Source organism: Podarcis cretensis (genome assembly GCF_951804945.1).
Source record: "Podarcis cretensis genome assembly, chromosome: 1".
In the NCBI taxonomy this organism is placed as follows: Eukaryota; Metazoa; Chordata; class Lepidosauria; order Squamata; family Lacertidae; genus Podarcis; species Podarcis cretensis.
The window spans coordinates 6,333,642-6,460,137 of NC_137170.1; the positions used below are offsets into that span (position 1 = coordinate 6,333,642).

Below are 126,496 nucleotides of genomic sequence, written 5' to 3' on the forward strand. Positions count from 1 at the left end.
GAAGTCATCTGAATGCAGCCCTGTTTAGGGAAGCTTTTAATGTTTCATGCATTACTGTATTTTAATATTTTATTGGAAGCCGCCCAGAGTGGCTGGGGAAGCCCAGCCAGATGGGCAGGGTATGTATGTATGTATGTATGTATGTATAAATAAATAAATAAAATAATATATATTAGAAGCTGCCCAGAGTGGCTGGGGCAACCCAGTCAGATGAGCAGGGTACAAATAATAAAGTTGTTGTTGTTGTCATTGAATAGGACTCCCCTATTTTCATTGGAAAAATGTTGGAGGGTATGCTGGTCTCCCAGATTCTAGTCCTACGCTCTAACCACTATGCCACACTGTCAAACCTAGAAACAATGGCTATGTCTTAAATAGAAAAATAGTGGCTCTTGCACTAGTAGGGAAGAGGGGAACTGTGTCCTTCTGAGTGCAGATTCAAAGTCCCATATGCTCTCCTCCATGGTTTGTTTGTTTTTAATCTTTAAACCAGACAGCCCTTGAAGCAGAGGACACCTTCAAAGAAAGCTGCCCTCCCTAAAATGGGACACTCTGTGTGCACCTCCCTCCCCAAATTAATTTGCCTGGCTTCCTCGAGTTTATTAAGGAGGGTGGCAAAGACTTATTCTATCCTGCCCTGTCTTTAATCTGATTTAACCTCCTGCTGTGGTGATGCATTTTTAAACAGGCTCTGTTGCTTTATGTGCTTCTCATGCTGCCGTTTTAATTATTTAATTGATATATTGCATTTGCTGTCATTTTCATTGGGTTCTGTATTTCCCTCCCTAATCGGATGCCGTGTGCTTGCTATACCAACCAGGTGCCTCTGGGAAGCCTGCGAGCGGGAGCTGAACACAAAGGTGCTTTCCCCAGCTTGTGTTTCTGGACAAGTGGTATTCTGAACATAGCTGTCAACTTACAGATTTGAAAATAAGGGACCAGCAACCTCAGAAATAAGGGATCAGCAGCCAAAATAAAGGGTTTTCGGACCACGGGTATGTTCGACTTCTGAGCCCCTCCGATACAAAGGCAGAAAGCCCAGCCAGCAGCCAAACGAAGCCTCAAGCGGTGGTTCCCACAGGGCAGCAACCCAGCAAAGGGGATGCAGCAAGGAAAACCACCGTCACCTCTCCGCTGGGAAGCGCTGAGCAAAGGCGAGTCCCCAGGCAACGCCTGTGATTTGATCGGCACAAGGCATGCAAGCTCCACCCGCCAGTCGTTCTTAGACTCCTTATTGGGTGAGCAACGCAGCCAAGCAACACAGTTGGAGCTTCCCTCCTCACTGGCCGGCAGGGAGGGAGGGAGAGGAGCTCCTTCCTTTGAAACCCAGGAAATTTAAGGGACATCATCAATAAGGGACAGCAGCGGGACACGGCGCTGGGTTAAGGGACTTTCCTGCCAAATAAGGGACGGTTGACAGCTATGATTCTGAAGCATCACTGGCGTGGAAGTAGACCATTGCCAGCAGGGCCAGCAGCCACCAGTAGCCTTAACCTCCACGAATCAGTCTGATCCTCTTTCAAAGCTATCCACGTTGGTTACCCTTGCCGCCTCCAGTGGGAGAGAGTTCCACAGTTTAACACTGCGCTACATTCAGAATTTGCTTTCTTCTGCCTGTTCTGAATCAGACATTCAGCTTCGCTGGATGTTCCCAAGTTCCCTATCCACTTTCTCCTCTATGTATCACACACACATACACAGAGCACACATTTGTTATATAATATTGAGAGTCTTTTTTTAAAAAAATGATTTTTATTGATTTCCAATAAAAAAAAATCCAATTAAATATCCAATCATGATACTTCTATTAAAATAAAAAACTAAAATAAAAAGATAAAATTATAGTCCTAATTGGGTTTATTAATTTCTTGGGGCTCCCCATGGTCTGGATCTCTGGAGCATATCTCCGCATTTTAGCCCTGCTTCTCTTTGTTGTTTCCCTATTTTCCACATCTCGATATTAGCGCTTCATAATTTTTTGTCCCTGGGTCTGGGATTCTCATTCATGGGTGTTATGTACTGAGTTGAATTGGATCCAAACTGCAGCAGTCTGATTGGTCCTAGAACAATAGGATCCAAAATGCAGCAGTCTGATTGGTCCTAGAACAATAGGATTCAGAATGCAGCAGTCTGATTTGTCCTAGAACAATGCAGCAGTATGATTGGTCGGCAGGAGCCACCCAATCCAGCTCCAGATAGAAGTGAATCCACAACCTGATTGGCCTACAGGAGAATTCCGGAATTAGCCAATCACGTGCAGCCCATTGTGTAAATAATGTATATAAAGCAGATACTTTGAGGGGACATTCATTCCCTCCTCACCACTATGAGCTGAATAAAGAGCATGAAATCCACTCTCGACTCTGAGTATATTTCAATGTCAAACATCATATACTTTCACCCGCCGAATACAGCTTTGTTAATATATATTTTTCCAACTGCCTTTTTATCAGCTCAGCTTCGTCTGATTCCGTTCCAATTCCGGGATGTTGTCCAAATCTGTCAACTGTGATGGCGCAGCAACTCATTAATTGTCAAAACCTTCCTTTTGAACTTTATTAAACCAGTGTCTTCCAAATTAAGTTATTAGGCAAAACTTTGCAATATTAAACTGTGTCCCACAATATCAGTCATTTGGCCTTTGGAGACCGCACTCTCCCCCCTCCGGGCCCTGAATGAATATAAAAAGCTTCTGCAAACAGCTGCACTATATATTGTTCCAAATTACAGTGGTACCTCGGGTTAAGTACTTAATTCGTTCCGGCTGCCGTGCCGCCGGAGCACGATTTCTGTTCTCATCCTGAAGCAAAGTTCTTAACCTGAAGCACTATTTCTTGGTTAGCGGAGTCTGTAACCTGAAGCGTATGTAACCTGAAGCATATGTAAGCCGAGGTACTACTGTATTGCCTTGATTCATCACAATCAGTGTGTGCTAATATTGAGAGTCAATGTTGTGTCAAGCTTGCACCTGGGAGACCAGGGTTCAGATCCCCACATGCTCATGAAACTCACTCAGTGACCTGAGGCCACTCACTCAGTCTCAGCTGAAACTACCTCACAGGGTTATTGCAGACCCTCCCAGTGCCCCTATTTTCCAGGTACAGTGGTGCCCCGCAAGACGAATGCCTCGCAAGACGAAAAACTCGCTAGACGAAAGAATTTTCCGTTTTTTGAGGTGCTTCGCAAGACAAATTTCCCTATGGGCTTGCTTCGCAAGACGAAAACGTCTTGCAAGTTTGTTTCCTTTTCCTTAAAACCGTTAATACCCAGGGTGCGTTGCTTGAAGAGGTGCAGTTGTGACTTGACTTTGAGGAGCAACTCATAGCACGCGGTTTGGTAGCCTTTTTTCAGGTTTGTGAGGACTTTGGTGATTTTTGAAGCTTTTCCAAAACTTATTTTGCATCCATTTGGTAAGTTAAACTTTTAAAACTTTTTTTGTGGTTTTCGGATTTTGGGTTGGGGTGTTCGGAATTCAAGGACTTGGTGTTGGGGGGGGGTTGCAATAATCTGGGAGCTTGTGTGGGTTTTTTTGAATTTTTATGATTTTCTGTGACCATTGGGCCAGTCTGCTTTTTTAAAAAAAAAAATTCTGGGTTTGAATTTCTGTGTGGTGGGTGGCTGGGGGAACAGTTGAGGAGGGGTTTGCAAGAATCTGGGAGCTTGTGTGCTTTTTATTTGAATTTTTATGATTTTCTGTGACCATTGGGCCATGTTGTTGTTTTTTTTAAAAAAATCTGGGTTTGAATTTCTGTGTGGTGGGTGGCTGGGGGAACAGTTGGGGAGGGGTTTGCAAGAATCTGGGAGCTTGTGTGGTTTTTATTTGAATTTTTGGACTTTTTTTGACCATAGGAACGCATTAATTGATTTTCAATGCATTCCTATGGGATTTCGTGCTTTGCAAGACGAAAAATTCGCTAGACGAGAAAACTCGCGGAACGAATTAATTTCGTCTTGCGAGGCACCACTGAACAGTCCTGGATTTACAGAAGCCATTCTGATTTCTGATTCGATCCCGGAACATGCCTCTTTTCCTTCGGACGTCGTCCCCATTTGCATCAGAGAAATGTGGGAGGGTGTGGAATTATGAGACCCCCCCCCAACCCAAGGAGATAAGTAACTATACAGCCCAGCCTTTAGAAGACATCTGAAGGCAGCCCCAGATAGGGAAGTTTTTCAATGTTTGATGTTTTATTATGTTTTTATATATGTTGGAAGCCGCCCAAGGTGGCTGGGGCAACCCAACCAGATGGGCGGTGTATAAATAATAAAATTATTATTAGTATTGGTATTATGGAATCAGGGGTCCCTATTTTCATCAGAGAAGAGTTGGAGGGTATGTTGTTGTGAGGGTGGAATGAAGAGTGGGAGAATCATGTATGCCAGCTTCATCTCCTTGGAGAAGAAGGTGAGAAAGAAGAAGAAGACGAAGAGGAGGAGGAGGAGGAGGAGGAGGAGGAGGAGGAGGAGGAGGAGGAGTTTGGATTTGATATCCCACTTTATCACTACCCTAAGGGGTCTCAAAGCGGCTAACATTCTCCTTTCCCTTCCTCCCCCACAACAAACACTCTGTGAGGTGAGTGGGGCTGAGAGACTTCAGAGAAGTGTGACTGGCCCAAGGTCACCCAGCAGCTGCATGTGGAGGAGCGGGGAAGCGAACCCGATTCACCAGATTACGAGTCTAATGCTCTTAACCACTACACTACACAACAAATAAATGCATGCAAACACTCATGCACAAAAACCCTGATGCATAAATGTTCTGTTTCTTTAAAAAGGTAAAGGTACCTGTCAGGGGCTCAGGAGCAGAAGCACAGGGAAGACGGGAGATGGAGAGCGAAGGGGAAGAATCTGAGGGCAGCGTAGGAGAAGATGACAGTGGCCCGAGAGATTCCATGAGCCTCTCCAGCGAATCGGAAGATTCACAGAAGGGGGCGCCGGTGGCCAGGGCAAGGGGGGTCCCAAGGGGGACACCCCAGAAGCAAGGGGCCAGCGGGGACTCCCAGAGCAGCAGTTGGAAATCAGGACCAGCTTCCCCACCAGAGCATAGTGGGGGGGAAGAGTCACAGGTATCGGGAGTAGCGTCTCCCCCAGCAGGGAGAGGAGAGGAGTCAGGGCTGACCACGCCTCCATCGGAGAGTCAGACAACGGAGGGGAGGTCAGATCCGGCCAGTATCCCGGAAGAGGGAAGCAGTGACAGAAGCAGTGTAACGGTCAGGAGGAAGGTCACTGGGTTGGCGCGAGAGGCAAGTTCAAATGTACAGGAGCGTGGGACAGCAGAGAATGAGGATTGGGAACCGGGTCCTAAAGCCTGCCGGAGGCAGGGGGAGGAGTCAGCCGACTCAGCGTCTGAGGAGTCCAGAAAGGGGAATGCCCCAGCGGGCAGGAGGACCCAGAGGAGAAGAGAGCAGCGGAAAAGGTGGAGCAGGGCTAGGATCTTAAACTGGTGTCATAGGGGAGGAGATTCAGATGGGACTTCGCCGATCTAGGGTTTAAGATGTAGGGCTGTGCGCTGCGGCTTTGAAATGGAAATTGAACTTCAGTAAAGACTTTTGTACATTACGACAGCCTAGCGTTGGTCCTCTGTGAGCTGGGACCTAGAGGCAGCTCTGACAGTACCCCTGACCGTTAGGTCCAGTCGCGGACAACTCTGGGGGTTGCGGCGCTCATCACGCTTTATTGGCCCAGGGAGCCGGCGTACAGCATCTGGGTCATGTGGTCAGCATAACTAAGCCGCTTCTGGCAAACCAGAGCAGCGCATGGAAACGCCGTTTACCTTCCCGCCGGAGCGATACTTATTTATCTACTTGCACTTTGACGTGCTTTTGAACTGCTAGGTTGGCAGGAGCAGGGACCGAACAACGGGAGCTCACCCCGTCGCGGGGATTCGAACCTCTGACCTTCTGATCGGCAAGTCCTAGGCTCTGTGGTTTAATCCACAGCGCCACCCGCTGTTTCTTTACAGTGATATAAATTATGCCTCAGTTCCTTTAAAATCTAACAGCCATTGTCCTGGGTGCTTTAGCTGAGATTCCTGCATTGCAGGGGTTGGACTAGATGACCCTCAGGGTCCCTTCCAACTCTACCATACTATGATTCTATGTCTGTAGATACTGAATCACAGGGATTAAAAAAACAAGAAGTTACTGTCAGCATCGCCCTTGAGCCAGTGTCACCAACTGGACTCATGCACTTCAACCCCGACTGGGCTAGGCGAGCTGGGTAGCACTTCCAGAGACCACCAGGTCAAAGTGCTGTGGACTCACAGCTTAGAGCTGAGAGCACCGGATTCACTTCCACAATACAGTCGTCGCACACAGAGTATAGCAGAGTCTAGCAGTGTATACACGACTCGGAGAGCAGCTCTGTAGAATATCTTCTTTTATTCTATAACTACAACTATAAAACAAAACTATGTTGTTGTTGTTTAGTCGTTTAGTCGTGTCCGACTCTTCGTGACCCCATGGACCAGAGAACGCCATACAAAACTATATACAGAGCTAAATAGGTCTAAGCATAAATGAATGCTGCACTGAGTGTCTGCAGCTGCTCTTAGCAGCAACCTTATCTCTACACACGATCTCTAACACTCAGTCTCTCTCTCTCTCTCCGACACACTGACTGACTGACTGACTTGGTGCTGGAGCTGAATAAGTAGAAGGCAGAACACTGCTCCTCCTCTCTGGAGAATCAGCAGACTCGTCAGGAGATTCTTGGATATGGGAGGGGTGAAATCTCCTCAGTTACACAGACTTGTTATGTGTTATAATGACTTTTGCATTTTTAAAACATTTTAAGTGATCTTGGGAGAATTAAGGCCGCAAGGCATCCTGTAAATTCTAAAATAAATAAACGAGGACTCCCATTCTATCCTCACAACAACCCTGCGAGGGATTGTTCTGTGAAACCTTCTCTTCCCTCCCCTTTTATGAAGATGACCCGCTCTGAGACCCCACAGCTAATTCTCCCCTGGCCTCCTCGCTGGCCCAAGCAGGACCAATTCAGCCAGCTAGCCCTGGGGATTATCTAATTGATTTTTGAATTTTATTGTTATTCATGTTTTTATACTGTATTTTATGCTGCTTTTATAATTAAGTGTTTTAAAGTGTTTTAAATTGGTTGCTAGCCACCCTGAGCCCGGTTTTTGAACTGGGAAGGGCGGGGTATAAATTAAAAAATTATTATTATTATTATTATTATTACTCAGAGACAGCAACTGGTGCAAAGTAATCACGTCAGATTTGTATTAGCGTGAATTGTGTGAGAGTGAGAGAGTTAAGGTGGCTGTTTATAATTTAGTGAAAGTCAACAGGAACCTATTGACAATTCTCGGCCAAATTTTGCCCGTCTCCATCACATCGCAGCATGTTAAAACAGAACGCGATAGCCTGCAGTCACTGGCGTGTGCTGAAAACCTGAGGACATATGTGTCTATTTTTGGACATTCCCGAAATGAATCATGTGAACATCATGCCTCGGCGTCCCAGCAGACAGGTAAATAAATATATGTAGGCATCAGTATATTTGAGAGCTTCTGTTTCAAAAACCAAACCTGCGGTGCGTTTCTTTAAATAAACTGCCCCCCCTCCCCGGGTTCCAGTGCAAAGAAGTCACCCTTGTATGATCCATTCATATATGACCTTACTGTAAAGCAGACACATGCTCTTAAATAATTAAAAATATAGGGGGGGCGGTTAACTCAGGTTTTTTTGTGGGGGGGACATGCCCTGGGTGGAGGTGGGGGGGTTAGGAAAGACGCTCAAGGAAGCTTTTAGCCAGATCTTCGGCCAGGTTTATTGATGACCCGCTGATCAATTTCATGTTCTTTCCTGGATGTTAAAGCTAATGGGAAGTGAATGGCTTTTAGTTAAACGTGCGTTTTTTTCCCCAGGACTCGGGGAAATAAGACCGAGACCACGATCTGCGAAATGATGAGAAATAAGCAATTCCCTTAACCTTTTTTAAACAGGGCAGACGTGGCCCCCGATGTCATCCTGCCTGCCACTCATTAGAGAAATGGCTCTCGCTTTCGCCCCCCCCTCGCCCCTTTTTTCATTTTACGAGAGATAACATAACCCGCCCTATTATTTATTCATGAATCGTAGCCATTAAGACGATAAATCAAATTATCAGCTTCCTGTCTCGCTCCGGGTTTAATCATTTTTTATGGCTGGCGTAATACAAAGACAGCTTCCTTCCTATGAAACAGGAGACCTCTGATGACCTATTTATTAGGACCCTGCATTTCCTCCCCATTTTTAAGTCTATCCCGCTCATTTTCTCTGTCAATCGCAGCTGTAATAAAATTCCAATAAGGAACTTGAACATTCATTCAATGGAGCAAAATTACCCATGAAACCAGGGGGCTTTTTAACCTTTCTCGAACATACAGTACTAATAAGTGACTTCTAGTATAATCAAGCTTTTCTCAAAATTACCGTATTTTTTGCTCTTTAAGACTCACTTTTTCCCTCCTAAAAAGTAAGGGGAAATGTGTGTGCGTCTTATGGAGCAAATGCAGGCTGCGCAGCTATCCCAGAAGCCAGAATAGGAAGAGGGATCGCTGCTTTCACTGTGCAGCGATCCCTCTTGCTGTTCTGGCTTCTGAGATTCAGAATATTTTTTTCTTGTTTTCCTCCTCCAAAAACTAGGTGCGTCTTATGGTCTGGTGTGTGTTTTATAGAGCGAAAAATACAGTAGTATGTAAGGGACAGGAAATATCAGCCAGTGGAGGTGTGTTCACATCTGAAGCAAAAACGTTATATATGTATGTGTGTTTTTTCAGATTGCTTCCTCTGTGAAACATCTTTAAGCGATTTAACAATGAAAACAGCAGCTATAAACACAGAGAGCAACTGCAAACATAAACCCAGTTTCAAATATGATGAAGACTGGGGTAAAGCTGTCCGCTTAAAAGGTTTGTTGGGAAACCAAACCGGAGACGGTGACTGTCTGACATGTAAGAGGAGGATGTTTCAAAGTTAGGGGCCAGCACATTCAAGGCCCTGCAGCCTTACATCTTACAAAATGGGACTTCCAGGTGACATCTCATCAGGTATCAGCAGGATACCTTCTCCTGCACAGCGCAGGAATAATGAGCCAGCAGTAGATCACACCAAGCAAGTTGGAGTTAACTTTTTATTAGCAAAAACAGGAGGGTCAGGCCTAATGAGCGCAGCATATCATCTCCGGCAGGTCTGGCCTCTGTGAAGCCATTGCTGAGGCTGAAAGGTTGGTTCTCCCCAAGCTATCTGAGACTGCGCCTGCATGAAGCAAGCTTCTTCTATGCCTTTTTCATGCCTCTTCTGGTTCTGGGAGACAAGGGGGAGGGGAGCTTCTTGCAGCAGGAGGGGGAGATATCCTTGCCTTCTCACCAGCCTGATTCATCTCTGCCTCTTGGCCTCCTTCTTCTCCTGCTTCAGCTTCTGCCTCTGATTCCGGACTGCTCTCTGCCACAGACTCTCCCCGCTCACAAAGCCTTGTTGCCTCTTTAGCTTCCAATACCTCCTCTTCCCAGTCTCCTCCCTCTGACCACTTCTCGTTGTCCCACCACCAATCCCCGGGCTCTGAGCCTTCTTCCCTTTGTGGTTCCCCAGCTGGTTCCCCCCACCATTCCTCTGTGTCCGACTAAAGGTAAAAGACCCCTGGATGGTTGTCCAGTTAAAGGCGACTATGGGGTTGCGGTGCTCATCTCGCTTTCAGGCCAAGGGAGCCGGCATTTGTCCTCAGACAGCTTTCCGGGTCATGTGGCCAGCAAGACTAAACCGCTTCTGGCGCAACGGGACACCGTGACGGAAACCAGAGTGCAGGGAAACGCCATTTACCTTCCCACCGCAGTGGTACCTATTTATCTACTTGCACTGGCGTGCTTTTGAACTGCTAGGTTGGCAGGAGCTGGGGCAGAGCAACTGGAGCTCACTCCATCGCAGGGATTCGAACCGCTGACCTGCTGATCAGCAAGCCCAGGAGGCTTGGTGGTTTACCTGTGTCCGACTAGTCCATGACAAATAACATAAATGCTGATACGGAAACAGGGATGGGGTGGGTTCAGCCTTATGCCTTCTATTTCCCCCTCCACTTTTTATTTATTTACTATACAGCGGTACCTCGGGTTACAAACACCTCGGGTTACAAACACTTCGGGTTACAGCCTCCACTAACCCGGAAGTAGTACCTTGGGTTAAGAACTTTGTCTCAGGATGAGAGCAGAAATCGCGCACTGGAGCGGTGGCAGCGGGAGGCCCGATTAGCTAAAGTGGTACCTCAGGTTAATAACAGTTTCAGGTTAAGAACGGACCTCCAGACTGAATTAAGTTCGTAACCAGAGGTAATCCCTGGGGTCCACTTCTGTGTCTTGAATTCACAAAGCTTGAGTGGAAATTCGGGATTTCTTCAGAGCAGAGCTGGGGGAGCCTGATGCCCTCCAGATGTTGTTGAACCCCCAACTCTCATCAGCCCTGGACAACATGGATCCAACTGTCAGGGGCAATAAGAGCTGCAGTCCCTGAAAAGCAGCCTCTGCACAAAACCTTGATAAGGCAGCTGCGGTCAAAAAGCCACCTTTTTCTGTTTTTGTTATGTATTTATAAAAGATGTAGATCAACAGAGCAACATCTCAAAGCATCACATCACCTGACTGACAATAACAACCTTCTCAGGTTTTTCCTCCTCCAGGCTTCTGAGGAAAACAAGGTTGCGCAGAAGGGAAACAGCGGGGAAGTATTTTCACTTTGGGAAATAAGCAAGCAATCCAGTCTGCTGCCGAAATGCCATGTGATAGGACAAACAGGGTTTGTGTTATCACATAGGACCACATAGATCTGAGAGGGGAGGGTTTGTTATGTACTGAGCTGAATCCTAGAATAGGATCTAGAATGCAGCAGTCTGATTGGTCCACAGGAGCCACCTAATCCAGCTCCAGGTGGAGGTGAATCAGCGATCTGATTGGCCTGCAGGAGCAGCCAATCAGGCTCCTGGATGAAGTGAATCAGCAACCTGATTGGCCTGCAGGAGCAGCCAATCAGGCTTCTGGAGGAGGTGATTCCACAACCTGATTGGCCTACAGGAGCAGACCGGAATTAGCCAATCATGTGGGGCCCATTGTGTAAATAATGTATATATAGCTAGACGTTTTGGGGAAAGTTTCATTCGTTGCTACTATGAGCTGAATAAAGAGCATGAAATTCACACTCAACTCAAGAGTATATTTCAGGGTTCAAATCCCCACTCAGTCGCAACAAAGCTTACATTGGGGCTAGTCACAGTCTCTCACCCTGAGCTACCTCACAGGGTTGTTGTAAGGATACAGACAAAGGTGGGGAAGAATCGTGTACACCAACTTGAGCTCCTTGGAGGACAAGTGGGATATAAATGTAATAATGATGATGATGATGATGATGATGATGTGTAACGTCTGTAAACGATGTCCATTAACAATGAAGGTCAGTGCTGCTCTGGTCTTGGGAATCGGCTAACCCTATAAGACTGCCTTGCTATTAAGTTCCTGTTCCTTCAGCTTCTGATCCTTCTGTTGATTCCTGTTCAGTAGTGGCTGTCAGATTGATGATGAATAGCTTCTTAGCTGCCCCTTAGTCAGATTCCTGCTTTCCTTTCCTCTCCAAAGTGCATTTTAAAGCAAAGTAGTGCTATTTTGTTATAAAATTAATAATAATAATAATAATAATAATAATAATGGTGAGAGGAAAGCTCCTCAGTGCCCCAAGGAACAGAACCTGACTAACAAAGGGGTCAGTTCATCACCAATCCTTCCGGCAGCACTGAACAGGAAATAACAGGGGCGAAAACTGCACGTAGGAAGCAACTAACTAACATTACAGGGGAGCTTTGGTGAACAGGACTTGCTTGTAAGTAAACCTTAGCATAGTATATATGAGGAAGGGCATTTCTGCAGAAAAGTAACATGTAGAACTACTATTTTCATTCTGCTTCCAGTTGACTGCAGAACAGCAAAAACCTCAGCATCCCTAAAAGTCTGCAGCATGTGATATTAGCATCTCGTCTCAAACTGTTTCCAGTTCTCTCCTGTAACCAGCGGCTATGGCCTTTTCTCCAAATGCATTAACAGATGCCCTGAGTGCCTCACCACTCCAAGAAAGTGGAATATGGGGTTGTATCCCACAAAGTAGTTCCGTTAGCACAATGACTTCTGTCTTTGCAACAAGACTTTTTCTCTTTGTACTCCGCATCCAAACTTGTTCTGTGTCCCCCCCCCAACCTTTTTGTTATGTATTGAAATTCTCACCCTGGCCACCAGGAGTATCGTGTATATAGTTTTCACTCAGGTCCACGTCAGTTACTTTAGGCGGGAAACCCTGGGTTGTTGTTGCTACAATGTTGACAGCCAGCTGCCTATAAAAGCAGGCCAGCTGAGCTGTTTGCTGTTCAGTTCTGTTCCAGCTTACAAATAAAGAGCTGCTTTGGAGAAATCGCTGCGTCGTCTGATATGTTCACCCACAACTTAACACTGGCGACGAAGGTGGAATCAATCGGAGCACAGCCAGACGCAGCCACCCTCTGAGATGAGCTGAATCAAGGAGCTGAAACACTGAGCAAAATCACGGAGCAGAACCAATTCAGAGTTGACCGTTCTGGCTAGAGCACTGTGTTCCATCCATCGCCCTCCAGGTCGGCATCGGAACCATGGCTTCACTCGTGCCTCTACCGCTGTTTGCCCCAGCCTCTGAATCATGGGACCCCTACCTCGCTCGGTTCGACTGCTACCTCCAAGCCAACAAGCTGACAGAAGTATCACAGGAGCGTAAGCGGGGCCTATTCCTCAGCCTCTGTGGCCCCGAAGTGTTCACGACGGCCCGAGCATTGGTTGCGCCTCTAGCAGTCCAGGCAGAGCCATAGGACACGATTCACGAGAAGCTCCGCAACCACTACGCGCCAAAGCCATCCAAGATTGCTGCCCGCCATGCATTCTGCCACTGGAACCAGGCAGAGGGGGAGTCAATCAACAACTACACTGCCGCCCTCCGACAGGCTGCAATGCACTGCGAGTTCCGAGACTTAGATGATGCCCTGATGGATCGAATCGTCTGCGGGGTCCGGGACATCCGTCTGCAACGGCGTCTCCTCGCCACGCCAGACCTCACACTGCAGAAGGCCATTAAGGAGGCCGTGGCCTCGGAAGCTGCTGAACTCTCTGCCCAGGAAATCCGCAAGGCCACCCAAACTCTGGTACTGGCCCTCGGTGATCCAGCAGGGTTTCCAAGCACCCAGCGTATTTAGAAGACTATGTTCACTGAACAAATTGCACATGTAAAGCTGTATGGTGTATAGTGTCAATTAATATGCTTATGTGCCTTACTGACACCAATAAGGGTATGTATGTAATGGGACCACTATGATTGTAAGTAATGCCTTATCTTGGTGGGGAGGGGTGTTATGTATTGAAGTTCTCACCCTGGCCACCAGGAGTATCGTGTATATAGTTTTCACTCAGGTCCACGTCAGTTACTTTAGGCGCGGAAACCCTGGGTTGTTGTTGCTACAGTGTTGACAGCCGGCTGCCTATAAAAGCAGGCCGGCTGAGCTGTTTGCTGTTCAGTTCTGTTCCAGCTTACAAATAAAGAGCTGCTTTGGAGAAATCGCTGCGTTGTCTGATATGCTCACCCACAACTTAACAGTTTTGTTTTGTCTTGTTTTTTGTTTTGTTGCGTTTTGTTTTCAGGGGGCGGGCAGGGCGCACGGGATGCAAACCAGAGACACCAAAACCAACCCTGTGTCTTACGAGAGGTGGGCAAGCGGCAAGTCCTCATGAATGAGCCAATTTGTCAGGCGTACAGGAACGTGGTTCTTTGGCAACAGACTTCCGCCGCCGCTGCCGCCATCGCCCGTGGAGCCCAATTGATCCCCCCCCCGTTGCAGCTTGTTGCATCAATTTGTCAGGGTTTAAATATCAATTAAAAGGACGGCTCTCTCCTCTGCCCGCCTCTCCCCTGCTCATGTTTGCTCCCTTCGTTCGCCTCCCTTCCCTCGCAAAACACTAATGAACTGTTTAATGCCCAAGAGGCAATTTCAAATTATCTAGCGTAATGAGGGGGCTGCAGCAGAAGATTTATTACCCTTGTTTGATCTTCTGCTAATGCATTATTATTATTCTGATCAAGAAAACAACCTGGGGTGGCTGGAAGTCCTTTTGCGCCTCTCTGTGGGGTCTTTTTCTTTGGTGGGGGGTGGTAGTTGTTAGCAATGGACCACACATGGCACAAAGCATCTCAGCCCACCAGCTAATTCAATTCTTGTCTGCCGCTAGGGACCAAATTGGATTAGGCCATTTCCTGGTTCCACTGCAACTATCACAGATGAAACTATACTGTACAGGCAAACACACAACCCTTTTAACTTTAGAGAAAAGGTGGGGAAGAAGGGACCTGATGGATGTGTATAAAATTATTCCAGGGACGATCCGAGATTTACAGAAGCGTCCCAGCTTCTGATTTGATCCTAGAATATTCCACTTTCCCTTAGGACATTCATCGGAGAAATGTTGGAGGGTATGGTGTTATGCGACCCCCAAACCAAGGAGATAAGTAACTACGGAATCTTTAGAAGACATCTGGAAGGCAGCCCTGTACAGTGGTACCTCGGGATGCGAACGGGATCCGTTCTGGAGCCCCGTTCGCATCCTGAACGCAACGTAAGATGCGACGGCGCGTCTGTGCGTGTCGCGTTTTGCCGCTTCCGCACATGCGTGTGACGTCTTTTTGAGCGTCAGCACATGCGCGAGCGGTGAAACCCGGAAGTAACGTGCTCTGGGTTGCCACGGAGCACAACTCGAATGCGCTCAACTCGAAGCACAACCCGAGATATGACTGTATAGGGAAGTTTTTAAATGTTCAATGTTGGCTGGGGCAACCCATTCAGATGGGCGGGTATAAATATTAAAAATATTATTATTATTATTATTATTATTATTATTATTATTATTACTACTACAGTGGTACTTCAGGTTACATACACTTCAGGTTACAGACTCCGCTAACCCAGAAATAGTACCTCGGGTTAAGAACTTTGCTTCAGGATGAGAATAGAAATCGTGCTCCGGTGGCACGGAAGCAGCAGGAGGCCCCATTAGCTAAAGTGGTTCTTCAGGTTAAAAACAGTTTCAGGTTAAGAACTGACCTCTGGAACGAATTAAGTACTTAACCCGAGGTACCACTGTATTATTATTATTATTATTATTATTATTATTATTATTGAATTAATTAAATAGGACACCGCTATTTTCATCGGAGAAATGCTGGAGGCTAGGCTTCAACAGGCAGGGATTTTTTCATCCAGGCATGGATGGAGCGCTTTTTCCTTGGGGTTTCAGGAGAGGCTCAAAAAGTGGGGTTTTGAGGACGGCACGTCTAAGCAGGTTTCCAGAAAGATTTATTTTCCATTTTATTAAGCGTGCAGATGCGAGGAAGGAAGCGAGAGGGACGTGAAGCGGTGTCACTGCACAGCGGTGCTGCCATCCATCACGAAACGGGCAACGCAGCGGATACCGGATCATCCTGGAAATGGGTTTGGCGAGCAGCGATGGAAATGAACTTAGAAGAGCAGTCAGCTCCCTTACGGAGCTGAAGGAGAGATTGATTGCTTCAATTATACAGTCTGACTTCCCCTCAAATGACGCCCGAGGCTGCTGGAGTATTCCCACTTCTGTAACCCTGCAAACCTCCTCATGGGAGGGCAGCAAGTCTGAGACCAATGCCCTTGTTACCGGAAAAATCCGAGGGCTCCCTTGGACAAAAAGTAAAGACACCAACCAGAGTAAATTGGAGCAAATCAGCAGCCTGTAGGCTTGGCCTTTATTGACTGTTGCAACAGGGTGCTCCCCCCTCACTTGCAGGTGAGAGGAAAGACACAGAAAAATGGTGTGCAAGACCTTATAAAAACTTTTGAAATTCCCCTCCTCTAGGTCAAGCCCACCCCAGAAACATCATGCATACATTACAGAAAGGAGGGGTTGAAGGAGGAGTTGTGGTGGTAACCTGAGTGTCCTGTCACCTGGCTGGTTCCCTTCTCTCCCCCTCCCCATGAGTCACTTCCAGGAGACAAAGGGGAGTTTGCAGTTTCCTGCCCCCTGAGGGAAGATCTGATCAGTGTCCTTTGTTTCAGTCCATGCTGAATCCACTCCCATATGCAAGTTCTTTGTGATCTTGATTGTCTTCTGTCTAGGACCATCAGGGTTGGCATAGCAACTGGGCAGGGCTCCTGTGGATGTGCTGGGATGGTGAAGGGATTATGGCTGCCCTGTATCAAGCCTTCCCCATTTTGTAGTCCTTCTTTCATGGAGTAAAATAAAAGTGGAACAGTGCAAAACCGATGTATGGTTGATTTTCTATGAATTTATAACAGAAGCGTAGCGTATGTAGTGTGTGAGTGTGAGTGTGTGTGTGTGTGTGAAGTTTGTACAAACTGAATGACTTGGGTGGGGGGGTTCCTGCTACACTTGCAAACCTCCTCATGGGAGGGCAGCAAGTCTGAGACCAATGCCCTAGACAGTAATAATAATATAATAATAATAATAATTTATTATTTGTACCCCGCCCATCTGGCTGGGTTTCCCCAGCCACTCTGGGTGGCTTCCAACAGAGATGAAAAATACACTAAAATGTCACATATTAAAAACTTCCCTGAACAGGGCTGCCTTCAGATGTTTTCTGAATGTCAGGTAGTTGTCCATCGCCTTGACATCCGATGGGAGGGCATTCCACAGGGCGGGCGCCACCACCGAGAAGGCCCTCTGCCTGGTTCCCTGCAACTTGGCCTCTCGCAGTGAGGGAACCGCCAGAAGGCCCTCGGAGCTGGACCTCAGTGTCCAGGCAGACCGATGGGGGAGGAGACGCTCCTTCAGATATACTGGACCGAGGCCATTTAGGGCTTTAAAGGTCAGCACCAACACTTTGAATTGTGCTCGGAAACGTACTGGGAGCCAATGTAGGTCTTTCAAGACCGGTGTTATATGGTCTCGGCGGCCGCTCCCAGTCACCAGTCTAGCTGCCGCATTCTGGATTAGTTGTAGTTTCCGGGTCACCTTCAAAGGTAGCCCCACGTAGAGCGCATTGCAGTAGTCCAAGCGGGAGATAACCAGAGCATGTACCACTCTGGCGAGACAGTCTGCAGGCAGATAGGGTCTCAGCCTACGTACCAGATGGAGCTGGTAAACAGCTGCCCTGGATACAGATTTGACCTGTGCCTCCATGGACAGCTGTGAGTCCAAAATGACTCCCAGGCTGCGCACCTGGTCCTTCAGGGGCACAGTTACCCCATTCAGGACCAGGGAATCCTCCACACCTGCCCGCCTCCTGTCCCCCAAAAACAGTACTTCTGTCTTGTCAGGATTCAGCCTCAATCTGTTAGCCGCCATCCAGGCCAGAGGCTACTGGGGGGAGAACCTTGGTATTGCAATTTATGAAAGCTCAGAGGCAGCAGGACCACCCACCACCCTGTCCCACTTTCCCATCAAACAGCCCCTTGAGCAGGCCCATTCGGAACAAATCGCTTCAGAGTGCTCTGCGCGCGCCCCTGCCTTGCAGCAAGTTTGCAGCAAATCTAATTTATCACCGAAATGTCTATAAAACTCCCCGAGGGAGACCGGTTGCAGTTCCCCAAATGCCCCTCTGCAGCCTAATCTCTTCCTTTGTTCATAAATGGGAAAAAAGGAACCGGTGGGTATTACATTAATAGCCCTGAGAGTCGGAAGAATTAGGCGATTTCCATGGAATTCGCTGGATTTGCTACTGCCGTCATAAATATCCCCAAGGGGTCGGGGTGGGGGCTGGGAAGGCTGGTTATTTATACTGCATTAGCAAAGCCATATTTGGAGAGCACGTTAAGCTGACAGTATGTTAAGCAGAGTTGAGTCAGTTCAATAGCAAAAGGCGTTGCCCAGTGTTTTGTTTTTTTCTGGGGGTACGCATACCCCTAAACATTTTGTGAATCTAGGTTTGGCCAAGTTGAGGGGCAGTGTTTCAATATGAGTAGGTAAATGAGAGTTTCCCTAAACATTTTTTTAAAGAAAAAAAGCACTGGCATTGCCTATCTGTTAGAATGATGGTGTTAAGGTCACAGCAGTGGGATGGTGTAATAATAATAATAATAATAATAATAATAATAATAATGTTAATAGGCAGTTTACAAAGCATGAAAGAAACAAGATTCTGCCCAGTCTAATATATGTATTCCATGCTTCTTGTTCTCTTCCCCATTTTTGCAAACTTGGTTAGGCTGAAAGAGTGAGAATATCCCACAGTAAACTTTGTCATGAACTGGGAATTCACACCCTGGTTCTCCGTAGCTCAGGTCCAAAGCTCTAGCCACTGTACAAAACTGCTCCTATTGCCAAGACTACAGTGGTACCTCTGGTTACATACTTAATTCGTTCCGGAGGTCCGTTCTTAACCTGAAACTGTTTTTAACCTGAAGCACCACTTTAGCTAATGGGGCCTCCTGCTGCTGCCGTGCTGCTGGAGCACGATTTCTGTTCTCATCCTGAAGCAAAGTTCTTAACCCGAGGTACTATTTCTGGGTTAGCGGAGTCTGTAACCTGAAGCGTATGTAACCCGAGGTACCACTGTACTTGTATTAATAATAATTTATTATTTATACCCCGCCCATCTGGCTGAGATTCCCCAGCTATTCTGGGGGTGGCTCCCAATCGAGTGTCAAAAACAATACAGCATTAAAAACAATACAGCATTATATTCCATTCACGTTGTTTTGTAAAATTGAGAAGCAGCCCCTCGAGGATTAAATCCCTCCCCCACCATCCCAAAAGCTTTGAGCGCATCATTATTAATACACTTAATGCAACAGGGATTAATGCAATTATCAGCCTGGATTTCCTTTTCCTGCTGGCTGATGGCATTTTGAAACGAGAGTGCTTTGTGCCTGCGCCTGTGGAACGCCAGAAGGCAAGGAGCCATACACTCCTTACTTTCAACAATTATTAATTATTTCTAAATTTGCATCTCTCAATATAAATCAGCATGTGGAAAAGTCATGCAAACTTGTGTCGTTTTTTATCGCGCGGCCCGGCGGAGGGCATTCCACAGCTCCAAGGAAGAATTCTGTGCTTCCTGCAAGGTGGAATGTAACTCTAGACTTTCTCAGATGATCTCAAGTCACAGGGAAGTTCATCTGGGAACAGGCACTGAGATATCCCAGAACGGCACCATTCAGCGCTATATCTAGGTCAAAGAAGGCTTAAAGGTACCGGAAGCACACTGCTAATCATCAGTAACACTATTTCAGTGACATATGACCACGTCAACCCACGAACGTCAGGTGGTGGCATTCTGGACTGACTAGTGATTTAAATTGTGACCAACATGTCAAAGCATGGCAATTTTTTGTCTTCTCCAGAAGTTTTTCCAGCTGTGCTGATTTGGGGTTTACCCTTTTGGGGCCAACGTGGTTAATTATCAATATACTACCAGACTTTTAGAAGACATCTGAAGGCAGCCCTGTTTAGGGAAGCTTTTAATGTTTAATACGTTATTGTATTTTAGTGTTCTGTTGGAAGCCGCCCAGAGTGGCTGGGGAAACCCAGCCAGATGGGCGGGGTATAAATAAATTATTATTATTATTATTATTATTATTATTATTATTATTATTATTATTATTATATTTATTTATACCCCACCTTTTTCCCTGATAGGACTGTAGGCCACCAGGGTTTCTTCCATAATAAATATAATCTTCCTATTTTTTAAAAAAAAATTCTAATTTATTTAACATGATTGTTACAAAATATAAGCAAAATATTGCACATACATACATACATACATACATATATATTTCAAATAAGCACATATATATGAAAAAAGGAAGGAAAAGAATAAAAGAAGAAAAGAAGAAAAAATAAAGAGAAAAGAAGAAGAAAAGGCTTCACTCATCTGGTGCCCTCCAGATGTTTTGGGCAACTCAGCCAGCTAGCAGCAAAAACTAGCCAAAACTGTAGTTCAAACACTCCTCTAAAATCCACCAAGGTACTTTAGTGCTGCTTCTTTGCAAACCGCCTCAGTCCCAAAGTGGAAGGGCCAGCACAGTAAATGGAAAACTTGCCACCTGCAGCTTGGAGGGAACAGCCTTGCAATCACAGGACAAGGATAACAAATACCAGCTAGGCAAGAACTAGGTCCTCACCCACCCCCATTGCAAATTAAATGTACATGTACAGTGGTGCCTCGCAAGACGAAAAGAATCCGTTCCGCGAGTCTCTTCGTCTAGGGATTTGAAGGTTAAAACCAGCACCTTGAACCTGATCCTGTAGTCCACCGGGAGCTAGTGCAGCTTGTATAGCACCGGGTGAATGTGATCCCGCAGCGAGGACCCCGTAAGGAGTCCCGCCGCGGTATTCTGCACCCGCTGGAGTTTCTGGGCCAGTTTCAAGGGCAGCCCCACATAGAGCGAGTTACAATAACTATTGTATTTTAATATTTTGTTGGAAGCCGCCCAGAGTGGCTGGGGAAACCCAGCCAGATGGGCATGGTATAAATAATAAATTATTATTATTACAAAGAAAGCAACTTTTGGTACTCTCTGATGAGTGACTCCCTTCGCCCTTAATTGTTAAACCAATACATTCACAGGAAGTTGCACATATTTTGCATAACTTTAATTCTGCAGGAAGAGAAGCAGCTGTTAATGACAGTCCCCTTATGGATTGATTTTTTTTAAAAAAATTATTATTTATACCCCACCCATCTGGCTGGGTTTCCCCAGCCACTCTGGGCAGCTTCCAACCGAATATTAAAAACAATACAGCGTCAGACATTAAAAACTTCCCTAAACAGGGGCGCCTTCAGTTGTCTTTTAAAAGTAAAATAGTTGTTTATTGCCTTGACATCTGCTGGGAGGTGTTTTTAAAAATTTATTAAAAATTTATCTTTATTCAACCAGCCTTCTGGCCTGTCCTCCGTCAGGCCTGCCTTCAGATCTTTAGGGACTAGAAACTTCTCTGGGTGGGTGCCTGGGGAGGGGTGGGAGAGGCACGAGATGAAAAAGCTGCTTTCTCCACATGTGGAATCCTGCACCCAGTTCCCGTGTTTGCACAAGTGATTTCTCAGCCCCTTAAATAAATAAATAAATTATTATTATTATTATTATTATTATTATTATTATTTATTAAATCTACTGCCATATACCCATAGGTCTCAGGGCAGTTCACAACAATACACACACAGACACACATAGATAGATAGACACATGATTTTAGAATACTGTATTATTTTACTGTTGTTAGCCGCTCTGAGCCCGGCTTCGGAGGGCGGGATATAAATTATTATTATTATTATTATTATTATTATTATTATTATTATTGTATTCTATGATATATATATAATATATAATATATACACACCACACTATTATATTTTAGACAGAGAGCTGGATAGACTCACACACACACACACATATATATATATGTATTATGCAGCTCTTAAAAATTACCACTCAAGGTACTGAGTTCGAAACCTCTCCGGCCCACCGGAGATACGTGCAGTTCCCTCCTCCGGCCAGCAGGGGGCACCACAGCGACTCCACCTCTTCCGGCGCCCGCGGCGCCTGGGTGAGGGCGGGGCTGCCGTCACGTGTCCCCGGCGAGGGGCGGGGGAGAGACTCGGAGCGACTTCGACGGAGGGGGCGGGGCCCAACTCCGCGCCTGCTCGGTGGCGAAGGCAGAGGGGGAGGGGCAGCGTCACGCGACCAGGCCCCCTCCCCCCTTTTCCCTCGCGACGCGTTTCCGCTTCCGGCTGGCGAAGGAGGGCGTAGCGGTGCTCGGGAGAGAGCGAGAGCGAGGCTCATTTCCGCTTCCGGCTGCTTCAGGAAGGGCATTGAGGGAAGAGGCGGAGGAGAAGCGGCGGCGGCGGCGTCTGTGGCGGGGCTTCCTCGACGCGCGCGCCCAGGTAGGCCCCGCCATGGGGGGGGGAAGGGGCCCGGCTGAGGCGAGGGGGGGGCGGTGGGGAGGGGAGGGGAGGGCGCGTCTCGTGAGGGGGAAGGGGCGGCCCCCGTGGGAACAGAGAGCGGCCCCCGGCAGCCCCAGCCTCCCTTCGCCCCTCGGGCTCCCCGGTCCCTTTGTTGATTTGCTTCAGGAAATCTGCACCCCGCCTGGTCATAGGGCCGAAAGCAACCTCAAAGCGGTTCCCAAAAAAAATAAGACCAGAAAGGCGAAATGTTACTATTATTATTATTATTCTCCTCATCAATGTTTATTATGGCAAACAGGCCGAGATGACTGGCAGAATCCGAGACCTGGGAGAAGAGAGGGTTGAGGAGGACTGGAGGAAATTCAAGATTTATTTACAAAAATATTGTAATTTGGTTGAATTTTAAGAAGGATGCTAGATCATAAATAATTGCCCACCACTGAATTAGATCTGATTTTGATGATAAGTGAGATTAAGGAAAATATAAATTTTTTGGAGAATTGCTAGATTTTATTTAAACGAGCGGAGATAAGATTGTAAACAAGTGGGTAATTTGCTTGGAAAAATTTTTTTTGTAACGACGTAAGTGGGAGCGGGAGATGCGAGGGAGTCCAAAGAAGCGACGACGAAATTATGTTATGATATAAGAAATGTTGTTTAATATTTACACATGTGTATTCAAAAAACCTTAATAAATATGCATTAAAAAAAAATGTTTATTATGGCAAACAGCCATAATAGATTTAGCCAGTATACTAAATGGATTTAGCCAGTATACTAAATCCAGAATTTCTGACAATAAAAACGATGAGCATGGGATTTAACAATCAATATGCTATTTAAGTGGAATAATAAATAATAAGAATAATACCAACATCAATGTTTCTTACAGCCAACAGCCAGCATACTAAAACCAGAATTTCAGCATAGTTCTTTACACAGACAGTAAAAACGATCAACATGGGATTTAACAATCAATATGATATTTAAGTGGAATAATACTAATATTATCATCAATGTTTATTGTGGCAAACAGCATACTAAAACCAGAGTTTCTGCATAGTTCTTCACATAGACAATAAAAATGATCAGCATGGGATTTAACAATATACCAATTAAGTGGAATAAAGATAATAATATTTAGTATTTATACCCTGCCCGTGGTTCCTGCACATGGAAAAACATAATAAAACACCAGGCATTAAAAACTTCCCAATACAGAAATCGAGAAAGACCCACAGCCCAACTTTGACGCAGACCAAAAGTTAAAATGCGAAAGCAGGTCAAAGTCACCTCAGCTTTCTGAGCGCCTGGGCAGGCTTGCCTAAACAGGAATGTTTTCGGTAGGAGGATTCCCTCTGAATTTCTGTTGGCAGGGAGTTTCGCAGGACTGGGCCCATGGTAATGAAGGGTCTGCTTTTTGTTGCCGTCAGATGAGCCTCAACAACACTCCTGATCTCAACGGTAGAGCTGGAGTACAAGGGTTCAGTTACAGATAGGTAGCCATGTTGGTCTGCCATAGTCAAAACAAAATAAAAAAATTCCTTTCAGTAGCACCTTAAAGACCAACTAAGTTAGTTCTAGGTATGAGCTTTCGTGTGCATGCACACTTCTTCAGATACACTGAAACAGAAGTCACCAGACCCTTCTATATAGTGAGAAGGTGGGGAGGGGTATTACTCAGAACCAGTAGGAGAACACTTCAATCTCCCAGGACATTCTATACAAGATCTCAAAGTAGCTGTTCTATTACAAAGGAATTTCAGAAATAGACTGGAAAGAGAAGCTGCTGAATTGCAACTTATTACCAAACTTAAAACCATGGAGAGACCTGGTCTGAACAAAGACATTGGATTCTTATCTCATTATACATGACAAAGCCATTTTTCACCTTCTCACCCCTTGCTTTTTCCTGTAAGACCTTTTGCAGTCGTTAAGAGTCGTCAACAGGCTCATCACAGCTATCTGCCAATCACCCAATCCCACCACCCTTCTGAGTAATACCCCTCCCCACCTTCTCACTATATAGAAGGGTCTGGTGACTTCTGTTTCAGTGTATCTGAAGAAGTGTGCATGCACACGAAAGCTCACACCTAGAACTAACTTAGTTGGTCTTTAAGGTGCTACTGGAAGGAATTTTTTTATTTTACAAGGGTTCAGGTTATCCATGGTCAGATTTGCTCCCCAGTCAGTTGTCTCTCTTGTTTATTATTACTGTTACTGCTACAATTACATACTGCCCTGGAAAAGGTTTTGAGAAGGGCAACCAAAATAATCAAGGGGAGCTATATATGTAGTTCTTTTTATTTAGTGTTGTTGAAGCCATGACAAAAGATAGATCAAGGGAGTGGAGCAATGCAAAACACCCCCCCCCCCATTGGAAAGGTTGCTGCATTTGCTGCTTTTTTCAGTTTAGAAGAAAGGTTGGATAATGTGTGTGTGATAGGATCATACAAGATTATGCATGGTGTGGAAAAAGCGGATAGTTTTCATTCTCATGATATTATAACTCTTTAGGACACCTGAGGAAGCTGATTATTGGAAGGGTCAGGATAAAGTACCAGTGAATACCATTTGCAAGTGGCATAGCTGTCAACTTTTCCCTTTTCGTGTGAGGAATCCTATTCGGAATAAGGGAATTTCCCTTTAAAAAAGGGAAATGTTGACAGCTATGAAGTGGGGGTGGGCTGTTGTTCTGTAAGCACCTGTTTAGCCTCTGTGAGAACAACTAGATGGACAGCTGGCTTGATCCAGCAAGATATCTGGTCAGCGACTGTGAGAACAGGCCTCCTCCAGCAGGGTGGCCTTTTGTTCTTAAGGCTCAAGCCTTGATTCCAACACAGGTGCTGGGGAAATAGAGTTAATAGGGGAAGAATATGTTATTTTAACCACATGCAGGGGAGGGGGGTGGCAGCTGGGAGAGTCCTGAGCTGAGGACCAGGTAGTCCCCATGTCTCCATCGTACATATGCCTCAGGTACATCACCTTAACCTGTAGTAAGGGGGGGGGGATGTTGGGGAAAGCCATGATACTGCTTTACCTTGCAGCCTTATGTAAGGATTAAGGAGGAAATACCTTTGAGCAATCTAAGCTCTGCATCAGTGGTTTATCAATCCATGAGTGCAGGCTGAAGTAAGCCTAGGTGGAAACCTAGGTGACCTGGCTGCGTGCTTATTGGAGTAAGGAAGAAGACTTGCATATCCTTGGTGATAAATCCGTGAGGACCTAAATATAGGTCAGTGATCGCACCCCTGGGGAGGAAGTAAAGGTGCATGGAAATTACCTGAGGCATCCCAAGCTACAGCTGACTAATGTGTGAGAACCCCTGAATATCACCATTTGACAGAAACCACAGCCCTTTCCCTGTGCTTGGAATGCCTGGCAAAGTTGCGATGGGGATGCCTGCCCTTTGTTATTAGAGCAGATTGAAGAAAATTTATTTCTGGCCTGACTGTGCTGGCTGCCAATTAGTTTCCGGGCCCAATTCAAAGTGCTGTTTATGGCCTATAAATCCTTAAACAGCTCAGGACCGCAATACAGTAAGACCACAACTTACGCAGATTTAACTTGTGCACGTTCAGCTTCATACATTTGGCACAAAACAAAAACAAATTAAAAGGGGACAAGCATTTGTGGAAAAAAGACTTTGGCAACCCCCCCCCCCCCGCTATTGAACCCAGTATGTTTTGATTATAGACGATTTTGGCTTAAGGCACGATCTTTGAAAGATGACCCCCACATAAGTTGCGGGTTTAAAGGTAAAGGTACCCCTGCCCATACGGGCCAGTCTTGACAGACTCTGGGGTTGTGCGCCCATCTCACTTAAGAGGCCAGGGGCCAGCGCTGTCCGGAGACACTTCCGGGTCACGTGGCCAGCGTGACATCGCTGCTCTGGCGAGCCAGAGCCGCACAGGGAAACGCCGTTTACCTTCCCGCTGGTAAGCGGTCCCTATTTATCTACTTGCACCCGAGGGTGCTTTCGAACTGCTAGGTTGGCAGGCGCTGGGACCGAGCAGCGGGAGCGCACCCCGCCGCAGGGATTCGAACCGCCGACCTTTCGATTGGCAAGTCCTAGGCGCTGAGGCTTTAACCCACAGCGCCACCTGCGTCCCCTCAGTTGCGGGTTTACTGTACCTCAAAGACCACCTTTCCCCATATGAACTGATCCAGACCCTGTGATCATCATCACCTGAGGCCCTTCTTTGCATGCCCCTTCCACAAGAGGTCTGGAGGGTGGAAACACAATAAACAGGCCTTTTCTATGGTGGCTCCCCACTTGTGGAATTCCCTCTCTGGTGAGGCTTGCCTTGCACCTTCATTACTTATCTTTAGGTGCCAAATATTAACATTCCTCTTTTCTCAGGCCTTTGGCCTTTTAAACTGTTTTGTTTGTTATTATGTTATGCATTTTTGTGTTTTTATACTGTAAACCATCCTGTGATCCTCTGATAAAAGGCAGTATATAAATTTAATTAATTAGTAGTAGTAGTAGTTTCTATCTAGGAAAAAACCCAAACCACTCTCATGCATCAAGACACTGATACAAAGTGTTGCTGGCAATTGTAAATGAGATGCTGTAGCTGTGGGGCTTGGAATTTAGCCATGTTTACTAGAAAGTAAATGCTAGTGAGTTCCGCTGCCAGAGGAATGTGCCTAGAATTACAGCTGTGATGCCATCACAGGTCTCCCATGTCGCTCTTCTCTCTAATACCTAAATAATAGCTGTATTTTATGTATGAACAAACACTTTCTCTGCTGGCACACCCTTTAGTGTTTGTGTGTATAAAGATCAGGTATGCCCTCTTGCTTTGCTGTTTGTTAACACACACGCTTCATAAACTTCATGGAGACCCACGATCAATATTTGCACTCCTGTGGCAATCTAGAAAGCAAGCTGTCACCATACGTGTTAACGTGCACTGTATGGCTTGTGAATCCCTACTGCAACATTCAGTTAGACGTCTAAAGTACCTCTCTGTTTCTGTAATGCTTTTTGTACCACAGCATTCTGCATCTCTAGGACCAAATCGGATGGAAAACGCTCCCCCCCCCCTTCCACATCAAATTGTGTGGGGGCCTCAGGTGTCTTCTATCACTGAGGGGTTTTTTATGGGCGTAGGAGTTCTGGCACTTCCAGAAATGGCTTATTCAAAAACAGATTCCAGTTAAATGATGGTATTTCCCTCCCTCCCATTCCCTAGGGCTCAGTATGTTTAAGCAATAATGTAGTATGTTGGTGCATTTTCTTATTCTTTATTTGGGCTTGTGACATAATAATCATAATAATTTATTATTCATACCCCGCCCATCTAGCTGGGTTTCCCCATCATCATGGTTCTTACGTAAATAACTGACCACAGTTTTCCATTCTGCTAGGATGATTCCTTCCACCTAAGATTATTTTGTAGGGCAAGGTTTAATGAGGCACTTAAAAGCTGAAACTGCACCACCTCTGGAGATACTTGTTGATCACAAGTGCTGTTTTGCTTCTAGTGAAGTGGTGCCAAATGGTTGCCAACAATGAAACAATTTAAGCTAAGCCATGAGGGAATTGAGACAATTTAGCTCTGTGCTGTCTGCTGAGATTTCAGCAGCTAGACAATTTGCAGACAAGAAAAATAACACAGGGTTCCAGATACACTATCGTTTGTTCATAGGTTGGTATGATTAGCTGTTGTGAAGGGGTCGGCTGGTTGGTCCTTTGAATGCATCAGAATCACGTTTCTCTCCCTCGGAAGCTTTTGCTTCAGTTTCTAACAAACCACGGTTTAGCATTTTTTTCTAACCCAAGCAAACTGTGGGTTGTCTTGCTGAAACAGACAAACTTCAATCCTTGCTTTATGAACCTTACTTGTTTCAGTAAACCATAGTTAAAATGAACTTCAAGGTTGGACGTACCACTAAACTGTGGCCAATTGAAAATGGAGGCAAAGTCTTTTGATCCCCTTATGGTCAGGGTAGGGCAGGGGAGGAAGGTCGTGTGAGAGCCTGAGACTTGTCCAGGTTCAATCCCATAATGATAAATCATAGTTTATTATTATGTCTGAACATGGCCACCATCAGAATTCAGATTAGTCTTGACACTCTATGGGCTGAAGTATATGAGACAGTGATTCACTCAGCTCTGACCAAAGGATCAGATCAGCAAAGAAGATTCTTGGAATAGCATTAAACCAGAGCAGGTCAAAACTTGGTTGGGGTTGCTTCCTGGTCTGATCAACAAGAGAACTTAGCTTACTGTCGTCACCCTGTTCTCTCAGATTTCATTTGCCCCTGCCTTATTTGAGCACTTCCTCCAACCCACTAACATGTCTCTACCACAAAAGCATCCAAAAGTCCTAGGGAAGTTGTGCAGCCAGGCTGAATTAGTTTCAGTCGCTTGTGTGCACTTGTTTTATAATCCAGTTTCACTGTTGCAGAATTCCTGGCTTCCCTTGGTGGGTGCGGCTGTGTAGCTAGTACCAAGGACCTTTGCATCTCTGTCATTCTGGTCATAGCTGTGCCAATCCAAGGCTTAGTCAGCAGCTGGCTTAAAGGTCTTGCCTGTCTTCTCCATTCCCCTTCCTCATTCATGGCATGGGTGTGGCAGCACAGAGGTCATCAAAGCCAGCAATTAGTGCTGAGAAGCTGTTCTATTTTTAGGCTTTGCCTGAGTATTGATCAGGATGGGGAGGGAGGAATAACTCTTGGATACCACTCCTCTGCTAGAGTAATTCAGTATTTCTGTTACTTCCCTGCTTCTCTTCTTGGAAACTAAGGGTTGCTGTTGTCTGACTAGATTAATCCATTGGGATTAATGGACCTAAGTTTGCCTTGTCCACTGGCTCTAGTGGCTCTGCTTTGAGTAGGACCAACATTGGGTACAAATCCAGAAGAAAGAAATGTTATACACACACATGCAAGTGTGAGTAAGAACGGAGCCTTCTGCCAAGAGATCTGTCCCACCCAATATTTGTATCTTGCACAAGTGCCTCTACTGCAGTTAAGATATCATCAGGGACACGGGTGGGGCTGTGGTCTTAACCACTGAGCCTCCTGGGCTTGCTGATCAGAAGGTCGGCGGTTCAAATCCCTGCAACAGAGTGAGCTCCCGCTGCTCTGCCCCAGCTCCTGCCAACCTAGCAGTTTGAAAGCACGGCAGCGCATGTAGATAAATAGGTACCACTGTGGTGGGAAGGTAAACAGCATTTCCGTGCTGCTCTGGTTTCTGTCACGGTGTTCCGTTGTGCCAGAAGCGGTTTAGCGGTTTAGCCCGGAAAGCTGTCTACAGACAAACGCCAGCTCCCTCGGCCTGAAAACGAGATAATAATAATAATAATTTATTATTTGTACCCCACCCATCTGGCTGGGCTTCCCCAGCCACTCTGGGCGACTTCCAAAAAAAATTAAAATCCTCTAATACATCAAACATTAAAAGCTTCCCTAAATAGGGCTGCCTTCAGATGTCTTCTAAAAGTCTGATAGTTGTTGTTCTCTTTGACATCTGGTGGAAGGGCGTTCCACAGGGAGGGTGCCACTACCGAGAAGGCCCTCTGCCTGGTTCCCTGTAACTTGGCTTCTCGCAGTGAGGGAACCGCCAGAAGGCCCTCGGTGTTGGATCTCAGTGTCCGGGCAGAACGATGGGGGTGGAGATGCTCCTTTAGGTATACTGGGCCGAGGCCATTTAGGGCTTTAAAGGTCAGGACCAACACTTTGAATTGTGCTCGGAAACATACTGGGAGCCAATGTAGGTCTTTTAAGACCGGTGTTATGTGGTCTCGGTGGCTGCTCCCAGGCACCAGTCTAGCTGCTGCATTCTGGATTAGTTGTAGTTTCCGGGTCACCTTCAAAGGTAGCCCCACGTAGAGCGCATTGCAGTAGTCCAAGCGGGAGATAACCAGAGCATGCACCACTCTGGCAAGACAGTCCGCAGGCAGATAGGGTCTCAGCCTGCGTACCAGATGGAGCTGGTAAACAGCTGCCCTGGACACAGATTTAACCTGTGCCTCCATGGACAACTGCAAGTCCAAAATGACTCCCAGGCTGCGCACCTGGTCCTTCAGGGGCACAGTTACCCCATTCAGGACCAGGGAATCCTCCACACCAGCCCGCCCCCTGTCCCCCAAGAGCAGTACTCCTGTCTTGTCAGGATTCAACCTCAATCTGTTAGCCGCCATCCAACCTCCAACCGCCTCCAGGCACTCACACAGGACCTTCACCGCCTTCACTGGTTCTGATTTGAAAGAGAGGTAGAGCTGGGTATCATCTGCATACTGATGAACACCCAGCCCAAATCTCCTGATGATCTCTCCCAGCGGCTGCATATAGATGTTGAAAAGCATGGGGGAGAGGACAGAACCCTGAGGCACCCCACAAGTGAGAGCCCAGGGGTCTGAACACTCATCCCCCACCACCACTTTCTGAACACGGCCCAGGAAAAAGGAGCGGAACTACTGTATGACAGTGCCCCCAGCTCCCAGGCCCTCAAGACGGTCCAGAAGGATGTTATGGTCGATGGTATCAAACGCTGCTGAGAGATCCAGCAGAACTAGGGAACAGCTCTCACCTTTGTCCCTAGCCCGCCGGAGATCATCAACCAGTGCGACCAAGGCAGTTTCAGTCCCATGATGAGGCCTGAATCCCAACTGGAAGGGATCCAAATGGTCCACTTCTTCCAGGCGTGCCTGGAGTTGTTCAGCAACCACTCGCTCAACCCTAACCCTTGCCCAAGAATGGAAGATTTGAGACTGGGCGATAGTTGGCCATCGTGGCCGCATCTAAAGATTTTTTTTAAGAAGCGGTTTAATAACCGCCTCTTTCAGCGGGTCTGGGAAGGCTCCCTCATGGAGGGAAGCATTCACCACTCCACGAAGCCCATCGCCTAGCCCTTCCCGGCTAGCTTTTATGAGCCAGGATGGGCAAGGATCAAGGAGACAGGTGGTTGGTTTCACTCGTCCAAGCAGCCTGTCCATATCCTCGGAGGTAACAGATTGGAATTGATCCCACGCAACTTGACTAGACAGGTCTCTAGCACTCTCTCGCCTCGGCCCTGCTCCCACGGTGGAGTCTACCTCTTCCCGAATCTGAGTGACTTTATCTGCAAAAAACTTTGCAAAATCATTGCAGGAGATCATGTGGCCCGTACTGGGCTCCGATGTAGCAGGTGGTTCCGCTAAATTGCGGACCACCTGAAAAAGTCTCCTGCTGCTGTTTTCTGCAGATGCAATAGAGGCGGTGAAGAAAGTCTTCTTCGCCGTCGCTACCGCCACTTGGTAGGCTCGACATTGAGCTCTAACCTGTGTCCGGTCAGCTTCAGAATGGGTCATCTGCCACCGGCGCTCTAGCCGTCTCAACGATTGTTTCATTGCCCTCAGATCCGTGGAAAACCACGGGGCTGTTCGGACTCCATGCAATCGGAGAGGGCGCTTCGGAGCCAAACAGTCAATAGCCCTGGTTAACTCCACATTCCAGCGGGCCACCAGGGAATCAGCTGAAAGGCCATCAACATGGGATAAAACATCCCCTACCACTCTCTGGAAACCATTTGGATCCATTAAGTGGCGGGGGCGGACCATCTGAATCGGTCTCACCTCCCTGCAGAGGGGAACGGTCACGGAGAAGTCCAGTTGCACCAGGAAGTGATCTGACCATGGCACTTCTTTCGTTTCGCTTTTACTTAGTGTCAGATCACCAACATCCATAGAGGTAAACACCAGGTCCAAGGCATGTCCGCGGCTATGGGTTGGGCCAGACTTATTCAGGGACAGCCCCATGGAGGCCATGCTTTCCACGAAGTCCCGAGCGGCCCCTTGTAAGGTCGTGTCGGCATGGATGTTAAAATCCCCTAGGACAACCAAGCTAGGTGTCTCCAGGAGAACATCTGCCACGACCTGAAGCAGCTCGGGCAGGGAATCCTTGGTGCAGCGGAGAGGTCGGTACACCAAAAGGAATCCTGTACTGCCCCTATTGCCCAACTTCCAGAACATGCACTCGGAAAACTGGGTCTTCCCAATAGGACGCCTGGTGCAAACTAATGACTTCCTAAAAATCACTGCAACCCCCCCTCCCCGCCCACATGACCTAGGTTGCTGTGCGTAAGAGAAACCTGGTGGACAAACGGCGGCAAGGACAGGCCCATCTGCTTCATCCAACCAAGTCTCTGTTACACATGCCAGGTCAAGTCCTCCATCCATGATCAAGTCATGGATGGCAGTGGTCTTACGAATCATTGACCTGGCATTGCACAGCAGCACCTTCAGGTCATGTGGGTATCCCTTGCTGATTCCAGTATCCATACGGTCAGGACCAGACCTGGAGGCGGGGATAGTCCTCAAGCAACGACTAAGCCTGCTTCCTCGGTAATGACATGGTCTGGTCTTAGCGTAACTCCTCCTACCCGTGATCACTGAGATCGCTTGTCCTGTGGAACCTGCCCCAGCCATTTTGTTTGCTGGGACCCACTCCCAGGCAGCCCTGGCCCCACCCCTTAAAATCAAAATAAAACCTATACAAAAAACAAACCAACAGAACAATAAAACAGTAAAAACAAAAAACAAAGAAAGTTACAAACACAACATAATTAAATTAAATTAAACAAATTCCCACACCCAAATAAACACCCACCCCATATACCAGAGGCCTCCTTGGAGCCTTATACACTGGTAGTGAGTATGGGGCCCAGGCCTAAGGTGGAAAATGGGCATTGCAGGGGGAGCGGTCCTCCCCAAGACTCATTGGCAGAGCGGCAGCAGCAATGTCCCAGGCCTCCTTGGAGCCTTATATGCTGTGCTGGAGTATGGGGCCCACCCCCAAGCCCAAGGTGGAAAAAGGGCTTCAAGGGGGAGCGGTCCTCCCCACAAACTCACGGCAGAGCGGCAGCAGCCAGATGAGCACCACAACCCTATAGTCGCCTTTGACTGGACGTAACTGTTAGAATTTCAGCTCCAGTCGTCCGAGCTGATATGGCTCATCTTCCTTTGAGCCCAGCAGTGCATTAAAACAACGAAGTCCACAACAGAAGGATGAGTCAGATATGGGCTACATTGCTATACTTTATTACTAAGCTATACAGAGAGCAAAGAAAAACACATCTCCTCTCTGTGAGAAGCAGAGAGCAACTGAACAAAAGAAACGAAAGAACAAAGGAAACGTCACATCCCGTCTCCCTTTCCTGGGAGAATCCAACAGTATCTGGACTCTCTGGAATGTAAACAGTCCTGTGACTGCAAGCAGCTGCTCAGTGAGAGAAACGGAAACTAACAGTAACTGTCCAGGGATCCTTTACCTTTTTACCTATTAAGAGCATAGGCAAACTCTGGCCCTCCAGATGTTTGGAACTATACTCATCATCCCTGACCACTGGTCCTTTTAGTTAGGGATGATGAGAAGTGTCGTCCCAAACATCTGGAGGGCCAGAGTTTGCCTATGCCTGATCAAGAAGATTCCTGCTGCGTCAGACCAAGGGCATCCTGTTCTCACAGCAGCCATGCATGCCCATGGGAAGCCCACAAGCAGGACCTGGGCACAACCGCATTCCCCCCCCCACCTGCATTTCCCCTGCAAGTGGTATTCCTAGGTAGACTGCCTCTGATATTATGGGTACCTGGTATTGATCTGGATGGGTTGTAGGATGGCACCACAGTTCAAGAAGGACACTGACAAACTGGAACGTGTCCAGAGGAGGGCAACCAAAATGGTCAAAGGCCTGGAAACGATGCCTTATGAGGAACGGCTAAGGGAGCTGGGCATGTTTAGCCTGGAGAAGAGGAGGTTAAGGGGTGATATGATAGCCATGTTCCAATATATAAAAGGATGTCACATACAGGAGGGAGAAAGGTTGTTTTCTGCTGCTCCAGAGAAGCGGACACGGAGCAATGGATCCAAACTACAAGAAAGAAGATTCCACCTAAACATTAGGAAGAACTTCCTAACAGTAATAGCAGTTTGACAGTGGAATTTGCTGCCAAGGAGTGTGGTGGAGTCTCCTTCTTTGGAGGTCTTTAAGCAGAGGCTTGACAACCATATGTCAGGAGTACTCTGATGGTGTTTCCTGCTTGGCAGGGGGTTGGACTCGATGGCCCTTGTGGTCTCTTCCAACTCTATGATTTTATGATTCCTGTGCATCAGGGCATTCAGCAGGGCTCCTCTGTGTTGCCTCATTGGGTGTGGAGTGGTGATTTTGCCACTCCTATCTGGATCCCTCATTACCCCAGTTATGTTAGGATGGCCAGAATGGGTGGATCATGTGGGAAACAGGAGTATGCTGAATTTGGGGGGAGCATCTGCTCCTGCTCTTAACTATAATTAAGGGTTCCTGAAGAACAACTACCTCCCATATGTACCCTCATGGATCTTCTGTTCAGCATAATATATAAGGCATTGTTTTCAGGTTTGGCAACTGGGTCTGAGGCCTTAGCCTCTTCCATTGTACCTCTTTGGCGTGCCTTCCTCAGGGAGAGCCAAATGACCCCACTTCTATATGCTGGCTGGTGCCAGATGAAGACCCAGATCTCTAGGGAGGCTTTTGAGGGAAGCTGAATGGATGGAGGATTGTTTCCCTGCTGATCTGCTGAACTTTCTGGATGCCTGTTGTGATTACCGATTTTACTGTTGAAACTTAACTGTTTAGCTCATGGTTTGATTGTGCTTGTTGTACATTTTCAACACTCCCTCGGGGGAATAAATATGGGATAGATTTTTCTCAAGTTATTGTGCAGCATTTAAGCCAGGGGTGAATGGCAGTGGCAGATGCTCAGGAGTTGTAGTCCCGAAACAGCTGGAGGGCCAAGTCTGGCCATCACTGTGTCTAGCGGGTCAAACCAATAAGATGATTTGTGGTTTTACAAGATGCTACCAATGTTAGGTGGGGTTGTTTTGATTTATACAAACGTTGTTGTATGTGACTTCTTTCTTTTCCTTTTATGATATTGTATATTTATGTTTTTAACTGTATCTCTGGTAACAAGTGACTAATAAGTCCCATTAATAATAATACTGACACTGATGGCACTGATACGGTGGCTGCGGGTAGTGACTCTCAAATACAGTCGTACCTTGGATCTCAAACTGCTTAGTTGCTGAACGTTTCAGCTTCTGAGTGATCGAAAACCGAAAGTGAGTGTTCTGGTTTTTGAATGATTTTCAGAAGCCAAACATCCGGCACGGCTTCTGCAGCTCCTGCAGACAATTGGAAGTCACGCCTTGGTTTTTGAACGGTTCTGGGAGTCTCACGGACTCCTGGAACACATTCTTTTTGGCAACCAAGGTGCGACTGTAGTGGTTTGTAGGAACCCAGTTGATGGTGAAGGTGGCTGAGCATGCAAGGGCTTAATGATGTGCAGTTCAAGAACTCTCATTTGTGCACCAAAATGTGCTTCATCTAAATTACATGCCTGCTGTAGTCTGAAATTCTGCATTAAACCAATCTCATTTATTTCTTTTACAGGAAAATGTCAGCTGCTGACGACTTCTCGGTAAGTCTTCCAAGTTGGCTACTTTCTAAGTTGCAACCAGAGTGGAGTTAATTTAAATCATTTTTTTACAGAAATACTCATTCTTGCTGGTATAATCTTAATATTTAAAACCATATGAAGGTTTCATTTTTGGAATAATAAATTTTTGGAGTAGTTTCTACAGGTTTATCAAAAATTACTGATTTGGTTATACTATTAGAAATACATAGACAGATAATTATGAAATTATTGTGAGGTTTAATAAGTTAACTTTATATTTGGACAACTTTTCTGCTGTATATTTAAATAACAATTTAAACAATTTATTTAACTGAAACAATAACATTGTACATATGCATCCATGTTTGTTAACTGATGTGGTTAAACGTTGTTTTTTTAAAAAACAAAAACAAAAACTTAGACTGAGTTTTGGGCACCCATGAAAAACTTAAAACAAATCCTTATTTCCTGATGAATAGCCTTTGGACTATAATGTAACTTAAATAGAAAACTATACTTAGAAAGATTTCCCCCCAAAAAGCATTTTATTTTAAAAATCCAATTTAAATTTTAAAAAATCATATTTTTTTTTTAAAAAATCAATGATTTTTATCCACCCTGGTTGCAACCAATGTGTGATTGTATTGAGACCAATTCCGATGTTTGAACGGATGATGGTGTGTATTCCAATGCAAACCCAAGAGCTGAATTTTTTATGGGGAAAGAAGCACATTAAGTTGCTATAGCTTTTTACGCTGACCCTTGAATGTTACGGTTGGACTGCTTCATTTTGTTAATGCAGTTAACCTCCCCCATCCCACATAATGTTAGTGGTTAATCTCTGCCCACTGGGACTATAACCTGCGTTGTTGGGGGGGGGGGTGGAGGTTGAGATTGTCCATCCGACAAGTGTGTGGTAGGAGCCCTGATAAGAGGAGGCAGAAGGTTTAGGAGAAAGCTTTTCTGAAGAAGGGAAGGCAGGGCCTAAACCATGGAGACATGAGGCGACGTCAGCATGGAACAAATGTGGAATGGAGGGAGAGAAAGAATAGGCAGGCAACCATGGACTGGAAATGGCCTGAACAATTGTGACCCACCAGTAAGATATGTGGGTTTGCAGAAAAATTCCCAGTTCCCCAAATCAACAGAGACCTGACTAAGTACAGTCATCTTACTATAACAACACTTTTTAAGGTATAATTAAAAACCCCACCCTCCCACTATATATAAGGGTCCTGTGACTTCTGTTTCAGTGTATCTGAAGAAGTGTGCATGCACATGAAAGCTTATACCAAAAACAAACTTAGTTGGTCTCTTAAGACAATTTTTTAATTTTTTTATATATTTCAACACTTTTAAAATGTGCTTTGTTAAAATTTCCAAGCTGTCTAAATAGTTTTTCCCTCTTAATAATGAACAGTGTTTGAGCTGATGTACTTACCTGGGGGAAATTTGAGAAAAGCACACTTAACTCGGCAAGTTCACATGTTAACTTGGAAGTGGTTTTACTGGGATACTTAAGAGTTGACCATTGATCGCCTTAAAAAGGTAAAGGGACCCCTGACCATTAAGTCCAATCGTGACCGACTCTGGGGTTGCGGCACTCATCTCGCTTTATTGGCTGAGGGAGCCGCCATACAGCTTCCGAGTCATGTGGCCAGCATGACTAAGCCGCTTCTGGCAAACCAGAGCAGCGCACGGAAACGCCGTTTACCTTCCTGCCAGAGCAGTACCTATTTATCTACTTGTACTTTGACATGCTTTCGAAGTACTAGGTTGGCAGGAGCTGGGACCAAGCAACGGGAGCTCACCCCGTCGCGGGGATTCGAACTGCCGACCTTCTGATCGGCAAGTCCTAGGCTCTGTGGTTTAGCCCACAGCGCCACCCGCATCGCCTTAACCTTCTTTAAAGAACAATAAAGCGGAGGTGCTGAAATCTTGGTGGGTCACAGCGAGAAGCTGGCCGCCCCAGAGTTGGGTCAGGACTCACCGGCAGAGAATTTGCTGTGGAAAGGCACAGTGAGTTCCCCCATGTCTTGAATCGGGTGTGCTTCGATGGTGGGATGAGCAAGGAAGGTATCAAAACAGTCTAGAGAGAGATGAGAGGTTGTTCGTATGTGGCTGATGCCAGAGATGGTGGTGGCGATGATGATGATAAAGTGTAGGCTCCTCTGGTGGAGTAGCAACAGTGGTGGAGTCTCACCCTGTGTTTCGTTTTCCTAGCTGGCGGATGCTCTTCCAGACACGTCTCCTGCCAAGAACGCCTCCTTGGGCAACACGAAACCTGCTCAGCAGCCCGGCCAGCCCCCCCAAGCCTGGCCCGCTTCCAACCCCTGGAACAACCCGCCAAGCGCTCCCCCCGCGGCAATGTCGGGGCTGCCTCCCAGCACGTCCACCTCCAACGTCCCTTTTGGACCCCCTCCCACGGGAATGTACCCTTCCCTCCCCCCCGGAGCCCCTGCCCCCTTCCCACCTCCTGGGTCAGCTTGCCCCCCTCCCGGCACCCCTTACCCGCCCCCAGGCCCTGCCCCACCTGGCCAGTACCCTCCTCCAAACATGTCCTTCCCAGAACTCCCCAGGCCCTATGGGGGCCCAGCAGAGCCAGCTGCGCCCCCTGCTGCCGCCGTCGGGCCGTGGGGGTCCATGTCTGCCGGAGGAGGGTGGGGGCCCGCCGTGGGGGGCCAGTACCCTGCGCCTAGTGTGCCGTACCCACCCCCAGGGCCGTATTCAACTCCCACCCAGGCACCGGGGGCCGCTCCTACAGTGCCGTGGGGCGCCGTCCCCCCCGGACCATGGGGGCCTTCGCCACCAGCCCCATTTCCCCCGCCCACAGGGTCCTATCCGGCTCCAGGACTGTACCCAACGCCGCCGAATCCTTACCAAGTGCCACCTGCGCCCGCTGGAGCTCCGTCCATGCCAGGGGGCCTTCATGTGAGTACAGCAAGCTGCTTCTTCTTCTCTTAACAGATCCTTCATTTGCAGCTCAGCTTTAGATGTGCTTCATCAGAGCCAGTGAACCTCTTCAGAGGCAGCTGTTGAATTGCAGCTTTTAATTTGATAAGCTTTATTTTTCCTTATTGTATTTATTTGGGGTTTTTATTTATTTATTAGATTGATATACCGTCCCTTCATCAAAAGATCTCGGGGGTGGTTCACAAGATAAAAATACAAGATAAAAGCACAAATTGTTAGAACAGAAACATCAAAAGAGTAACCCTCCCTCCCTTTTCCATGGCAGCTTGTCTTAGGAATCCCTGCGTATCACAAAGAATCTTGGGGTGTTTTCTGGAGTGCCCTATGACGCGTAGTGTCTTGTTCTGCCCTGCATCATCTTCTTGCGGTGGCCAACTGGATGCCTGTGCGAATCCTGCTAGCTGTCAGGAGCTCGTCCTACACTCGAGTAAGACCCTGGCAGAGACACATGCCCAACTGGCATGTTCTCTCCCTCCTGGTCGATCGTTCGGGAGCTTCAAAATCTTTCTTCTCCCTGAACATCACGGCGACCAATGCCAACAGACATCGGCACACTTAGGGATCCGCAGAGTCTTCGCAGCTTGCGTAACAGAACTCAGCAACTCAGCATTTTGGCTAATCTACTTACATATAAACACACACGGAGCACTGCAACATGGCTCCCTCTATCTCTAGCATCAGACAGCAGAGAAAAAGGACAAAGGACAATAGTCCCACTTCACGGCACACAGTAACACAAACATCATTTCTCCGTCACTTCCCAATCTGCGGAGTCAAAACATACACTGTCATGTGATAGACAACAATCCCATGACTGCAGTCATGGAGGAGCCCCCTCCCCACCTGTGATTCCAATGCAGCTGGCATCCTAGCAGCTCCCACAGGGGAGGGAGAACATCCCCATTGTAGCCACCAATGGCAGCAACCCTGCTGTTGGGGGTGGGAAATAGCCAAGGATGCATTGCTAAGTGCAGATCATAGCCTCTTCTGCCCATTTCAGTGAGTCACATTTAGGGCCCTTATGCTTCAGGGGAAAAACCTATTGGTGAGTGACAATGGTCTAAAAAACAGGGAATCTCTAGGCATGGCTTCTGCTGGTCAGCGGGTGTGATTTCCGTATGCAACACTAATCCTATCCCCATAGCATGTTCTGTAGTCACTGCAAGAACAGCCCTGGTAGCATCATTTTTTAAAAAGAAAAGAATCTGCTGCCTGTCTAACACTGTCCTTTTCCCCATGCAGATAATAAACTGGCCTCAGTCGCACACAATAGGCTCGGATATAGATTTAGATCTGTTGAGAGAAATGCGCGTTTAATGGCTTTGCACATTTGTCAACCCCTCAACCCTTCGTCTGGAGCAAACCCTCAGTAGTTTGATCTTGGAACTGCAGAATCTGACTGACCTCTGTCTCTTTTTATTCTTTTCCCCAGCCTTACCGTTGAACTTGTGCCGGGCTGATGAAGTGCAGTCTCCTCACCTACAACTGCTATTTACAAGAGAAGTTAAACATTCGTTTTCTGTAACCTTTTGGAGTCTCAAAAGAGCTCGCTCACCTTCTGCCTGCTCATCTGAGGCACGGAGGAGGACTCTGCGTAAGCTGGACTCTGTTCAAATGCTGAAGTAACCTTTTTGTTTGTCAGTGAATTAGGATAAAACATGCCCCAGCTGCCCGATCCTTGCTTGGGAGGTGGGGACCCCACCTTGGAATATGCGGCTGTTTGCCCAGAGGGTTAGGACTGCTCCAGAATAGTCCAGGAATTTGATGGAAGGCCTGGACCCATCGCCATTGCTGGACTTGTGTCTGTGTGTTCAGGTTATTCAAGTCAATTCAATAAACTCGGTGTATTCTGGAGAAATTATTGGACAGATAGGCCAGTCACATTACGAGTCACTCATCAAACTGAAAAGAAGCAAACCTTGTTAATCTGGAGGCAGTTCTCAACATCGCATTCAATTTATCTTAAGCCATGTTCTGGGAGATAGTTGGCAGAGATTTAGATCTGACACTTGATGTCTAGCCTCCAGGCAGCTGTGAACATCGTTGCACCGCCCAATTTAGGTGTTCGGGCAGTTCGGATAGATCATTCTGAGGGGCTAGTCTGCCAGCCGAATTAGACTTCACTGTTTTCATTAAGAGAATGGATTTTCCTTCTGAAATGGTCCACATATTAAATCTAGGACTTAAAACTGCCATTGGGTTGACTGATGAGCCCTGATAACTTTTTGGTTGTTTTTGTCCTTCAAATGGAATTAAAATGTTTATTGTAGGCAGGAGGCAGGAATCTGACCAGATTAATCCTCTTCTTGCTTAGTGGCTCCAGAACCCATGGTCCTTGCATAACCGCTGCCCTCACTTGGGAACCGATGGTGTCTATTATCAGAACTCCACAAAGCGCAGTTGCACCTTCACCTGAGTGCTATCGTCTTGATCTCAAATCAGATGGCAGAGTCTAATATCGGATTAAATAGGAAGGTTGTTCTGCAGCGGGGGGTGTCTCCTGACATCTGTTCTCAGGCCATCTTGGTTCAACAAAGTAAATTGCGTATAGCCAACACCGGGCAGTGGCTGCAACAGCAGTTTTAACTTGCCTGTGTGTGTACTTTCCCCTTCCATTCTGGCTTCTCAGACTTCGTCCCTAGGCTCAAGTAAACCCCTCCTTCAGACAGCCCCTGTAGGAATGGCACCATGCACTCATCTGGTTGCTGTTGGCGTCAACAGTGTTGCAGGACAGGACAGACTTGCCAGTAAACCCACAGTTTAGTTGCCTGCAAAACCAGCTGTGTTGTCTGTTTGACAAACCTCTGTCTGCTCATCCAAAGGATTCATAGGCAAGTGACCATTTAGAAATGTGGGAAATGGCTCTGCAGGAGGGCACCCTGTTGCTCATCGGTGTCTCACCCCTGAGAATTGCAAGGCTGGGTAGAGTAGAGATGAGATGTTCTTCTCTAGCGGCTGCAAAAAAAAAATACTGGTTAATCATGGCAGGACTAGGTTCCCCTTTGGGTTCCTTCCGACTCTACGATTCTGTGCTGCGGAGTGGACATGGAACAGGGAGTTTAAACAAACAAAATAAAAAAATCTGCATGTGTGGAATGGAGGGGCCTTTCCAGTCTGTGCTTGTGTAAGTTTGTGGCAAGCGTTTATTTCCCCTTGGGTGCATGCCTTCCTTCTTCCATGTTGCACTTCTCTGATGGGGATATTGCACCCTCCCAGAAATTCAGAGCCTAGTATTTTCTTGGTTGTGGGGAGGGGAGAATGCTCCCCCCCCCCGCCCCCGGCTAGCACATTCATTGTTGTTGTGATTTGCTCGGTGGTATGTGACTTTGCAACACCCGCAGCTATCGGATATTGTTCGGTGTGGTAATTGAGGTTAGTGATGGGTGACAATTCCCCTCTACATCCCCAGCTCCACCAGTTTTGTCAAGAACTCCAAGCCTAATAAACCCTGAAGTAAAAGTCCTTCTAACCTTTCAAAAAGAAAAGAAAAGAAATAAGCAACCTTTGGTTTTATGTTCTTATATGGCTCTTTGAAGGCTGTGTGCTGTGCTGCTTCTGTGCTCGAAATCCCCGCCCTGCATGCACATTCAGCAAAGTTATTTGTTCTCCTGTTTGGGTGGGACGCATTATTGGCACTGAACAGGGACTTGCCAAAGTATGCAAAAGCTAAAATGAAGCGTGGGCATGCATTGACCTGTGGAAAGGCCCCAGAATCACCGTTTAGCACTTGGGAGTCGTTTACCGTAATTGCTATTCCATCAGGTTTTGGACAGGGCAGGAGTGGTTTGTTCCAGGTCCGAAGCGTGCGAGGTTCTGAGATGTGCAGGAGAGAAATGCGAATGTACCTACCATAGACCAGCCTAAGACAACCCACGTGTATGTCTTCTGTGTGCTTTTTTTTTATTAAAAAAAAATGAACTCTTGGAAATAACAAACGATACAGGAGTTTTCCACAAGGCTGGAGCAGACCAGTGGTCGTGCCAAACCTCAAGCTCATAGGACAGACTTTTCCAAAGGTGCGTTCAGTGGCTCCACCCTGAGGCTGTCTTCTGTAGAGACTGCAGGATTTGTAGTGCCCCTGGAGAGGAAGAGGAGAGAGACCATAGACCTGGCTAAGAGCGCATCACATCGTCTTTGAATTCAGCTATAACCCGCTTGGCTGAAGCTCCTGCAAAAGTAGGTGCTAAGATCCCACCTGAAACTGTAAGGGCCTTCAAGTCTCGTCCAGCCTCCCTTCTGCTCCTATTGATCATGCACATGCAAAAGTGTTGGGGATGCAGTGGAGTCACAAAGTGTGTGTCCTGTCCCCGGCCAGCAGCCAGTGCAAATAAGCAGTGGTATCTCTCAGCCAGGACAAGGGGGTGGTTTGGGCTATACACTGTTTTCACCTTGTGTGTTGGCTCTGGAACCTAAACCCCGTGTAAGATACGGCTCTGCTGCACCATGCAGGTGTACTCAGAAGTAGGCCCCACTGAACTTGATGGGACTTACTCCCAGGTAAGTGGGTATAGGATTGCAGACAGCTTGGACAGAAAGGCTGGCCGGCCGCTGCTTCATCTGTTCCAAATTAAGAGGATGAAACCTGAATTCAGGGCTCTGCAGATTTATTAAACCTCTGCCCAGATGCCATGCCGAGAGAGAGCCTGGATTCTGTGCAGAGGTTTGTGCAGGGCACCACCCGTAACCATTCACTACTTTGGCATAATTCTGGGGTGCTCGGAAGTGGCAGAAGCAGAGGGCCAGGCAGGTTGCGGAAACCCCAGTCAGCGACAAACACACCCTTGGGAGACCTGCCAGCATCTGCCGCAGTTCCTGAAAGCTGAGATCCTGTGTCCGGATTTCCACATTCTCTTCCTTTTCCACCTCCCTCAGAAACGCTGCCTGAACACAGCAGCGACTAGATAGGGGTCGGTCGACAGATGCATTGCTCTGGTTCAGCCTTCCCACAGCCAGGTACCTGTCGGATGTTTTGAACTGCCAACTCCTGGCACCTGGGTGGGCTTTGATGGGAGATGGCAGGCCTAAACATCTGGAAGGCGGCGGAGAAGGATGCTCTGGTGACACCATTTGGATAAAAGGGATCATGCATTGCTGGTTGGCATCTGTCTGTCTCGGCAGACGATGGAAAAGTGCAGCTTCAGAGGAGAGAGATGTTTTGTTGCAGCTGGGGCAGATGAGGGTGTCCGGTTGTGCCACTGCAGATGCACCATGGCGTTTCTTCTCTCTGTGCTCCCTCCCAGTGTGCATATGTGGAGAAAATATATATATATATCAAAATTTCTCTTCTGGGAATATATGGGAAGAGTCAGAGCAGTATATGCAAGGGAGATGGAAGTCCTGTGAATTAAAATGCATTTTGCATCTTTGTGCTTGGCTCCTCCAGGATTTTTTTTCCAAAAATAACAAATAAAAATCCAAAATGGACCAGACTTGGTTATGGACAAAGCATCCTTCCTGGGGATTCACGATCTCTGCTTATTATCCCTTGATGTTACTTGGACCGCTCCCCACCCCCACCCCCCCCGGTCATGAGACTATGCTTTCCTATAAGTAATGGGGGGGGGAGGACCCTACCCCACCATCCCAGGCAATTGTTCAATGCTGTGTAGTAAAACTTTTTAATCATTCTGTCCCGAGTGTGAGCAATTTTTAGCCCATTTGATGCTTGTTATGCAATGGAATTTGTATCAATCTGTACTTTGTGAGTTGGGGGTTTTGTTTTGCTTTTTGAGGGGGGAAAACTGCTGAGAAATTTGGGGTTGGGTTTTTTTGGGCTTGTGCTTCTGGGGTGGATATTTAACTGCATTTGTTTACAATATGGAATTATTAAGCAATCACACTTCTGAAGCATAGACCATATCACCTGCTGCTGTATTATTATTATTTTTCTTTCTAGATGACAAATTTGTTGTATGATGGTAGTGAAGAGGCTTTAAATACAGGATTTGATATTTTTTGAAAATGCTGTCATTTTTTGTATACAATTGGACATTAAACGTATTTTCAAGATGACGGTGTTCAGAGTCCTTAGGTGATGAAAGCTTCCTCCCACCTTGATGTATGACAATAATCCAGTACCCTATCTTAAGAACATAAGAGCCTGCAGGATCATTCCAGTGGCCCATCCAGTCCAGAATTCTACTCTCACAGCCGCCAGCAACTGGTAAAGTCATACCTTGGAAGTCAAACGCCTTTCAAGACAAACTAGGAGTGTTCCGGTTTGTGAATGTTCTTTGGAACCCAGACGTCCACCGCAGCTTCCAATTGGCTGCAGGAGCTTACTGTAGCCAATCGGGAGCCGCGCCTTGATTCCTGAATGTTTTGGAAGTCAAACGGACTTCCGGAACGGATTCTGTTAGACTTCCGAGGTGCAACTGTATTCAGAAGCATTGCTGCCTCCAAGAGTTTTAAAGCGGTCCTTTATCTCTTGTCACTTCTGTGAACACACAACCTGACTGTCTGTCTCTGTTGCATCCCAAAGCAAGGAAGGATTGGACTCTGATTAATAAAATACGAGACTTGACCAGCAAGACTCTGGGAAGAGGTACCAATAATAATCCTGTCCACCCCTTGGCCCAGGTCGTTTTATTCACAAAAGAACTTTTTACACAGTGTTTGTAAGAACCAAGCAGATTTCCTCTGAGCATTTTAAAAAAAAACCCATGTGGGGACAAAGTTAAAGTTAAAACTACAAAGAGCTAATTTGAGCATGCATACATTCTGAGAGTAAATAAAACAAGATTAGAGGAATGCATTCAGCAAAACCCCGGAGGTCATAAACGGGAGAGGAAGGATGGCAGTATTTACCATCTCCTTGTGAACACTCTTCCTGGCCCTTAAGATCTATCAAGATTAACAAACTACATCAAAGCTACCTTCTATCTTTATGACCCAGGATGCCTGGGGAAGCAACCAGTCTGTGTTTTCAAATGCTTATACGTGCCTGTCAGGCGTAGAGAAAGCAAATGGCAGAGGTGCAGAGGCTTGTGGGATTCGATCAGAAATTATTGTCAATGAATCAAACCCAGTCAACGCCATGCGGACACAATGGCTTGCTCCATATTTCATAATTCCTCATAGCAATTCCACCTGACCCCCACACTCTGGATATTTGCACCCCCAACAGTCTCCAGGCACTGTGGTCGTCTGCAAGGGATTCCCACATGGGGTTGAGATCGCCAGCCTCCACATGTCATGCTTCCAGACATTTTTGTAACACAGAGTGCCTGTGTGCCTGAAGCCTGCTCCCCGCAGAGCATGTCCTGGGGGGGGGGGGTCCTGCCATCTTCCATTCTGCGGACATAGCCAAGCCAGTGTAGATGCTCCGATTCCACCCGACGCTGAGCATGTGGAAGGCATCGAGGCATCACTCTTGGTGGGTTGAAGTTGCCCACAGTTCACTTCCATCAAGCAGCATGCTCAACAGTGAAGGGTTGGACATTAGCAGTTGCTAAAATTTAGCTCTTACGGTGCAGTGATCTAGTTGGAGCACTGATCTAGTTCGGTCTTTGCAGATTTGGGTTGTTGGAAAGCTGCCCCTCTCCCCACAAACACACCGGCCTCGTGTCACATCACGGACCAGAGCAAGAGAGAGTATTTTGGCCCAGAAGGCAGGGGGGCTGCCCACAGAAGAAGCAGAACTCCAGAGTAGAGCAACTGCTTTGCATATAGAAGGCCTCCGATTTAATCCCTGGCATCTCTGTGTAGCGCTGGGACTTCCCCCTGCAGGAAAACCTGGGCTGTCACTGCAGACAGAACTCAAATCTATGTTTCCAGGTGCCATAAGAAAGCTGCAGAGGTAGCACAGGATAGTGCGCACCCCAGAAATGATCTTTTTCAGCTTCTGCCTTCTGGAAGAAGGTACAGGGTTATAAAGACTAAGACTAGCCGCTTGAGAAACAGTTTTTATCCAAATGCGATTTTGGTTTTAAACACAGTGTAAGGTCTCTGTGGGAGTATATTGTATTTAATTATGGGGTATCAGAGTTTTTAGGGGGCTAAGCAGGCTGGGATAGCAGGCTTGTTGGTTTTTGAATGTCTGATGTAGATTTTTTCAATTTCGTTCTGTATGGGACAATGACAATAAAGATTATCGTATCATATTGAAATAGATGGACCAAAAGCCTGAATCTTTGCAATGCACCTTCCTTATTCCCTTTTTAAATTAGCAGTTCCTTAAGGTTGGCAGTTCGAATCCCCGCGGTGGGGTGAGCTCCCATCGTTCGGTCCCAGCTCCTGCCTACCTAGCAGTTCGAAAGCACCCCTAAGTGCAAGTAGATAAATAGGGACCGCTTTCTAGCGGGAAGGTAAACGGCGTTTCCGTGTGCGGTGCTGGTGCTGGCTCGCCAGATGCAGCTTAGTCACGCTGGCCACGTGACCCAGAAGTGTCTTCGGACAGCGCCGGCTCCCGGCCTCTTGAGCGAGATGAGCGCGCAACCCTAGAGTCGGTCACGACTGGCCCTGATGGGCAGGGGTACCTTTACCTTTTACTAAGAACCCCAAGGACCAGTCCACTGTTTCTCAAACTTGGGTCTCCAGCTGTTTTTTGGACTACAACTTGTCATGAAACTCTACTCAATATTGATCCAGAGCAGAACTCCCAACGTATAGTTAGCAGAGTAAAAACACGTTGCAGGATTCCCATAAGATAGACCAATTGTATTTCATCCAGCAGAGTTTGCTACTGCTGTTGTTGTTTAGTTGTTTAGTCTTGTCCGACTCTTCATGACCCCATGGACCAGAGCACGCCAGGCACTCCTGTCTTCCACTGCCTCCCGCAGTTTGGTCAAACTCATGCTGGTAGCTTCAAGAACACTGTCCAACCATCTCGTCCTCTGTCATCCCCTTCTCCTTGTGCCCTCCATCTTTCCCAACATCAGGGTCTTTTCCAGGGAGTCTTCTCTTCTCCTGAGGTGGCCAAAGTATTGGAGCCTCAGCTTCAGGATCTGTCCTTCCAGTGAGCACTCAGGGCTGATTTCCTTAAGAATGGAGAGGTTGGATCTTCTTGCAGTCCATGGGACTCTCAAGAGTCTCCTCCAGCACCATAATTCAAAGGTATCAATTCTTCGGCGATCAGCCTTCTTTATGGTCCAGCTTTCACTTCCATACATCACTACTGGGAAAACCATAGCTTTAACTATACGGACCTTTGTTGGCAAGGTGATGGATGTCTCTGCTTTTTAAAATGCTGTCTAGGTTTGCCATTGCTACTGCTACTGAAGGTAAATGAGCATAATGGTCACAAATGCAATGCATTCAGGATTGGCCCTGTCCATAAGAAATCCAGTTGCAGCAGGCTTAAACTTACAATAACTTATAATGAGACTAAAACCTCATCACTGAAGCATACTATATACAGAACACCACAGCAAAATGAAAGAAAGACAGAAAAATGAAGCCCAGGCTCCATCTGGCCTTCTAGTCAGCATGACCTTGACAGAAAGAGATAAGAGAATCAGTTTAAGCCAGCTGTACTCGGGTTCCCTGAAGGATTAACCCAAACATCACAAACCTGCTTGTTTCTTTCACGAAGAGAAGCTTCCAATACACTCTTGAATTAACTGGAATCGGAAAGATCTCTGCACATCAGAGCAATACTTTGTGAACCGAGAAACGCAGGCTGACACAACTCCCACCATCCCTAGCTAGCAGGACCAGTGGTCAGGGATGATGGGAATTATAGTCCAAAAACAGCTGGAGACCCAAGTTGGGAAAGCACTTGACTGCTGTCTTGGATGTACAGTGGTACCTTGGTTCTCAAACTGAATCCATTCCGGAAGTCCATTCCAAAACCAAAGAGTTCCAAAACCAAGGCACACTTTCCCATAGAAAGCAATGCAAAACGGATTACTCCGTTCCAGACTTTTAAAAACAATCCCTAAAACAGCAATTTAACATGAATTTTACTATCTAACGAGACCACTGATCCATAAAATGAAAACAATAAACAATGTACTGAAGTCGCACAATCAATCAGTAGCTGAACCGGGTTCCACACAGTCATAACAACAACAACAAAAGCTGCAAAAACAAAAATGCAAAATGAATAGCAAAAACAGACAGACCTCAGCGTAACACTCAAAACAAAAGTGTGGCACTCAAAACGGAGCATGTTCAGCTTCTGAAAAAAGTTCGCAAACTGGAACACTTCCGGCTTTGCAGTGTTTGGGTTCCAAGTTGTTTGAGTACCAAGGCATTTGAGAACCAAGGTACCACTGTATCAGTTTAAACTGCCATGTCCTTCTTCAACCAGGAGAGGGCGCAAGGACCACTGTCTTTAAGCACAGACCTGCAACCCTGGCATTTTGGGAAACTTCATTTTCTTGCAAGATGGTTACTCTTATCCTTAGGCTGTATTTGCGCATGCAGCAGGAGGATAGGTAGAATAGCCTTTACATCTATCCCAACCAAATCCCCTGCAGTGCAGAAATCTCAGCCAAAGCATCCCTGACAGATGGCCACCCCAACCTCTGCTTAAAAACCCCCAAGGAAGGAGAGACCAGAACCTTCTGATGGAGTCAATTTCTGTGCCTCCACCTTCCCTGCCTAGACCTAAAGTGGAACATTGCACTCTGCTGCTTCATTTGGCTACAGACTTATCAATGATAATAATATAATAATTTATTATTTATACCCCGTCCATCTGGCTGGGTTTCCCCAGCCACTCTGGGCGGCTTCCAACAAAATATTAAAATACAATAGTCTGTTAAACATTAAAAGCTTCCCTAAACAGGGCTGCTTATAGATGTCTTCTAAAAGTCTGCTAGTTGTTTATCTCTTTGACATCTAGTGAGAGGGCGTTCCACAAGGTGGGTGCCACTACCAAGAAGGCCCTCTGCCTGGTTCCCTGTAACGGCTTCTCGCAGTGAGGGAATTGCCAGAAGGCCCTCAGGACCGGACCTCAGTGTCTGGATAGAATGATGAAGGTGGAGACGCTCCTTCAGGAATACTGGACTGAGACCGTTTAGGGCTTTAAAGGTCAGCACCAACACTTTGAGTAAAGGACCCCTGACCATTAGGTCCAGTCGCGGACAACTCTGGGGTTGCGCCCTCATCTCGCTCTATATGCTGAGGGAGCCGCCGTTTGTTCACAGACAGCTTCCGGGTCATGTGGCCAGCAGGACTAAGCCGTTTCTGGCAAACCAGAGCAGCACACAGAAACGCCGTTTACCTTCCCACCAGAGTGATACCTGTTTATCTACTTGCACTTGACATGCTTTCGAACTGCTGGGTGGGCAGGAGCTGGGACCGAACAACAGGAGCTCACCCCGTCATGGGGATTCAAACCGCCGACCTTCTGGTCAGCAAGCCCTAGGCTCAGTGGTTTAGACCACAGCTCCACCCGCGTCCTGCTCGGAAACATACTGGGAGCCAATGCAGATCTTTCAAGACCAGTGTTATGTGGTCCCAGCGGTCGCTCCCAGTCACCAGTCTAGCTGCTGCATTCTGGAATAGTTGTAGCTTCCAGGTCACCTTCAAAGGTAGCCCCATGTAGAGCGCATTGCAGTAGTCCAAGTGGGAGATAACCAGGGCATGCACCACTCTGGCGAGGCAGTCCATGGGCAGTTAGGGTCCCAGCCTGCGTACCAGATGGAGCTGGTAAATAGCTGCCCTGGACACAGAATTAACCTGTGCCTCCATGGATAGCTGTGAGTCCAAAATGACTCCCAGGCTGCGCACCTGGTCCTTCAGAGGCACAGTTGCCCCATTCAGGACCAGGGAGTCCCCCACACCTGCCTGCCCCCTGTCCTCCCAAAACAGATAAGAGCTGTGTTCAGGATCTGGGTGTTTTTATTCCTCATGTGTTTCTGGGGACATTGTAGGTATGATCGGTTCTTGCTTACAGGGGCAAGAGAAGTCACATTGGCTCAAAGCGCAACCAATAATATTATACTGCAAGCAGAGCTGCTTATTTTGTGCTGTTGGAAGAACCTTCCCAACGAGAGGCCCATGGAGTCACAAATGTGCTTTAAACCACTTCCAGAGCTGTTTTGTGGGGCGCAGCCAAGGAACTCTGGCGAAGGATTCCTGCGGCCTGCCTTCTAAAAACTCATTTCTGGGATCTCAGAAACATGTCTCTTGTTAACATGAACCCACGATTTGCATGCAACAAGGGGGGGAGGTGCCTTGGGTGAAAAACAGATCTCTGGTTCCTTGAGGTCTATTGGGATGCAGAAATAGTAAAAGCCAACACTTCTGGCTCAGGTTATCTGCTTTACACACCTTGCACAATCTCCCAATTGCAACCTTTGCCAATCTTGGCTGCTCTCTAGTCTAGATGATGTTGGGCTACAATTTTCATCATCCCTGACTATCGGCTAAGCTGCCTGTGGATAAAAATAGTTAAAAGCAGCTACATTCTAAAAAAAAATTAAAATCAGTGATAAACTAAAAACACATCAACATGCAAGATTTCTGCATGGGCTTGTCTATGCAGAAATCTACCTAGTAGGTGTTGCAAAAAGTGCTGTGAAGGTTTCTTCCTAATAATAATAATAATAATAATAATTATTATTATTATTATTATTATTATTATTTATTTGTACCCCGCCCATCTGGCTGGGTTTCCCCAGCCACTCTGGGCAGCTTCCACAGAGACCAAAATACACTAAAATGGCACACATTAAGAACTTCCCTGAACAGGGCTGCCTTAAGATGTCTTCTGAATGTCAGGTAGTTGTTTATCGCTTTGACATCTGGTGGGAGGGCGTTCCACAGGGCGGGCGCCACCACCAAGAAGGCCCTCAGCCTGGTTCCCTGTAGCTTTGCTTCTCGCAATGAGGGAACCGCCAGAAGGCCCTCGGCACTGGACCTCAGTGTCCGGGCAGAACGATGGGGGTGGAGATGCTCCTTCAGGTATACAGGACCGAGGCCGTTTAGGGCTTTCAAGGTCAACACCAACACTTTGAATTGTGCTCGGAAACATCCTGGGAGCCAATGTAGGTCTTTCAAGACCGGTGTTATGTGGTCTCAGTGGCCGCCCCCAGTCACCAGTCTAGCTGCCGCATTCTGGATTAGTTGTAGTTTCCGGGTCACCTTCAAAGGTAGCCCCACGTAGAGCGCATTGCAGTAGTCCAAGCGGGAGATAACCAGAGCATGCACCACTCTGGCGAGACAGTCTGTGGGCAGGTAGGGTCTCAGCCTGCGTACCAGATGGAGCTGGCAGACAGCTGCCCTGGATATCAATAGGCAGCGAGTTCCACAGTTCCTGGGTTGTTGCGTGGATTACTGGAATAATGTATGCGAACTGCTTCAAGGACTTGAAAAGGGCTGGAATAAATTGCTACGGGATGAGATACTCAAGGCAGCTCCTTTGTGACTCACAGCAGCTTTTGCAAGAGATAAGTGTGTCACATCAGAGATTATACCCATGACTGTGACTAAGATCTGGGTCCTTCCTGCTCATGAGGTGACCCTGCCGTTATTGAGCAGGACACACCTAGGAATGAAGAAAGCAGCTGATATGAATTCCAGCTCTTGATTTTCTGTATGCTTTCAACAATATTTAATCATTGCACTTATATATCCCATTTCCCGCCCCTCCTGTGAGGCAGATTAGACTGAGAGACAGTGACCAGCCCAAGGCCATTCATGACTGAGTGGGAATTTGAACCCAGATCCTAAACTGAAACTCCTAACAGCTGCACCAAGGGAGGGGAAACAGTGGCCCTTTTAGATGCTGTTGCACTACAGCTCCCATCAACCCCAGCTAGCATGGCCAGCGCTCAGGGATGATGGGAGCTGGAGTCATTATATTCATTGGGACTAAAAGAAACTCATTTTTGGAGCTCACACGTATCCCAGGTATATTTACTCAGAAATAAGTCCTACTATGCCCAATAAGGCTTTCTTCCAGGTAAGTGTACACAAGAGTGCAGCCTGAGCTTTGAGATGCAGACTTGCTCTAGGGCATGGGTAGGCAAACTAAGGCCCGGGGGCTGGATCTGGCCCAATTGCCTTCTAAATCTGATCCGCGGACGGTCCAGGAATCAGCGTGTTTTTACATGAGTAGAATGTGTGCTTTTATTTAAAATGCATCTCTGGGTTATTTGTGGGGCATAGGAATTTGTTCATTTTCCCCCCCCAAAATATAGTCCGGCCCCCCGCAAGGTCTGAGGGACGGAGGACCGGCCCCCTGCTGAAAAAGTCTGCTGACCCCTGCTAGGGAGTTGATAGTGAATTGCCACCACCTGGCCTGTGGAACTACTTGCTTCCCACCTGGTGTGGACCAACACTTGTCGTTTATAACATTAAAAATGAATTATTAAAATGTGACACCAGAGGGCACTGTAGAGCAGCGAGCCACCGCCAATGGAAAATTGCTATTCAGCATTGTAGAAACATTTAGCAGATCATTGTAGATCCAGCCCTGGTCTACCTGCAATCAGAAAACATTGCAAGTTTCAGGTATAAAAAGCTGCTCTATGTATACAGTGGAGCAAATTCAGTGGACCTAAGATGAAGGGTTCAGACTACTTAAATTTCTGACCTGCCCTTCCATGGGAGCCCAGGGTGGCAAAGAATGTATTTAGACTAGCCATACTAGGCTAGGAACCTTTTCATGGTATGAGTTGATCAACAGTGGGAAAAAGGCTACTTTCTATGGAAGGTGATGGACTCTCTTTGGTTAGAAGATTTTAAGCTGAGTATCTATCAAGGATAGTGAAGTGATGGAAATAATAATAATAATAATAATAATAATAATAATAATATTTGTATCCCGCCCTCCCCACCAAAGCTGGGCTCAGAGCAGCTAACAACAGGTAAAAATAGCACAGTGTACTTAAAATCACACAGTCAATTAATTAAAATACATTCTAGAATCATTCTAGAATGCAGAATGAATTTCCTGTATTGGAGGGGGGTTGGGCTAGATGACCACTGAGGTCCCCTCAGATTCTTTGAAAGAGGGCGGAGTTGGGTTCAAGAGAAAACATCTGTCCCCCTCTTTGGAATTTTAAGAGATTTATGAAAAAAAAATCCACTGAAGTCTGCCAAATGCCTCCAGGTGATACCAGAATTACTTCATCTCAGCTCGTGGGTCGCGATTTGGATGTCCCATTCCTCAGAGGGGAGTGAAACTGTGGCCTGAATACATATTTCACACCCTTTCTTGAAATGCTTTTGTGCATAACTGCGGCTGGGTGGTGAATGGCCCATGACTCATTGCTTGGCATTCAAAACTGTTTTGAATGCTTGCGGAGCTAAGCTTAGCAAAACACCCATCATAATAAAACGGTGATGTTTCTCCCCCCCATAGCAGTCCTCCTGGTATTCTGGAGTCCAAAACAATGCAGGAAATTTACGGCATGTAATGCCTTAAGAGAGAATATTATGAAAATGATGTATAGGTGGTACATGACCCCAGTCAAGCTTGCAAAAATCTATCATTTGCCCGATAATAAATGTTGGAAATGTAAAGAGGTTGAAGGTACATTCTTTCACCTTTGGTGGACGTGCCCAAGGATCAAGGCTTTCTGGGAGATGATCTATAACGAAATGAAAAAGGTATTTAAATATACTTTTCTAAAGAAACCAGAGGCCTTTCTCCTGGGCATGGTCGGCCAATTGGTGTTAAAGAAGGATAGAACCTTTTTTATGTATGCTACTGCAGCAGCAAGAATACTCATCGCAAAACACTGGAAGACACAAGATCTACCCACCTTGGAAGAATGGCAGATACAAGTAATAGACTATATGGAATTGGCAGAAATGACCGGCAGAATCCGAGATCAAGGAGAAGAGTTGGTGGAAGAAGACTGGAAGAAGTTCAAAGTCTATCTACAAAATCATTGTAAAATCTATGAGTGCTAAGGGCAGTGTAAATGAAATGATGGGGTTCCAGTGATTAGGATAAGGAAGAGTATAAAGGGAAAGATAAAGGATAAAACGAATTTGAACGAGCTTGCTGAAAAAACTTTTAAAGTGGAATACAAGAAGGGAGGCGGGAGGAAGTAAGGAAAATAAGGTTTTGAAGACTATTAGAATGAACCAGAGTTTTCTTTTAATGTTTCTGCTATTATTATGTTGAATCTTTTGTATGTTTTGTTTTTTATGTTTTTTTTGATATTGTTTGTTTTTCTGATGTTTGTTATTTGTTGTTTCGAAGTTTGTTATATTTTGTGAAACTTAATAAATATTATTTAATAAAAAATAAATAAAAAAAAATGCAGGAAACCACTGGACCTCATTGCAGCACAGGCACGCAAGGCATAGAAAGGGATAGTTGAGTCAGTACAGAATGAGGCTCTTAATCTGACGGTTGTGGGTTCGAGTCCCACATTAGGCAAAAGATTCCTGCAATGCAGGGGGTTGGGATGGATGACCCTTGGGGTCCCTTCCAGCTCTAAGATTCCATTCAATCAGGCTTCCTCAACCTCAGCCCTCCAGATGTTTTGAGACTACAGTTCCCATCATCCCTGACCACAGGTCCTGCTAGCTAGGGATCATGGGAGTTGTAGGTCAAAAATATCTGGAGGGCCAAGGTTGAGGAAGTCTGCATTAAATGCTCTTCTAGCTAGGCTTGGGGTTACATGGGGGAGTGAGAAACTCAGCGAGGTTTAGCCCTGACCTACATCTGAAATGTGGTGGATTTCAGATGAATGGGTAAATCATCTAATGAGTTGCACATGGTTCTTCTTCTGGGTGTGGCCAAGCACATGAGCTGGCTCCGTAGCCTTGGAACACTTTGAGCCAAAATCAAGCAAGTGTTTTCTGTGTCCAGGGCAGCTGTCTACCAGCTCCATCTGGTACGCCGGATGAGACACTACCTGCCTGCGAAATGTCTCACCAGAGTGGTGCATGCTCTAGTTATCTCCCGCTTGGACTACTGCAACGTGCTCTGTGTGGGGCTACCTTTGAAGGTGACCCGGAAACTACAACTAATCCAGAATGTGGCAGCTAGACTGGTGACTGGGAGCGGCCGCTGAGACCATATAACACTGGTCCTGAAATACCTTCATTGGCTCCCAGTATGTTTCCGAGCAGGACGCGGGTGGCGCTGTGGTCTAAACCACTGAGCCTAGGGCTTGCTGACCAGAAGGTCGGCCTTCATTGGCTCCCAGGACGTTTCCGAGCACAATTCAAAGTATTGGTGCTGACCCTTAAAGCCCTAACGGCCTCGGTCCTGTATTCCTGAAGGAGCATCTCCACCCCCATCATTCAGCCCGGACACTGAGGTCCAGCGCCGAGGGCCTTCTGGCGGTTCCTCACTGCGAGAAGTGAGGTTACAGGGAACCAGGCTGAGGGCCTTTTCGGTAGTGGCCCCCTCCCTGTGGAACATCCTCCCATTAGATGTCAAGGAAATAAACAACTACTGTATCTGACTTTCACAAGACATCTGAAGGCAGCCCTGTTTAGGGAAATTTTTAATGTTTGATGTTTTATTCTGTTTGATGTTTTATTCTGTTGGGAGCTGCCCAGAGTGGCTGGGGAAACCCAACCGGATGAACGGGGTATGAATAATAAATTATTATTATAAATTATTACAGTGGACCCTCTGCATACGAATATAATTACTTCCATGGTCCGCACGTACCCCCAAAATCGGCAAGTAGAAGCGCCGCTTCTGTACATGTGCATGGCGTGATAGAGCACTTCTGTGCATGCGCAGTGGCGAAACCTGGAAGAATACACTTCCGGGTTTGCCGTGTTCGCACCCGAAAGTTACGTTACCCGAAGGTAACATTAACCCAAGGACTGGGCCACCTCGTATTTATCTCTGGGTGAATTTCAACCACTGCCCTCTGCTGCCCCCTGAACATTAGCAGAACCTCACGAAAAGGCAAATCTTTTTGACCCCTTAGGAAGACGTCCACAGATCAAGGGTGGAAAACAAGTTCTGATGAATCATCCATGTGTTTGTTTCCATAGCAATAAGATCAGCTGTTCTAATGCTCTTAACCAGTGTTTCTTCTCTAAAAAAAAATGTTTAGGGGTACTCTCATTTTCCTACCCATGTTGAAATACTGCCCCTCAATCAGGCCAAACTTAGATTCACAAAATGTTTAGGGGTATGCGCACCCCAGGAAAAAAGTACTGCTCTTCTCTTGCTTTCTGCTAACGTGGCACCACCCAGAGATTTTAGGACTACGGTTCCCCTCCGCTGGGGCTGTTGAGAGCTGTAGTGCAGAAACCTCTGGAGGGTGCCCAGTTAGCAAAGGCTGCTTTAGTCTAATCTGAGCCAAACCTCTGGCATATGACTGACTGATCAGAGGCCTTGTGACCTTCACATTGCAATTTCACCTTTGACTTCTTGAGCTGCTCTCACCCCCTAAGATGCAGGAATATGCAGCTGTCCTGTACGGGGATCAAACCTGCAACCGTGGCATTTTCAGCACCACACTCTAACCAGCTGACCCCAACCCCAGCAGAGATTCAAAACTGCAAAACATGCAGAGAAGTAAAATGTGAAACTATAGGCAGAGGGCCTTCTCGGTGGTGGTGCCTGCCCTGTGGAACGCCCTCCCGCCAGATGTCAAAGAGTGACTATCTGACTTTGGAAGACATCTGAAGACAGCCCTCTGTATGGGGAAACTTTTAATGGTCGATGCTTTATTATTATTATTTTATATTTTGTTGGGAGCAGCCCAGAGTGGCTGGGGCAACTCAGTCAGTTGGGCGGCATATAAATAAAATTATTATCATTATTATTAGCTGTCAGGCCTTTATTATTACAATAGGTGGGTGTGGGGCCAAAATGTCACCTGATTAAGGCATCCATGGCCTTGAAATAATTGTAGTCCCTTTTTAATATTACAAAAGCATCCTACTGCTTGTCCATTTTCAGAACAAAAATACTAATAAAATACTATTTTTTAATCAGTGCTAGTTGTTGTTTAGTCATGTCCGACTCTTTGTGACCCCCTGGACCAGAGCACGCCAGGCAATCCTGTCTTCCACTGCCTCCCGCAGTTTGGTCAAACTCATGTTAGTAGCTTCGAGAACACTGTCCAACCATCTCATCCTCTGTCGTCCCCTTCTTGTGCCCTCCATCTTTCCCAACATCAGGGTCTTTTCCAGGGAGTCTTCTCTTCTCATGAGGTGGACAAAGTCTTGGATCTCAGCTTCAGGATCGGTCCTTCCAGTGAGCACTCAGGGCTGATTTCCTTCAGAATGGAGAGGTTTGATCTTCTTGCAGCCCATGGGACTCTCAAGAGTGCTAGTACTTAGTACTAAAATACTAAGTGTTAAAGTATCAATTCTTAATACAAAAATGCTAATAAAACACTATTTTTATTAGTGCTTGTTATGTACTGAGTTGAATAGGATCCAAACTGCAGCAGTCTGATTGGTCCTAGAACAATAGGATCCAAATTGCAGCAGTCTGATTGGTCCTAGAACAATAGGATTCAGAATGCAGCAGTCTGATTGGTCCTAGAACAATGCAGCAGAATGATTGGTTGGCAGGAACCACCCAGTCATGCTCCAGATATAAGTGAATCCACAACCTGATTGGCTTACAGTAGAATTCCAGAATTAGCCAATCATGTGCAGCCCATTGTGTAAATAATGTATATAAAGCAGATACTTTGAGGGGACTTTCATTCATTCCTCCTCACCACTATGAGCTGAATAAAGAGCATGAAATCACTTTGCGACTCTGAGTATATTTCAGTGCTAGTTCTTAATACTAAAATACTTAGTACTAAAGTGTTAATAGTACCAAAAGACTAATAAAAATGACACCGACCATCCGTCCATAATATACCTGGAGCCATGCTCTGACTATGTGCTGCTGGAACAAGTCTTTTTTTCCCCCTGTCTTAATTCTCCCTGAATGTCTACAAGCTCAAGCCTTAGGACAGATGGAGGGGAAACACTTTTCCCTGTAGACTTTCTCCCTGCCATGCAGATATTTGCAACCTTCCCCCGGTCTCCTCTCTCTCGCCTTTTCTCTAGAGGGAAAAAGTCCCCGCCGCCGCCCCTTTTCCTCGTAGGGGAGTCGCAGGCATCCTGGACGGGGCGGGATGCCGAGGGGAACCCCGGCTGGGCGGGTGGGTGGCACCCATGGGGGCCAGGCTGTAGAAAAAGGCGGTGCAAGGTCGTGGGCGATGGGGAGGGGCATTTGGGGGGCGGGACACCCGACGGGGCGGTCCCGGGACGGGGATATGAAACGCCTGGCCGGCCCCGCCCGAGCCCGTCTCGGCTGCTGCTTTCCCCCTTCTCAGTCCGAGGCTTCGACGGGATCCTGCCAGGTAAGAAGGGCGTCGAGGATCGGGCCCAGGAGATTTGTGGGGGGGGTTGGCCGACCTTCTACCCGCTACCCCGAGAATGGGGCCACTTTTGGGGGTTCCTTTCTCCAGCCCCCCACCCAGCTGTCGGTGTTGAGAGACGGTTCCAAAAAGGGGAACCGTCTGACTTTTTATTTTTGAGGATGGGGGTCTCTGGCCCAGGAGGGTGGGATTTGTCAGCTCCAAATCCCCGCCGTCTGCGATGACCTCCCGGCGGCGGAGATTTGAGGGGTCCTACTCCTGCCCCCGGTTTGGGCATCTGCGCCCTCGAGGGGCGCGGGGGAGTTGGCTAAAGAGACCCCCGCCAAGAGCGCATCTGGCTCAGAGCTGACTTCTCCGAAGCTTGCAGAAGCCGTCCAGGGTCAGCCCAGCCCAAACCAAAAAGGAGCCTTAGAGAAAAGGAGCCTTTGACGTCTCCTCTGCCCCCTCCCCAGCCCCTGCGAGGGTGATTCATCCCCGTCAGATATTAAATCCACACGCATGGATCTTGCAAGTTACATAAGGAGAGGCTGCAGGATCAGACCCATAGCCCATCCATGCTCTAACCCAACTCCCAAGAGACTGCGATCCACTCACAGAGTTTAAACTGGCAGTGATCTACCCCCTTTTGGGGGGTTTGGGTCAAAGCTGTTGAGTTTTTTTCAGGGAGGAGGTAAAATGTTGAGCTTCTTTTTAGAGGAGCCACGGTTGTTCAGCTTCTTTGGGGGGGGGAGCCAGTGATCTACCAGTGATCTACCGCAGATGTCCAGTGATCTACCGGTAAATCACAATCTACCTGTTGGACATGCCTGCTCTAACCAGCTGAGCTATCCATGGATTAGACAAAAGAGCAGGGGACAAAATGTTGGTTCTGCTCCGTCTGCGCATTTGGAGACAGCCATGCTTTGGTGGTGCTTCGGATTGGACCTGTGACCTTCTGCATGCCCAGCCTGTGCTCTAGCCACTGGCACTGCGGCGCCAGTCCCCAAAGCTGTGGGGTGCAGCAGCACGTTGTCCTTTCACATCCCGCTACAGCTGGCCAGCAGCGGGTCGGATTCTGTGTCTTGTGCAGAGGCAGGGCAGGGCAGGCTGTTAGGCACAGTGAGGAGCGTGGAAGTCCAGAACGCAGAATTGTAAAGTAATGGTTGTTTTGTGCTCAAATCTACGCGGAATGGGGTTGGTGTGTGGGAGAAAAAAAGCACAGATTTCGGAGTGGTGCAGAAATATTGAACTGTGACTCTGAATTCGGCTTTTTGCACATGTTGGCAAGCAGCCAAGCAGCGAAAAGGTTTCTGTGGTTGCGCAGAAAAGTTTAATCCTGCATGCAACACCCTCTTCTGTCTCTTTCAGAAGTTGCTGTTTAGGTAAGGTAAAAGGTAAAGGTAAAGGACTCCTGGACGGTTAAGTCCAGTCAAAGGCGACTATGGGGTTGTGGCGCTCATCTCGCTTTCAGGCCGAGGGAGACAGCGTTTATCCACAGACATGTGGCCAGCATGACTAAGCCACTCCTGGCGCAATAGAACATGGTTACAGAAACCTAGTTGCTGTTTACCTTCAGTTAGGTCACATCTGCACCGATCTCTTTCCACAGAGCTATAGGTAGCAAACGTTTGCTTTTTCTGCATCCAGTAGAAATCCATAGCACCGATACTAAGAACCAGCTGGGTGCGATGACTGTGCTGTAATTGATAATCACAGTTCATATCCTGTGTTTATGTCCAAGATCCAAAACAGCTTACAATCCGGATTCCAGTTTAGTAACACTTGCAGAGAGTCTTCCGTCTGTATGGGCGGAGGCAGTGATGCTTCTGCAAGCCAGTTGTGTGAGACCACGGGAGGGCAGGGTTACCCCCTCCCATTGAACCCTTGGCTTGGCCACTGTGGGAACTGGATGCTAGACTTGGTGGCCCACTGGCCTGATCCAGGAGGCTCCTCTTAGGGCGCAACTATCATAGAACAAAGGGACGCAGGTGGTGCTGTGGGTTAAACCACAGAGCCTAGGACTTGCTGATCCGAAGGTCGGTGGTTCGAATCCCCATGACGGGGTGAGCTCCTGTTGCTTGGTCCCTGCTCCTGCCAACCTAGCAGTTTGAAAGCACCTCAAAGTGCAAGTAGATAAATAGGTACGGCTCCGACGGGAAGTTAAACGGCATTTCCATGTGCTGCTCTGGTTTGCCAGAAGTGGCTTTGTCATGCTGGCCACATGACCCGGAAGCTGTACGCCGGCTCCCTCGGCCAATAAAGCGAGATGAGCGCCGCAACCCCAGAGTCGGCCACGACTGGACCTAATGGTCAGGGGTCCCTTTACCTTTACCTATCATAGAACAAAACAACAACACCACAAACTGGCTTAGAAGTATAAAACCAAATTTACTAGAAAAATAGCTAGAATAGAGATAGACTTGTAACCATTTAAGCAACAAACATACTAAGGTGCCATGTGCAAAACAAAGCCTGGAGATACTGTAAACATGGAGTGGATAAATGTACGACTCTATCTTAACAAGTTACATGTGCAGTAAACGTTATACAGACTGGATAAATGAACCGTTCAACAAGTAGCGTAAGTCCAATCGCAGAACAGCAACCCCATGCCGCCACAACGGCAAGGGTAGCACACTGGAGAATCTGAAAAAGTTTTTCAAAGCTGTTTTTCAAAGATTGAACTGGATGAGATGTTCTTCAATGGGTCTTGAGTCGGAAACATAAAGCTATATGCATGGATCAGTCACGGGAAGGCAAATCAAAGCCACCACCCCGATGAGAATAACGAAATTGGGCAAAAGGTGACCTGTTCTCCAGATATATTACAGGTTTCACTACACGCTTCATCAGTCCGAAAAGCCAGTCGTACAAAACGGTTTGCTCAGAATAAAGACAGTATTCCAACTATCATAGAAACAACAGCAGCAAAGGGAGGAACTGCCTTTGGCCATTTCAAACCCGTGCTAGGCGACCCATTCTTCAGCTCAGTCTACCTCGAAGGGTTGTTGTAACGATAAGGTGGCATTTGCTACATCCAAGCATTGATGCTCACCGCAAGTATGGCACCCTCAGCAAAATGGGAAGAAGTGTTCATTGTGCCTAGGACCCTCGTACCTACGGGACCGCCTCTCCTGGCATGCCCCGCAGAGGACCCTGAGGTCCATGAATAAGAATAGCTTAAAGGTCCCAGGCCCTAAGGAAGCCAGACTATCCTCTCCCAGGGCCAGGGCCTTTTCAGTGATGGCTCCGACCTGGTGGACTGCTCTGTCCCACAAGAATAGGGCCCTGCAGGACTTGATCTCCTTCCGCAGAGCCTGTAAGACAGAGCTATTCCACCTGGCCTTCAATTTGAATTAGCCTGATCCTCTATTCCCTTTTCCCTTTCCTCTTCTATGAAGAAACCCTTTATGGGACCCCACATTTAAATTCTTCCCTGGTCTCCTTGCTGGCCCTAGTAGGACCAAGTTGGCCAGTTAGCCCTGGTGATCATTTGATGTCTACTGACTGGGCTTTGTTTTGTTTCCCCCCAAAATATGACCCCTGAATTTTTGAATTTTATTGATATTGATGCTGCATTTTCTGTTGTATTTATGCTGTTTTTAAGTCGCATTTTAATCAATATTTTATATTTGCTGTTAGCTGCCCTGAGCCCGGTTTTTAAACTGGGAAGGGCGGGGTATAAATAAAAAGTTATTATTATTATTATTATTATTATTATTATTATGCATTTTTATGTTGCTAACTGCCCTGAGGTCTTCAGATGAAGGGCGGTAGACAAATAAAATAAATAAAATAAAGGTTGGTAATAACGATAGTGTTCGTGCCTGATGCCAGTTTCTGAGTGCATTTTATTTTGCAGATAAATGCAGCGCTTTTTTTCTGGGGGACGCAGGGGTACGCATACCCCTAAGAATTTTGTGAATCTTAAGTTTGGCCTCATTGAGGGGCAGTATTTCAATATGAGTAGGGAAATGAGAGTACCCCTGAACATTTTCTTTAGGAAAAAAAAGCACTGGATAAATGTATTGTATTGTATTGTATTTTGCAGAATGCTTAGACAGCTAAATGTGAAGACATCTAAGCAGTGTATTAGAGCAGAGGGTTAAAAAAAAAAGTTAACGGAAACTTTTGTGCGATTTGATTCTGGAGAGACTTCCTGGTTTACAGCTACTCTGCCCCCCCCCCCCCGGTGACTCCCAGCTTTTTGTGTGGTGGCTTTTTCATTTTTCACAATGTCAACATCCCTCCTTTTGAAATGACAGCCGTGTGAGAATAGAAGGCCCCTTTTCTGTTCTCCCTTGCTTGGAAATGGGTGAGGCTCTGTAATCCCCTGGGCATTATTTCTGCATTGTAGGTGTGAGCCCCTCCCAGCACTGATGCTCAGCACAGCCTGTAGCCCTTGACCATCCAGGGTGCTCCTAGCTGGGGAGGAGCCCATACCTATGGGGTAAGGTGGCTGCTTTGGGTGAAGAAGGACCCAGGTTCAGTCCCCAATGGCCTCTCTGTTTCTTTCTTTCTTCTTTGGCGATCACTCTTAGCTGAGTAAGATTGCCTTCCATAAACAACGAGTCCGTAAGTGACCGTGGAGGCCAGTTCTGGATCCACACGTCCTTCCACAGTGGGGGCATTGGTTTCCGGGCAGGAGTTGATCACGGTGTGGATTTGCCAAGCCTGCCTTCCTCTCAGTATGTTTCTCCCTTGTGTCCTGAGTTTGAGTGTCTTCAAAGCCCATGACACCTTTGGTGAAGGCTGTTCTCCAACTGGAGCACTCGCAGGCCAGTGTTTCCCAGTTGTTGGTGTTTAGACTACATTTTTTAAGATTTGCCTTGAGAGAGTCTTTGAACCTCTTTTGTTGACCACCAGCGTTACGCGTTCCATTTTAAAGTTCGGAATAGAGTTCAGTGGTACCTCGGGTTACAGATGCTTCAGGTTACAGACGCTTCAGGTTACAGACTCCGCTAACCCAGAAATAGTACCTTGGGTTAAGAACTTTGCTTCAGGATGAGAACAGAAATCGGGCTGTGGCGGCAGCGGGAGGCCCCATTAGCTAAAGTGGTACCTCAGGTTAAGAACAGTTTCAGGTTAAGAATGGACCTCTGGGACAAATTAAGTTCTTAACCTGAGGTACCACTGTAGTTGCTTTGGAAGATGATAATCAGGCATCCACACAACACGACCAGTCCAACGAAGTTGAAGAATCATCACTTCAACACGGGTGATCTTTGATTCTTTCAGTACATGCTAGTGGGTGACAGACGAGACCCTTGAGAGCTGCTGTAAGTCAGAGTAAGCAACACTGGGAGAGATGGCCCAATGAACATGACTCAACAGAATATGGCTTCATCCATTCAGCTCTGGTCTGAACTGACACACTCCTAATGTAGCAACTGCTTCTCCGGGTTAGAACAAAGATCCGTCTCGACACATCTTGTTCACAAGCACCTTGGCAAAGGGAGGGTATTTGCAATATAAAAGCAGGAAAATACATAACATAGTAACAAATGAAAACAATTACACACACACCCCAGTTTAATAGGCCTGTGAGGAAAGGAATGTTTTTGCCTGGCGCCTAAAGATATGTAACAAAGGCACCAGGTGAGCCACACTGGAGAGAACATTCCACAAACGGAGCCACTGCAGAAAAGGCCCCGCTCTCATGTTGCCACCCTCTGGACCTCTCATAGAGGAGGGCACACAAAGAAGGGCGTCAGATGAAGGGCCTCTCTCTGGGGTCACTTCAGAGATGCAGTTCTTGAGGTTTTGCGGTCCTGAGCCATTTATAGGTCGGGTCAGATTCTGAGTCATATGAGCATATGTCCCAGTGAGTAACCTGGCCACTTAATTCTGTGCCAGCTGAAGTTTCTGAACCATCTTCAGAGGGAGCCCCACGTATGATGTGTTGCAGTAATCTATCCTAGAGGTTACCAGAGCATAGACGAAAGAAGTTCGGCTGTCCCAGTCTAGATGGGGGCACAGCTGGGCCACCAGCCGAAGCTGATGGATGGCACTCAGCACTACCAAGGCTGCATGAGCAGTGCTGGATTTACGCATAAGCTAAACAAGCTATAGCTCAGGGCCCCACTCTCTTGGGGGCCCCAAAATTTTTTGAAGGAAAAGCACCTGGATGTACATTTCCAAAATATAAGATAAAAAACAAATAAAATAAAACCTACGTACAGCAACAGTGTTTTGTGTTGTGTAGGCTCCTATGATGTAAGGCATGGGTAGGCAAACTAAGGCCCGGGGGCCGGATCCGGCCCTATCACCTTCTAAATCCGGCCTGCGGACGGTCTGGGAATCAGCGTGTTTTTACAGGAGTAGAATGTGTCCTTTTATTGAAAATGCATCTCTGGGTTATTTGTGGGGCATAGGAATTCGTTCATTTTTTTTTCCTTTCCAAAATATAGTCCAGCCCCCCACAAGGTCTGAGGGACAGTGGACTGGCCCCCTGCTGAAAAAGTGTGCTGACCCCTGATGTAAGGTAATGGGCCCCACCTGCTAGCCTGCTCCCTAAGGACAAAGGACAGTTGGACATATAAAGGGCCCCATTACCTTCAGTAGTTTAGGGTCTCATCAAACTTAAATCCGGCCCTGTGCATGAGCCTCAAGCGAAATGGAGGCTGCGTTTTATTTATTTAATTCTAGCATTCCTCTCCCAGTTTTCTAGCATGGGGCAGATTTTCAAAGCGGCGAATGACATAAGGAAAGCATTAAGAACAGGCAGCAATAACAGCGAGATAGTGGCGCTGTGGGTTAAAGCCTCAGCGCCTAGGGCTTGCCGATCAAAAGGTCGGCGGTTCGAATCCCTGCGGCGGGGTGCGCTCCCGCTGCTCGGTCCCAGCGCCTGCCAACCTAGCAGTTCGAAAGCACCTCCGGGTGCAAGTAGATAAATAGGGACCGCTTACCAGCGGGAAGGTAAATGGCGTTTCCGTGTGCGGCTCTGGCTCTGGCCAGAGCAGCGATGTCACGCTGGCCACGTGACCCGGAAGTGTCTCCGGACAGCGCTGGCCCCTGGCCTCTTAAGTGAGATGGGCGCACAACCCCAGAGTCTGTCAAGACTGGCCCGTACGGGCAGGGGTACCTTTACCTTTACCTTTTAGTCATGCAGAAACAAAACCATGCAACCCTTTTGATCTCGGCTGCCTGCAATTGTGTTGAAGGCAAGAGAGTTAATTGCCTGTTTGGTGCTTCAGAGGCCCAAACAGAATGGGATTCTGTTGTCTAAATAGTTGGTGTTCCAAGAGGGCTGCCATTATCAGAGTTTTGGATCCTTCTGATTTGTGTTTTGTAAAGGCATTATCTGCTTCCAGGAGAGCAGCCTGGGTTTGCCTTCATCAGCATGGACTTGGTTCTTGAAAGGGCATTGTAATAGCAAGGAGGGAGGGTGAGGACAGAAGAAGGAGCATACTCAGAAAGATGCAGTGTTCTTTCCATTGTTGACATTGCACATAGTCCTACAATAAGGTGCTTTAACGCATGGGGACGCGGGTGGCGCTGTGGGTTAAACCACAGAGCCTAGGGCTTGCCGATCAGAAGGTCGGCAGTTCGAATCCCCGCGACGGGGTGAGCTCCCGTTGCTCAGTCCCTGCTCCTGCCAACCGAGCAGTTCGAAAGCACCTCAAAGTGCAAGTAGATAAATAGGTACCGCTCCAGCGGGAAGGTAAACGGCGTTTCCGTGTGCTGCTCTGGTTCGCCAGAAGCGGCTTAGTCATGCTGGCCACATGACCCGGAAGCTGTCTGCAGACAAACGCTGGCTCCCTCGGCCTATAGAGCGAGATGAGCGTGCAACCCCAGAGTCGGTCACAACTGGACCTAATGGTCAGGGGTCCCTTTACCTTTACCTTAGGCAAACTAAGGCCCGGGGGCCCGATCCGGCCCAATCGCCTTCTAAATCTGGCCCGCGGATGGTCCGGGAATCAGCGTGTTCTTACATGAGTAGAATGTGTCCTTATATTTAAAAATGCATCTCTGGGTTATTTGTGGGGCCTGCCTGGTGTTTTTACATGAGTAGAATGTGTGCTTTTATTGAAAATGCATCTCTGGGTTATTTGTGGGGCATAAGAATTTGTTCATTCTTCCCCCCCCAAAAAAAAATATAGTCTGGCCCCCCACAAGGTCTGAGGGACAGTGGACTGGCCCTCACTGAAAAAGTTTGCTGACCCCTGCTTTAAGGCATCCCTGATAGGGATATGCCCGACATCTGTCTGCAAATAATTCTATTGTATTCCTGGGCAGAGTTGCTCAGCTCTACAAGTCTATGATTCTATGAACTTGTGCTTTAAATAGACTTGTATTAAGTTTTCTTGATCACCTCTGGTGAGTCACACTTGTCTCCAGGTGACCAAGTGGGAAAGTTTGTTGGTATTATTATTATTATTATTATTATTATTATTACTACTACTACTACTACTACGACTACTACAGGCCATCAATATGCTAGAAAATGCTCGTGCAGGTATGAGTAGACAAGGGGCAAGTACCTTTCTCTCTGAGCTGATCCTGCAAATAAGTACACAACTTTGTGAACTTGGAGGAAGAATAAAAGCATGCTCAGAGTTAAATTCCTTGTGGTTAGGGCCAGGATGATACATGCTAGATTTTCAGTAAGCATATTTTGAGAAACAGTTTGCATGGTTGGTGCTAAACTGGCATTTGTTGCTAAACTTTGCAACAAAGCTCAGGGAGAAAACAAAAGCAAAGTCACCCAGTCCCGTTGGGCTGGTTTAGAGTTGGCTATTGAACAATTTCTACCTATCCTCATTTTATTGCCTAATTGGGTTGGAATGTTTGGCATGAAAGCTCTCTGTTTCGCTGTAGCAGTTGAACAGGGTGGTTGTTCAGCCTCGCAACCTTCAGGTCTGATTCCTTTTCTCAGGGACGCTTGCCTAAAACTCTGATCATCTTAAATTTCATTGCCGCAGAACCTAGGTTCTGCAGCTGGAATAAACTGCACAGGAGTTTCTTCATCAGTTGATGGCTGGTTTGCAGGCAGATCTGAGTCTGTTTCGTATTGCAGAGGAAGGTCTTGATAAACTTACTCTTTGCGTACCAAGTACCGTAACTGGCATGTTTACTTCCAGAGTGCCTGTAGTGTAAGTCCACCTTCAGGTATCAGGTAGAGGTGAGTCATTAGAGATAAGCAGGAGTCCACATGCCTGGGATTTAGTTTCTGCCTCTTGAAGGCCCCATTCTGTCTGATCTTCGCTATCCCATCCAGGATGAAAGAAACTATACACAGAGACAGACCCTATCTGCCTGATGGGAAAATCAGACTGATTTAAGAGCTGCAGAAATTAAGTAATATGCAACTGGGGTGGAGAATAGGGATGTCAGGAGCATCCCAGATCATAAGATTTCAGGGCTCAAAGCTGAGACCTAAGGTAATGTCATTGGGGAGGGGGCAGACACTGATGATGTCACAGAGATGATGTCATGGGAATGCCACTAATCACGACACATCAAGCAGTAACCTGAAAGACCTACATTGGCTCCCAGTACATTTCCGAGCACAATTCAAAGTGTTGCTGACCTTTAAAGCCCTAAACGGCTTCAGCCCAGTAGACCTGAAGGAGTGTCTCCACCCCCATCGTTCTGCCCGGACACTGAGGTCCAGCGCCGAGGGCCTTCTGGCAGTTCCCTCATTGCGAGAAGCCAAGTTACAGGGAACCAGGCAGAGGGCCTTCTTGGTGGTGGCGCCCGCCCTGTGGAACGCCCTCCCATCAGATGTCAAGGAAATAAACAACTACCAGACTTTTAGAAGACATCTGAAGGCGGCCCTGTTTAGGGAAGCTTTTAATGTGAACAGGCTATTGCATTTTAATATTTTGTTGGAAGCTGCCCAGAGTGGCTGGGGAAACCCAACCAGATGGGTGGAGTATAAATATTATTATTATTATTATTATTATTATTATTATTATTATTATTAACTGCAGTCACTATGACCATTTGCAGAGATGGAGTCACCGAGCTACAGTTTTCAGAGATCCTCTTGAAAAGGGGTTGACTATTAAACTGCTTTAGGAATCGTATCTCTGCAAAGAGAATAGGGGTCTCCTGAAAACGTTCAGTGCCCCATAACAAATGACAGCTCACAGAATTATTTGGCGTTAGCAGTGTCTGTTTAAAGTGGCCGTGGCTCTTGGGGCTTCAGGTTTCCCGGCCCTACGAAGATGCCATTGGGGGATTGAACCCAGAACCTTCTGCGTGTGTGGACAGGATCTCCCATAGCCGAAGAAGCTGAGCTTGTGCAGAGAGCTTGCCAGCTCGTAATAGGACAGAAACTGGGTAGTGCAACATCTTGGAATCGGATGGAGTGGGAATAGCAAGGAGGAGTAGCAAGATCATCCTTCATCTTTCTGGGTGACCTTGAACTGACTCTTATCCTCACGACGACCCTGCGAGCTGTGCCAGGCAAGCCCCAGGTACATGCCTCTGCTGAGGCCTGCGATAATTATAATTTATTACCTATACCCCACCCATCTGACTAGATTGCCGCAGCCATTCTTTTCTTTTTCTTTTTAAACAAAATGTTTATAACAAAAGAAATGGTCATCAGGCCACATAAATGAACATAACCAGGTGTCTGGGGATTGTAAAATTCATCAGCCAGCTCTATGAATGGCAAGAAGCCTTGCACTTTCCTTCATCGGAGTACTGAATACTCGTGGCGCAAAAATGATTCGAAGAGAAGGCAGCTGCTAAGAAGATGCTATTGGCTAAAGCCATCAGCGGACCATAACAGTCCCTTGGTGATTACCCTAAAGAAAAGCTCTTTGCTGGACTAGGCTCTCAAGCACCTACAGCCTGCTGACAGCCTATTATTTGCCAGCGATTAGGGGGTTCCTCAAGGGACGCGGGTGGCACTGTGGGTTAAACCACAGAGCCTAGGACTTGCCGATCAGAAGGTCGGCGGTTCGAATCCCCGCAACGGGGTGAGCTCCCGTTGCTCGGTCCCTGCTCCTGCCAACCTAGCAGTTCGAAAGCACGTCAAAGTGCAAGTAGATAAATAGGTACCACTCCAGCGGGAAGGTAAATGCCTTTTCCATCGCTGCTCTCGTTCGCCAGAAGCAGCTTAGTCATGCTGGCCACATGACCCGGAAGCTGTACACTGGCTCCCTCGGCCAATAAAGCGAGATGAGAGCCGCAACCCCAGAGTCGGCCATGACTGGACCTAAGGGTCAGGGGTCCCTTTACCTTTAAGGTAATCTCTGTGGGAGTATATTGTATTTAAAAATGTGGTATCAGAGTTTTTAGGGGGCTAACCAGGTTGGGATAGTTGGGATAGGAGGCATGTTGGTTTTTTAATGTCTGATGTAGATTTTTTCAATTTCGTTTTTCTGTACGGGACACCAACAATAAAGATTATCGTATCCTATCATATCGTATCATAATTGATACTCAGAAGCATTGCTGCCTCCAACTGCGAAGGCAGAGCAGAGCCATCGTGGCTAGTAGATATGAGAGTCATCTTCAAATATCTCAAGGGCTGTCACATGGAAGAGGGAACCAGCTTGTTTTCTCCAGCTCTGGAGGGTAGGACTCGAACCCATGACTTCAAGGAGATTCTGACTAAACATCAGGAAGAACTTTCTGACAGGAAGAGCTGTTGGACAGTGGAATGGTCTCCCTTAAGAGGTTCCATTCTATGATTCCATGGTGAAAAGGTACAGGACCCATGGGTGGTTAAGTCCAGTTAAAGGCGACTATGGGGTTGTGGCACTCATCTCGCTTTTAGGCCGAGGGAGCTGGTGTTTGTCCGCAGCTTTCTGGATCATGTGGCCAGCAGGACTAAACTGCTTCTGCTGCAACGGAACCCTGTGATGGAAACCAGAGCGCACGGAAACACCGTTTACCTTCCCGCCGCAGTGGTACCTATTTATCTACTTGCACTGGTGTACTTTCGAACTGCTAGGTTGGCAGGAGCTGGGACAGAGCAACAGGAGCTCACCCTGTCACAGGGATTCTGTGATAGCCCTCTCCTCCATGAATCTATCCTTATCGTTAATGGCAGGGAAGGATAAACTGTAGAATGAGCATACTTTTAATCAAATAAATCATGGGTGGGGTGAAGTGATGAGTCACCGTTTTGCAGCGTGAGCTGTTGCCACAAACCTCGCAGGACAGTTGTGAGGAGGGCTTCAGCAGGGCAGTGCTTGTCGTGCCAATGCGCCGTTGGTGCATTGTAAGTAAACTGTGCAGGGCAAATACACTTTCTTAACATGAATGGGGAGCATTTGATTTGAGTCATGGGCGTGTCGAGGCCTGAGTGAGTCATATTTGCACAGAGCTTTCGCCTGAAGCCACGGACAACGGCTGTGTGTTTTCCCAAAGTGGATGCTATGGCAATTTCCCTGAATATCTCTTTGAAAGGGCGTGTTCGTGCGTGTTTTGTAGGCTTTCTATGAAGTTTGTGGGTCTCTCTCTTTTCTTACTTGGCCAGTTTTCAGGGGAGTGCACCCTCTCCGAAAGACAGCTCTGTTTGTGTTAAGAAGTGGGGGGGAAACCAGAAATATGTTCCTGGGCTGTCTTCGCTGCTTGTTCCAAGATGAGTCAACATCATGTGTATACTCAGAACACAGACGGAAATGAATTGGTAGCAGATCTGGATGGCTCACTGCTAGAAAGCAGGGAGAAATTCCATTTGGTTTGCATTTAAAGGCAAACCTACCTAATTTTCACTTTTCGAAACAACACAAGCTCTGAAAAACTAGAGAACTGAAAAACACCCGTCCTTTGAAACTGGTGCAATTCTGGATTTTGCAGTGCCCTTCTCCAGCCAAGTAATGTGCCGGTGTTGCAGTAAAGTATTTATGGAGATGCACACATTAGTGAAAAGAAAATGCGAACATGCTTTATATTAGGCAAAATGGCAAGTACAGTGGTACCCCGGGTTAAGTACTTAATCCGTACTTAACCTGAAACTGTTCTTAACCTGAAGACCACTTCAGCTAATGGGGCCTCCTGCTGCTGCCGCGTTGCCGGAGCATGATTTCTGTTCTTATCCTGAAGCAAAGTTCTTAACCCGAGGTACTATTTCTGGGTTAGCGGAGTCTGTAATCTGAAGTGTATGTAACCTGAAGCGTATGTAACCCGAGGTATCACTGTAAACATTTAAAGAAGTTTGCACTCCGATGCTGGTGAATTTACATGAGCGCTTGAAAGCAACATCTGGATTCTGAGCTGTTTCTTTGCCCAAAAATAAGTAAATCCCAGCCTTTATCAAGCTGGTGCTTCTCCAGATGTTTGGGACGGCAACTTCCATCAGTCACAGCCAGCAAACATCTGGGAGGGGCACCAGGTTGGCAAAAGCTGCTCTATCCATTGTACCACAAAGCCTCCCTTGGCTCTGCCAAGATTTGCATTTGGCCAATGAAATCTATGGATGCGCCATGCACTCACCTGTTCTCTTTTTCTGTTTTGTTTCAGGAAGATGTCTGACGGCTTTTCAGTAAGTATCTCCTCTCCTGATACAGTAGTGCTTTTGATGCCAATTTTAAAAAGGATCAGTGTTGTTGCTGTGACCTGAGACCTCACGTGATCTTGGCCTGAGAAAGCAGGGCGCTTTCTGTATCATCAAGAAAGCACCAGCCACGGTTTCAGCTGAGACATTTAATTGCACGTTTAGTCAAAACCCAGTTAAAACTATATATCGGGGTTTTTTCCCATCTATAAGACACCCCCATGTATAAGACGGCCCCTATTTGGGGGGCAACAACCAATCACCAGTCCACCCTTGGCATTATCTGTGTATAAGATGCCCATTGATTTTTTACATTACAGTGGTACCTCTAGTTGATCCGTTCAGGGGTGCCCCATTCGCACCCCAAAAAGTCTGCAACTAGAGTGCTGCTTCTGTGCACGCACGCAGCATGATAGAGCGCTTCTGCGCTAGTAGCATCCGTGCAACTATCGCTGCAAAATTAAAAGACTTTTGAATATCTGCACCTATCTTTCCTAATAAAAAAGCCTCTGGGTTTTATTTTTACAAAAGTTAATTTGAATTTTTCCCCCATCTCATTATACAGTGGATGCTCAGGATGCGAACGTGATCCATGCTGGATGCACGTTCGCAACCTGCCGCATCTGCACATGCGCGGGTTGTGATTCTGCGCTTTTGCACATGCACAAAGTGCAATTTAGTACTTCTGTGCATGTGCGACCCCCGAAACCCGGACGTAACCTGTTCTGGTACTTCCGGGTTTTGGTGGGTCTGTAACCCGAGGTATGACTGTATATCATTTCCCAGAATGATTTTATTACCTTACAAGACCACCAGATGGGATTTTTCTTTACATTTCCAGCAAATATCTGTGGTTTTTTTTTAAATGATATTTATTAAAGTTTCCATTAAAACACAAAAACACACAAACATACGCAAACAAAATACAAGTATAATTTCAATCCCTTTTTTTTCTTAAACCTTATTTTCCCGACCTCCTCACACCTCCCCCTTCCGTATTATAATTTCATTATTATCCGCTCAACAAGTTCTTGTCTTATTTCTCAACCTTAACTTAATAATTTTATTAAATCATGCTATTATTTTCCTTTTCTTCTTTCTTTCATTCGTCAATTTATTTTTAGAACCTTATATCTATTTAATTTAAAAAACCCAATTTTATCTTAATCTTAAACCTTTTTCCTAAAGTCGACCCAAATTTCCCTTCCACGATTTTTCCACATTCCATAAAAACTGCAAAAAAAAAAAAGCAAATAAACAAGATCTAAACAGATTATATTTTAACACCCTTTGGTGTTTCCAGCAAATATCTGGACCTCTTATACATTTTTGCTAACTGTTGCTTTGTTCTCTACACAGTTGTCTGATGCCCTGTCCGGGGGCGCCAACAACCCAAACGCCAACCCAAATGCCCAGCCAAACCCTTGGGGAAATCAGCCCGGCACTTTCCCAGGATATCCCGGAGCGTTCCCCGGCCCATATCCTGGAGCACCCGGCGCATACCCGGGGGCCCCTGGTGCATATCCTGGGGCACCCGGCGCATACCCTGGGGCCCCACAAGCAGGTGGCGGATACCCTGGAGGCCCACCCCAGCCAGGCGGATTTCCCAGCGCACCTGGAATGGTTCCACCAGGTGCCTCTGGCATGTATCCTGGCCCCGGACAGCCTCCAAGTGGCGGAGGAGCACAGCCGACCGCACCCGGATTCCCACCTTCCGTTCCGTCCGGAGCACCTTCCGGCCCGTTGGTGAGAAACTTGTTTGTTTGCGTGTGCCTCTCAGCTAGGAAATCTCTCTCTCTGATCTGTCTTAATTTCAGAAAATGTATACACTGCATTGACGGTAAGCAATAACATCAAAAGCGGCATGCAAGATTTAGGGTTCTGTGTCTTTTTAAAAAAGGAAACGAATACCCTTTGTTCACAGAACGAAAAGTTACTCCTGGGTGAAGCTGTGAATAGGATCAGTTTGCAATATTCCCCATAGATAGGTTTTTCTCCTGGACACCAGTTGCCCACTCAAAACTCCATTCCATAGAATGCTGTATTATTTTACTGTTGTTAGCCACTCTGAGCCCGGCTTCAGCTGGGGAGGGCAGGATACAAATAAATATTACTATTATTATTATTATTATTTATTATTATTATATGAGTTCCGCAGCTTAAGGCAAAGATCTGAGGGTTGGCGGAATTAAATTAAACTAGCCAAAGTCATTTCATTATTATTAATTTGTACCCCACTTTTATATACTGATTTGTATACCGCTTCTATGCCCAAATGTTTTCTATTCCTCTCTGGTCCCATAGAACAGAGAAACATCTGACCAAAATTGCTGTGAAAATAATATTTTTTGATGATTGCACCAAGGTTTATTTTCTCTCTAACTTATTAGTTGTGGCTTTAAACAGTTATTCTATTTTACCTATATTTTGGTGGTTTGTTTATATTTTATATGTTATGAGCTGCTTTGAGGTTGTCTCCCAGGTCCTAAACTAGTGGTTCTGAAGCTTTTCCCCCCCCCCCTCTGGGCCACACTTTCAGAAGAAAAATTTGCTCACACCACACTAAATTTCCTCTTGATAAGGAATACATTGGGGGGGGGGGGGAACTATTCCTAGCAGTGCTTGATTCATAACATAGAACACAACTATGATCATGAGACGTCCAGAAAGTACAAAACAATGCAGCTACATAAGAACATGAAACATTCCCAAAATAATTATAAATGAGCCCCTTCCATATGTACCTTAAGTATGTATACAAACTCAACGAGAGGTGTGTGCTTGCTTTCGCCGGGTAATCTCAACTTATATTAGGTCTAATTTGAGGCAAACCAACCAACACAAAGAAGCCTTTCTCTTTTCTGATCTTGAAAATCCCTGATCTCAACAATTATGCTGTGCAGAACTATAGTCAATGGGCTGCCAACGCTCTTGCTCTCAGTTTGGAAAGATAACTATCCACTATTCTGCAAATACAGTGGTGCCCCGCAAGACGAACGCCTCGCAAGACGGAAAACCCGCTAGACGAAAGGGTTTTCCGTTTTGGAGGCGCTTCGCAAAACGAATTTCCCTATGGGCTTGCTTCGCAAGACGAAAATGTCTTGCGAGTTCCTGCAGGTTTCCCCCCTTTTTTCCCCCTTTTCCTAAGCCGCTAAGCCGCTTATCAGCTGATCCGCTGATAAGCCGCTTAACAGCTGATCGCTAAAAGCCGCTAAACCGCTAATAGCGCTAATCCGCTAAGCTGTCAATGGGCTTGCTTCGCAAGACGAAAAAACCGCTAGACGAAGAGCCTCACGGAACGGATTAATTTCGTCTTGCGAGGCACCACTGTAATAAAAAAAATTTTTTTTGATACTATACACTGAAATGTTCACGTTCCTGTGATTGTCCTTGAATCTTCCTGCCACACCCTTTGAGACCCACTGCCCTCGACCAAAACCCTGAGCATAATACCATCTTTTGCAGAAAGTTCCCTGTGACATCCCACTGCCGGCAGGACTCCAGCCTCGCACTTTATTGACCATTGTCGGGACGGTGAATCCAAGGGCAACCTGGTAAAGATGGAATATAATAATAATTTATTATTTATACCCCGTCCATCTGGCTGAGTTTCCCCAGCCACACTGGGCGGCTGGGAAAGGGATTGGGGGGGGGGTGCGGGGATGTTCCAGTTTTCTGTAGGAGGGGATTGCATGTTTGGGGCCGAATTATGGCTATGGTGTCTCCCTCTTACTCATGGGTAGGCAAACTAAGGCCCAGGGGCCGGATCCAGCCCAGTCGCCTTCTCAATCCGGCCCGCGGACGGTCTGGAAATCTGCGTGTTTTTGCATGAGTGGAATGTGTCCTCTTATTTAAAATATATCTCTGGGTTATTTGTGGGGCCTGCCTGGTGTTTTTACATGAATAGAATGTGTCCTTTTATTTAAAATGCATCTCTGGGTTATTTTGGGGGCATAGGAATTCATTCATTTCCTCACAAAACAAATATAGTCTGGGCCCCCTCAAAGTCTGAGGGACTGCAAAACTGTGTTTATTATTATTTGAAAAGCTATCCAGGAACTCTGTGACAGTCAAATTCTCAGCTGAAAAAGAGCTACAAATTGCACACCTATCAGCCAAATTTGCTCTGGCAGCTAAGAAGTTCTGTTCCAGCTCTGTTAATGCTTTCTAATTTTAAATTTTTATGCTGTACATTTTTCATGCTGAAAATGTTTCTAGGTTAGGTTGTGCAATTTCAGAGGAAAGCCTTGCTCTTGCCCTCTGCTGTACATTGTAAAGACCTTTGGCTGTGTGCAATAAATTGATTATTCTTTAAGGGGATATGTTGGACCCTGGGAGAACACTGTGACTCTGATAACAGTGGTCTTAATTCCTGGCTCCCGCTGTGTGATTTATGATCAAATGTTGAGACATTTATGATCAAATGTTGAGATGACACCAAACTGGGAGGGGTGGCTAACACCCCAGAGGACAGGATCACACTTCAAAACGACCTTGACAGATTAGAGAACTGGGCCAAAACAAACAAGATGAATTTTAACAGGGAGAAATGTAAAGTATTGCACTTGGGCAAAAAAAAATGAGAGGCACAAATACAAAATGGGTGACACCTGGCTTGAGAGCAGTACATGTGAAAAGGATCTAGGAGTCTTGGTTGACCACAAACTTGACATGAGCCAACAGTGTGACGCGGCAGCTAAAAAAGCCAATGCAATTCTGGGCTGCATCAATAGGAGTATAGCATCTAGATCAAGGGAAGTAATAGTGCCACTGTATTCTGCTCTGGTCAGACCTCACCTGGAGTACTGTGTCCAGTTCTGGGCACCACAGTTCAAGAAGGACACTGACAAACTGGAACGTGTCCAGAGGAGGGCAACCAAAATGGTCAAAGGCCTGGAAACGATGCCTTATGAGGAACGGCTAAGGGAGCTGGGCATGTTTAGCCTGGAGAAGAGGAGGTTAAGGGGTGATATGATAGCCATGTTCAAATATATAAAAGGATGTCACATAGAGGAGGGAGAAAGGTTGTTTTCTGCTGCTCCAGAGAAGCGGACACGGAGCAATGGATCCAAACTACAAGAAAGAAGATTCCACCTAAACAGTAGGAAGAACTTCCTGACAGTAAGAGCTGTTCGGCAGTGGAATTTGCTGCCAAGGAGTGTGGTGGAGTCTCCTTCTTTGGAGGTCTTTAAGCAGAGGCTTGACAACCATATATCAGGAGTGCTCTGATGGTGTTTCCTGCTTGGCAGGGGGTTGGACTCGATGGCCCTTGTGGTCTCTTCCAACTCTACGATTCTATGATTCCTCAGGAGATGGTTACAGCTTGTGTCTCCCTGTTGCAGCATTAAAGTGGATTTGAAGAAGGGCAATGACATCGCCCTCCACTTCAACCCCCGCTTCAATGAAGATGGCAGGAAAGTTATTGTTTGCAACACCATGCTTCATAACACCTGGGGGAAGGAAGACCGGACGGCACCCAGGTTCCCTTTCGAGGCTGGCAAACCTTTCAAGGTAATGGGGGGCACAGGGAAATGGGGTTCTCTCTCTTAACTGAAGCAGAAGCGAGATGAATGAATTACCGTATTTTTCGCACCATAGGACGCACCGGACAATAGGACACACCTTGTTTTAGAGGGGGGAGAACAAGAAAAAAAAATTCTCCCCCTCTCTGCCCAGCGCCCCTTCAGCGAAGTGGCAGGAGGTGCTGCGCAGAGAGGGGGAGAACTTTCCCCCTCTTGTTTTCCCGCTCTAAAACAAGGTGCCGTTTAAGGTGCGTTCAAGCGGCTACCTCGGAAGCCTGGAGAGCGAGAGGGGTCGGTGTGCACTGACCCCTCTCGCTCTCCAGGCGGGGGGGAGCCCACCACCAGCCCCAAAGAGCAGGTCAGGGAGCAGCGGAAAGGCGCAGCGGAGAGGCTCCTGCCATAGCCACGCGTCACCTCTCCAGCCGGGAGAGGGTCGCGGGGCTATGGCGTCTTTGCTCCATAGAACGCACACACATTTCCCCTTCATTTTTGAAGGGGAAAAAGTGCGTCCTATAGAGCGAAAAATACGGTAAACGTTTGTGCTATACAGTGGATGCTCCCACACGGATCACGTTCGCAACCTGCAGCGGCGCATCTGCGCACGCGCGGGTTGCAATTAGGTGCTTCTGCGCATGCACAAAGCGTGATTTAGCGTGTGCACGACCGCCGAAACCCGGAAGTAACCCATTCGAATACTTCTGGGTTTTGGCAGTCCGTAACCTGAAAAAACACAACCTGAAGCATCTGTAATCCAAGGTATGACTGTATAATGAAAACACTGGCTGAAATTGATGTTTTAATGATGGGCAGCTTATTTTACCATGAAATTTAATTGCCGCATTTCCGCAAAGAGCTGTGCCTAAAGCAGTGAACGACAACTTCCATCAGCCTTACAAAGCATGGTCCCCACACCTGATCTAAATCCACAAAAATTACATCTGCTTCTGTACCACCCTGTTTCATTACACCGTAAGCCTGCCACCGTATTTCTGCATCACCTCTAGTAAACATCCATCATTCAGTCAGCAACATATGCATTTCAGCAGCAGTTTTGCTTAGTGGTTATAGCAGTAAGAACAGAAGATGACCACAACCTAGATTGGACGAAAGGTTTCAGCCTCCCGACCAGATGTTTCTGGCAAGACCACAAGCACCCTGTATTTAACATTTACACTTTTTTAAGTGTTCAGAGAATGCAAGTGTGTGGCCTCTATCAACTCTAGTCTCATTTTCCATTTATTTGTGTATTTGATGCATTATTTGTGTATTTGATGATATATAATCAACAAATACTGAGGGTAAGGGGTTTGCAAACTCCTGCCGTGTGAGCTGTGTCATCTTCAAAACTACAGCTCCAACTTAAAATTAGGGGTAGCGAGCTGTACATTTAGTAAAACCACCATTTACCACATCCTGTACCAGAACCAGGATTCCACATGACTTGACTGTACAAAATTGCATCAGCAGCTAACCGTGTGATGACTTCCACATAGGAAAACAGCTTTTTTATATATAAAAAGGCATTTATAGACTGCTTAATCAGCATTTCTAAGAGGGGTACATAAAACAAACCATAACAAAGGATAGAACAATTAAAAATCACCATAAAACTAAATACCAGCATGTAATGCCTGCTGGAAGAAGAAAGTCTTTACTGTGTGCAGCAAGGAGGTTGCCTACCTAATCCCAAGTGGGAGGGAGTTCCACAGGCTTAGGCCTGCAGCAGTGGTTTACGGACTTGACTCAAGGGTAGAGCCACCAAAATTAATGCAAGTTAAGTTAGTAATGGCCGTTAATTTCAATGAGTTTCCTCTTAGTAAACTTTAGTTGAATATAGCCTTAAGCCAGAATGCTAGGAAGTCACGCTCTGTTCAAAGAATTTGGAACTTAAGTTAATCTCTGCTCACAGCCTCTACCAATCTGCTTTCCTGGTTCTTTTAATGTTTTGAACACCTCTCCTATTCCAGATTCAGATTCTGTGTGAAGCGGATCACCTGAAGATAGCAGTCAACGATGCTCATCTGATGCAGTATAACCACCGCATCAAGGAGCTAAACCAGATCAACAAGCTGTGCATCAATGGCGACATCACCCTCACCAGTGTCACACCAACAACCATCTAACCCAAGGCTGCAGCAACCTAATACGCCAACTCTGTGTGCAGTAAAACGGCAGCTTTCGTTTTTCTAAAAAGATGTACGGCTGGCTTCGCTTTGTAGGGCAAAGTTTAATAAAAAAAATATATACACAGAACCAGTCAAGGAGAGGCTGAGTGTCATATGTAAGTCCTCACAAGCAGGTTTCTAGTCCTTATGGGCACCAGAGGGTTAGAAAGGGTGTTGGCAATGGAGGGAGGCTGGAGTGGGAATGCAGCTGAGCAAGACTACTAGGAGTGAGGGTTTCTGATTTTCATTAGTAACTTTTTAAAAGCTAAACGTCCGTCAGATATTCAAGCAAAGGGGGAAGGGGGTGGGAGGAACATTTCAAAACTTATCAGTACAGTGGTACCTCGGGTTAAGTACTTAATTCGTTCCGGAGGTCCGTTCTTAACCTGAAGCTGTTCTTAACCTGAAGCAGCACTTTGGCTAATGGGGCCTCCTGCTGCTGCCACTGTGCTGCCAGAGCATGATTTCTGTTCTCATCCTGAAGCAAAGTTCTTAACCCGAGGTACTATTTCTGGGTTAGCGGAGTCTGTAACCTGAACCGTATGTAACTCAAGGTACCACTGTATAGATAGAGTACTGGCACCTTCAGAAGTCCTAAAGTCCAACATTGATGAATTACGATACCAATTCAATTTGGACTTTTGGGTGACCGTACCAAAAGGGTTGGGAACCAGGGGCCTTTAAAGTGGTGCTCACCAAACTTAACATTATCATGCTTATTAAATTTGTGTTCAGCCTTTCATCTGTAGAATCCCAGGGTAGTTCAGAACATACCGTATTTTTTGCTCTATATGACTCACTTTTTCTCTCCTAAAAAGGGGAAATGTGTGTGCGTCTTATGGAGCGAATGCAGGCTGCACATCTATCACAGAAGCCAGAACAGCAAGAGGGATTGCTGCTTTCACTGCGCAGCGATCCCTCTTGCTGTTCTGGCTTCTGAGATTCAGAATATTTTTTTTCTTGTTTTCCTCCTCCAAAAACTAGGTGCGCCTTGTGGTCTGGTGCGTCTTATAGAGCGAAAAATACGGTAATCACCTCAGCCCCAACAGTGTTCAGTCTTACCGGCATACCTCGGGCAAAAAACCTCCCAAACAATACTGGTTTTATTTGGACTAGAGCAAACTCTGCTGTGTACCCTTTCGTGGACCCCAGGTATATGTGTACCAAACTTTGGGAAACTGGCCCGGAGGATGGACAAGGTTCATTTTACAGCCTCTTGTGGTTCTGTAAGAGGAAGTTATCTTCCTCCCTAGAAGTGGAGGTGAAAGGCAGAGGAAGGCATAATCCTGTGAACAGAATGTCCTCCAACTGAATCTGGAAAATCACAGCATAAACTAGGTTAAAAAGCAACAACCCACAGAGCTTTCTTATTCACATGAATGGTACAGGTCACAGCACTCACATTTTCCTGGCCCAGATTAGCCAGAGGCATTTTGTTTTATTCTTTTCCCACCGCTGCATACAGCACAGAATACACCCCGCCCAGCTTGTTACAATACGGGACACGTCTGAGCTGAAACAGAAATTGATCCCGAACTGTTTTGGGGAAAATCTTAGTTGATTTTGAGAGGGAAGAGGGATTATGGATGAGGAATGATGTTAAAGAACCCACACAGATGATACTGAAAGGCAACTCAGAAGACACAGACCAAACTTTAATAGGAGTACTTAAAAACAGGAAAAAAACCACAGTAAAATTCCTTTTACCCACTCCCCCCACCCACCCCGGTTTGTAAATAAAAATCAATCTTATTCTGCCCCTTCTGATTAAGTAAGTGGAGAGAAAACAATGAGGTCGTTGCTTGGGTTGGCCACAAATTTCTCCGCCTGGTTCCTCGGAGTGACGAAAAGGCTTTCATCCAGGCTGGGCTGTGGGGAACAAATAAGGAAGGTTATATAATATAATATAGACAGGAAAGCAGTAAATAAATCATGTCCATGGAAATCAGGTGCATGTTGTACACTGCTGAAAAATTCAAACTTTTGGAAGGAGGCTAGAAATCTGCTCTCCTGCTTTAGGAAGATACTTTATGGCAGCAAAAGCAGTTTGACAGCATAATGGACTCTCTCAGAAAGTGAGGAGCTCTCCATCATTCAAAGTTTTTAAGCAGAGGCTGGATGGTCACCTGATGCTTTAACTGTGATTCCTACACTGCAAGGGGTTACTCCTTTCGGTCGGTCCCTTTCTAACTCTACAATTCTATGACCTGCACTTCCCCTCTTATTTCAAGACAGAATATACATTCATTTGCCTCCTCTCAATAATAGCCAAGTGATAAAAGACTGACAAGTGCTTTCACAAACAGCATCCAAGCTCTTTTCATTGCTGCGTGCCTTACACCGACTTCACACTTGCATGCATGCATGCAATGAACGGCTTCCTTAGCAGAAGTGACTCAGAGGCTTCTTGCTTAAAGGCAACTGCCTCCAGGGCTTTCAAAAAAGTGACCTAACCGGTTAGAGCAGCAAACAGCCTAAAAGGGAGATCAAGGATCCTCCCACCGAATTTAGAGATACCATCTGACAGATAGATAGTTATCATAAACAGCAGCGGTAGCGTTACAGTTGCTTGTCATAAGCAGAAGTAGTTCCTGTGTGGATTAGATTAGAAGAACGTAATACGCTGAATTGCCTCATTGCCCAGCCTTAAGAGAAGTTAGTTAGCCTAACTTTCCCCTAGGGCTTTTGATCTGCCAAAGTAATGAAGGTGACAAATAAGGCTGAGTGATATATCATTGTACAGTGGTGCCCCGCAAGACGAATGCCTCACAAGACGAAAAACCCGCTAGACGAAAGGGTTTTCCGTTTTGGAGGCGCTTCGCAAAGCGAATTTCCTATGGGCTTGCTTCGCAAGACGAATGTCTTTAGAGTTTTTCCGACTTCTTTTTCCTCCCCCCCCCCCTTTTTCTAAGCCGCTAAGCCGCTTATCTGCTTATCCGCTAAGCGCGCTAATCCGTCAATGGGCTTGCTTCGCAAGACGAAAAAACCGCTAGACGAAGAGAATCGCGGAACGGATTCTTTTCGTCTTGCGAGGCACCACTGTATTGTCCAAAACTGGTTTGAAGTCCAGATTGTGATATCGGTTTCATAACTTTTGACCTGGCAATATATTGTGAATCGTGTGTGCATGCATGCGCTATACAAAAAAATCACAATGTGGGGAAAACTGAAGCCAGCTACGGGAGGGGAAGTAAACTGCATTTACTTAACATTCCCCACCCCACCCCCAATTGTTGAATTTAGATTCTAGGCTGCTTTGGGGCAGGGACCTGGCCATTTGTCTTCATGAAGCTGTCAAGTGCTTTTCAAATAAAGAGTCAAGAAGCTGGATAGAATGCCATCCAGAGAAATTTTCACTCTGAGAAAAGGATCCGGTGAGGAGATGTGTTCATGCTCAGTTGCTCAGATGAGCCCATGGCTGCACTTTCCTAATAATCTATGTCCATTTGTTACTGATTTCTAAGGAGTTGGGTTTTTTTTTTGGGGGGGGGGGCGGGGAGGTGAAAGAGAAAGGGCTTCTTGACATAAGCCTGACTTCATTGCACCAGACAGCTGGAGTCCTTTGCAACTCGATGCAGCCTCCTTATGGCACATCATAATCTGCATTATGCATAATCTCCATGTATAAGACTAGGGTTTTTTTACTCTAAAATAATGTTAAAAAAATGGGGGTCGTCTTATACACGGGGGTCATCTTCCCCCATTTTCATAAATTTGAGTCCCCCAAACTAAGGGGTGTTATACACAGAAAAATATGGTATATATGTTTAACAGGAAACCATGGCATTAGATTTGTCGCAGTAATTGGAGAAATGTTACAGTTGCTAGTCTTTAGAAGTCCACCCAACCCAATTAGCTCCTTTTCAAACAAACATACCTGGAGTTCAAGCACTGCAGCTTCGCTGGAGAAGTCACCGAGAAGAGAATCTGGAAAATAAGGATATATTTCCAGTGGGCTTTTTAACCTAACTTAGGTCTGGTTCAGTAATATGTAGGAGAGGGTTTCTAGTGGGCTGTGTCAATAAGGTTTGAGGATACACATCTCGTTACCAAGTACCTATGGTTCATGAATGACAGCAGGGACTCACCGCTGTCCCATCTCAAAACCAGCACAGGCAGTGACTGTTGGGGACATGTCTGATGTGTGTGCAACTGCACATGCGCACACAGTGCTGAACCCAGAGGTGACACGAAAGCGTCACCAAAGGGGGCAAAACACAGTGTTTTGAGGCTTTTTCAATGGGTGTTCTGATTCTATGCAATTTCACGCAAGCGCATAATGAGTCGGAATGCAACCCCTGCACAAATGGGGAGTTGCCTGTAACAAACAGGAAATATCTTCATTTCAAGATATAGCAGTCAAACACAAGGAAGTGTCAGCAGGGTGAGAATATAGGAGCAACGAGACACCCACCCTCAATGCTTAACATGTGAACTTGGAAGTCTGCCACGCTGTTCACAATGAGACTTCCTTTTCCTGAAAAACAAGCCTAGGGTGGCAGCCTAAAGGTTCTGGGCCAGATTTAACAAACCCTGTTAGCCCTTGCAAGGTCTAGAGCGACTGGGGTTCCCCCTCGTCTCCCACGGGCCCCCATATTGGCTCAGTGGGGTTAGGAGAGCCTCCAAACAGCAATTGTTACAGCCCTGTGCTGAATTCCACCTTCCATCTACAGCTTAAAGCAGCTGATCACACAGGCTGTAACCTCCATAGAAGATTATGCCACAATGCATTTGTTAGTCTTTAAAGTGCACCAAAAACACAATGTGGTGAGTGAGATACAAGCAGCTCCTTGAATTCAAATTCCGAACTGTTCATGTAATCACAGAATAATACATGGACCTTGGCCAGAGAGGTTCTTCCCGCTGCCTAAAAAGCCCCATGGAAATCTACCTGTTTGACATTCTGGAGTGGGCAGCTCTTCAGCCTGGGAGCAAGTTCCTTCAGGCTGGGACTCCTCCTTGGGACTCCATGAAAGAACATCCTGTTCGCCCAGATCTGCAATCGTCTGTTTCACCTCTTCTGTAGCTTCTGGAACTTCCATTTTATCAATGGAACCTTCCAGGCCCTGAGAATCAGTAGAAATCAAGTCATCCATATCACACAAGGGTGATCCGCTGTCACAAGTGGCTGTTTGTACATCCTAAGAGTTCAGGAAGGAAGAGAGAGAGATTTCAAGGAGCAAAATGAGACGGGGGCCGTTCTGAACTTTCAGGACAGGCACACATTCAACACAGACGATACAACTTACAGCAGCTTCTTTCGCCATGTCTTCTGCTGTAGCACAGGGATCCTCCACAGCTTGGATGTCACTGGGGGGAGACCACATGTGTTCGTCATCAGTCAGAAACTTGCATGTTAGGTTTTTAAAACGTTCATCTTGGGGGAAGGTGTGCATGGGTGTGAATGACAGCTGACAAGGGCGGCCCAAATTCTCCCTCTCAGTTTACGTCCAAGATACTGGACGAACAATTACAAGGGCAAAGTTTACAGCGTGAATTAGCACAGAGAAGCACTTGTCTGAAATGAGCAGCTGCTTCTCCCAGGCAAATATGCCAGCAGCAGGATCCCACCCCCTGCCCCAACTGCATCCTTCCTACAGCTAGAACAAAATATCACGATGCTGTGTTCAGCACTGGAAGAGACCGAGGTGACAGAGCTGTACCAGTGGCCAACAAAAATTGGGTCATGCATTTTTGCCGGAGGGAACTGAGATGCGAGAGGAAGCCCATGGGTTTTTACATTGTGCTCTCCGCAAGGGCATTTTCAGCACAAGTTAAAATGAACAGCTTCCAATGACAATTCAACTCCAAGTCATACAACTAATCATCTGGCACAGGGAAAAGAAGGCAGAGGTCTTGAGCAGAGCGCTGTGGTGTAGGAAGAGAGCAGGCGTTGGTTGTGGCCCAAGAGGTGGCAAAAGCAAATGAGGGTTTCAACTTTTGTGTTGCAATCAGTGTGGATCGCACCCAGCAGCTGCAACTAACCTGCTCAACAGCACCAGCCTACATAAACCTTGGGGCTGAATGGAGCCTCTATTCATCAAGACAGAATAACTGTGGTGGGGACAAATAGAAAGCGGACCTGTTTCATGCTTTGTGTGTGAACACCCAAAATAATTTTTGCTGTTTACTATGCAAAACACTGTGTTTTCCTTGTGCAGGGAAGGGGGGGCTGTGGCCAGATGATGCTGGACTACAATTCCCATCATCCCTGACTGTTGATCACACTGGTGGGAGCTGTAGGCCAGCCATATCTGGAGGTCCACAGATTCCTCACCCCGGACAAGATGGACTTTCAGTTTGATCTGGAAATAGCCACTGACTAGGCGATTCATCTGGATCTCACTAACACAGACAGTCACTTCTGCACCAGCCAAAAAGGGCTCACATTCAGGCCAACTGCATACCATTGTTCAGAAATGCAGCAGAGGTCAGTTCTGGCAGGTTCCAACACCGAACTCTGATCCGAAGGAGGAGGAATGGCGTTGGACGCGGTTGGCGTGCCTAGCCTTACAATACAGGTATCTGCACAGCTCTGAAGCAGGGCTCTGTTGGCAGATCTTGGAGTCATCCGCCTGGAAGTCCTGCTTGCAGATTGAGGAGTCCTGCCTGAGCAGTGGAGAGAGGAGGAATAAATCAATGGATATTCTATTAGGATGTCATGCATGTCAATAGAAAATCTGGCTTCTTCAGAATTGCCCCGTGTCCTGAAACATATAAAGGTAAAGGTAAAGGTACCCCTGCCCGTACGGGCCAGTCTTGACAGACTCTGGGGTTGTGCGCCCATCTCACTCAAGAGGCCAGGGGCCAGCGCTGTCCGGAGACACTTCTGGGTCACGTGGCCAGCGTGACAAAGCTGCATCTGGCGAGCCAGAGCCGCACACGGAAACGCCATTTACCTTCCCGCTGGTAAGCGGTCCCTATTTATCTATTTGCACCCGGAGGTGCTTTCGAACTGCTAGGTTGGCAGGCGCTGGGACCGAGCAGCGGGAGCGCACCCCACCGCAGGGATTCGAACCGCCGACCTTTCGATCGGCAAGTCCTAGGCGCTGAGGCTTTAACCCACAGCGCCACCTGCGTCCCGCTGAAACATATAGAAACTGCTTAAATCTGACATAGGGGATGGCGGAAGATTGGCTCCAGTCTCTCTACCAGTCTCTCTACCTGTGGTGTGCCAGCTGTGTCCACTCAGAAAACTAAGAGATGGCTTCCACCATTCATACCCTGAAAACCTCTCAATAGGATTACTGAAGAATATCCTTTGTATGTAACTGCCCTGGAAAATGAGCTAGAAACTTTTACAGGTACAGAGTACAGAGTGAAATCTTCACTGGCTACAGGGCCCAATTAAAGGAGAGGTCTTAAACCCAAGAACTGAGTCTTCTCACTTTTGGAGTTGTTTCAATAAACCTTTGTGCTGTGTGGTGAGTGTGTATGTCTATGGAGAACAGGAAGCAGACACACTGCCTCCTAGCTCACAGTTATGTACAGTGGTACCTCGGGTTAAGTACTTAATTCGTTCTGGAGGTCCATTCTTAACCGGAAACTGTTCTTAACCTGAAGCACCACTTTAGCTAATGGGGCCCTCTGGCTGCCCCTGCGCCGCTGCTGCACAATTTCTGTTCTCATCCTGAAGCAAAGTTCTTAACCCGAGGTAATATTTCTGGGTTAGCAGAGTCTGTAACCAGAAGCGTATGTAACCCGAAGTACCACTGTATAACCAAAACATTTGGTCTGAGGTAGGGGGTGGGGAGATAAATTCATGGTTCCCTAAACTATTCCTTTCCTAAAGAGAGACCTGCTTCACCATCACTTCCATGCTCCTCATTCCCAGTAAGGCACGCTCACCAGAAGCGCACTAGACTTCCAGAGGTGCCCCCTGCAGCAAAAAAGCTTCTTCTTCACACCCAAATTCACTCACAGAAGGAACTGCTCCAACACTGACCTGGGAAAGGCCTGGGTGATTCAATTTTGAAAAACCCTCCATCAAATGTCACTTTCTCTGGAGTTTCTTGACCTGCAGCCTCCACCATCAGCCCTTCTGCTTTCATCTTGTTCTTCACGGCTGCCTTTATCGCTGCAAGGCGCTTTCGGGCTGCTCTCCTTTCAACAGAGCCGCCCCCTGCTTTGGTTGCTCTTTGAGGGGCTGCCTTCTTCTGAAAGACAAAAGGCAGGGCAGCATTTTCTCCCCACTCTCTTCGACACCTTCCAGGAGCTCAGACAGAAAACTGACACAGTGCAGGACCCTTCAGCCTTCTGGATGTTGATAAATTACCCGCATCCCTGCCCATGCTTGCTGGGGCTAGTGAATTTAAGCAACACCTGGAGGACTAAATTCACCCATGCCTCCCACAGCAGCCAGGGAAGTGCCAATTCAAATCTCAGCCGAAGCCTGAAACCAGACTGGCATGGATCCAGAAAATCAGGCTCATCCAGGAATGTGTATAGTTGCTCCGCCACAACCCCCCTCAATTATCTACTATAGAAAGGAAGCATTTGTGACCAGGCAATAGTTGCTACAATCTGCTGCATCCAGACCTGGCTTTATCAGTGACGGTTGCAGCTTAAGTCCTGCAAACTTATAATGATTGCAAACTTTGGAACTAGCTGGCACAGTAACTTTAAAGGTAAAGGGACCCCTGACCATTAGGTCTAGTCGTGGCCGACTCTGGGGTTGCGGCGCTCATCTAGATTATTGGCTGAGGGAGCCGGCGTACAGCTTTTGGGTCGTGTGGCCAGCATGACTAAGCCGCTTCTGGCGAACCAGAGCAGTGCACGGAAACACCATTTACCTTCCCACCGGAGTGGTACCTATTTATCTACTTGCACTTTGACGTGCTTTCAAACTGCTAGGTTGGCAGGAGCAGGGACAGAGCAACGGGAGCTCACCCCATCGCGGGGATTCAAACCGCCGACCTTCTGAAGGGCAAGTCCTAGGCTCTGTGGTTTAACCCACAGCGCCACCTGTGTCCCACAGTAACTTCAGGGCTAGCCAAATACAGCTGGCTTATTATCCTGTGAGACCAACCTTCACCAACCTGAGGACCTCCAAATGTTTTGGACTACAACTCCTATTAGCCTGTGCCAACCCAGCTGTGCTGACAGGGGCTGATGGGAGTTGTAGTTCCAAAACATTTGCACGGCCCCCAGGTTGACAGAAGTTCCACTGGGATATAGAGCCCTCTAGTGGTGAACTATAGAATGACATGGACTCCACTCACTACAGAAACAGCAAAAACGCTGGTTAGATTAACAGAATTATTGGAAGGGACCCCAAGTGTCATCTAGTCCAACCCTCTGCAATGCAGGAATTTCAGCTTAAAATGTGCAGATCGAACCCTGACTTTTTCTCCTAAAGGCACTCTTTGATTTACTTCTCTAGAACACATTTCAAGCAATCAGTGTACTTCTCATTATCTCAGATACCCCTGAAAGGTTGACCAGTGTTATTACCACCACCGCATACTGAGAGCACGGGCTTGACCTGGAGGTTGAAAGTCTTACAGATCACTCTTACTTAGCAAGCATCTCTCTCTGGCACCTTCTACAGTGGTGCCCCGCAAGACGAACGCCTCGCAAGACGGAAAATCCGCTAGACGAAAGGGTTTTCCGTTTTGGAGGCGCTTCGCAAAACGAATTTCCCTATGGGCTTGTTTCGCAAGACGAAAATGTCTTGCGAGTTCCTGCGGGTTTTCCCCCCTTCCCCCCCCCTTTTCCTAAGCTGCTAAGCCGCTTATCAGCTGATCCGCTGATAAGCCGCTTAACAGCTGATCGCTAAAAGCCGCTAAGCCGCTAATAGCGCTAATCCGCTAATGGGGTTGCTTCGCAAGACGAAAAAACCGCTAGACGAAGAGAATCGCGGAACGGATTCTTTTCGTCTTGCGAGGCACCACTGTACTATTTGAACTGCGTGTTTGCACAAATTCAAAGAACCGCACAGGGCTCCCCCTCCCGACTCTGGTCTGAGTGCCCAGTCTCCCACCCTGCCCTGTCGGTTAGCAAGTAGATGATGGGTGAGGATGGGGGATGGCATGGACCACTTTTTGGTTGGACGAAACAAAACATGATCCCCAATGAGCTCACAAACCAAAATACAGCACAAAGGATACATAGGTCAGCGATGTGAGTGCAGTCTGTGATTGTTTTCAGTCGCAGTTGCTGAGGCTACGTGACAGTTACTCTAGAGAGACAAGGTTGATTTCCTGCCTAGAGGCCTAGTGAAGATCTATTCCAAAAAGTGAGAGAAGTATTTGTGGGGTTTTTTTTAGCATCCTCCTGGAGTTGCTTTGGGAAAGTCTGTCTTTTGGTAATCCTGTTAGATTGACAACCCAAGAGCAGAATTACAGAAGGCTCTCATACCTTGAGGGGTCTCTTGGCCTGGACATCGTCTGCCATTTGCCATCCATTCTCCTGGAGCTTCCTCAAGTTCTCAAATTTTTTCTTTACATCTTCTACCTATATTCAGAAAACCAAAAGCAATGAGAAAGAAACAACGACGGCAGGACTAACCAGCTCAATTAGCCGTATTTATTAAACTGATTAATGTTGCTTGTTACTTAAAAGGTCCCCAAGTGACTTAAATTTAAAGCTTCATTTGGCTGCATTCTTTGAAAAACAAGACAAAGAGCCCTTAATGCTCAAGAAACTTACAGGGTAAAAAGCAAAGGGCTAAATCTGCAGAAATAATGAAACAGCTTCCCAAAGCTGATTTGCACACAATGCAAGTGGGAAGGATAAGTGTCCCGTATTGAAGTTGTGGGATGACAATGCGCTCTTGAAGAACCACCTGAATATGAGACAAACTTTAAAAAACAGAGATCTTACTTGGAAGTTCACCATATCCCAGAATCCATCCAGGTCATCACAGGTCGTTTCCTTTTCTCCGCGTCTGAACTCACAGTTATCCACCAGCCCTTCAAACTGCTTGAATCTCTCGGCTATCAGCAGCCTGGTTTGCCCAACAGTGGTACGGACAAGATCTTTGGCTGCGGAAATGAATATTTCATTATGTATAAGAAAGTGTTTGATGAGACATTTAAGAAGCCTAATTCGTACAAATCTCGCTTGTGTAGCTTGGGAGTGTCAAAGCCAAAGCCACTCAGGCAACAGACTCGAGCAAACTGTTCCATCCAGAACAGCAATTTTGCAACTCCTCCTTCAGCTTCTTCACTTACCATCCTCTGGAATATCTGCCTCAGCTGCTCCATCCCACTGAAGGCAGTGTGATGCCAGTCTCTCTGCCTCGCACCGAAGGAGGTTTCTTTAAAAAAGCACAGAGACAGAATGAGTACAGTCATAAAAGGTAAAGGGACCCCTGACTATTAGGTCCAGTTATGACCGACTCTGGGGTTGCGCGCTCATCTCGCTCTATAGGCCGAGGGAGCCAGCGTTTGTCCGCAGACAGCTTCCGGGTTATGTGGCCAGCATGACTAAGCCGCTTCTGGCGAACCAGAGCAGCACACAGAAATGCCATTTACCTTCCCGCCGGAGTGGTACCTATTTATCTACTTGCACTTTGATGTGCTTTCGAACTGCTAGGTTGGCAGGAGCAGAGAATGAGCAACGGGAGCTCACTCCGTCGTGGGGATTCGAACCGCCGACCTTCTGAAGGGCAAGTCCTAGGCTCTGTGGTTTAACCCACAGCACCACCCGCATCCCTAAGTACAGTCATACCTCGCGTTAAATGTGCTTCAGGCTGAGCATTTTCAAGTTACGCTCCGCGGCGACCCAGAAGAAACGGAGCGCATTACTTCCGGGTTTCGCTGCTCGCACAGACGCTCAAAATGACGTCACGCGCATGCGGCAAAACTTGACCCACCCTCCAGAACGGATCCCATTTGCACCCAGAGGTACCACTGTACGTGGCAATACTGGAGACAGGGTGGGCTTCACACAAACTTTGCTCCAATTCCCAGCCCTTTAAAGTAATTTGCATTTGCATTCCACCCTTCAGCAGTACAGCTTCAGGTGGCATCCCTGGGGGTTCCCCGCTTCTTCCTCACAATATGCCCTGTGTTGGAGGTTTCACTGAAAGAGGGCGACTGCCTTGAAGTCATCCCGGGAGTTGTGTGTCCAGGTAAGGATCTGAGCCCAGTCTTGCCAGGCCCTGACCCATTCAACTATCCACAACATCACACACAACCTTGGTCTCTCAGCCTAACCAACCTTACATGGTGGTTGTGAGGATAAAATGGTCCGCAAAAACTTATTTACCATTTGAGGCCTTGCTAGTATGATGATGCATTTAATTCAGTTATAGATATTGCTGCGTATATTGAATATTGTACTAACGACGGACAGCATAAAATGGTTTTAGAGAAATAATAATGATAAATCTGGGAGAGAGGTAATCTCCTTGGATGATTAATAAGTTCTCATGCTGTTCTATTAAGTCGCAAAACATCTGTGAAGGGCTTTCCCAATGCCAACTGAGCCAATCCCTCCATTTAAGAGTTCAGATGTGTTTGAGGTGTCAATGGGCTCTGAGCTGAGTGAGAGGGAAAGTGTGCCAGATGAATGGGCTAAAAAGGAGCTTTAGAGACAGTGCAGCTCAAAGGGAAGAGGGCAGCTAACTAAAATGTATTTTACTGGGTCAAGCATTTTGCTCTGCAGTTACTTTGATTGCAAAGTGAATCTCATACAAAGCAGAGGGACTGCCCATAAAGTGAGTGTTCCATCAGCCAGTGTTCTCTTCAGTCACGCTCCCAAGTGTATCAGTCTGGACCCCTCTGCCCTTTTGTACAAACCTGAAATAGGGCACATTGTGTTGTGGCTCCCCTGCTGGGTCAGATGAATCGCTGGCTGGCAGATCCATTTTCTGTGGACTGATCTGCTTTTCAAAGGGAGTCGCATCCATTGTTTCTTTAGTTACACATTCTGAAAGATGAAGGATATTTTTACAGAGAAAACTGCAGAACACTGTAAAAAGTACAGGGAAAAAATCATGCCACAATATAAGTGTCAGTCCGCCTGGTTGAACTAATTGCCTACCTTTTGATGACTTATCAAGTTTAAACTTAAACTGTATATCCATAAAACCGTAATACAGTGGTACTTCGAGTTAAGAACTTAATTCATTCTGGAGGTCCGTTCTTAACCTGAAACTGCTCTTAACCTGAGGTACCACTTTAGCTAATGGGGCTTCCCCCTGCTGCTGCCACGCAATTTCTGTTCTTATCCTGGGGCAAAGTTCTTAACCTGAGGTACTATTTCTGGGTTAGCGGAGTCTGTAACCTGAAGTGTCTGTAACCTGAATACAGTGGTGCCTCGCAAGACGAAATTAATCCGTTCCGTGAGGCTCTTCGTATAGCGGTTTTTTCGTCTTGCGAAGCAAGCCCATTGACAGCTTAGCGGATTAGCGCTATTAGCGGTTTAGCGGCTTTTAGCGATCAGCTGATAAGCGGCTTAGCGGCTTAGGAAAAGGGGGGGAAAAAGGGGGGGAAACCCACAGGAACTCGCAAGACATTTTCGTCTTGCGAAGCAAGCCCATAGGGAAATTCGTTTTGCGAAGCGCCTCCAAAACGGAAAACCCTTTCGTCTAGCGGGTTTTCCGTCTTGCGAGGCGTTCGTCTTGCGGGGCACCACTGTAGGTGCTATTGGAGGATACAAGAAGTTCAGCAGCTTACAATTCAAGACTGTATCACTCTCCAGTCTCAGCCGCAATGAAAAATCAACTTGAGCTTCAGTCTACTAAATGGCACAATCTTAAAAATAGGTTTAGCATTTTAATTGTGTTTTACAATGTTTGAAGTATTTCGGGTGGACATCACACAAACAGCATGCAATTCCTGTTCCTAAATTTGAAACTTTCATTAGCTGCTTTGAAAGCCTTGTGGGGCTATGAAGCAGGATACATATTCCATATGAACAGATCGATAGCTCAGGAAAGCCTTACAACAAACCTATAAGGCAGGTTGGCATTGCAGGTGGAGGGGCTGGGAGAAGGGCAACTGGACTAGGACCAGTTTTGAGTTCAAAGTGGAATATGGGACTCTTGGCTGAAAGTTAGCACCTATGTTACAAAAGCGCTCTTCCCCCCTCTGACACACCTGTGTTAGCATCTGGAAATTCAAGTACAGATGGATGTTCCTGAAGATCTGCCTTTGTCATTCCTGGGCTAGAGACCTTCTGTTTCAGCCCACAGTCCTGTGGCAAAGCTTCCAGAGCACCTTCTCCAGGGACTTGGCTAGGAAAAATAATAATTTACGTGGCATTATGTTTTACATGTATGTTTTAATGTATTTTTAATCTTTTGTTGGAAGCCACCTAGAGCGGCTGGGGAAACCCAGCCAGATGGGCAGGGTAAATAAATTTATTATTATTACAGTGGTGCCCCGCAAGACAAATGCCTTGCAAGACGAATTTCCCTATGGGCTTGCTATTTTTTTCGCTTTCCCCCCTTTTTCTAAGCCGCTAAGCCTTTAATAGCCGCTAAGCCGCTAATAGCGCTAATAGGGTTGCTTCGCAAGACCAAAAAACCGCAAGACGAAGAGACTCGCGGAATGGATTCTTTTTGTCTTGCGAGGCACCACTGTAGTATTATTATTATTATTATTATTATTATTATTATTATCATTAGGCAAGCATCTGAATAGACAGAACATTAAAGCATTTAGGCAGTTTAAGTTCCATTAATGACATAGCACAGAAACTCTCCTGCCAGGGAAGGAATTGGGGGGGGGTTGCTTCTCTTACATGGCATTTTGACTGGGTCAAGGCAGTGCACTCATTTGCCACAGCTACTTCAAAATAAACAGCAGGCAGCTTTCCACTGGTTTTTTTAATGAGGTCAGGCTTGCAAATACAGTGGTGCATCGCAAGACAAAAAGAATCCGTTCCGCGACTCTCTTCGTCTAGCGATTTTTTCGTCTTGCGAAGCAAGCCCATTGACGGCTTAGCGGATTAGAGCTATTAGCGGTTTAGCGGCTTATCGGCTTAGCGGATAAGCAGCTTAGAAAAGGGGGGTGGGAGGGGAAAAAACCCGCAGGAACTCGCAAGACATTTTCGTCTTGCGAAGCAAGCCCATAGGAAATTCGTTTTGCGAAGCGCCTCCAAAACGGAAAACCCTTTCGTCTAGCGAGTTTTCCGTCTTGCGAGGCGTTCGTCTTGCGGGGCACCACTGTATTCAGATCACTCAGGAAATCTGTACACTGGATCTGAGCCTTCATAATATTGGCCTGAGTCAAGGTGTCAACTCTAAAGGATTTCCCAGATCTCATGGTTCTATAAAATGATGCACATCAAGAGCGGCTAATGTCTTTGGGGACAAAGGCCACAGCAATTCATGATAAAACCTTCGGGAGCTGGAAGTACCAATTTTTAGTTTCTAAAAAGGACAATTTTTGCAGAAGTCAGAGAGATGTTACAGAAACATTTGGGCAACCCCTTATCTCATCAGAGGACCCTATAGTAGCCCATTACCTGGTGGTCTCTGCAGGGCTCCAGCAAAGATTGGGCGACAGGAATACATCTGCCTTGGAAGGGGACATTGGCTTGACTTTGTAGGCGGTCAAACCCTCCAGAGGCTTGAACACAAAATTCTGAGGGGCAAATGAGCGCTCTCTCCTTTGTGGTGCAGGAGCCAGGATAGTAGGGGCTGGAAGGTTTTCTTTCTCCAGGTTTTCTTTCTTCAGCTTTGCAGCTGTAGCCAAAGGGATTTGGGTGATCAGAGGCTCCACTGAATGATTCTCTTTCACACCACACAACCCCTGTAACAGGACATAAAGGTTTATTTGTTTTTCTTGAAGTATATGGACTTTTCTCAGCCAGTAAGGAGCAGACAACATCTTGCCCTAAATGCATCATATGGGCGACACACACACACACACACACACACACCCTTTCCATCATTGTTACACTTCAAGAAATATGCATGCAGACAGGCGAACTACAAAAGCAGACAACATTGGAAATGTTGGCTGATGGGAAGCGAAGTCCACTGACGTATGGAGAGCCATCCAGTCCCTTTACCCTGCTCAAGATTCTTAATCTTTCCCCCATTACATGTTGATAACAGCAATCTAACAAACAGGGCTGTAGAGATTATTGATATGAAGGTTGCAGTGTGTGAAACACTAGGAAAAGCCAAGACACTTACTGTTGCTTTTGCATTTTTGACCCCTCTCTGCTGCTGCTGCTTGCTGTTACTTGCTTCCCTTTTCTGCGGCGGAAAACCTAAAACAAGAAAAGCTGCAAGGTTCTGAAAAGCTCATCAAAACATGGAAGGACAAGAAGTTTCTCAAAAGCTTTCTATGGGGACACATCCCAGATATTTGGGAAGGGAAGTTGTAGTGAAGAAGCAAAGCATTGTAGGGAGACCAAAAAGGCCAAGGGATTTATGGGGAATGCGTTCTTGTTGCTTTAAGCGGAGACTTGCTGTCTATGGGAGTGAGAATCCTTATCGTGGGCATCTGCAAAAAGAAACTCTCCATGTGATTAGTGGTATTCTAGCACCTGGTACTTAACAAAGCTGTCTGGGTGTGAATGAGTTATCAACCCTAATCACTCTGAGAATGGGTATCTGGTGAGTCTCTGAAAATAAGGAGGAACCTTTTGATCCAAGTTCCTGAGAATTAACAAGCTCAGCTGTCCCAAGTTAAGTTATTAGTCAATTAGCTGACCATTGGTGAATTTAAACATCATCAAGAATTTTGATTGGATCAGAGTTCCGTTTCCACGTGAGTTTTAGAAATAAAGACTCTGAGAAAGTAGCCCGGGTTGCGCTCTGCAATCCACCCATCTGTCAGCTTACCACCTTGCTGATAGTCGTCCTGCCTGTGGGTCTTTGTAATGAAGATCTTTTCTTTGAGATGCAGATTCCATTGAGGACTTTGAAATTATACTAACTTTACCTTTGCTCTCATTTGTAAGTATGTTAGCTAGCTATACTTTACCACGTTATTGTTTTCTGTTTAAAATGTATAAGAGAATGTGCCTACTTTTTAAAGTATGTTTAAACCTGTTTTTTTAAAATAAATTTTAAAAAGAGAACTTTTCTTGTCCTGTGTGCCATTCTGGGGGGAAGTCTGAGTCCAGAAGCCTGACCAATCAGTTACGCACTACCTGTTGAATTTCTGCCTGCATTTTTGTGAAAGTAACTTGCAGGGCAGGGCAGCCAGTAACTAGGAAGCATAACTTTCTCCCTTGAGTTACGTTTTCTGGTGCCCTGGTACATGGGAGTGGTGGCAGCAACTAGCCTTTTGATGTGTTTTGTCCTATAAAATGTATATGCTGCCTGCCGCCGTTTCTCTGAACCTGACCCAGCTGGATGGTGTGAAAGGAATTTTATGGTCTTAGATATATGGTAATGTTCATAACCGCACATATATAGGTCAGCACAGGAAGACCAACCTGGAACCATTTTGATTCCTAAACTGACCAAATGTTTTCTCTGCAAGGTCAAACTGGAAAAGTCTCCCCATTGTCTCTTTCCTCACAAATGCTGTCTTAAGGACACATTTAAGATATGAATAAGGTGTGAGCCTGTGACCTGGCCCAGGAAATAAGTATTTTACCACTACAAAAGACTGGCCAGGCTCCCCAGACAATCCAATCAAGTAACTTGCCAGACAGGAGATAAACTGCAACAGGAGAAAAACAACATGCGCCTTTTCTGGGATGTATCTGAGGGGTGGTCTTAGGCTACACCCCTTCTGGGATGTATGCATAATGTTTCTGGGGGTGATCTTGATCTAGAGGATGGGAATTTCAAAAGTCTTTATAAGCCCATGCACAGCATTTTTGTGAGTCGTCCTCCTCTCCTGCAGGTGAGGGGAGCACCCTGCTGCAACAGATCAATAAAGATCAAGCTTACTAGCTGCTTTGCTTCTCAATATTCTCTGGTTGGCCTCTGTTATTCTCTCCTACCAATAGGGAACCTATGTAAGGACTCTATATGGGCTCTTGGATACCCCATAAGGGGAAAAAGGGCATATTTTTATTTACAACAATGGTAAGGACAGGTGAGGGAGGGGCGCGTGGCCGGAGTATTACTACAGCAGTAATATTTGAGAAGTGACGCGGGTGGCGCTGTGGGTAAAAGCCTCAGCGCCTAGGACTTGCCGATCGAAAGGTCGGCGGTTCGAATCCCTGCGGCGGGGTGCGCTCCCGCTGCTCGGTCCCAGCGCCTGCCAACCTAGCAGTTCGAAAGCACCCCCGGGTGCAAGTAGATAAATAGGGACTGCTTACTAGCGGGAAGGTAAACGGCATTCCGTGTGCTGCGCTGGCTCGCCAGATGCAGCTTTGTCACGTTAGCCACGTGACCCGGAAGTGTCTTTGGACAGCGCTGGCCCCCGACCTCTTAAGCGAGATGGGCACGCAACCCCAGAGTCTGTCAAGACTGGCCCGAACGGGCAGGGGTACCTTTACCTTTACCTAATATTTGAGAAGGGCTCAGTGATAGAGCATCTGCTTTGCACGCTGAAAGTCCAAAGTTCAATCCCTGGCATTTCCAGTTAGGGCTGGGATAGAACCTTGTCTAAAGAAATCTTAGAGCGCTGCTTCCAGTCAGTGTACAGACTATTGGGCTAGGTGGACCAATGGCTGACTCAGTATGAGGCAGCTTCCTATGTTCCTGGAGGAAAAAAACATGTTGAAAGTTCAATTTGGGCCAAGAAGAAAATGCAGAGTTGTTGCTATATGCATTGCTTGACGTTTCACTCCCCAATCCACAGCTATGTACTACCTCACTCACCTGCGCTCACAGCGGGCCGAGATATCTGTGGTATTTTGGTCATAGCAGCAGTGGTGGCTCTTGTAGCTCTTCTGGCAGCAGTTGCGGAAGTTGAAGGCTGCAGCCCTGAAGGTGGGAGAGAGAGGGGAAGATGATGTGTACTCCTTAAAACATTTCACATTCTGCGTGCAAGACGTCAACAGCACAACCTACTCAGAATCAAGTCCCACTGCGTTTTAGCAGAGGCTGTATGTGGCATTAATTCACAGAAGACCTGATAACTGGACAGGACCTGCCGTGGGAGCCAATAGATTTCTGTACGTGGCTGTTGGGAGTCACACTCATACGATTAACAAATGCAACCATTTCCAACTGCAGCCACATTGCTTTGCATGTCCAGGAGTTCAATGGAAGACTTGAACTCAGAGCTCCAGGAGCAGTGCTTTAGCACTACGCTATCCAGAATCTCACATGTATAGTAGCCCCAAAAGGTTTGGGGCAATCCTGTAGTGTTTGGATGACGATGCATACCTTTCCTCTCTTTGGGGGGTTTGTCTACGTAGATCTGCCTCTGGTTATGCTGAGCTGTTTGTGGAGTGGAGCCCTTGCTAGGTACCATCTATAGAGAGAAATGGAGTCAGAGTTTCATAAATGCATAACTTGGTTTACCATCCATTTACTTTTACAGGGCCTTCCTTTAATTCCCAATAAGACAATTGCCTTTGTTATATGAACCTTACATCTATTCTTGCAAATAAGCCCACTTGCAAATATTCTGGCCGAACATATATAGGTAGGTTAGGATTTACTTTGCCATTATTAAATTTCTTTAAGGGCTCAAATTAACACAAAACATTTGCAAAGCTACAAACATTTTGAGTTGGCCATGACCCTTAATTTCAAGGTGCACACACATAACACACAAACTTAACCCCATCTATAGAAATAAATAAAAAACACCAACAATAAAGACTACCTACCCCTGGTTTATTACCAAGCTGCCATAGTTCTAGCAGCTCATTTTTCTGTTCAAACCACATGTAAAAGAATAAAAATGTAAGACAAACCACTGATTGCGGTGGTCTAGCTGGTGGTCTGATTGATTCTTGCAATTGGTTCTTCACCTTTGACCTTGTTAACCGCATTTCCTAGGAATACCCAACAGATAGGGTAAGCACACATCACCCCCAGAAACACACATTTCCTATTAAATTTTAAACCAATAAACATTTAAAAAACAAAAACAAAAAAACCCTGCATTTGCACCTCCTAACCAGAGTAGCCAACCATATGAAAGAATGGCCAGGCTGTCTAAAATCAGTGACCATAATCAGGTATCCTGGCAGACAGGAAAGAAGCAACATTCTCAAATTTCTGTGACAGACCACCGCCTTCTATGATGTATGCATAATGCTTTTAGGGTGGTCTCTACTGAAGAGGTTGGACAATTTCAAAAGTCTTTAAAGGTTCCTGCACACTTTATTCTTGGTCTCTCTTACCTCCTTACCAGGAGGGGTTGTTGGAACAGAAAAATAAAGACCTGCCTTGCTTTCACTGCATCCTGCCTCCATCCATTTGTCTCTGATAGATTATGGACTTAGGGGGACTCAGTACCTTGGGGAGTTGGGCAGCAAAAGCCCCCCCCCCTATTTTTCTCTAACATACCTATCAGGATACCTCTGTGACCAGCAAACCAGGGCAAACACCATGATCAAGATTGTTCTTACAGGGTGCATTTATCTACTTTGAGGTGAAGACCTGTGTACACAGCACCGTTTGCCCTACATCCAGTGCGCTCAAATTGCAGGTTTGGGAAATGGTATACACACAATGTTAGCCACACCCCAGATCTATCCTGTCATTTCCTTTGAAATATTGTGCTTTGATGCATTCCCCCTTCCCCCTAAAAAAACACCAGTTTTCAAACTGAAAGAATGGCCTAGTTGTGCTTGCATATCTTATTTTTCCCCTGATGGAAGTGCTTGAGTGGTTGAAATGAGAATTTATGTACAGTGGTGCCTCGCAAAACAAAATTAATCTGTTCCGTGAGTCTCTTCGTCTAGCGGTTTTTTCATCTTGCGAAGCAAGCCCATTGACGGCTTAGCGGATTAGCGCTATTAGCGGCTTAGAAAAGGGGGGGAGGGGGAAAAACCCACAGGAACTCGCAAGACATTTTCGTCTTGCGAAGCAATCCCATAGGGAAATTCGTTTTGCGAAGCGCCTCCAAAACGGAAAACCCTTTCGTCTAGCGGGTTTTCCGTCTTGCGAGGCATTCGTCTTGCGGGGCACAACTGTACTTTCCTTATCCTGCTTCAGGGGACAATCTTATTCAAAACAAGCTACCCTGGGCAAACCCCTGCTCTGAAGGCCCTTGACTTTAATAATGGAACACAAGTGACTGTCAGCACCACAATTACACATAACAGACATCAATTATTGGAGCGCCCATTGTGAATCAAGCTGATTCCTTCCTTCCTTAACTACTACCCACCAATCCCTTTTTTTCTGGTCCACATAAGGCATACCACCCCTCCAAAATCAGAACCTATTTCAAACCATAATATTCCACTCTGGTTTGGACAAACTAGGACAACCCAACAGCATGGAAAAGAAACACAGGAGAGTTAAGTACACGCACCACACTTGCTGCTTTTGTTACAGTTTCCCTTGGCTTGCTGAGCACCGGTATATTTGATGGTTTTGAAAGGAAGCCAGGTGCCTCTGGTTTGAATTGCCCACATTTAAATACGGGCTTTCTCTGCTCCTTTAACTTCCGTAGTTCTTTCTCAGCTTTGTAACGCTGTAGCATTTCCAAACGTTCCTGTTCGCGAGACTTAGCTGAAGCACTTGATTTCTGGCCTACATGGGAAGCAAAAATAACTTTAGATCCCATCAGCATAACTTCAGAGGAATTAACAGTCCAATCACATCTGTGTTTACATCAAAACATCTCATGGATTTCAATATGATTTACTTCCAAAAGGGACCTAAATTGGAGGCAGCCATATTCATCCACTATTACCCCAAGGTCTCATTCCATTGTCATTTCAGTCCAGAGGATCAAATATGCAAAATTAGTATTATCTGCCTCTACATGAATCACTTTACACTTGTTTACATTGAATTGCACCTGCCATTTTACTGCCTGTTCGCCCACTTTCAAGAGATCTTTTTGGAGCTCTTCACAATCTTTTTGTTTTAACCACTCTGATAAATCTACTATCATCAGCAAATGAGCCTCTCCAACTTAACATCTTAACATTTGGGTGCCTTAGGAATTCTGGGGTGGGTGGCGTCTGAACTTGGTCATTTATCAGTTTCTGTTTTGTTAATAAGGCCTCTGGAGCACATTAACTTTGTAGATGTAGGAAACTCTACAATGACAGAGTCTAAAAATCAGTGCTTTGTCAAACACGAGTTTTAAGTCTTTACTTACTTGACTTTGTGGTGCTCCTTAGGAAGTATCCTTCACCTGACTCCTCCAGCAGTGAAGGCTCACCATTTCTTGATGCCTGTGTGTTGACATCAATGAGTCCAAACTGCCTGCCTTTGTTAAATTCCTTGTGTCTGCTCTCCTTTTGGGAAATGGACTTTCGGTGGGCAAGTTTTGTCTTCAAGGCCTCCGTACTTAGGTCCTTCTTGTACCGAGCAGCAAAAGTGGCAGCCATCCTGCTGTTTTCTAGATGCGAAGTGAGAAAGATTATATGCTATGGATGCCCGCCCTTTTGTGGCAACCTACTTGCACTACAGTAGTGATGTCTAGAAGTGAGAGCTGGACCATAAAGAAGGCTCATCGCTGAAGAATTGATGCTTTTGAATTATGGTGCTGGAGAAGACTCTTGAGAGTCCCATGTTGGGAAAGATGGAGGGCACAAGGAGACGGGGACGACAGAGGGCGAGATGGTGGGACAGTGTTCTCGAAGCTACAAACATGAGTTTGACCAAACTGCAGGAGGCAGTGGAAGACAGGAGTGCTTGGTGTGCTCTGGTCCATGGGGTCACGAAGAGTCGGACACGACTAAACAACAACAACAACACTTGCACAACAGACTTCTGCCTATGCAAACAGGACCTCCCATGTGCAGATACCCACTTCCCACTTCCTCCTCCTCTTGTATAGCTCAATATACAAGAGCCTAGTCCAGCATCCAATTCTCACAGGGGACAACGAGGTGCCCCAATGGGGAACCCTTAAGCAGGATTTGAGCGCAACAGCACCTTTCCCCACTTGCAATTCCTTGTAAATCGACCAGACAGAGAAAACTACAATATCCCAGCATGCAGAGGAAGCGGCTACTTGAGGATCTGCAATCAGGAAGAATGTAATGCTATGAAACACCATCCTGATGCAGGGGTCAGCAAACTTTTTCAGCAGGGGGCCAGTCCACTGTCCCTCAGACCTTGTGGGTGGCCAGATTATCCTGAAAAGAAAAGATGAACGAATTCCTATGCGTCACAAATAACCCAGAGATGCATTTTAAATAAAAGGACACATTCTATCCATGTAAAAACACACCGATTCCTGGACTGTCCGCGGGCCGGATTTAGAAGGTGACTGGGCCAGATCTGGCCCCTGGGCCTTAGTTTGCCTATCCATGTCCTGAGATATTTGGATGAGGGGTGGTTTGCAAATTTAACACACAGTAGTAAGTTCCCTATGTATGAAGTGAGAGCTGGACCATAAAGAAGGCTGATCGCTGACGAATTGATGCTTTTGAATTATGGTGCTGGAGGGGACTCTTGAGAGTCCCATGGACTGCAAGAAGATCCAACCGATCCATTCTTAAGGAAATCAGCCCTGAGTGCTCACTGGAAGGACAGATCCTGAAGCTGAGGCTCCAATACTTTGGCCACCTCATGAGAAGAGAAGACTCCCTGGAAAAGACCCTGATGTTGGGAAAGATGGAGGGCACAAGGAGAAGGGGGCGACGGAGGATGAGATGGTGGGACAGTGTTCTTGAAGCTACGAACGTGAGTTTGACCAAACTGCCGGGGGCAGTGGAAGACAGGAGGGCCTGGTTTGCTCTGGTCCAGGGGGTCACGAAGAGTCGGACACGACTAAACAACAAGTAAGTCCCCTGATGCAGGATCAGGCCAAAGGGGGCCCAGCATCCAGATCTCCCAGTGGCCGACCAGGTACCCCAGCTGGGAATCCCACTTGTGGTTCCCACCAACCGGCCCCCACAAGCATTTGCTGCCTCCCAGCCGCGGAGGCAGAGCAGAGCCTTCGTGGCCATTGACTCCGATGGGTCTACTCCGAGAAGGACTGGCATCGCAGGCCACCGAATATCCCGGAATTATTCAGAGGACAGCGCTCTCGTTGGAGAGCAGCCGCGATAGCAGCCTCCGCGAATCTACCTAACCATCATTGTGAAGGCCGTCCAAGTAGGCGGTTATCTTGTGGCAGGGAGTTCCGCAGACACACTCCGCGAAGGAGGACTACCGCTCGGCCGAAGCTTCCCCCACACGAACGAGCCGCCGAGCGACCGGTCCTCCACCCCCTCAGCCCCTTCTTTCACCCGCCCCCATCCCATTTTAGGGGGCCGGCCGCTCAACTCACCAAACGCGACCTACCCGCTCCACCGCCGACCCCCAAACCGCCTCTCGGCTCGCCTCAGATTCAAATATTATAGTCCCCGTCGCTGATTGGTCGCCGGCGTCAGAATGCAGGCCGCCCATTGGCTGCTTTGCCCACCAATTGGAGGCTCGCTTGCTCAAGCGCGCTTTGGTTGGGGGTGGAAACAACAACGTCGGCCCCGCCTTCTTCTTTCGGGCCGCGTCTCTCTTTTCCACGCCCTCCGCCGCACTCCACGGCCACTGATTGGCCCGAAGTGGAGAATTCCGTCACTCGCTCTTTCATTGGCTCCGAAGTGGATAACTCAGTCACTCGTTCTTTCATTGGCTGGCTTCTTCCTTTCAGAGAGCCGCTGGCATAGAGGTAGGTAAATGCAGAGGCGCACGCCAATTAGGTACTGGCGGGACTCGATGCTCCTCCTGGAAACTCCAGGAATTCGATTTTTTTTTTTAAAAAAACGTAGTTTCTACTGCAACCGGCAAGCAAGCAACAGAATTTCTGTTGTATTTTCCCCCCCTAAATCAGGTCTTATTTATTTAATGTGAAGAGAGACAAACATTGATTCTATTTTTTAAAGAATTTTATATTGTAGAATAATAGAACTGGAGAACTGGAAGGGGCACCGAGGGTCATCTTGTCCAACCCCGTGCAATAAGAACCCTAGCAGGAATCATACGTGACAAATGGCCACCCAACCTCTGCTTAAAAACCTCCAAGGAAGGAGAGTCCACCATCTCTTTTCCAGTCAAACAGCTCTTACTATCATCAAGTTCTTCCTGATATTACTTGGAATCTTTTCTTGCTGATGTCAGCTTTTAAATTAGAATCATAGAATCATAGAGTTGGAAGAGACCACAAGGGCCATGGAGTCCAACCCCCTGCCAAGCAGGAAACACCATCAGAGCACTCCTGACATATGGTTGTCAAGCCTCTGCTTAAAGGTAAAAAGGTAAAGGTACCCCTGCCCGTACGGGCCAGTCTTGACAGACTCTGGGGTTGTGCGCCCATCTCACTTAAGAGGCCGGGGGCCAGCGCTGTCCGGAGACACTTCCGGGTCACGTGGCCAGCGTGACATCGCTGCTCTGGCGAGCCAGAGCCACACACGGAAACGCCGTTTACCTTCCCGCTGGTAAGCGGTCCCTATTTATCTACTTGCACCCGGGGGTGCTTTCGAACTGCTAGGTTGGCAGGCGCTGGGACCGAGCAGCGGGAGCGCACCCCGCCGCGGGGATTCGAACCACCGACCTTTCAATCGGCAAGCCCTAGGCGCTGAGGCTTTTACCCACAGCGCCACCCGCGTCCCGCTCAAGCCTCTGCTTAAAGACCTCCAAAGAAGGAGACTCCACCACACTCCTTGGCAGCAAATTCCACTGTCGAACAGCTCTTACTGTCAGGAAGTTCTTCCTAATGTTTAGGTGGAATCTTCTTTCTTGTAGTTTGGAGCCATTGCTCCGTGTCCGCTTCTCTGGAGCAGCAGAAAACAACCTTTCTCCCTCCTCTATGTGACATCCTTTTATATATTTGAACATGGCTATCATATCACCCCTTAACCTCCTCTTCTCCAGGCTAAACATGCCCAGCTCCCCTAGCCGTTCCTCATAAGGCATCGTTTCCAGGCCTTTGACCATTTTGGTTGCCCTCCTCTGGACACGTTCCAGTTTGTCAGTGTCCTTCTTGAACTGTGGTGCCCAGAACTGGACACAGTACTCCAGGTGAGGTCTGACCAGAGCAGAATACAGTGGCACTATTACTTCCCTTGATCTCGATGCAATACTCCTATTGATGCAGACCAGAATTGCATTGGCTTTTTTAGCTGCGGCGTCACACTGTTAAGTAAAAATTAAAAACCCCACTGTGAATGGGATGTCTGGGGCAGGGCCGGATTTCGGCCCAAAGCTACTGAAGGTAATGGGGCCCTTTATATGTCCGGATGTCCTTTGTCAACAACAAATTGTCCCTGTTTTTGTGTTGAATATATGCTATATGGTAATTTATGGACCTAATAGGTATCTCAAGCCATTTGCACATGTTGCCATGCAACCAGTCCCTGCAGAATGTAGGCACCCTATACAGTCATACCTCGGGTTACAGCTGCTTCAGGTTGTGTTTTCTCGGGTTGTGGACTGCCAAAACCCGGAAGTACCGGAATGGGTTACTTCTGGGTTTCAGCAGTCACTCATGCGCAGAAGTGCTAAATCGCACTTTGTGCATGCGCAGAAGCACCGGATCGCAACCCGCGTCTGCACAGACACGGATTGCAAACACTGCGGGTTGCGAAAGTGCATCCTGCACGGATCGCGTTTGCAACCCCAGCATCCACTGTATATAGAAAGGAGCAAACCAGTGATATTTTAGGGAGCAGGCTAGCAGGCGGGGCCCATGACTTACAACATAGGAGCCTAAAGGTAAAGGTAAAGGTACCCCTGCCCGTAAGGGCCAGTCTTGACAGACTCTGGGGTTGTGCGCCCATCTCACTTAAGAGGCCAGGGGCCAGCGCTGTCCGGAGACACTTCCGGGTCACGTGGCCAGCGTGACATCGCTGCTCTGGCCAGAGCCAGAGCCAGAGCCAGAGCCGCACACGGAAACGCCGTTTACCTTCCCGCTGGTAAGCGGTCCCTATTTATCTACTTGCACCCGGAAGTGCTTTCGAACTGCTAGGTTGGCAGGCGCTGGGACCGAGCAGCGGGAGCGCACCCCGCCGCAGGGATTCGAACCGCCGACCTTTCGATCGGCAAGCCCTAGGCACTGAGGCTTTTACCCACAGCGCCTACACAACGCTAAACACTCTTGCTGTATGTAGGTTTTATTTTATTGGTTTTTTATCTTCTATTTTGGAAATGTACATCCGGTTTTGTTTTCCTTTAAATTTTTTGAGGGCCCCCAAGAGAGTGGGGCCCTAAGCTATAGCTTGTTTAGTTTATACGTAAATCCGGCACTGGCCTGGGTGTTAGTGGAAGGCTGGGGGGACACATCACATTCCTGCTGGGACAGTTTGTGCACCTTTGATCCCCTGCACCCTGAACTCAGCTGTCACCTAGTTGTTGTTGTTGTTTAGTCGTTTAGTCGTGTCCGACTCTTCGTGACCCCATGGACCAGAGAACGCCAGGCACTTCTGTCTTCCACTGCCTCCCGCAGTTTGGTCAAACTCATGCTGGTAACCTCGAAAACACTATCCAACCATCTCGTCCTCTGTCGTCCCCTTCTCCTTGTGCCCTCCATCTTTCCCAGCATCAAGGTCTTCTCCAGGGAGTCTTCTCTTCTCATGAGGTGGCCAAAGTACTGGAGCCTCAGCTTCAGGATCTGTCCTTCCAGTGAGCACTCAGGGCTGATTTCCTTCAGAATGGATAGGCTTGATCTTCTTGCAGCCCATTGGACTCTCAAGAGTCTCCTCCAGCACCAGAATTCAAAAGCATCAATTCTTCGGCGATCAGCCTTCTTGATGGTCCAGCTCTCACTTCCATACATCACTACTGGGAAAACCATGGCTTTAACTATACGGACCTTTGTTGGCAAGGTGATGTCTCTGCTTTTTAAGACGCTGTCTAGGTTTGCCATCGCCTTTCTCCCAAGGAGCAGGCATCTTTTAATTTCGTGGCTGCTGTCACCATCTGCAGTGATCATGGAGCCCAAGAAAGTAAAATCTCTCACTGCCTCCATTTCTTCCCCTTCTATTTGCCAGGAGGTGATGGGACCAGTGGCCACAATCTTCGTTTTTTTGATGTTGAGCTTCAGACCATATTTTGCGCTCTCCTCTTTCACCCTCATTAAAAGGTTCTTTAATTCCTCCTCACTTTCTGCCATCAAGGTTGTGTCATCTGCATATCTGAGGTTGTTGATATTTCTTCCGGCAATCTTAATTCCGGCTAGGGATTCATCCAGCCCAGCCTTTCGCATGATGAATTCTGCATATAAGTTAAATAAGCAGGGAGACAATATACAGCCTTGTTGTACTCCTTTCCCAATTTTGAACCAATCAGTTGTTCCATATCCAGTTGTAACTGTAGCTTCTTGTCCCACATAGAGATTTCTCAGGAGACAGATGAGGTGATCAGGCACTCCCATTTCTTTAAGAACTTGCCATACTTGTCACCTAGTAGCTGTCCACATTAAACAGCAGCTACACTTCGTTTGGGCCTCCCTTTTGCAGCCCCTGCCTGAGACTGCACCCAATCACAAAATATGTCTAGAATATATTGCTTTTTAAAAGTTGCTGCTTTCAAGGAGGGGGGGGGGGACTATTCTCTATTTGTTACTGTCGGAGAGGAATATTTAAAGGGAACCCGTAAGATGTGCAGTGCGCACCCATATTATATTTATTATATCTATGTTCAACAAGAAGAGGAAGTGGGCGGAGCTCAGAGACCGGAAGAGGAAGTTCCGCTTCCCTTGCCCCACGTTGTTGATTCTGGTGCTGGTTTCCCCAGGACTTTTGCAGAGCCTGGTTTTTGCTGCCTGTGAAGCCGCTGCAGGTCAGTTGGTGGTTGGGGTGTTTCTTTGGGGGGGGGGGTAAATATTTCTTTCCTCTGGCTTTCCTGTCTCCTTGATTTCTATTTGTTAGATCCAGCTCCCGCTTTGTTTAAAAAACAATTTTTATTGAGTTTTCCACTTAAATCATATTCACATGGGAGCTGGGGGCACTGTTATACGGTGGTTCCGCTCCTTCCTCCTGGGCCGTGTTCAGAAAGTGGTGGTGGGGGATGAGTGTTCAGACCCCTGGGCTCTCACTTGTGGGGTGCCTCAGGGTTCCGTCCTCTCCCCCATGCTTTTTAATATCTATATGAAGCCTCTGGGAGAGATCATCAGGGGGTTTGGGCTGGGTGTTCATCAATATGCAGATGACACCCAGCTCTACCTCTTCTTTAACCGCTGAAAGAGGCGGTTATTAAACCGCTTCTTAAAAAAACATCTTTAGATGCGGCCATGATGGCCAACTATCGCCCGGTCTCAAATCTTCCATTCTTGGGCAAGGTGACTGGGCGAGTGGTTGCTGAACAACTCCAGGCACACCTGGAAGAAGCGGACCATTTGGATCCCTTCCAGTCGGGATTCAGGCCTCATCATGGGACTGAAACTGCCTTGGTCGCACTGGTTGATGATCTCCGGCGGGCTAGGGACAAAGGTGAGAGCTGTTTCCTAGTTCTGCTGTATCTTTCAGCGGCGTTTGATACCATCGACCATAACATCCTTCTGGACCGTCTTGAGGGGCTGGGAGCTGGGGGAACTGTCATACAATGGTTCCGCTCCTTCCTCCTGGGCCGTGTTCAGAAAGTGGTGGTGGGGGATGAGTGTTCAGACCCCTGGGCTCTCACTTGTGGGGTGCCTCAGGGTTCCGTCCTCTCCCCCATGCTTTTTAATATCTATATGAAGCCTCTGGGAGAGATCATCAGGGGGTTTGGGCTGGGTGTTCATCAATATGCAGATGACACCCAGCTCTACCTCTTCTTTAACCGCTGAAAGAGGCGGTTATTAAACCGCTTCTTAAAAAAACATCTTTAGATGCGGCCACGATGGCCAACTATCGCCCAGTCTCAAATCTTCCATTCTTGGGCAAGGTGATTGAGCGAGTGGTTGCTGAACAACTCCAGGCACGCCTGGAAGAAGCGGACCATTTGGATCCCGTCCAGTCGGGATTCAGGCCTCATCATGGGACTGAAACTGCCTTGGTTGCGCTGGTTGATGATCTCCGGCGGGCTAGGGACAGAGGTGAGAGCTGTTTCCTACTTCTGCTGGATCTCTCAGCGGCGTTTGATACCATCGACCATGACATCCTTCTGGACCGTCTTGAGGGGCTGGGAGCTGGGGGCACTGTCATACAGTGGTTCCGCTCCTTCCTCCTGGGCCGTGTTCAGAAAGTGGTGGGGGGGGGATGAGTGTTCAGACCCCTGGCTCTCAGTTGTGGGGTGCCTCAGGGTTCTGTCCTCTCCCCCATGCTTTTCAACATTTACACGCAGCCGCTGGGAGAGATCATCAGGAGGTTTGGGCTGGGTGTCCATCAATATGCAAATGACACCCAGCTCTACCTCTTCTTTAAATCAGAACCAGTGAAGGTGGTGAAGGTCCTGTGTGAGTGCCTGGAGGCGGTTGAAGGATGGATGGCAGCTAACAGATTGAGGTTGAATCCTGACAAGACAGAAGTACTGTTTTTGGGGGACAGGAGGCGGGCAGGTGTGGAGGACTCCCTGGTCCTGAATGGGGTAACTGTGCCCCTGAAGGACCAGGTGCGCAGCCTGGGAGTCATTTTGGACTCACAGCTGTCCATGGAGGTGCAGGTCTATTCTGTGTCCAGGGCAGCTGTTTACCAGCTCCATCTGGTATGCAGGCTGAGACACTACCTGCCTACCGACTATCTCACCAGAGTGGTGCATGCTCTAGTTATCTCCCACTTGGACTACTGCAATGCGCTCTATGTGGGGCTACCTTTGAAGGTGACTCGGAAACTGCAATTAATCCAGAATGTGGCAACTAGACTGGTGACTGGGAGTGGCCGCCGGTACCACATAACACCGGTTCTGAGAGATCTGCATTGGCTCCCAGTACGTTTCCGAGCACAATTCAAAGTGTTGGTGCTGACCTTGAAAGCCCTAAGCGGCCTTGGTCCTGTATACCTGAAGGAGCGTCTTCACCCCCATTGTTCAGCCCGGATGCTGAGGTCCAGCGCCGAGGGCCTTCTGGCGGTTCCCTCATTGCAAGAAGTGAGGTTACAGGGAACCAGACAGAGGGCCTTCTCGGTAGTGGCGCCCACCCTGTGGAATACCCTCCCTTCAGATGTGAAGGAAATAAGCAGCTATCCTATCTTTAAAAGACAACTGAAGGCAGCCCTGTTCAGGAATGTTTTTAATATTTAATGCTGTATTGTTTTTAACACTTGATTGGGAGCCGCCCAGAGTGGCTGGGGAAACTCAGCCAGTTGGGCGGGGTATAAATAAATTATTACAGTGGTGCCCCGCAAGACGAATGCCTCGCAAGACGAAAAACCCGCTAGACAAAAGGGTTTTCCGTTTTGGAGGTGCTTCGCAAAACGAATTTCCTATGGGCTTGCTTCGCAAGACAAAAATGTCTTGCGAGTTCCTGTGGGTTCCCCCCCTTTCCCCCCTTTCTCTAAGCCGCTAAGCCGCTTATCCGCTAAGCTGATAAGCCGCTAAAACCGCTAATAGCGCTAATCTGCTAAGCCGTCAATGGGCTTGCTTCGCAAGACGAAAAAACCACTAGACGAAGAGAATCGCGGAACGGATTCTTTTCGTCTTGCGAGGCACCACTGTATTATTATTATTATTATTATTATTATTATTATTATTTTGTTACATAATTCTGTGGCTTAATATATTACTCTGTAAGAGCACCGACCTCCTTCCCTCCCTCTTTCTGACTTCCACATAACTTTCCATATTCTTTGCATTTCTATAAGTACTTATTTAAGGTAAAGGTAAAGGTACCCCTGCCCGTACGGGCCGGTCTTGACAGACTCTGGGGTTGTGCGCCCATCTCACTTAAGAGGCCAGGGGCCAGCGCTGTCCGGAGACACTTCCGGGTCACGTGGCCAGCGTGACATCGCTGCTCTGGCGAGCCAGAGCCGCACACGGAAACGCCGTTTACCTTCCCGCTGGTAAGCGGTCCCTATTTATCTACTTGCACCCGGAGGTGCTTTCGAACTGCTAGGTTGGCAGGCGCTGGGACCGAGCAGCGGGAGCGCACCCCGCCGCAGGGATTCGAACCGCCGACCTTTCGATCGGCAAGTCCTAGGCGCTGAGGCTTTAACCCACAGCGCCACCTGCTTGATCCAGCTGGGCTCTTCTTCCTTGATCACTTACCAAAGGGATGTCTGTACTTTTCAATGAAATCAAGATACTTCGCTGAGGCTGGTTAATAATAATAATAATAATAATAATAATAATAATAATAATAATTTGTACCCCGCCCATCTGGCTGGGTTTCCCCAGCCACTCTGGGCGGCTTCCAACAGAGATTAAAAATACATTAAAACATCAGTCATGAAAAACTTCCCTAAACAGATGTCTTCTAAAGTCAGATAGTTGTTTATCTCTTTGACATCTGGTGGGAGGGCGTTCCACAGGGTGGGTGCCACTACCGAGAAGGCCCCCTGCAACTTCGCTTCTCGTAGGGAGGGAACCGCCAGAAGACCCTCAGAGCTGGACCCCAGTGTCCGGGCTGAATGATGGAGGTGGAGACGCTTCTTCAGGTATAATGGTTATAATATTTGTAGTGGTGATAGCCCATGAAAACTTTTTATGCTCTTCCTTTGTGCGTCAGGTATAGAGATAGGGATATATAGCAAGAGCTAAAGAGACACGGTAAACAGTTTAAAAAATACATATTTTTGTTGCATCATATGGTATTATTATAAAAGCCAGGTTTTTTTATATAAAAGTCAATATTTTCTGTGCAGTCGATTTCCAGCAGATGTTTGTGTCCCCTTACCTAATCCTTCTAAGTGGAGATGGCAGCGATTGCAGCTGGGGTGTTTTCCATGGGCCCAGCCATTACACTCCCATAAACTGTCATAGTAATAATGATAATAATAATTTTATTATTCTTACCCTGCCCATGTGGGTTGCCTCAGCCACTCTGGGCGGCTGCCAACACTCATAAAAACATAATAAAACATTCAACATTTAAAAACATCCCTGAAAAGGGCTGCCTTCAGATGTCTTCTGGAGGTTGTATAGTTACTTATCTCCTTGTCATCTGATGGAAGGGTGTTCAACAATGGGAATACCTTGGCAGAAAGTACGCTGTATATCCATTTAACTATTCTATCCTGCCAATTAGCTACATAGGATTATCTTCTCGTCCATTTCCCCCCTGTTGCTAGTGGTGTTGTCAAATATTCGGCAGGGCACAATGCATGGTTTTGCGGGGTCTGCATTTTCCTTCTTAGGTCACAAGTTGTCTGGACCACATATTCTGCAGTCACTGGCTGAACTGCTTACTCAGGGGTGTCGTCTTCTATTTGTCCCCGTGTCAGTTTCAGTTTATTGGTTAATTTTTCTAGTAGGGCTGTTTCCCATACTATTTGGTACCATTGGTCCATGCTTACTCCTGACAAGTCAGAGAGAAGCTTAGCTAAACACGTTATAATCAATTATAAACCAGTTAGGTTCCGGGCCCAATTCAAAGTGCTGGTTTAGACCTACAAAACCTTACGCGGCTCAGGACCACAATACCTCTTTTCAAATGTACCTCCCCAAACCCTGGGATCATCTTCTGAGGCCCTTCTTCGTGTACCTCCTCCACGAGAGGTCCGGAGGTTAACAACACGAGAACGGGCCATTTCTTCACTGGCTGCCCTTTTAAAATGGGATCGGATGATAGTTACTGGTTTTGCATTTTATTTTTATTATGTGTCTTGTGTTGTTATATTGTGATTACAGGTTGTAACTCCCCCCCCCCCCGAGACCTGTGGGTAAAGGGCAATATACAATTTAATAAATAATCAGCATCACGAATATCCTTAAACGCTTAGGAAGCATCGCAAGCTTTCTACACACAATGCAGATATTAAAATGTAAGATAGTTCTGAAGAGGTGTGGTTCAGTGGTAGAAAATCTGTCTTGCATGCAGAGCATCCTAGGTTCAATCTCTGACAGCAGCAGACTCCTGCTTGGATAGCGACTCCCGGTAGAATCATAGAATCTTAGAGTTGGAAGAGACCACAAGGGCCATCGAGTCCAACCCCCTGCCAAGCAGTAACACCATCAGAGCACTCCTGACATATGGTTGTCAAGCCTCTGCTTAAAGACCTCCAAAGAAGGAGACTCCACCACACTCCTTGGCAGCAAATTCCACTGTCAAACAGCTCTTACTGTCAGGAAGTTCTTCCTAATGTTTAGGTGGAATCTTCTTTCTTGTAGTTTGGAACCATTGCTCCGTGTCCGCTTCTCTGGAGCAGCAGAAAACAACCTTTCTCCCTCCTCTATGTGACATCCTTTTATATATTTGAACATGGCTATCATATCACCCCTTAACCTCCTCTTCTCCAGGCTAAACATGCCCAGCTCCCTTAGCCGTTCCTCATAAGGCATCGTTTCCAGGCCTTTGACCATTTTGGTTGCCCTCCTCTGGACACGTTCCAGTTTGTCAGTGTCCTTCTTGAACTGTGGTGCCCAGAACTGGACACAGTACTCCAGGTGAGGTCTGACCAGAGCAGAATACAGTGGCAGTCATACCATTGGTCCATCTATCTGAGTACTAAGCATAAGGCAGTGCAATCCTATAAGCAAAAAGAGACCACGGAGAAGGCAAGAAGGGGGAAGAAAAGAAGCTGGCTGAATGCAGGGTTAATGTCAGCGGATATACCCCAAGACTACAGTCTTCGTTTCAGTCAATAATAATAATAATTTTTATTTATACCCTGCCCTCCCCAGCCAAGGCTGGGCTCAGGGCGGCTAACAAGCAATAATAAAAACAAGTTGAATGAATACAACTTAAAAACAAGATTAAAATACAACATTAAAATATTGAAACGTTAAAATATTAAAATGCAGCCTCATCACAGGAGGAGAAAGGAAAAAGAAAGAGGGGGAGGGAATCAAATTGGCTCCAAGCCAAAGGCCAGGTGGAACAACTCTGTCTTACAGGCCCTGCGGAAAGAAATCAGATCCTGCAGGGCCCTGGTCTCATGAGACAGAGCGTTCCACCAGGCCGGGGCCAGTGTTGAAAAGGACCTGGCTCTGGTTGAAGCTAATCTAACTTCCTTAGGGCCCGGGACCTCTAGGGTGTTGTTATATATGGACCTTAAGGTCCTCCGTGGGGCATACCAGGAGAGGCGGTTCTGTAGGTACGAGGGTCCTAGGCCATGAAGGGCTTTAAAGGTCAAACCCAGTACCTTGAATCTGACCCTGTACTCCACCGGGAGCCAATGCAGCTGGTAAAGCACTGGGTGAATATGCTCCCATGGCAGAGACCCCGTGAGGAGCCTCGCTGCAGCATTCTGCACCCGCTGGAGTTTCTGGGACAGCTTCAAGGGCAGCCCCGCGTAGAGTGAATTACAGTTGTCAAGATATACGAGAGAGAGAGAGACATTGCACACACTTTTGTAAATCAAGAAAATCTTTAATTAAAAATAAAATGAAGCTAAGCTTCTCTCTCTGGTCATTTGCGTCTAGGAGGAAAGATGGTGCGCAAGTTGAAGTTCCACGAGCAGAAGCTCCTCAAGAAACTGGACCTGGTGAACTGGGAGGCTGCCTCCGGGAACCTTGCCGAGCTGCGAGTGCTCCGCCGCTTCCGCTTGCAGCGCAGGGAGGACTACACCCGCTACAACCAGCTGAGCCGCGCAGTTCGGGAGCTGGCCCGCCGTATCCGGGACCTCGGCGAAGCGCCGGAGTCGGCGGCTTTCCGTGCTCGGAGCACTGCCGCTCTCCTAGAGAAGCTGTATGCCATGGGCTTGGTAGCCTCCAAAAGCTCCCTGGAGCTGTGTGACCGCGTCTCGGCCTCCTCCTTCTGCCGCCGCCGCCTGCCTTGCCTGCTCCTGAAGCTCCGTATGGCCCAGAACTTGAAATCGGCCGTCACCTTTGTGGAGCAGGGGCATGTGAGGGTTGGGCCCGAGGTCGTGACGGACCCAGCCTTCTTGGTGACTCGGGCGATGGAGGACTTCATCACCTGGACCGACTCCTCTCGCATCCGCCAGCATGTGCTCAACTACAATCAGGAACGGGATGATTTTGATTTGACTTGCTAATTATCATCTATTTTAAAAGTGGGGGCACCTTTTCCCAATTTGTTAACCTGACTTATTTCTTAAATTTGTACGCTGCCCTTCATCCGAAGATCACAGGGCGGTTCACAACATAATAATGCCAAATTTATACAGAATAAAACAAAAACATCTATCTCTTGTGCGATCCTTGTGGACCACAAGGCCTGGAATGCTTAGCCCAGATAATCTCCAAGGGCCCCAACATTTTCCCCACTTGGCAGTTATTGTCCTGATTAATGTGGATAGCCTTGATATTTTGGAGGGTAACTGTTTACCGCTTCTTGCAATAGTGACTCTGCTATCTGGTTTGTGTGTGTAGATCCTAACGATGCCTGTATCTTATATTCATTTTTTTAAAAAATACCAATTTTGTCCAACATTAATCTAAGTAAGATAAAAACATGACATAAACAAAAAAAAAGAAAAGAGGTAAGAAAAAAGAGACAGAGAAGCGTTTCAAGAGGAAATAAAAAATATAGTGTTCAGAGATTAAAGAACTTCCAATTCTTTATCTGTCTGCTATATATAAACAATGTGGCTGGGGAAGCCCAGCCAGATGGGCGGGGTATAAATAATAAATTATTCTTATTCTTATTAATCACTTTATACATGCCAATGTAACACCTAACAAAACCACTTTCTAGAAACAAACATCATCTTCCATCCCCAAATCCAAATGTCATTATTTCATTTTCTCATCACTTCATTTTCTTATATTCTTTTATCTTATATTCCGATGGCAAAGGTTGAACTGCAATGGCACCTTCTCTTTACTTTAGGAAAAAAACAAAATGACAGGCTTCGGACTTGGATAACACACACACACACACACAGAGAGAGAGAGAGAGAGTCTCCACCAGAGGGAGGTGGTGGACTAAAAGTTGTTGGCGCATGCTTGGAAAAGCAAATGGACTGGCTGGCAAAACAACACTCCATACAAATACTCTATATCAAACATTCTCTGTGCCATAGACATCTTACACCAGAAGTTAAATAACGGATTATATTTGACTGCTCCCTAGCAAACAACCCCAAATCTTGATCCATCTTTAATTAAAAAGCCAACAACCAGTATCATTCACTTCTGATCGCGGACTGGATGGCTGCCCACAAGTAATCCACACAGCTATTCTTTTCAAGAATCTCCCCCCTCCCCTGGCACCTCCGCAAAATAATTTCCTCTCTGTCTCTATGGTAACACGTTCCTTGATAGTACAGCAGAAGTCATTCCGCTGCTGAATTTCTTGGCTGGTACCTCAGTCTTTGAATCAATGCTTAGTGTTTTTTGCATTTCTCTCTCACTGCTCTGCTCTGCTGGCCCCAGTTGTGAGCAAAAAACCTTTCCCTCCCTCAATATTTCTCACTTTGACAGTAGCTTTGTCACCATAATGTGTTTTGAGATGACTTGTTTCGGTTGGGGGGAACGAGATTAGCGTTCTGTGTGTTTCACTCACTTAATATGTTTAGAACTTTTATCGTCTTTTTGTAAAATTGACCTTGGCTTTTGCCAAGTTTAAAACAGAAGCATGCACCTATCAATTGCTTCTGAAAACAACAACAACAACAATAATTTTATTTATACCCCGCCCTTCCCGGTTCAGAAAACCGGGCTCAGGGTGGCTAACAACAAATTTAAAACACTTAATTGATGCAACAAAAACCAGCATAAAATACAGTATAAAACGTGAATAACAATAAATTCTGAATTCAAAAAACAATTTAGGGGGGAAATCCATCCAATAAACATTAGATGATCACCAGGGCTAGCTGGCTAAATTAATCCTATTTGGGCCAGCGAGGAGACCAGGGGAGAATTAGCTGTGGGATCCCAGAGCCGGTAATCTTCATATAAAGGGGAGGGGGAGGGAAGGAAGGGGAATAAAAGATCAGGCTAAGTTCAAATTGAAAGCCAGGCGGAATAGCTCTGTCTTACAGGCCCTGCGGAAGGAAGTTAAATCCTGCAGGGCCCTGGTCTCATGGGACAGAGCATTCCACCAGGTCGGAGCCATCACTGAAAAGGCCCTGGCCCTACATAACAACATGTAGCCACGGAATATGATTCTTTGGCTATCCGTTATTTTCTTACTGCATTTATATGCCACCACTCCTCCAGGGAGCTCAAGGTGGTGTATTTAGTACTCCTTTTCCCCATTTTATCCTCGCTGCAACCCTGCAAGGTAAGTTAGGCTGAGAGTGGGTGACTGAACCAAGGTCACTTGGGGAGCTACGTGGCCGAGTGGGGAATCGAACCCTGGTCTCCCAGTGCCTAGTCAGATGCTAACAACTACGCCATACCAGGCAAGGCAATTTATGATCCATTCCGTGGTGTTCTAAAACGCTTGTTAACTTAACTTTCAATGGGTTTTGAGCGTGTTTGAATGCTTAGACTGAAATTCTGTATACAATTTAGGGTTGAATCCAGTGCAGAATACACCCCTTGAAGTTAATATACATGACTAACCTAAATTTTGGAACACGGGTGGCACTGTGGGTTAAACCACAGAGCCTAGGATCAGAAGGTCGGCGGTTTGAATCCCTGCGACAGGGTGAGCTCCCGTTGCTCAGTCCCTACTCCTGCCAACCTAGCAGTTCGAAAGCATGTCAAAATGCAAGTAGATAAATAGGTACCACTCCGGCGGGAAGGTAAACGGCGTTTCCGTGCGCTGCTCTGGTTTGCCAAAAGTGGCTTAGTCATGCTGGCCACATGACCCAGAAGCTGTACGCCGGCTCCCTCGGCCAATAAAGCGAGATGAGCGCCGCAACCCCAGAGTCGGTCATGACTGGACCTAATGGTCAGGGGTCCCTTTACCTTTACCTTTACCTTACGAGACAGAAACCAGCGGGTACAATGTTTTCCTGGCCTGCTACACACAGAGGAAGAAAACGGCACCTACTGATACCTGCCTGTCGTGGAGCTCTGCAAAAGTCGCACCTGTTCACTGCGCAGGTTCCAGGCAAGTTGCTGCTGCCTTTTTGCAATCTCTTTCCAAGGCTTTGTGTTCACTGCGTAATTGGCACTCTGAATCTGTGGCTGCGCATAGCTGTAACCGGTGCATAATTACGGTGGCTTTCTCTGACACGGCGCAGCAGCAGCAGCAGCAGCCGCCCACGTGAGGAAAGCCCTTTCTGCAACGCTGCCTGGCAACTGAGAGCTCCTTCTGCTAGTCATTTGCTATCACGTTCCCACTGCAGAGGCTTATGCCAGCATTCCCGGTTCTTTGGTGGCCAAAGTACAAGTAGGATGGTACATGTGAACCTTCCTCGGTCCAGCTTTCTCCAACTCCATTATATGATCACCTTTCACCTGTGTAAGCCTTTGCATATCAGTAATGGACTGTGTCAGGCAGGTCTTTGGCAATCACTTCTAGCCAAGAAAGATTGTCTTCCATGAACACTGGCCAATTCTGGATCCACACATCCTTCCACAGTGGGGACAGAGGTTTCCAGGTGGGAGTTGATCATGGTGAGGTTTTGCCAAGCGTGCCTTCCTCTTAGCACGTTTCTCCCTTTCGTCCTGAGTTCGAATGTCTTCAAAGTCCATGTTACAGGTAGGTAGCCGTGTTGCTCTGTCGTAGTCAAAACAAACTAAAAAAATTCCTTCCAGTAGCACCTTAGAGACCTTACCTTCTTCAGGTATCTGAAGTGTGCATGCACACGAAAGCTCATACCAATAACAAACATAGTTGGTCTCTAAGGTGCTACTGGAAGGAATTTTAAAATTTTGTTTCAAAGTCCATGACACTGTTGGTCAAGGCTGTTCTCCAATTAGAGCGCTCGCAGGCCAGTGTTTACCAATTGTTGGTGTTTACCAATTGTTGGTGTTTATACTACTTTAAAAAAAATATTTGCCTTGAGACTTATAAATGCCATCTCCAAGTCCTCTAAAGATTCCATCAATGGTGTCTCCGAAAATTTTTTTACACATCACTTGGGAAGACAGGCAAACTAATGCCAGTGTACTGGAAGAAGCAAAGGTCACCAGTGTCGAAGCAATGATTCTTCAACATCAACTTTGTTGGACTGGTCATATTGTGCAGGTGCCTGATTATCGTCTTCCACTGCATCTACTCAATTCCGAACATAAGAATGGAAAGTGTAACGCTGGTGGTCAACAAAAGAGGCAGAAGTTAATAGAGTTTTCTTCAACCTTTTAAGGACAGTGCTAGATCTTGCTGTTCATTTTCAAGGTCCTTTAACAGTTGTTATTGTTATTGTTAAAATAACAGTTGTTATTGTGGGACGCAGGTGGCGCTGTGGGTTAAAGCCTCAGCGCCTAGGGCTTGCCGATAGAAAGGTCGGCGGTTCGAATCCCTGCGGCGGGGTGCGCTCCCGCTGCTCGGTCCCAGCGCCTGCCAACCTAGCAGTTCGAAAGCACCTCCGGGTGCAAGTAGATAAATAGGGACCGCTTACCAGCGGGAAGGTAAACGGCGTTTCCGTGTGCGGCTCTGGCTCGCCAGAGCAGCGATGTCACGCTGGCCACGTGACCCGGAAGTGTCTCCGGACAGCGCTGGCCCCTGGCCTCTTGAGTGAGATGGGCGTACAACCCCAGAGTCTGTCAAGACTGGCCCGTACGGGCAGGGGTACCTTTACCTTTACCTTTACAACAGTTGTTATTGGGTGGCCAGGAAATGAGAATAAAGTTGGTGCATCTTGCATACCTTCTTCATCTGTTTTTCTTTGTCTTGTGGTTGTTACATTCTCACGGCTGCCTCCTGTTGCTGCTACCACACCTCCTTTACTTCCTCCCATCTTTTCCACCTATTTTTGTCTAGTATACAATAATATGAATATACTTTGGCCTGCTGAAGTTGCCCGTGTTCTTATATTAGAACCATACCTTTGTTAAGCCTCCCGCCGCCCCCAGCTCCAAAACAATGCATGCACGCTCTCTCACACACAGAGTTCTTAGCATTAGATCAGATCAAAAACATTCTGCAGGGCAGCTCAGCTCTTCTGCAAGGCTTGAAAGGATCGACATTTTGTCACATTCATTGCACTAATGATTCCAACCTGAGCTGGTAGAAAACTAATGGTCTTCATTCAGAGAGGCTGGACTGTAAACATTCCGATAGCTTTTTGCTCCCCGAGTGGTTGGAATGTTGTTGAACGTTCTGTGCCATCCCACTAGCCCAGGTGATTGATATCATAGGCTGCACCACCACAGGAACAATGCAATACAGACTAGGGTGCAAGACACCTTTCCATTTCCAGAATGGTTCAGGTGTCACAGGTCCCCTGAATAGCCAACGATTTATTTTATCTACTTTTAAATTAAATTAATAAACTTAATAATTTATCTGTGATCATGAGACTCTTCTTCATCTGCCTCCGTCATGAGAGGTCTGGAGGGTGGCAACACGAGAAAGGGCCTTTTCTGCAGTGGCTCCGTGTCTGTGGAATGCTCTCCCCAGGGAGGCTTGCCTGGTACCTTCATCATACACCTTTAAAGGTAAAGGTAAAGGACCCCTGACCATTAGGTCCAGTCGTGACCGACTCTGGGGTTGTGGCGCTCATCTCGCTTTATTGGCCGAGGGAGCCGGCGTACAGCTTCTGGTTCATGTGGCCAGCATGGCTAAGCCACTTTTGACGAACCAGAGCAGCGCACGGAAACGCTGTTTACCTTCCCGCCGGAGCGGTACCTATTTATCTACTTGCACTGGCATGCTTTCGAACTGCTAGGTTGGCAGGAGCAGGGACTGAGCAACGGGAGCTCACCCCGTCACGGGGATTCGAACCATCGACCTTCTGATCAGCAACTCCTAGACTCTGTGGTTTAACCCACAGCGACACCCGCATCCCTACTCATACACCTTTAGGAGCCAGGTAAAAACATTTCTTTTCAACCAGGCCTTGAGCTGATTAATATTCAGTGGCCTGTTAAATTTGTTAGGGGGAGGGTTATTTTTATTTTTAAAAACAAAAACCTTTTTTTTTAATTACTTCTATATGCATTTTTATCTTGTGAACCATCCTGAGATCTTTGAATGGAGGCATATCAATTTTTTAAAATAATAATAATATACATTTTTATACCACCCTTCATCCAAGGATCACAGGGCAGTTTACAATATAGCAACACAGAAGCGCATAGCGTAGTAACAAATAAAAACAGTCACACACATACTGAGTTTAAAAAGCCATAAATTGTTTAATTAGCCAAAGGTTTGGGAGAGGAGGAACACTTTTCCTGGCGCCTAAAGATATGTAATGAAGGGGCCAGGCGAGTCTCCTTGAATAGAGCATCCCGCAAGCAGGAGAATTCCACAAACTTCCCTGTGGACCTCTTGTGGATAAAGCCTTGGGGTATTGTACCCCTAAAGGGACGTGGGTGGCGCTGTGGGTTAAACCACAGAGCCTAGGACTTGCCAATCAGGTCGGCGGTTCGAATCCCCGTGGCGGGGTGAGCTCCCGTTGCTCGGTCCCTGCTCCTGCCAACCTAGCAGTTCGAAAGCACATCAAAGTGCAAGTAGATAAATAGGCACCGCTCCGGCGGGAAGGTAAACGGCATTTCCGTGCGCTGCTCTGGTTTGCCAGAAGCGGCTTAGTCATGCTGACCACATGACCCGGAAGCTGTACACCGGCTCCCTCAGCCAGTAAAGTGAGATGAGCGCCGCAACCCCAGAGTTGGCCACGACTGGACCTAATGGTCAGGGGTCCCTTTACCCTTTTTATTGTACCCCTGAGCTGTTTAAGGCTGTGTAAGTCAAAACCAGCACTTTGAATTGGGCTCGAAAACTAACTGGCAGCCAGTGCAGTCAGGTCAGAATTGGTGTAATATGCTCAAACTGTCTGGCACATCCACTGTCTTGCCTGCAGATATAAAGGAGAAGGGTTGTGTATTAGCCATGACAATGGAACAGTATACCATGATACCAGCTACTGGGGAAGACTGCAGCTCTCATGTCCTGCTTTCAGACCCTCCAAGTGTCCCTATTTCCCAGGGACGTCCCTGATTTAGAGAAGCTGTCCTGGTTTCTGATTTGATCCCGAAATGTCCCACTTTTCCTTAGGATGCCCCATTTTCATTGGAAAAATGTTGGAGGGTATGGAGTTATCTGCCCTCCTCCGCAAGCCGTCTGAAGGCACTCCTGTAGAGGGAAGGTTTTTTTAATGTTTTATTGTGTTTTTACATATGTTGGAAGCTGCCCAAAGTGGCTGGGGCAACTCAGTAAGATGTGTGGGGTATAAATAATAAAATTATCATTATGGAATGGGACGTCCCTATTTTCATCAGAGAAATGTTGGAGGGCATGTGCTTTTCTAGGTGGCCACTGTTGGCAACAGAGTGTGGGATGAGACATACAGTGGTGCCTCGCAAGACGAAATTAATTCGTTCCGCGAGTCTCTTCGTCTTGCGGTTTTTTGGTCTTGCGAAGCACGGCTATTAGCGGCTTAGTGGATTAGCGCTATTAGCGGCTTAGCAGCTTAGAAAAACGGGGGGGGGGGGAGGAAAAAAAGTTTCGTCTTGCAAAGCAAGCCCATAGGAAAATTTGTCTTGCAAAGCACCTCAAAAGACGGAAAACTCTTTCGTCTAGCGAGTTTTTCGTCTTGCGAGGCATTCGTCTTGCGGGGCACCACTGTATTTTGGGTCCCACTCAGTCTCCTTAAGGTTTCCAAATGGGACCACATGACTTGGGAGCAGCTGCAAAGGCATCTAAGCCAGGGGTAAGCAACATTTTTCAGCCGTGGGCCGGTCCACCGTCCCTCAGACCATGTGGTGGGCCGGACTATATTTTGAAGAAAGAGAAATGAACAAATTCCTATGCCCTACAAATAACCCAGAGATGCATTTTAAATAAAACCACACATTCTACTCATGTAAAAACACGCTGATTCCCAGACCGTCCGCGGACTGGATTTAGAAGGCGATTGGGCCGGATCCAGCCCCGGACCTTAGTTTGCCTACCCATGTGCAAAAGTTTCCACCCCTGGAGGAAAATGTCTCCACTGACATGCAGCTCTTACCCTATCTTGAGGAAAAAATGGGGAGCCGTGCACAGTGTCTGCAGGCAATTGTTTTCACGGTTAAAGCAAACAGCACGGTGATAAGGTGGTATACGCCCATGAAAAGCCCTGATAAGTGCAATAATTAAATAATCCACTGCCCACACACCAGAGCTGCAGAGTAATTAGGCTGGTCCCCTAATTACTCTGACAGAATCAGACTTCTTCCTTGGACCGTGATAAGATAGGGCTGTAATTTTATCTCTTGTTTTCTTCATGCCTGGGAAAGGCTGTAATGCCGAGAGGCCAAGTGTCTCGGGGAAAGTTATACAATATGCAGACCATCCTTTAAGCAGAAGATTGTCAAAGCTTTGCATTGTGGGGGTGGCTGGTATCAGGCTGCCTGCAAGATTAGCACCACATGTTAAAAACAAAAAGCCCACCAAACCAAATAAACTTTAAAAATCTGGCACCAGGCTTGCGTTAAGGTTAGCACTTTCCGGGGGGAGGGGGGCGGGGGAGAGAGAAAAGTTGGTATTAAACTACAGTGGTACCTCGGGTTAAGTATTTAATTCGTTCCAGAGATCTGTACTTAACCTGAAACTGTTCTTAACCTGAAGCACCACTTTAGCTAATGGGGCCTCCTGCTGCCGCCGCGCCGCCAGAGCACAATTTCTGTTCTCATCCTGAAGCAAAGTTCTTAACCTGAAGCACTATTTCTGGGTCAGCGGAGTCTGTAACCTGAAGCGTATGTAACCCGAGGTACCACTGTAAGGTTACCAGATTTTTTTTCAATGAATCCAGGGGCACTTTCCAACTTCAGTAGGAATGATACGATTTTATCAGGGGATTGATTTGTAAATATGGGGGCAGACCCCAGGAAATGGGGATGTCTGGAAACCTTATATTAAACTGGGTTTAAGAGTTAGTACCAAGGGACGCGGGTGGCGCTGTGGGTTAAACCACAGAGCCTAGGACTTGCCAATCAGAAGGTCGGCGGTTCGAATCCCCATGATGGGGTGAGCTCCTGTTGCTCGGTCCCTGCTCCTGCCAACCTAGCAGTTCAAAAGCACGTCAAAGTGCAAGTAGATAAATAGGCACCGCTCCTGTGGGAAGGCAAACTCTGTGCGCTGCTCTGGTTCGCCAGAAGTGGCTTAGTCCTGCTGGCCACATGACCCGGAAGCTGTACGCCGGTTTCCCTCGGCCAATAAAGCGAGATGAGTGCCGCAACTCCAGTTGGCCACGACTGGATCTAATGGTCAGGGGTCCCTTTACCTTTAACCTGAAAAAAACCCAACCTGAAGCGTCTGTAACCTGAGGTATGACTGTATAGAAATGTAAATAATAAATAATCATAATAATAAAGCCAGCCCCACAACCTGGCACTACTAAAGCGGCCGCCCTCTTACGTTTGAGGCTTTAACACATAGATTTTTGTGCTTTTATACTACAAAACACTCTGTGATCCTCGGAGGGAAATACAGTGGACGCTTGGGTTGCGAACGTGATCCAGCTGCGGGTTGCGATATGGCACTTCTGTGCATGCCCAAAGAGCAATTTAGCGCTTCTGTGCATGCGCTACTGCTGAAACCCAGAAGTAACCTGTTCTGGTATTTCCGGGTTTCGGTGGTCCATAACCCCCCAAAAAAAACACAACTTGAAGCGTCTGTAACCCGAGGTATGACTGTATAGAAATGTCATTGTATTTTATTGTTTTGCTGGAAGCCGCCCAGAGTGGCTGGAGAAACCCAGCCAGATGGGCGGGGTATAAATAATTAATAATAATAAAACAAACAAACAAACAAATAAAAATAATAATAAAGCCAGCCCCGCAACCTGGCACTACTAAAGCGGCTGCCCTCTTACGTTTGAGGCTTTAACACATAGATTTTTGTGCTTTTATACTACAAAACACTCTGTGATCCTCGGAGGGAAATACAGTGGACGCTCGGGTTGCGAACGTGATCCATTCGGGATGCACGTTCGCAACCCGCAGCTGCGCATCTGTGCAGCTGTGGGTTGTGATATGGCACTTCTGTGCATGTGGAAAGAGCAATTTAGCGCTTCCGTGCATGCGCTACTGCTGAAACCCAGAAGCAACCTGTTCCGGTATTTCCGGGTTTCGGTGGTCCATAACCCCCCAAAAAACACAACTTGAAGCGTCTGTAACCCGAGGTATGACTGTATAGAAATGTCATTGTATTTTAGTGTTTTGCTGGAAGCCGCCCAGAGTGGCTGGGGAAACCCAGCCAGATGGGCGGGGTATAAATAATTAATAATAATAATAATAAAACAAACAAACAAACAAACAAATAAAAATAATAATAAAGCCAGCCCCGCAACCTGGCACTACTAAAGCGGCTGCCCTCTTACGTTTGAGGCTTTAACACATAGATTTTTGTGCTTTTATACTACAAAACACTCTGTGATCCTCGGAGGGAAATACAGTGGACGCTCGGGTTGCGAGCGTGATCCATTCGGGATGCACGTTCGCAACCCGCAGCTGCGCGTCTGTGCAGCTGTGGGTTGTGATATGGCACTTCTGTGCATGCGGAAAGAGCAATTTAGCGCTTCCGTGCATGCGCTACTGCTGAAACCCAGAAGCAACCTGTTCCGGTATTTCCGGTGGTCCATAACCCCCCAAAAAACACAACTTGAAGCGTCTGTAACCCGAGGTATGACTGTATAGAAATGTCATTGTATTTTAGTGTTTTGCTGGAAGCCACCCAGAGTGGCTGGGGAAACCCAGCCAGATGGGCGGGGTATAAATAATAAAAAAATAATAATAAAAAACCAACCAACCAACAAACTAATAATAATAATAATAATAATAATAATAATAATAAAGCCAGCCCCGCAACCTGGCACTACTAAAGCGGCCGCCCTCTTCCGTTTTGTATATTTTT

General features: G+C 46.9%; 4 protein-coding genes and 1 long non-coding RNA gene across 7 annotated transcripts; 3 read left to right on the forward strand and 2 right to left on the reverse strand.

Moving 5' to 3' along the window:
- The first annotated feature begins 21,784 nt into the window (after window positions 1-21,784).
- MAPK1IP1L (mitogen-activated protein kinase 1 interacting protein 1 like) lies at window positions 21,785-42,242 on the forward strand. Its single transcript, XM_079963087.1, has 4 exons — window positions 21,785-21,923; window positions 35,368-35,395; window positions 37,598-38,305; window positions 39,780-42,242. Exons 2-4 carry the CDS (start codon window positions 35,372-35,374, stop codon window positions 39,789-39,791), a joined length of 744 nt encoding a protein of 247 aa, XP_079819213.1. The 5' UTR covers window positions 21,785-21,923; window positions 35,368-35,371; the 3' UTR covers window positions 39,792-42,242.
- Window positions 42,243-58,403: 16,161 nt separating this feature from the next.
- Window positions 58,404-79,718, forward strand: LGALS3 (galectin 3). Of its 2 annotated transcripts, none has more exons than XM_079961733.1 (6): window positions 58,404-58,542; window positions 71,968-71,989; window positions 73,361-73,747; window positions 75,467-75,555; window positions 77,344-77,512; window positions 79,491-79,718. In XM_079961733.1, the coding sequence occupies exons 2-6, from the start codon at window positions 71,972-71,974 to the stop codon at window positions 79,644-79,646; spliced, it is 819 nt and encodes a 272-aa protein (XP_079817859.1). In that variant the 5' UTR covers window positions 58,404-58,542; window positions 71,968-71,971; the 3' UTR covers window positions 79,647-79,718. The 2 variants fall into 2 exon arrangements, with proteins under 2 accessions (XP_079817859.1, XP_079817860.1); XM_079961734.1 differs by lacking the exon at window positions 58,404-58,542 and adding an exon at window positions 68,880-68,963.
- LOC307209078 lies at window positions 74,517-75,449 on the reverse strand. Its single transcript, XR_013835303.1, has 2 exons — window positions 75,327-75,449; window positions 74,517-74,967 (listed from the first exon to the last, which is right to left on the reverse strand). It is a non-coding gene; the product is annotated as an uncharacterized lncRNA (long non-coding RNA).
- A 1,648-nt stretch (window positions 79,719-81,366) lies between the features above and the next one.
- On the reverse strand, window positions 81,367-104,041 carry DLGAP5 (DLG associated protein 5). 2 transcript variants are annotated; one of them, XM_079988452.1, is made up of 19 exons: window positions 103,919-104,041; window positions 101,795-102,037; window positions 100,997-101,217; window positions 99,426-99,506; window positions 98,890-98,977; window positions 98,380-98,484; window positions 95,785-95,861; window positions 95,109-95,395; window positions 93,737-93,873; window positions 92,435-92,564; window positions 90,863-90,948; window positions 90,513-90,673; window positions 90,048-90,143; window positions 87,634-87,844; window positions 86,096-86,297; window positions 84,938-84,998; window positions 84,580-84,829; window positions 83,566-83,615; window positions 81,367-81,557 (listed from the first exon to the last, which is right to left on the reverse strand). In XM_079988452.1, the coding sequence occupies exons 2-19, from the start codon at window positions 102,024-102,026 to the stop codon at window positions 81,456-81,458; spliced, it is 2,577 nt and encodes an 858-aa protein (XP_079844578.1). In that variant the 5' UTR covers window positions 102,027-102,037; window positions 103,919-104,041; the 3' UTR covers window positions 81,367-81,455. The 2 variants fall into 2 exon arrangements, with proteins under 2 accessions (XP_079844578.1, XP_079844579.1); XM_079988453.1 differs by having other exon boundaries at window positions 103,915-104,012.
- Window positions 104,042-108,258: 4,217 nt separating this feature from the next.
- Window positions 108,259-116,317, forward strand: IMP3 (IMP U3 small nucleolar ribonucleoprotein 3). Its single transcript, XM_079963118.1, has 2 exons — window positions 108,259-108,402; window positions 115,057-116,317. The coding sequence occupies exon 2, from the start codon at window positions 115,065-115,067 to the stop codon at window positions 115,626-115,628; it is 564 nt and encodes a 187-aa protein (XP_079819244.1). The 5' UTR covers window positions 108,259-108,402; window positions 115,057-115,064; the 3' UTR covers window positions 115,629-116,317.
- Window positions 116,318-126,496: the final 10,179 nt, after the last annotated feature.

Bases quoted from the DNA above. Each gene is read 5' to 3' on its own strand.
- MAPK1IP1L (XM_079963087.1), top strand. From the start codon at position 35,372: ATGTCAGCTGCTGACGACTTCTCG. The intron at 35,396-37,597 runs GTAAGTCTTCCA...TCGTTTTCCTAG, and splicing joins CAGCTGCTGACGACTTCTCG to CTGGCGGATGCTCTTCCAGA.
- LGALS3 (XM_079961733.1), top strand. The intron at 75,556-77,343 runs GTAAAGATGGAA...TCCCTGTTGCAG, and splicing joins GTGAATCCAAGGGCAACCTG to CATTAAAGTGGATTTGAAGA. The intron at 77,513-79,490 runs GTAATGGGGGGC...CTCCTATTCCAG, and splicing joins AGGCTGGCAAACCTTTCAAG to ATTCAGATTCTGTGTGAAGC.
- DLGAP5 (XM_079988452.1), bottom strand. From the start codon at position 102,026: ATGGCTGCCACTTTTGCTGCTCGGTACAAGAAGGACCTAAGTACGGAG. The intron at 99,507-100,996 runs GTGCGTGTACTT...GGGTATTCCTAG, and splicing joins TAACAAAAGCAGCAAGTGTG to GAAATGCGGTTAACAAGGTC. The intron at 87,845-90,047 runs GTATGAGAGCCT...TTTGTCTTTCAG, and splicing joins AGGCCAAGAGACCCCTCAAG to AAGAAGGCAGCCCCTCAAAG.
- IMP3 (XM_079963118.1), top strand. From the start codon at position 115,065: ATGGTGCGCAAGTTGAAGTTCCACGAGCAGAAGCTCCTCAAGAAACTG.